This window comes from Mercenaria mercenaria, chromosome 5, assembly GCF_021730395.1.
Source record: "Mercenaria mercenaria strain notata chromosome 5, MADL_Memer_1, whole genome shotgun sequence".
NCBI classification, from domain to species: Eukaryota; Metazoa; Mollusca; class Bivalvia; order Venerida; family Veneridae; genus Mercenaria; species Mercenaria mercenaria.
Genome location: NC_069365.1, coordinates 50211469 through 50345653, shown reverse-complemented (window position 1 = coordinate 50345653; position 134185 = coordinate 50211469). Strand labels below are relative to the sequence as shown.

The 134185-nt window shown below is 35.4% G+C and overlaps 4 protein-coding genes across 5 annotated transcripts; 1 reads left to right on the top strand and 3 right to left on the bottom strand.

The window, feature by feature from the left end:
* Nucleotides 1–3054: 3054 nt before the first annotated feature.
* Nucleotides 3055–6210, bottom strand: LOC128557319 (zinc finger protein 699-like). Its single transcript, XM_053544590.1, has 2 exons — nt 6105–6210; nt 3055–3854 (listed from the first exon to the last, which is right to left on the bottom strand). The coding sequence occupies exons 1-2, from the start codon at nt 6208–6210 to the stop codon at nt 3055–3057; spliced, it is 906 nt and encodes a 301-aa protein (XP_053400565.1).
* A 26695-nt stretch (nt 6211–32905) lies between these two features.
* LOC128557031 (uncharacterized) lies at nt 32906–43200 on the bottom strand. Its single transcript, XM_053543487.1, has 3 exons — nt 43051–43200; nt 38139–38300; nt 32906–34945 (listed from the first exon to the last, which is right to left on the bottom strand). The coding sequence occupies exons 2-3, from the start codon at nt 38241–38243 to the stop codon at nt 34034–34036; spliced, it is 1017 nt and encodes a 338-aa protein (XP_053399462.1). The 5' UTR covers nt 38244–38300; nt 43051–43200; the 3' UTR covers nt 32906–34033.
* Nucleotides 43201–57434: 14234 nt separating this feature from the next.
* Nucleotides 57435–88467, bottom strand: LOC128557029 (motile sperm domain-containing protein 2-like). Of its 2 annotated transcripts, XM_053543483.1 has the most exons (17): nt 88371–88467; nt 88228–88282; nt 85648–85806; nt 84424–84510; nt 76347–76501; nt 73722–73782; nt 71260–71298; nt 67503–67627; nt 66903–67001; nt 64894–64911; nt 64352–64423; nt 63419–63540; nt 60912–61011; nt 60118–60214; nt 58908–59031; nt 58538–58640; nt 57435–57909 (listed from the first exon to the last, which is right to left on the bottom strand). In XM_053543483.1, the coding sequence occupies exons 1-17, from the start codon at nt 88392–88394 to the stop codon at nt 57721–57723; spliced, it is 1629 nt and encodes a 542-aa protein (XP_053399458.1). In that variant the 5' UTR covers nt 88395–88467; the 3' UTR covers nt 57435–57720. The 2 variants fall into 2 exon arrangements, with proteins under 2 accessions (XP_053399458.1, XP_053399459.1); XM_053543484.1 differs by lacking the exon at nt 64894–64911.
* LOC128557030 (aminoacyl tRNA synthase complex-interacting multifunctional protein 1-like) lies at nt 88346–102607 on the top strand. Its single transcript, XM_053543485.1, has 7 exons — nt 88346–88483; nt 94950–95064; nt 96916–97029; nt 97829–97990; nt 100523–100743; nt 101502–101670; nt 102377–102607. The coding sequence occupies exons 2-7, from the start codon at nt 94959–94961 to the stop codon at nt 102541–102543; spliced, it is 939 nt and encodes a 312-aa protein (XP_053399460.1). The 5' UTR covers nt 88346–88483; nt 94950–94958; the 3' UTR covers nt 102544–102607.
* The last annotated feature ends 31578 nt before the right edge of the window (nt 102608–134185 follow it).

The window sequence follows — 134185 nt, the reverse complement described above, 5'->3', positions numbered from 1 at the left end:
TTATCTTGTTCTTTGCCACTGAAGTACACGCCCTTTTTCCTTATAGATGTACAAAATACTTGTTTATTACCACTGTATAACGCGCCTTTTTCTTTGCCACTATATGGCACGCTTTATTCCCAATATCTATACAGAATGCTTGTGTATTACCACGGCATATATATGCATTTTTCTTTTTTCTTTGCCACTTTATTTAACGCCTTGTTCCCTATATTTATTTCTTTGTCACTGTAGCACACGCTCATTTTCCCTGTATCTGTACAAAATACTTGTTTATTACCACTGTATAACGTGCCATTTCCTAAACCACTGTATATCTTGCTATTGTCTTAACCACTGTATAACACGCTTTTTTCCCTATATCTGTACAAAATACTTGCTTATTACCACTGTATAACGTGCCATTTTCTTTACCACTGTATATCTTGCCGTTGTCTTAACCACTATTACAGGCATTGTTCCCTATATCTGTACAAAATACTTGCTTATTACCACTGTATAACGTGCCTTTTTCTTTACCGTTGTATCACACGCCTTTTTCCCTAACACTGTACAAAATGCTTGTTTATTTCTACTGTATTATGTGCCTTTGTCTTTACCACTGCATTGTATTACACGCCTTTTTCCCTATATCTGTTCAAAATCATTGTCTATTGTCTCTGTATTACGTGCCTTTTTCTTTACCATTTTATATTGTGCCTTTGTCTTTACCACTGCACTGTATTACACGCCTTGTTCCCTATAGCTTTACAAAATGCTTGTTTTTACCATGGTATAACGTGCCATTTTCTTCGCCTTGTTCCCTATATCTGTGCAAAAATACTTGTTTTTTCGACCACAGTATAACGTGCCTTTTTCTTTAACACTGTATTAAACACCTTCTTTCCTATATCTGTACAACATACTTGTGTATTACCATTCTCTATCGTGTCATTATCTTTGCCACTACATTACCCGCCTTGTTCCCTATAGCTTTACAAAATGCTTGGGGATTTTTTTACCATTGTATAACGTGCCATTTTCTTTCCCACTGTATTACACGCCTTGTTCCCTATATCTGTACAAAATACTTGTATATAACCACTGTATAACATGCCATTTTCTTCTACCACTGTACTACACACCTTGTCCCCTGTAGCAGTTCAAAATACTTGTTTATTACCACTGTTAAACGTGCCATGTTTTGCAACTGCATTTCATGCATTGTTCCCTATAACTTTACAAAATACTTGTTTTTTTTACCACTGCATAACGTGCCATTGCAACAGTATTACACGCCTTGTTCTTTATAGCCGTGCAAAATACATGTTTTGCTACCACTGTATAATGTGCCATTATCCTTACCACTGTATTACACACCTTGTTCCCAATATCTGTACAAAATCCTTGTTTATTACCACTGTATATCGTGCCAGTTTCTTCTACCACTGTATTACACGCCTAATTCCATATAGCTGTACAAAATACACCTGTGTATTACCACTGTATAACGTGCCATTTTTAGTGCCACTGTATTACACGCATTGTTCCCTATATCTGTGCAAAATCCTTGTGTATTACCACTGTATAACGAGCCATTTTCATTACCATTGTATTACACACCTTGTTATCTATATCTGTACAAAATCCTTGTTTATTACCACTGTATAACGTGCCATTTTCATTGCAACTGTATTACACGAATTGTTCCCTATACCTGTACAAAATACTTGTGTATTACCACTGTATATCGTGCCATTTTCTTCTACCACTGTATCACACGCCTTGTTCCCTATATCTGTGCATAATATCTGTGTATTACCACTGTATATCGTGCCATTTTTAGTGCCACTGTATTACACACATTGTTCCCTTTATCTGTACAAAATACTTGTGTATTACTACTGTATATCGTGCCATTTTCTTCTACCACTGTATTACACGCCTTGTTCCCTATATCTGTGCAAAATATCTGTGTATTACCACTGTATATCGTGCCATTTTCTTCTACCACTGTATTACACACATTGTTCCCTTTATCTGTACAAAATACTTGTGTATTACCACTGTATATCGTGCTATTTTCTTCTACCACTGTATTACACGCATTGTTCCCTATATCTGTACAAAATACTTGTGTATTACCACTGTTTATCGTGCCATTTTCTTCTACCACTGCATTACACGCCTTATTTCCTATAGCTGTGCAAAATACACTAGTGTATTACCACTGTATATCGTGCCATTTTCTTCTACCACTGTATTACACGCATTGTTCCCTATATCTGTACAAAATACTTGTGTATTACCACTGTATATCGTGCCATTTTCTTCTACCACTGTATTACACGCAATGTTCCCTATATCTGTACAAAATACTTGTGTATTACCACTGTATATCGTGCCATTTTCTTCTACCACTGCATTACACGCCTTATTTCCTATAGCTGTGCAAAATACACTAGTGTATTACCACTGTATATCTTGCATTTATTTTGCCATTGTATTACATTTATTGTTCCCTATAATTGTATAACGTTTTATGTATTACCAATGTATTATACATGTCTTGTTCTTAGCACAGATCGTTTCCACTGCATAGCTTACCTCTTTCTTTACAACTGTGATACAAGCCTTGTTCTGTATAACTGTATCTTGTTTATTTGAACTATATGGCATGCCTTGTTCTTTACCATTGTATTACACGTCACATTCCGTTAAACTGTAAAGCACCTTGCTCATTACCACTGTATAGCGTGCCTTGTTTCTACCAATATACTGCAGGTCACATACACTATTATTGTATAGCACCTTGTCCATTTCCAATCTTTACCGTGCCTCGTTCTTTTATACCATTCTATTATATCATTGTTCTCTTTTATTGTATAACATTTCGTCCATTACCGGTCTCAGTTGTTGCATTGATCTTTACCACTGTTTTATGTGCCTGGTTCCAAAAAGTATCTGTTTAACATGTTTATTACACTGTACTACATGCTTTTTTATGCCTATGTATAACATTTTGTTCAATACCACTGTATACTTATTTTGCTTCGTTTCTTTATCACTATTACATTACATTCTTCTCCGTAATTGTATGTTATCTTGTTCTTTACAGCTGTATGACATGCCTTGTTCTTTACAGCTGTATGGCATGCCTTGTTCTTTACAACTATATGACATGCCTTGTTCTTTACAATTGTATGACGTGACTTGTTCTTTACAGCTGTATGACATGCTTTGTTCTGTACAACTGTATGACATGCCTTGTTCTTTACAGCTGTATGACATGCCTTGTTCTTTACAGCTGTATGGCATGCCTTGTTCTTTACAGCTGTATGGCATGCTTTGTTCTTTACAGCTGTATGACATGCCTTGTTCTTTACAACTGTATGACATGCCTTGTTCTTTGCAACTGTATGGCATGCCTTGTTCTTTATTATTTTGCTGCTCGGTATATGTCTTTACAGCTGTATGACATGCCTTGTCCTGTACAACTGTATGACATGCCTTGTTCTTTACAACTGTATGACATGCCTTGTTCTTTACAGCTCTATGGCATGCTTTGTTCTTTACAGCTGTATGACATGCCTTGTTCTTTACAGCTGTATGACATGCCTTGTTCTTTACAGCTGTATGGCATGCCTTGTTCTTTACAGCTGTATGACATGCCTTGTTCTTTACAGCTGTATGACATGCCTTGTTCTTTACAGCTCTGTGACATACCTTGTTCTTTACAGCTGTATGACATGCCTTGTTCTTTACAGCTGTATGACATGCCTTGTTCTTTACAGCTGTATGGCATGCCTTGTTCTTTACAGCTGCATGGCATGCCTTGTTCTTTACAGCTGTATGACATGCCTTGTTCTTTACAACTGTATGACATGCCTTGTTCTTTGCAATTGTATGGCATGCCTTGTTCTTTATTTTGCTGCTCGGTATATGTCTTTACAACTATGCTGCATGATACATGATTTTACTATTGTGATGCACGATATTTTACATCAAAAGCGAGATTAAAAATAATTATGCGTGAAAAAATGTGATTTTGTGCAAGACCCTATTTTTGTCACTCACTTTCCTCACATGTTCAAAAGATGAAAAACGGTATCGTGGTGAAAAATATGGTTTATTACGAAAATTATGGATCAGTATAGCCATACCCAACACAAAAGGTCCTGGCTACCTTTTGAGACCAAATTCGGTTTGCGGAGAGGTCATAGAAGGTGACTGAGTAGTGTTCGAACTTAGAACATTTTACTATTTTGGCCATATCTGGAAGGATTCGACCTAGTCCGAACCTCTAAGACCATGTAACATATACTCACACAAAACGAGTATATACCTGGATACAATATATAATCTGGAGTAGCGCTGGAGGCTGGGTGGGTCACACGTAGATGAATGGTCGCGTAATTATAATATATACAGATACTACGTTACGTCCATATCGATACTCCAGTCTCTATGCTGAATACATGCAAGTACCTTTTTACTGTCTAAGAGCAAATGAAGTTGCTTCCAAGATGAGGTGTTTTAGAGAAGCAGCCATGACGAACTTATTCATACACAAATATGACATTTGACAGACATGCGGACGTCAAATTTTGCGGACGAAGAGACAAGATGGTATTCAAAATTTTGTGTTTCGTCGAGGTGGCAATGTCGAGTTATATGGCACCAATGCGCTTCCGTAAGATAATATATTCATCAACAAAGATTTCACAGATTTTTTCGTAAACTACGAATTTATTTTTGCCTATGAATCTTACATAATATAGTTCACTATTTGTGGCAATTGGCAAATACAAAATAGATTTAGCAAATCTAAAATGTACAGAAACTTGCAATGCGACCTAAAATATAACAGATGCCACCAGTTGTGTTTATGTGTGTTTAAGATCTAATTATCACCCTTTAAAGGTAACGGATCATTTACCGTTGTAGAATAATATTGGATTGTCAGGCCCCTAACAATAATTTGGATCAAGAAAAAATATGCCAGGAGCTAGGGCCGCATCTTGATTAAAGGTGCTTTAATTACTGTCGACCGTCTTGAACCGATGTAATTATGACTTCAAAAAAGACGCACAGAATTCTGCGATTAGTTTCTTGAGAAAAGATATCAAACTGTCCTTTGTTTTGATTAATTTTGGTTTAATCTGCGCCACATGCCCTGTTTCGGATAGATCAATGTTTGATTATTCCGCATCACGCAACGTCAAGCGTTGTTAGGGAGGAGGTATTTTAGCATCTTAGAATATAGATAGAGACGTTGTCGGGAGATGTTTCTTGAAGAAGTAACCGTTTTATCATTTTTTATCAACATGCAACTTACTTGCATACGCATTCAAAATTTTCATGCAATTGTAATTTGCTCTTTAAGTCCTTTCTTACTTTTCTGATTTAATGAAAGTTTGTCTTGTATAAAATACTGTTCTGTCTACAATTCCGTTTTGAATCTTTTTATTGGCATAAACATAAAATATTTGTTTTTCGCCATTTTTTTTTCGCCAAAATACATCATTTAGATGTTTACTTAGTTAACGCGAATTGAAACGAATGACAAATTATAATGAAGGTGACAGTATTATTTGAAACATAAATATAAGGAAGATATATAATTCTAAACGTCATATGACATTCATATTTACACAATGCATCATATACGTATGTGAGTAAGCAAGCAAGTAGTTAGTAAAGTAAATAAGTAAGTAAGTAAATATTTTATAACTGTGACATGTGCATAACATAATACATGTATATATAAAATGGTATTTCAAACGTATATAAAAAGCACCTCACCCAGTGGGCCTATAAGTCACAAATGAATGTAATTTGTATAATACACGGATGAAATCAATGGCATACAATAATGTGTAAGAGGTGAATAGTTAAATTTCTCTCAGCAAAAGTTAAAAGGTTTTCATGCAATTGTACTAAAACAGTTCAATCAAAACATTTTTTTTTTATCATCGAGTAGTTGATAGGATGTGTCCCGCCATATCTTTGATTGTTTATCCACACAGAGAGTGATACAAATTCTGAACTGATCGAACACAATGCTCAGACCAAGACCAGGCAGAGACACACATTTTCAGAAATGATGATGAATTTTTATGTACGCCTTTTAAACTCTACAAATTTATCAGGTAACAGTGAATCCCTCGGGGACATTGACGGGTTTATTGCGCCAGTGGGTACCACTTCATAATTTGACACCATAGCCATACCTTTATGTTATTATTTTGTCGCGGCATTATATCTTTTATGCTAAAAAGCTAGTTATCTTTCGCACACAGGTCCCTTGGGCATACGTTACGGTGAAAACGCATGAAATTATAATGAAAATAGTTAATAAACTATTGTAGAATGTAAAAGTTGATGGTCCATGCAATTCGATTCTAGGTTCGCCCGTCATTTTGCCTGGTGAAATATTCATGAAAATACCAAAGCACGTTTGAAAACGATACGTGTCATTGAATTAAGGTAGAGCGTTATAGCTTATCAGTAAAAGGCAATTTTACAGGTTAATATTTTATTTATAATTCTAAATTGGCATCGAAAGTGACATGCATTAGGTTTTCCTATATCGTATTAGGATTCCATGACAGGGGAAACGTAATTCTCTGATTACCCATAGTGTTTCCTGGAATCAATTGATGATGTTATAAACTGATAAATTAATATTTTCAATTAAAAAAGGAGTTTCCGTTATTGGCATATTTAGATGTATTAAAGCGAAAGCTTTGAAGATTTCATAACAGAATTAATTTGTATATTCATGTGTTCCATAAAAGGATTAAAAATTAAAACTGTATTGACCAGCTTGTTTTTCCGCTGTTGATGTATGTAATCGACAGTTCCCGACTTTTGCAATATTTGTCTCCCTTGAAAAAACACTGGCAGCCAATTTGGGGAATCTTATAGCGATATTTAATAAAATCAGTAAAGAATATAAAAGGTAAAGGTACAACGATGCTTGTCATTATCCTTCACACATGTAAAAAATACAAATATAGCAACAATAAAAGAAAAAAAAACACATATTTTTAATTTCGCAGTATTGTGAGAAATTATTGTCTAATCTGTAGCATATTATAATTATATGAGCCGTGCCATGGGAAAACCAACATAGTGGGTGTGCGACCAGCATGGATCCAGACCAGCCTGCGCATCCGCGCAGTCTGGTCAGGATCCATGCTGTTCGCTAACAGTTTCTCCAATTCCAATAGGCTTTAAAAGCGAACAGCATGGAGCCTGACCAGACTGCGCGGATGCGCAGGCTGGTCTGGATCCATGCTGGTCGCACACCCACTATGTTGGTTTTCCCATGGCACGGCTCATATGCTAGAAACGACCGTCCAAAACAATGGTGGCCATTTGAGATAATACGCGCTGTGAGAAAAGCATCTATACAATACACATATACAGACAAAACGAGAAAGCATCTGGAAACTTCATTAACGCGGTTATGTAATTTTCAGCAGTCATGGAGAAGTATTCAACAAGAACGCAGGACAAACCTTATCCCCGGGACAAAGTCCCCATAGCTCATTTTGACTACAGTGCACACAAATCCCAATTTAGAGCTTTTGAAATGTAATTTTACAAATATAAACATAAACTGAATATAAATTTTAAGGTGCTACTCCTATTTTCACAATTTTGCTACTGCTTCTTCTGTTGCTGCTGCTGCCAATTTCATATTTTTGCTACTGCTACTGCTCCCGCAAATTTCACTATTTGTACTGCTACTTCTACTATTACAGTACTACTGTAACCACTGCCGCTGCTACTGTCATTTTCACATCTTTGTAGCTGCTGCTGCTGCTGTTGCTACTGCCAATTTCGCATTTTTGTTACTGTTACTGCTACTGCTACTAATGCAACTGCTTCTCCTGCAACACGTTCTCCCAAATTCACACTTTTTGTGCTACTGCTCCTACTTCTACCGCCAATTTCTCAATTTTGCTACTGGTCTGCTACTGCTGCAACACCTACTGCCAATTTCACATTTTTTGCTACTACTGCTACTTATACTGTCAATTTCGCATTTTTGCTACTGCTATTGCTACTGTTGCAACACCTACTGTCAGTTTTACATTATTTGCTACTGCTGCTACAGCTACTGCCAATTTCACACCTTTACTACTGTTTCAGCTACTGCTGCAATACCTACTGCTAATTTCACATTTTTGGCTACTACTGCTACGGTTCCTGTCTGTTTTGCATTTTTTTCTACTTCTGCTGATTTGTCTACTACTGCTACTGCTGCTGCCAATTTCACATTTTTGCTACTGCTACTGTTGCTACTGCTGCTGCCAATCTCACATTTTTGCTACTGCTACTGTTGTTACTTCTGCTGCCAATTTCACGTTTTTGCTACTTCTGCTGCCAATTTCACGTTTTTGCTACTGCTACTGTTGCTATCAATTTCACGTTTTTTTGCTACTGCTGCTGCCAATTTCACATTTTTCTACTGCTACTGCTGCTACTGCTACTGCCAATTTCACATTTTTCTACTGCTACTGTAGTTACTGCTGCAGCCAATTTCACATTTTTGCTACTGTTACTGCTGCTGCTGCTACTGCTGCTGCTGCTGCCAATTTCACATTTTTCTACTGCTACTGTTACTACTGCTACTGCCAATTTCACGTTTATGCTACTGCTGCTGCCAATTTCACATTTTTCTACTGCTACTGCTGCTACTACTACTGCCAATTTCACATATTTCTACTGCTACTGAAGCTAATGCTGCCGCCAAATTTCACATTTTTGCTACTGTTACTGCTGCTGCTGCTGCTGCCAATTTCACATTTTTCTACTGCTGCTGTTACTACTGCTACTACCAATTTTTTGCTACTGTTACTGCTGCTGCTGCCAATTTCACATTTTCTACTGCTACTGTTACTACTGCTACTACCAATTTCACGTTTTTGCTACTGCTGCTACTGCTGCTGCCAATTTCACATTTTTCTACTGCTACCGCTACTGCCAATTTCACATTTTCTACTGCTACTGTAGCTACTGCTGCAGCCAATTTCACGTTTTTGCTACTGCTGCTACTGCTGCTGCCAATTTCACATTTTTCTACTGCTACCGCTACTGCCAATTTCACATTTTTCTACTGCTACTGTAGCTACTGCTGCAGCCAATTTCACATTTTTCTACTGCTACTGTAGATACTGCTGCAGCCGATTTCACATTTTTCTACTGCTACTGCTGCTGCTGCTACTGCTGCTGCTGCTGCCAATTTCACATTTTTCTACTGCTACTGTTACTACTGCTACTGCCAATTTCACGTTTATGCTACTGCTGCTGCCAATTTCACATTTTTCTACTGCTACTGCTGCTACTACTACTGCCAATTTCACATATTTCTACTGCTACTGAAGCTAATGCTGCCGCCAAATTTCACATTTTTGCTACTGTTACTGCTGCTGCTGCTGCTGCCAATTTCACATTTTTCTACTGCTGCTGTTACTACTGCTACTACCAATTTTTTGCTACTGTTACTGCTGCTGCTGCCAATTTCACATTTTCTACTGCTACTGTTACTACTGCTACTACCAATTTCACGTTTTTACTACTGCTGCTACTGCTGCTGCCAATTTCACATTTTTCTACTGCTACCGCTACTGCCAATTTCACATTTTTCTACTGCTACTGTAGCTACTGCTGCAGCCAATTTCACATTTTTCTACTGCTACTGTAGATACTGCTGCAGCCAATTTCACATTTTTCTACTGCTACTGCTGCTACTGCTACTGCCAATGTCACATTTTTCTACTGCTACTGTAGCTACTGCTGCAGCCAATTTCACATTTTTGCTACTGTTACCGCTGCTGCTGCTACTGCCAATTTCACACTTTTCTACTGCTACTGTTACTACTGCTACTACCAATTTCAAGTTTTTGCTACTGCTACTGTTGCTACTGCTACAGCCAATTTCGCATTTTTCTACTGGTACTGTTGCTTCTGCTACTGCCAGTTTCATTCTACTACTACTGCCAATGTCACGTTTTTTGCTACTGCTACTTTTGCTACTGCTACTGTTGCTACTTCTGCTACCAATTTCACGTTTCTTGCTACTGCTACCGTTGCTACTTCTGCTGCCAATTTCACGTTTTTTGCTACTGCTACTGTTGCTACTTCTGCTACCAATTTCACGTTTTTTGCTACTGCTACTGTTGCTACTTCTGCTGCCAATTTCACGTTTTTTGCTACTGCTACTGTTGCTACTACTGCTGCCAATTTCACGTTTTTTTGCTACTGCTACTGTTGCTACTTCTGCTGCCAATGTCACGTTTTTTGCTACTGCTACTGTTGCTACTGCTACTGCCAATGTCACGTTTTTTGCTACTGCTACTGTTGCTACTTCTGCTACCAATTTCACGTTTTTTGCTACTGCTACTGTTGCTACTTCTGCTGCCAATTTCACGTTTTTTGCTACTGCTACTGTTGCTACTGCCAATTTCACGTTTTTTGCTACTGCTACTGTTGCTACTTCTGCTACCAATTTCACGTTTTTTGCTACTGCTACTGCCAATTTCACGTTTTTTTGCTACTGCTACTGTTGCTACTTCTGCTGCCGATTTCACTTTTTTTCTACTGCTGCTATTGTTACTGCCCGCTTCTCAACTATTATTTTTTGAGTAGTTCAGTGCATTATTAGATATCTGCCGAATCTGCGGGATTGTGACACTAGTGTTTCGAAAGCTCAAAGTCTTTGTCAAAGTCTTTGTCAAGAGACTTACCAGAAGAGAACTGCATTTTCTTACTTCTTCATCATTTGTTGTCCTCCCAATTTAATGCATTATAAACTGACTCAACCTGTAGTTAAAATAAAATAAAGGTTTAGACAGCGATATGCTATAGATTCATATAAGTGTACATGTCTAGTATTTTCAAGTCTCTTTAATCTAATAGCTGTCTGGCTACAAAGATATTAAAGTGAATATAAAACTGTATGAAATGAACTTAGAAATTATTTGCCTAGGCAGATTTTTTAAAGAAGCGCGTTTCCAGATTAACATCACAACATGATACTTTTAAAGAAGAACCAGACTTCATTAATATGTTTTACTTGCAAAAAAAAAAAAAAAAAAAAACGTTCATCTCACTTCTTTCTAATTTTTGTCATGTTTTTTTTTACTGCTTGAGTAACACAGAAAACTTTGCAATAGCTTTTACAGACCGTTAATATCACTTTTTAATAAACTCCGCGTAGAACTCAATGGATCATTTTCTAATTATTTATTCGCATTTCCTAACAAAAGAAAGCCCTAGCCAAAATAATGAATATTAAATTATTACAAAATGGAGATGTGCTAATGTAAGAACGTGTCTATATTAAGCATTTTTTTATGCTTGATAATACTTAATATACGTTTTTTTGGCGGTTTTATCTATTCATTTATAGAACAAGAGTTCAGTTCCTAAACTTCGGGAGAGTTATTATTTCGCTTTAAAGAAATCAAAATTCATTATAACAAAATGTTATAACGTTTGTTTCTTGCGTGTCAGACAGGATTTTCACGTGTTTTGCCGGTGGTGGAAAAAGTCATCTTATACCCAGGGGTGTAGGACGACTGTCGTGCTGTAATCTATGAATGAATGCGTAAATTCGTACACTACCAGAATAAAATAGTGCTTAAAAGAATAGCATAAATTCATTTTGTTTCTTCTATTATTAGAAGAAGACGGTATGCAAAACAAAGAATATATCACTGGTAGAAAGTGCGGATGAAAATATTTGGCTCTCGGGAAACTGTTTTTGCGGTAGCTCGGCAGAGCCTCGTTACCACCTAAACAATTATCCTCGGTCAAGATGATTCAACCAGTAAAAGATCCTTATATTCTTCCCCAGGGGCAAAGAAGGTATTTTTAAGGATAGGCACATAAAAAACATTCATACAAAATGCAATTAACATAAATGTCTGTGACACTCCTTCATCTCTGATGAGATATGATATCTAATTAAAATTAAATTATCTAAGGAAACTAATTTATCACATGTCTTTTAGTGAATTAGTGAATTATTAAAGTCAATTATATCTGGTAATTTCCTGAGAAAAAAAATATCGAATACTTTTTTGCACTGGTCAGACCAGGAAGGCGTATCAGTTGTTCCAGGTCAGACCTATTAAAAAGAGTAAAATTTAGTAACCGCAATAAAATATTAAATAAAAACAAAAAATGTTTGTTTAACAACCGTAAGATAAAAATACTTTTTCCCAGTGTTTAACATATTTATGATATTATCAGACATTTTCCCTCGAGGCTATTTGGTATGACGATGAAATATTTCTTGATGAAATAAAAATATTAAACTATTTATCATAATAATAATAATAATAATAATAATAATAATAATAAATATTATTATTATTTTATTATTATTACTACTACTACTACTACTACTACTACTACTACTACTACTACCACTATTATAATTATTTAACTATTTTATTCTTTTTATAATAGTACACGTCATAATGATGATGATGATAATAATAATGATAATAATAATAATCATCATCATCATCATCATTATTATTTATTTATTTTTATTTTATTCTTCTTCTTATTATTATTATTATTACTACTACTACTACTATTATTATCTTTATTATAATTATTATTATTATTATTATTATCAAACTATTTTATTAATTTAATAATAATAGAAATAATAACAATGATGATTATAACAATAATTATAATAATCATCATCATCAATTTATATATTTTCATGAATATGATGACGGTGGTGGCGGTGGTGATGATGATGATGATGATGAAGAAGAAGAAGAAGAAGAAAAAGAAGAAAGGAAGAAGAAAAAGATGATGATCATGATCATGATGATGATGATTATTATTATTATTGTTGTTGTTATCATTGTTATTATTATTATTATTGTTGTTGTTGGTGTTGTTTTATCATTATTATTATTATTATTATTGTTGTTGTTGTTATCATTGTTATTATTATTATTATTGTTGTTGTTGTTTTTATCATTGTTATTATTATTATTATGATTGTTGTTGTTGTTGTTGTTATTGTTGTTGTTATCACTATTATTATTATTGTTGTTGTTGTTATCATTGTTATGATTATGATGATGATTATTATTATTATTATCATTTTATTGGTCTTGACACGGATTTTTTTTCTGCAGCAAAATGTATTTCAACAAATGTTTCAATTTTCAATTTTGTTTACAATAAATGGGAAACGGATTATTATACACTGAACATAAAACGTTGCTTTCTATTGAAAGGTACAAGGAAGTTTTACACGTCATGTATATAAGCATATTAAGACAAGTTGTAGAGAATATTTGTTTGTTTCAGTGTAAGATTGAAATATCTTTCACGAGTAAACACCAAATATAATATGAGCCGTGCCATGGGAAAATCAACATAGTGGGTTTGCGACCAGCATGATCCAGACCAGCCTGCGCATCCGCGCAGTCTGGTCAGGATCCATGCTGTTCGCTTTCAAAGCCTAATGGAATTAGAGAAACTAATAGCGAACAGCATGGATCCTGACCAGACTGCGCGGATGCGCAGGCTGGTCTGGATCCATACTGGTCGCAAACCCACTATGTTGGTTTTCTCATGGCACGTCTCATATTTTCATGTGTGACATAGCCACGCGTGAAAATGTAAGATATGGTGTTCATGAGTAATAGATATTTTTATCTTACATGTAAAACAAACAAATTTCCTTTTTATTTCATGTTTTGACTACATTTTTACTATATTTCACCCTACTATTTCGATAATTCACTGAAAAAGCATGTAATAAATAAGTTAAAGTAGTACAATCATGTACTACAGGTGTTAATGTATATAGCACAACCACGCAAAACCTGTATACACGACCCTGAAGTATTCAACATCTAAAAATATCATTAACAAATTTTCTTTAAAAATGGTAATTATTATTGTACAAAATGAAGAAAAAAAACAACAAATACTGATATTAAAATGACTATGACTAATGTAGTAACAGTACATATACACTATTCTAAGCACATTATTTGTAAAAAAGAAAAAGATCCCCGCGAAAATCAAAATAAGGTCGTGTGCTTTTAATAGAATCATTTTTTAAATTGCTCAATTTTTTTGTCTTGTAATTTAGACTCAGCATGTGTTTTTTTTTTTTTACATCGTTATTGTTTTATATGCAGTTATACTTCAGTCCAGTTATAAATCTGTCACAGTTATGATATTGAAATTTAAAAAAAGAGAAAATTTTATTAAGTTGTATACCTACTACTATTACTTTGGCTAAAAAAATAATGTCCAAAGAAATTAAGTGTCCATTTAAAGCAGCCACAATGTATCAAACATATTTACTAAATGACAGGGCTTTTGGAGCGGGTTGCCAAGGAGTGTTAAATACTGAAAATTTTATTAGATCTGCCTATATTTTATTCAAGAATTGCTGGGTATCTTTCGTCAGACTTGGAGGATAAATCGCCAAAGCTTGTTAAACGTCATCTCCTCATGTAAATATAATGATTCTGTTTATAAAATTTTGATTCGTTTTCTTTCATGCCGTTCCTCTTCAGAGAAAACGAACAATTGGGGGCAACAGGTCCTCAGGGCGTAGGTACAAAGGCAAAAATTTGAAACAAAGGAGTTTTTATTTATTTATTTATACGTATACATTAAACTTTTTATTAAATAATTGATGTGTTGTCAGGAGCCGTAGTATTCCTATCTTTTCAGACACTTTATTTTACTAGTAGGTTTCGGATCAATAGTCACACCTTTCAATAGAAAAAAAAAACAACAATATTTCAATCAGTTTAATTAAGGAAACTGAGAAAATTTAAGCTAAATCTATGTCATAGCTTAACACATGGCGTCGTATTTTTTCCAAGTGAGTATGATTTACTTTTCATAATACAATTTATATTGAAAGGTAGGACCTAGTTGATATCACAAAGAAGAACTACTGTCTAACTAAGTTTTGAAAGCGCTCTTTAGTCTGTTTTTGCAGTTTTTCAAATGTCTTAAGGTTCAAACAAACTATTCATACTTTGAGAATTCAAATATAAACGCACAATGGCAGTAAAAATGAAACAAACAAAAATCATAGAAGGAAATAGCAATTAGATTATTTCACGCGAAGCGACTTGATGTCGGTAACTTGTGAAGCCTAACTATAAATCATATCTTGTGTCAAGATATATTCTTTATTCTTCTATAAGTATCCCGGATGTCAGGTAAACAAACCGTTATCTCTTGGTTACCTGAGCTCCCGTGAGACACGCCATTAAACCAAGTAGCACCGTAAAAGGCTTCAAATCTACCTGTCTATCGAAAACACGAAGGAAAAGCCTTCAATTATTCATACAAACCGACATATTGTGAACGTAGAAGTCTCTGAAGACATTAAATAGAGCCAATATATATTCCGCGCAACCATTCCCCGTCTCACGTATGTTATTTGGCTACCCGTTTGCAACTCACTGCGCATGAATATTAGATGAGCAAAATGGCGGATTGTTTTATTGGTAAATTATCTAGTGAAAGACTTCCAGCTGACGAGATTTCAACAATTAAAACCCGTTATTTCCAATTAGCAATGATTTTAACACTTCATAATAGGTATTATACGGGTTGATGATGCTAATTTTCCCCTGAAATATACCAGAATCACGTGACTAGCATCAGAACTAGAAAAAAGACGATAATATTATTATGGATTATGGCTGATTTTCTCCACTTTGGTCGGATCTTTACATTTATGAGAATCGTACATGTTAACCATGAGATCTTCCTGCATGTATGTTTTATAACTGCGTAAATGCAGTTTTGGACAGAGTCACAATTAACTACGGTCCGTATGAATCGCGGCTACCAAATCTTGACGTGGACTAAACAAGACTTTCATGTCTCTGGTCCGGTCAAAGCAGATACGTGTGAAAACACATGAACATTTTTTTAAAACATAAGAGCTGACACATGTAGCCCTTAAGGTCTTCGTTTGAACTCGAGGTATTTTTCTTATTTGATGGACTGTCAAAACCCTAGCGATAGCATAATGCAGTTTATTTATTGAATATGGTGCCATATGGTACATGAACATATATATATATATATATATATATATATATATATATATATATATATATATATATACTGGTGCATTGGTAAATCAATTGGTGATAAGTCTTGGACTTTCTTTGATAACATTTCTCTTTATTAATAAGATACCCTGATCCAAGTATCTAGATAACGTGTAATGGAGGAAACCATTTTACATTGACGTGATCCTTATCATGCTGGACACGACTGATTCTGCCTTTTGCGACCACATCCGTGCAGTCTGATCATGATCTGCACTGTTCGCCATTCAGTCATTATCATTTTGGTAAGCACCACTTTTAACAGTTAACGGTATTGTCCAAATTGAAAGATGGACAAGTTCATTATAGAAATTTAGCAGGGTTAGGTTCATAATGAGCCGCTGCCGAAGATAAAGACACTCAGTGTGTATCTTGTCATTTACCCCGCACTTATGACCCAAGCTGGGCCTAGTATGATATAAAATCAAATCTGTGAGAAGATATTTTTGTTGCAAAGAACGCAACTAAGTAAAGTAATAGCAGAATCGGCTTGAATGAGTTTCTTCATGAGGGGCAATGGATTGTGCAAGACCCTTCACGTACCTGCCCAATTTCCTAGCACTAGCTTTTTTTTTTAAAAGCGTGAAGTCTTGTATATATGGATCTTTTCATTTTCTTAGATAGTCGGCTTCAGAAGCGGAAGATCTCGGGTTCAAACCTCACCGGAAGCTGGACTCTCCGCATAAAGATAACGATAGTCTTTTGGATATGACTTTGAATCAAGGTCACGTGAAGAGCAATTTAAAACTTGTAAGTTAAAGAGCATGTGGAATCATCCGGAACTTCAGAGTGGGCGTAGTGGTCCAATGGTAACCGTTACACTGTTTGACTACGAAACCAGGGGTCGTGAGTTCGAGTCCCCCACCCACCCAACCCCACCCCCAGCTCCTCCACCTAAAAATTACTAATATTGAGATAAAAGTTTTGTGTATGGGTGCTTTACACCTGGCGCGTTAAAAAGAACCAGGGAAGCTTCTGGAACATGAGTGTCTTCTGTATCTTGCACTATCTTCTTACCAACATTACTAATAGTCTTCTGGCGGAGTCTCCCATATGGGTTACCTGTGGCGACTATAAATAAACTTACATACATACAAACTAGAACTTGAACATATTCTGAATTTGTTAAGTCCCACTTATGTGGGCAGCATTAACAGCATATAATATATACAAATACATACATTTAACATACAGTGACACATTGGAAAACGGCCATTGTTATTGTCTTCCATATTTTTTATAACTCTAATTTGATATTACATGTATAATGAGTAATAAATGAAAATTTTAAACTACATGTATAACAGTTACTGGATAACAGTAGCAATGAAAATTACTGTGCAGTAGGATTAAAGTACAAACATTTTTTCTAACTGTAACACAAGATGATTATCTGAATGTTTATACTGGGTGAAACTGTCGGCAAATAAGAAAAGCTTTTGATATAATGACATTTGCCAGCTGTGCATTTTAAGGTCTAGTATACGAATCTTGCGTGTTGAATTTTTAAGTTTCTTTAAACAGAAAATTTCATTCAAACTTTAACGGATGGAGATGCGCGTATAAAGGCATAAAATGAGAAGCAATCCACAGATGTTTCATATGGTATTGGGCATAGCATTTAAATGAAATGTCTCTTTAGATAAGATATCAAAGATCAGAAATATAATGCCACAAATCGGATTATTTCATATTGTTCTGGTTATATTGGATAATTTTAATATTTAACTCCATGTTGGCCCTCTCAGTTTAACAATTGAAAATGGCTGGCTCCTATAATGGCAATATTTTCACGTATCGGCCCTGATCTTTTCATACTGGCCCTTATTTTCACATATTGGGTCAGTTGAGCTTGGTATTTGCTCAGTGTGTTTCCTAAAATATGCAAAATTTACCTAGTTTTGTGTCTAAACACTTGTGTATTTAATAGAATAATTATCAATTATGTTAACCCTTATCGTGCTAAACACGACTGATTCTGCCTTTGCGACCAGTGTAGATCATGGTCAGCCTGCACGATGACCAGCGTATATCATGATCACCCTGCACATCCGTGACTAATGCTTTAGAAAGCTCTTCTATATATTTTACAAAACAATTTGGACGTGAGAGTGTATAAATAGACACTGCATAAAGCCCATCGTATCATGGTACCTTTAGTTTTATATATAATTACTAATATAACAGGAAATTTCGAAAAAAATACATGCCTTTAAAATCTTTGTTGTAGGACGTTTAAGTTACTTCATCGCACAATCAAGTAGGTTATATAGCAAAATGTGCTTCCGTGGTGTTGTCGAAAAAAAGTCCTAAATAAATAGATCCTAATGTTTCCATTTTTAGCACATTTGCGCATAAACCAGGGGCCAAAAGGGCATTATTTCACTCATGGAATGTATTTTACATAAATTAAGACACTTTTCATGCTTATATTTGCATGTTTTCGAGTTGTTTACTAGCTTGAAAACGATCTTATGGAAAACAGGTCTACAACGGAGTGAAAATCTAGAAACTAAAACAAAATTGTTCTGAAGTAGCTGTATTTTATATGAAACAAAGAACAATTTCTTTTATTGGTATATAGCTAATATCAGATTAGTTGATATGAAGATGGACGTACAGTAAACAGATCTTTTATTGGACCGTTTACCTATGAGCTACATGTATCTTCATGATTTTAATCATTAACGCAGTAGATTCGAGAAAACATGTAGCTTCTATATCGCCCTGTTTTCAAACTTACCAGTAAGATCAGCCATGATGTCAAGTAACGTGTTTTACCAACTGTACTGATTAACTTTTAATGTCTGTTGTTGGCAAATTTCCCAATAAAATATGGGTTGTGGTTTTAAAATTCTGATAAAATCATTTGGATAATTTGTTAAAGAATTACGTACTATTTATGTGTGTTTATGCGGGTATAAATCACATTGGCTTTCATATTTATATTTTTACAGTAGCTTGCTACAAAGATAGTTTGCTGCTTTCCACGAGTATCAGAAAAAAAGTATCAGGCCAAAGAAGACCTTGTAATTCGCCTTCCGATAAAAAAATACAGTTCCTTGTTTTTATTTAAAATATCGTTAAATACAGTGAAAACTCATATATTTGTGTCGCTTTAGTTTTGATTTTTACCGTCAGAAAAATAACTTTAGCTATAATTTAATGTTCTTTTTTATTCTTTTGTGTCCAGTTTTGAAAAAACAATGAACGGCGCTAATTTGTTCATATCTTTTTGTAAATGACGTCAGCCTGCGCATGCAATCTCGAAGAAAAGGCCATCCTTGTTATCATTATACGAAAAAGAAAAATTTTTTCCGCCCCTTAAAATAGACAGTGAAGAAAATATTTAAAAACTAACACTTCATACACGCTTCCTTTTTGATAAAATAAACAAAAACTAATGCTTTGAAATGTGTAGACAAGAAAATTAGGGCTTCCATAAAAACCTTCGCGCCTGGCCTTTTTTGAAATTTTAAATGACAATATTTATCCCCTGAAAAAAAAAATAACGAGACAAACCACTGCAGGCGAAAAACGTTACAACCTTTAATTTTATATTCATCTCGCAGGGCTCCAAGTAATTTATCATTAAAAAGTAGATAGTCCCGGGGGGGACGGGCAAATCAAATAAAATTGCCACGACGCAGCTATCCCTTTAAAAAAAAACGCAGAAAAACGAGGAAAATCAAGTTTTTCTTTTAAATTATATTTGTTTTTTTTTTTTACACGCGGCGCCTGATTTCCCTAAGCCGGGGGGAAACTCAAAAAAGGGCCGGATTAAGGGCAAATCACTCAATACTGATTGAGCATAAAAACTAACATTTAGGGGGATTTCATCGAACAGGGTGTACCCGGGAAAATTTTTGAAAATGGAAAAAAATTTTTTCTGCAAATACACTTGTAATGCGGTGTCTTTAAATTTGTACAAACGGGGAAGAGTCCAAATGAGGGCCCCTTTGGCTCAAAGCAATTACGTTTTAAAATGAGATAAAAAAATGAAAAAGTGGTTTTAAAAGAGTAAATTTGATGATAATTAAAACATTTTAATGTTAAAAAAACATCTTTGTTTTACCTTAGCTTCTTTCCGTAAAATTTTTTTCCGGGGGTTTTTTTAAAATTTTAAGAAAATATCTTCTTGACCCAAATTATTCTAATGGTAGTAATTGTCCAATAACTTTTTACATCCGTATTTTAAATCCAAAAATTTTAAAATCCTCGGGGCTTTGTTTCTTTTTTTAAAAAAAATTCAGATTTTTATTTAAAAAAAAAGCAAAAATTTCCCTTCGAAATTTTGCATTGACCAAAATTTTACAAAGAAACTTTTTTGGCCCTAAAATTGACTTTCTAAAGATTTTAAAGGTTTAAAAAAGAATTATTATTTCCCCCTTTGGGAAACCATTAAATGTTTGGTTTTTAGACCTTAATGGCGGGGCCAGTTTCGTACTTTTCCCCGGGGTCGTTTTTGTATAAAATGGTAGAGTATTTTGAAGGCATTTTTATTCAAATTGGTATTTAGAGGGTTTATAGAGCAAAGGTTTTCCTCGAACGAATAATATTGTGTAAAATAAATAAATGCAAAATCTTTTTTTCCCTACCCCGGAGACGGTCGGGTTCAAAATCTTACCAAGTAAGGAAGTAGACAAAAGGGAAACGGTCATATATGCCCCAAATTTTCACTTAATTTGCGTAAAAAAAAAACGGTTTTGAAACACTTTTCTTCCCCCCATTATTTTCGCCGGGTCACATGCTTTAAAAAATATATAAAATATGTTTTAGCCCCAGTCATTTACAATTTTAATACCGGTACAATCGGCAAGTGTGGGCAAATTTTTTGGCCAAGTTTTCCTAAAAATTAAGTGTTCCTGGGAAAACGTATTTTACTCGTTTTTATCATAGAAGCTCTAAAAAATTTTTTCACATGATAAAAGTTAATTATATAAAATACCCCGCTCTACACTTCCCTAGCATTTCTAAAATTAGATTTTTTTTCGCACTGGTATCTACGCAGATTTGTGAATTTTCAAATTTACTGTCCCTTGCCCCCGAAAAGGTTTTTGGGTTCATAGGAGATAATTTTTGAGGCTTTTAAAATTCTGTAAAATTTGCCCCTTTTCCTACCCGGGCTATGAGGGGTTTTGCTGAGATATTAAATGCAAAAAAAAGGAAAATTGAAAATAATGTTAAAATAAAAAAAAAAATACCGATCGGTAGCCTCTTGAAAATAAGCTAAAATTCACGAAAAAAACCCCTGTTACTATTTTGTGGACAGACGTAGTTATCCTATTTAGCCACTATTTTTTTTCTGCAATTAAGATGTTAAAAGACTCAAAAATTCAGTATATAAAAGGTTCCAAAATAAAAATCTAGTTAAACATTATACCGCAATTAATCCAACCAAAAGGGGTTTTGAAAAAAAGTTGGTTTGGGGCAAAGGATGTTTGTGGTAAAGGTGGGGTGTTTTAGAGTGATTTTTTCCGGGAAAAGAAAAAAATGACTAAAAAAGACCCCCCCCCCTTTAAAGGGGGGGGTATTTTTTTGGGTATACGTTCTTTTTATACACCTTTTGCTTCAAATAAACTTCATCCGGTGATAACTTGGAAAAAAGGATGAATGAGAGGGTTAGTTTCACCAAAGATAAAAAAATATTTTTGCAAAACTGACTTATCGTAAGTATTAAAAAAAGCGTGTTTTGTCTCATTAAAATCAAACAACAGGTAAAAAAAGATTCACAAGTAACTACAAAAACAACAAAAAGAAAAATACCCTGATTGCCCAGCCCCAAATGAAAACTGCAATGGTGCTTTGATAAAACTATGCATATATGTTCTGATGGGAATTGGACACGGAACAGACAAGAAAAAGAAGCAGAGCCATTGAAAAGGTATTTTAAAGCTAAAAAAAAACGGGTTAGAAAGAAAAGAACGCGAAAAAAAAAAAGATGGCGCTTCATTATTAATGACCGTCCACATGAAAAGTCGGGAAATTTTTTAAGCCCTTTCCCTTTTTAGACGAAAAAAATGCCAACAGAGAAAAAACATTTAAAACATGGCAACGGAATATCAAATCAGCTACAACGCAAAAACAAAAAAGATGGCTACATAGTAAAAAAAAAAAAAAAAAAAACTGATAGTAGATCCCCCGGAAAAAAAGGGGGACGACTTACTTAAAAATACCTGCCCCAAAAAAAAAAAGAATCACACCTCAATGGGGAAAAATAAAAAGAAATTTCCTCACACCAAAGACATGGAAATTGTAGTAACAAGTTAACAAAACCAAATAAACCTAAAAAACGTAGGGGAACATTGAAAACCTACGGAGGGCTTTACCCCCCGGATTGAATTATGGGGCTGCCAAGAAGTAAAGTACTTGTGCTTAGAAACCCTGCCAAGACTAGAAGCGTACAGCTTTCCCAAGAGGGGAATTCATGAAAAAAAAAACAAAAAACAAAAAAAAATAATGTTAAAGAATCTACCCTACTTAAAAATCGCTTTTTTAAAGCCTTCCAGGCATTTACAAAAGCTTTAAGCTTTTCTGTAACAAACGATTGTTTCCAGAAAATATGGTGCGGATTCCCGGAGGAATTGGGAAAATTACTTGGGCCATTAAAAACTTTGCAAAAGATTACAATAAAAGGGTGCTCATAAAAAAGTACCCCACTGAATGCATGGACATTGACCCCCGCCTTGGTTTAAAAACACAGTAAAAGGGGACACCCTGTTCCCAAAAACTGACTTTTCCAAGGGGGTGCCAACTGTGTCATTTTTTTCAGGAAAATTTTGGCATCCGCGGGCGATATTTCGGCCAGTTTATATCTTTAATGTTTTAAAAAGAAATGTATATAACGCGGAAGGAGTTCATCTTACATTCATTCAAAAAGTAAAGATAAAAAAATAGCTCGGGGGTTTTCAACCAATGTCGAATTCCTTGTACTGACTGACGAGGCGTGTCCGACACACACAAGGTGTCGATTAACAAACAATTCATAACTACTTTTGGGAATTTCGTAAACTTGGATGGAATTATTCCCCCACATAAGACGGAAAGTTTGACCCTAGACTTTTAAAACCCCAAAACGTAAATATTTGATTGTGTGGATGTGCCTTACGTATTTTCTGACTGCAAAAAAGTGTCTGTACGTAAGTCGGGGACATAGAAAAATGGCAGATTGGATATGGGTTATCTACCTGGATGTACTGTTAAAAAAATAATAGTAATTATCATTCTGGGATGATTGGGGGTTGAGCACAGTTGACCCAAATTGGGATGTTTTGAAATTCAAACGAACCCCAAATGCGAATGGAGCTAAAAAGTTATGTGAATATTTTAACATTTTTTAGACCACCACTTGTCAAAAAACTGGAATAAAAACAAAGAAAGGGAATTAAACATTAGAGAGGAAACGGTAAACCGACGCCAGTCACCACTGACCCGCCGTTAGGGTAGTTGTCACTTTAAAACTGACAGGAAGTAGTTCGGGTCTTCTTTAAATTTAAAAAGCGAAACGAAGACAAAAAAAAAACGTTTTGTTAAATTGACTTATTGGGCACCGCCTTGGAGTATTCGTAACAGTGCATTAAAATTTTTATTTTTATTTTTATTGGTGTAACTTTTTTGTACTGTCCTTTTGACTCGCAAATCTTTTTCTAAATAAAAAAACCAAAAAAAAAGTGAATGTTTATTTGAATAACCATCAGTAGACCTCTGTCATAAAAAACCTGAATACCGACACAAAAAGGCTTAAAACAAAAAACTAATGAGTACTTGATTTTCGACGCACAACGGGCAGGGCAATGTTTTTTCCTTTCTTTTCTCAATATTAGATTTGTAAGGACTTTTTAATAATAAAACACAAAAAGGAACCCCCGTTTCTTGTTATTAATCAAAAAAAGCTTTTGTCCCATTTATAAAGCAAAACCTTATACAAAAACCACCTTTTTCAAACATTCGTAAAATAAAAAAGTTTTCTTTGATAAAATGAACAAGACCTTTAGCCCCAAAAAAAAAACAGTAAAACAAGAAGTCTGCAAAATAACTATGGGGGGGTCAACATTTTACCGCGGCTATAAAAACAGTGCGTCACGTCAAAAACTGCATTGAACAAAATTTCTCTCTGATTTTTGGAGCTTTTGGAAAAATTTTAAAAGGATTTGGGAAACTATAAATTAAAAAGGGAGTGTTTTTTGGTACAATACCACTAATTAATTTTGGTACGTTTGTTTTGAAATAAACCTTTTTTTTGACTTTTTTGTGAAAACCCCATTGGCGAAGATGAAATTTTTTGGTCAAACTTTGAGAGCTTCTTTTTCGAAAACCTGGAAGAAAAAAATATCTCTTTTAGGACAAAAAAGCCTGTTGCTAGCGTAACGAATGCATGCAAAAATTTTTTCTGAAACATTGGTTTATTAATTTTTTACTGAAAAATTGTTCAAATTCGTGCGAAATGCTGGGAAAAATGAGTGATTTGAAAGTGAATTCTTTTCTTTTTCAAAAAGAAAATTCATTTTTGTTGGTCTCATTCGACAGCTAAACCCTTTTTTTGTTTCGATTTTTTTTTGTAAAAATTTACACAAATTTTGGAAAATAATGATTTTTAGCTCAAAAAGTGACGGACCGAAAACCCGGCAAAAAAATGATCCCTTTGCAAATTGAAACTTTCAACCGTCGTAGTTTTCTAATCTGGATTTAAAAAATATCTGCTTTAGATCAGAAAGCCAGTTCCCAGCCTAAAAAATCAGGAAAGATTTTTTTCCAAAACTTTTTGATGTAGTAGATTTTTCACTCTGAAAAAAGTGCGGATTCGTCAAAAAGGCCGAAAAATGATTTTTTCGCGTGAATATCTATTCAACTTCGATGAAAATTCGTGTTTTTTGGGTCTCATTCTATAGCAAAAACTTTCTTTTTTTATGAAATTGTGTCATAATTTCAATCTTGGGGAAAGATTTAATTTCTACTCAGAAATGCACCCACGGTAAAAACAAAAGGGCCGCTCCGTGACCAAAGGTACAGTTTGGCGAAAATTCGGGGCAAAAAGAAAACAGATCAAAACCTGACAATTGATACCACAAAACAAATGTCTCCGCTTTACAATGAGACCATTTTCGGCTTTCTGCGATCGAATGACTTCAAAACATGTTTCAATTGCCCCCTTCGTTCACCCTCTCCGAACTTTTTCTGAAACCCCAAATCTAAAAATTTGACCGTATTTTCCAAATCTGGGCGGGGACCGGGGCCGTGGGTCAAAGTGAGGTCAAACTAGGTTCCAAGGACGGATAATGGCTTTTTCGCGCGAACGTATTTCGTAATAAAAAAATTTTTTGTTTGCAGATGGAGGGAGCTAAAACTTTTTGACAAATTACGTTCAAATGTCTGCCGTCGAAAACTACCAGGATGACTGGTGGCAATAACGGAGACGAATCTGCTTTCAAAGGTAGGGGTTTTTTTTCTCTTGAGTTTTTTTGAAATTAAAAAAACGACCAGCCAAACCGGGGGAAATTTAAGCGTCTGAAATACTTTTGGGCCACAAGGGGAATCTCTAGACCCTGTGTTCAAAGTTTTGTGGGTTAGAAGAATAAATAAGCATTTTTAGGGCTAAATTAGGAAAAATTTTTGCTTTTTGAGGGCCCCAAGCATTTTCGGCTATCACGTTGATTTTTCATATGAACTAGCCAAGCTTTTTTTAGATGCCAGTTATACAAATGGAAAAAATTTTTGACCAAAATTTGTTCATATTTTGTGTGTAGAAATGAAAAAAAGGTATTTTTCAGATGCATTTTCAAGAAATACTGATTTTCTAAAGCTTTTCTTTTGTTTTTTCAGAGAACTGTATTGATTTTTAACTCCCCAAAATGTCTCAATTTTTCAAGTATATGGGGGAAGGTGTGTGTGTTTTTCCAAGCAAAGTTATAGACAAAAAGAGGTAGCTTTTTACAAATCTCAGCAGATAGATTTTAAAATTTTAACAAGTACAGTGTCATTCCAGCTTTATGCTTGAAACTTTTAACATTTTTTGTCATAATTCTTAAGCTAAAAAAAAATAGACCAATTTTTTTTATTTATTGTGAGTAAAAAATGCATTTGACACGTTGGGGGGACATTGAATGTCAAAAACCCCTATTTTTTGAGTTTGCTTATGTTTTTTTTTTTCAGAACTGTATGATTTGAAAAAAACCAAAATGCTCATTTTTACTTTCAAACTGAAAGGGTGGATGACAGGTTTTTTCTAGCAAAATTTGGAAAAATCAGGTCTTTCATTTCACAATTACAAAGCTGTAATTTCAACTTAAGGGTTAACATTTTGTCATAAATTCTGTAAGGATGTAGTTTTGATATTTTTTCTAAGCATTTCATATCAAGTGTCATTTACTTTGATTTTGTGTTGCAGAAAACTTAAAAAATGAGCAAAATTATTTGTTTAGTTTTAATTTTTCAGGCACGAAACCCAAATATCTTGAATTTTTAAAAAGCATAATTCATTTTACTCATGTGAATTGAATCACTGCATAAAAATTAAGACTTATTCATTTTTATTAAGGCTGTCAAAAAAACAAGAGCAGAGTTTAAAATGCTGTGTGCTTTTTTTTTTATGAAAAAATAATGACTCTGATGTATTTCGTATTAAGTGTATTGTTTTCTTCTTTTAATCTCCGTACAAAGGCAAGCCCGTAAAAGAGGACACTATTGCTTAGTTTGCTTTTTTATTTTTCAATAAAACAAAATCACTGTTTAAAAGTCTCCCAATTTATGAGCTTATGCCCCTCCTGTCGTCCGAAATTTTTTACTATGGGGCCCATTGTTTTCCGGGGAAAACCCGTCCATACCCAATACAAAAGATAAGGGTATTTACCAGGTGAAGAAAAAAGTTCACTCACGCGGTTTTACCTTTTTTTATTTTTGTGTCTTCAGACAATTTTTTGGGCCTTTTTAAAATCTCGGAGAAAACAATAAGGGTCTTTGGGGAAATCACGTGACATTAGGAAAAATACAGTCAAACTGAAAAAAATTTATAGAATCTTACTTTTTGGGTATTAATAAGGCGGGTGTACTTTAAAAACTTTTTAAAAAAAAACTGATTTCTGAAATCAATGACACTTTTGGAAAAAAAACTAAAATTTAAAACTTCTCATAAATTTATTGGGGTTAGTAAAGGGGTAAGTACTTTGAAATTTCAAAAACGGTGAAACAAAAATATTTTGACTGACATTTTTTTCTTTCCTGAACGTCTATTTTTTTTTTTTGCCGGCCTTTTTATCCACTACATTTCCCTTGCACGAAAGCAGACAAATCTGTACTCTTTTTACAATGCTCGTCTCAAAGCAAAAAAAAAGCGATAAAATCTTTCTACGAAGATGAAGAGTTACCTTTTTAGAAAAAAAAAATGCAAAAAGATCTGTGAAAACCCCTTACAAAAAAGCCTTCAAAAAGCTCTTATCAAAAATCAAATTTCCAAAACATACCATAAGGGTATTGATCGAAAATTACTCAAGATTTTAAATGCTTTCGATGCAATGTATGATTTTGGGAAATTTTTTCCCAGTCCTTACTGGTGTTGACATTTTTTTCCTCCCCTTTTTTGGATTTCTGATCGGGATGGGTTTAATGTCAATGTTGGTTGTAATCACCCATCTATATTTGGCGAGGGAGCGAAGCCGTATAGGGAATTGCTTAAACCCCCACCGGCGAGGGTTCTGGGGAGGGATTAAATGCTCTTGCCCCCCCCCAAGGGAAGCACGACGTTCCTTAATGAGATTGGAAAACACTTTGGTGCCCAAAATGTCCGTGCCCCATTAGATGTACGGGGAAGGCATCGAGTCTATCCAGTTACCGGTAGTTTATTGGCCTTTAAAAAAAAGTGAATTTTTTTCCTGAGCGCACAGGATATTTTTTCATTTTCCTTACTATCCTGTTGCTACTTTTTCCAAATTTCATCAAAGGAAAAACAAGATTTTTGTTTTTAAATTTTTTCTTGTATTAGTAAAGCATTCATATGTTGAACATTTTTTTATACTTGTTGATAGCAAATCATTCTACTTCAGCTCCAAAGTGGGGAAAACTTCTTCCATGACATGTGAGAAATAAAAAAATTTTAAAACATTCATTCGTGTTCCTGGACAAATTTTCCAACACGTCCATTCGAGTTTTTTTTTTTGTATTAAAGGAAAGCTAAGTTGATGGCCCCCACTGGCTTTGTATGAATTTTCCAATACGGGAGAAACTGTAATTCAAAAAAAATGAACATGAGAAATGTCAAAGCATTTGTTTTTTAAAATCCCCCGGGAAAAGGAAAGGGGTTTGAGCACCTGTCCCCGCATCTTTCAGCTGACTTTTTGACCCGGAGCATTTTTGCCCCAATCTTGCATTTGGGAAAAAATGTACAATAATGCCTTCGACCCTCTGACTCTTCGGTAAGGGGATTGAATCGAACCCAAAAAAACAAGGGCATTTTTTCCTTTGCTCGAATGGAAAAAGCCCAAGTATTTTCACAAATGTTTCTCGCTCCGTTACTCCCCTGTGATTATGTAGTTTGCAACTTTTACAAAGAACGTTTCCTTTTCCCCCGAGTTTTTGTTCTTCCACCGCAAAATTTTTCCCAGGTCTTTTAAGTGCCCTTTTGTCTTGGCGACCGCTTCGCAGTCCGTGCCACGAACTCTGTGTAACAGTCTCTGTCGAAAAACTGTGTGCTGCCACAGAGCAAATCCCCCGTTAGCGCTTTGGGGGGATGGTTTTTTCTGTCCTTTTCGCCGATGGAGGAAACCGATATCTTGCCAAAAGACCAGTTTGAATTCTTTGACCCGGTCGAGCCTTTTTAAGTGCCGTCGTCGACGTCGTTTTAATTTGAGGTGCGCTTTTTCTTGTTGTCCAATTTTTGTCTTGCCAAAAAACCGGGTTTTCGTCTGCTTTTTCTTCCTGAGGCATTTTCCCACAAGAGCGGTGAACATAATCGATCTTTTGTTTAAATTCGGAATGTTTCCTTTTTGTCTGCCCCAGGGCCGTTTGAAATGTTTTTTTTTTCTAGATTAGCATGTCGCAAAGTCCTGCCCCCCGGGCGATTGAAAATATCAATCTGAAGTTTGCCTTGTTCTGCGAGTAAAATTGGTCGCCGAAATCTTCAGTATGAATTTCCCCTTCGGACGTTTGATCCTTATGTCGTGACTCAAAAGGGGTATCTAGATCCTTTTTCGAAGCCGAGAAACTTTTTTTTCCCTTCTTTGATTTCGAAAAAAAGTCTGGCCTCAAAGCAATTCTCGATTGCCGAATTCTTTTGCCGGGTTTTTTCTTTTTTTTTGTTAGCATCCACGTACTTGCTTTTTGGAAAATTTAAAAGTCCTTTTGGTAAAAGAACAAGTCTTTTTTTGAGATCGACCCTTTTTTTTTCTTTGGTTGGTTTACAGACTTGTACTGGTGCAAAAGTTCTTACAGGGGGCATTGTACCTGGGGCATCTTGTTTCAAAGACCCGCGTCTCCGGGGAAATCTGTACTGGCCGGAACGCTGTTGTTTGTTTTTGGGAACAAATCTTTGCAAATCGAATGCTTCGGTTTGAATCTTTCCCTTAACAGGGGAATTGCCCCAATTGAAACAAAAGTTGCTCCTTGGCATCGGTTTAAAAAAGCGCTTCCTTTCTTAGAAGTCGGTCGGGAAGCCACAGAATAAGACAAACCCTAAATTGCTTCTGTCTTGGCACACTTTGTTTCAAATTCAGATCGAGAAAAGTTTTGGCTTGCAGAAGAGATGCACAGTTCAAATTTAAGCATTTCCCCCCTTGTCAACCGGACTTGAAAAAGTTTTCCTGCCCTTAAAAAACGCGGTTTCCCAAAAATCATCTGTTCTCGTTTCTCTTCATTCGAAGGAGGACTGAACCGAAGTGCAACCGGCTTATTGGGACTAAGAAAAATAAATTTCCCCTTTAATAATTTTTTTTTCATCAAAATTTCCTGCCTGTTTCCAAAAGAAACAAGAAAAGCGTCAGCGGGGCGAATGTGTTAATAGCTAAAAACATTTTTTAATCTGGGTTTTTTCCCGCGTTCAGATATTAAGCTTTTTCTCATATTCTGTTGCTAATTGTTTTCCAAATTTCGATCTAGGAAACCAAATTTCCCCTTGTGGAAAAAGAAAACAAAATGATACATAACATGATTTGAACTTTTTTTCCTACACCGATGTGGAGGAACTTCTGCGGTGTCAAAGCATTGTATCTTTGTATGCCCATTTCCCTTGCATTAAAAACAAATTTGACAAAACAGTCGACTTCAAAGTGTTTAAATATTTAGCAAAAACTGAGCATGAATCTTCAGATATGATTTTGTCCTCCTATTTTTAGAAAAACAAAAATAAGTGATTGTTAGCATTTTTTGCCATCAGAAAGACAAGAAGGAAAAGCATCTTCAGTCATTTGTCTGTCATCTCATTTTACACTCACTTATTTTGGCATTGCAAAAGCAGCACTTGCCCTTTGCTTTTATCTAAAGACACAAACTTCGCAAATGTGGACCGAAAGGGATAAGTATGATCTTTTGTCAGACAAAATTATGCATAGCATCATTTCCCCTTGCCTCTTTCTTGCTCGCAGTGCTCCTGAGAGCCAACAGTACTCATGTTCCCCTTTTCCCAAACCGTTTCGGTCAACGACTGCGGAAAAACCCTTTTGAGGCCTGTATAAAGGTTTTACTTGTGTAAACCCGAGCCTCTTTTCGGACTTTTTTATTTACTCATGGTCGGACTGAATGTCGGCCTCGTCATTTTCCTCATCCTTTTGACGAAGGTGTCTGTTAGTGTGATCTTTTCTTCGCTTTGTCCCTATTTTTGAAACAGAAAAATAACAACGTCAGTTTTTTTTCAAAAGTTTTAATGGTCAATCAACAATCAGATTACTGTAAAAATTCGAGTTCAATTTCAAAATTCAAACTGTCAACTCACCAAATTTTACCCCCGCAAACCCTTTATTCTCCAAAAGGAAACTCGGCAGCTATACGTCCCCACTACTTTTCGTTCGCCGCCTCTCTATTTTCGTTTCCCACAATTAAGTTTCGATAGTGCCGACATGCTACTCTTGAATAAGGAAGGGTATCGTCCGCGATCCATGTTGACACAAGTTACGACGTTATCTATGTTTTCGATTAAGTTTTGAGCTCTTCTCACTATGCCTCTTCGCTTGTATAAGACAAATGTTTCCATTGCCTGTCTACGGCTCTCTGTCATGAGTGAGCTCAGTAAATCTGCGGCCGCACTGTTCATCGTTCTGATACAGAATGACACTAAGAATGCATATCCACACACTCCCTCTAGCGAAAATTGTTTCGACCAATCAGAATATGGCATGTAAACCACGCCTACTTTGTACTGACCAATCAGAAAGCAGATGATTGAAAAAGTTATTTTTCGGTACAGTACCAGAAAAACATACCCTTGAGCTTCAGTCTCTATTATACGCTCTTATTAGCAACACGCAAAAGACTACCATTCAGCTTATCGAATCTACAAGATGCATGCGAAAGTAATTGACATCGACACTCTGAGAGGGAGATCTGCAACGTTAGACATGCTTCTCAGACACAAGCTACGCTATAACGAAATAGACAAGTTGCTGTCACTCAGTGAATGCCATGACGAGTACCTACAAGAGCAGCTGTACGGTTTCGTTGAAGAAGACGACATTCGAAAGATGCATAAACTGTTCATCCAGGATATGTCAAATCCTGAAGTGACATATGAGAAAGTGTTGTCAAAGTATGATACGAAAATGCTAGTTATTCTACTGGATTACTATTCCGTGGACTCGTGGAGGGATGAACTCAAAACCTTTGTCGCCAGGAATGAACGGGTATATTGGATTGTGGCTAATGCAACGTTTCTACTGTCGTTTGTCGATAATGGGATAACGGACAGGTTCATGAGAGAAGTCGATCATAAGAAACATTACAGGCCTATGCCACCGTTTGTGTTTTATCAAACGCCTAGAAGAAACGCAACGTGTTTCGGGGACATTTATAAAGCTATTGGCACGCGTGGCTAAACTGATGTTGATACATATTAGTGAATTGAATAAAACTGAATTTGAACATGTGCTTGTTATGTTATGCTATGATATGTTATGTCAACCAACAAGATCGATTGTCACAGTAATTTGCCCAATGCTGTGCAGTAAACAACATGCCATTCAACTTTCAAAAATACCCAAAGCCCTAACCCTTACCTAAAATGTAAAAGACTGTAAGTCAATGCCAGTGATTTTTACAAGGTCTGATAAGTAGTGCCCATTAGTACGTGTTATGAGAAAAACAAAACGCCAGTTGATACTCGTCCTCAAGTAAAACCGACGGTACATCATTAATGCGATTATAGTTTAATCACATTCAAACTTAAAACAAACCCAACTCATCCAGTTTTAACAACTTTCAAAAAAATCGACCTCCATAAACTTAACCTAGCCCAACTCCGAGGACCAAACACATCAACAGCCGATTTCACTTTGGAATCCATATCGCCTAAGCAAAGGGAGATAATAAGTGAACGTCTTTTACAAATATAGCAAATGGTTTACTTCCCTTGGTGAGCTAAACTTAAATATTATCTCCATTTTCCTTGTCAGTAACATGGATTGCATTGCACAAGATCCATAATTCTAACTAAATGTTTTATAAATTATTCCCCCCTTTTCTACTCAATTTTTATTTGAGAAGAGAATAACTTCAAAGGTACTGGATATATTTCTCTGAGAGGACATGCGGAACTCATGAACAAAAACGCCATTTTAATAGTTTCAACTAACATTATCACATTCCTTTTTATACTTTATTTTACTTCAGTATAATACAAAAGTACTCAGAAGATATTTCTGTAAAGTTGGGAATATATTAGTTAGATTAAGTGAATGTTGCAAGACCAGTAATAGTTTCAAATCAATTTCGTTTTTTTTTTGTTTAACTTTTTTAAAGTTTGTCCAGATTGTATTTGCAATTATTAAAAGGAATTTACAGAAAGTCGTCACAATGCTGGACAGCAAAGAGAGGATACGCAGAATGCAATACTAGTAAAAGCTTCTTTTCCTAAGTACATTATATTAAAGCAAGCGCATCACACAAGATGGGGTGTAAAAGACCAGGGGAGAGTCGAAGGAGACGTCTCTTACATATATAGCAATTGTATTATTTCCCTTGGAACACTGCTGAATACTTAAAAAACACAAATAACCTCCCCTTTACGATTTAAAAACAAATATAAAAAATATAAAAATATAATAATATTATATGAAATTAATAAGAAAAAGTTGTCATTAAAATAAGGTATATCTTTAACAAAATGTCAAGTCCGCATTCTTTTTTTATCAAAGCTAAAATGCCTGAAAGGTCGTGTTGTTGTTTTTTTTGCGGACATGCCCAGTCCCTCCTAAAAACATGGCCTAAACCTCACACACAGGTGTTGGTCAGCTTTCAAACCACTGAGATCTGTAAAACTAGATCGAGTTCACGAATCGGTTTGTCGCAACCGAACCTTCAACATTGATAAAGCTATCACAAACTAAACATTTGTAATGGCACAGTTATATACATGAGCAATATCTATAGTGGAAGAAATAATACACTAAACAACCAAAGTTTCATGTTGTCGACAACATGATTTCGTTTGCCTCTGTTTTTCTATTACTTCATGTAACTGTGGAACTTTCTTTCTCTTTAGCGCTGTTGTAAAAAACCATGTCTATAGCATTTGCGTCTTATCTGGTTTCAGCGAAACGAAACGCTTTTCATCAGACAATCTTCTAACTCTCATCTCTATACATCACGACATCTTGGCTCTTTCTGCTTGTCATCTGAATGCGTGTCTACGCAAGAAAGCCTGTCTTTGTAGACGCGCACTGGTCCAATAAAATTAAAATCATGTCCTTTTTTTTTTTTTTTTTTTTTTGCTATCCATATATTTCAACATGAGGAGCCATATCAAAAATACTGACAGGTCCATGAATACTAATTCTGTTGATAAAATACGTGTGTACCCAGTGATGGTTGGTGAAAGAATAAGGATACGGCTGTCGTTGTAGACCTCTCCGTTTCAATGAAACACAAGCCCGTTTCCGTATAAACGACATGGTCTCGAATTGCTTATAGCAACGTTCTTTCATGTATGAAAATTTTGATGGATCGATTGTCGGGAAAAAATATTCCGCCGGTGCGAGATATACACCGTCGTTGTCGGTAGGATCTAGTTTCGAGTTATCTATGTAGTCATGATACACTAATGTGGCGTAATGTGGCCCCGTACTGTCAAGTACATTCCACATATGAGCGAACTTAGGAAGGGTTTCAAGGAACTTTTTCATAAGCGGATGACCTGCTCTGCACGCCATAAACGCATTTATCACAAGATGCTCAAAGTTCGAATCAATGATTGGATGTTCATATGGTTCTTGGGGCAGAATACAGGAGTATTTCCTAACAATGCTATTAAGCGACAGGAGACTTTCCATATCTAGGTCAACATAAACGCCGCCATACTCGTACAATACGACATAACGCAATGCGTCTGCGCGGCGGATGTTTTCCGGGTACATGTCATACGCCGGAAGTAGATGTGAGTATTTGTCTGCGATGAGTTTTCGTGCACTTTCGTCCGTCCAGAACATATATTTCCAATCAGGATGGTTCTTTATCCATGTTTTTATCCACTCTATATAATGATGAGGAATATCTGTTGTTTTCCACGTTTGGTGAATAATCTTTTCCATTCGAACTGATCCATCCGCGGGTAATTCCTCCGCGAGAGTAATGCCAAGATCCGGGTACTTCTTCAAATCTAATTTTTCATAACCAGGTATTTCAATCTGAAATATAAGTGTTAAAGTCAAACGTGTGAACATTCTTTAACGCTTTTATAAAAAAAAACCTGCTTCAATACGTTATTTCTACGCCAACTTAACATGCATAATTCATACGTTTTTGAACCGTTTTTCTTTTATTGTTTAGTATGAATAATGTTTGTTGTTGTTTTTTTTTTTCAGAAAAATATATAAAACAGTCTAAAAATGTCTGAAACCGCAAATGTAGACTTTAATATTACATTTTCGTATTTAAAACTAAAAATGACCAGATCTATCTACGGCAACACCTATCTAGGGATGATACACATATTAACGTCTGCTGAATTGTTGGTGACCCAAAATATCACAAAGGCTTCCGTAGACGTTAATACACACAAGAAATGTGTACAGTCACTATTCTTGCATAAAAAGATGACACGAAGACTAAGGTGTATTGTTTCGAGAAGTGATGATTTTACGATTCCGGCACAATTCTAAACTACCAGTATGTTGTTCTTGGAATCCGTCAACCTGTTTTAAATATCCATAACCTGGGCACACAAATTAACAACACTACAAAAAAACATGTATTCAAGGTTTTAAAGCCTTTGTTTTTAGTTGTCGTAATTACAAACATGACTTGTTAATACACGATTTTTCTCCCTTTCAGCCATGCTCAGATCCAGTCGGAAAAAAAACACTAGAGCTGTGACAAATTATACCCTCACAATACGACTTTGTCACGGAAGTAAGCCAATGTCGAACCTTCAAAATCAATAAGGATCATCTGCTAGTCATGATCAACCTCCCTTTTAAGTTTCGTGATCCTATGCCCAGGCGTTATCAAGTTATCGTCCAGAAACGGTTTAATTGTTCCGGGTCACTGTGACCATGTCCTTTGACCAACTGACCTCAAAATCATTAGGTGTCATATGCTGGTCATGATCAGCCTTCCTATCACCTTTCATGATCCGAGGCCCAAGCGTTCTCAAGTTATCGTCCGGATATGGTTTATCTGTTCCGGATCACAGTGACCTTGCCCTTTGACCTACTGACCTCAGAATCAATAGGAGTTATTTGCTGGTCATGACCAATCTCCTATCAACTTTCATGATCCTAGGCCCAAGCGTTCTCAAGTTATCATCCGGAAACCGTTTATCTGTTCCGGGACATTGTGACCTTGACCTTTGACCTACTGGCCTCAAAGTTAATCTTGTCTTGTGCTTTATGATGTTACATCTGTGTACCAAAATGTATGATCCTTGGCCTAAGTGTTCTCAAGTTATCATCCGGAAACCGTTTAACTGTTTCCGGGTCATTGTGACCTTGAACTTTGACCTACTGACCTCAAAGTCGAACTTGACCTGTATATACTTTATGATGTTACACCTGTGTACCAAAAATCATTTAAATCTGTCAAGCTTTTCATGAGTTATTGCCCGGAAACCATGAAAACCAACGGACCGACCGACAGACGGACAAGCTCAATCATATATACCCCCTCAAACCTCGTTTGTGGGGATATAGCTAGTTTTTATACAAGAATTTCAAAAAGCAGTATAACAAAATATAATGTGCCTTAACTTTCCTTTGAAAGCCTGAACATAAAAGGTATGCAGACTAAATTTTTTATATAAAAAAAAATGTAGACCAGCGCAAACTAATAACAGATCTAATAACTAGATCTATAAATTATATATTTCATATTTCAAAGAGATGTAAACACCTCACATTATTTGCTTTTCACTAGGAGGTTCTTTATTGTAGCACGTCAACAAAAGATTGTTTACAAAAATAGAAACAAAGGGCGGGAGAGTGAAAAATGAACGTGCTTTCACTTGAAAGACAAAACAAAAACGAAGAAACGAATTCACATTTCAAAAAAAGTAAAACATAATGATTAGCATTTCGTCTGATTTATTTAAACTAAATACATCTCCTAATGCGGCACTTAAAATATTTGATTTATACAAAGGTCCATCACCGCATGATAGCGTTTTCTTTTGAAAATTTGAAGACTGGTAATATCTAGTTTAATGCAAGGATCGCTATTTATCAAGATCTGCGTTGTGTAGAGGATATAGGTTCGAATCACGAATGCATGTATATAAAGGCCGTTTTCGATTTTTCCACTGACATTAAAGAAAATTTAATTAAGCATGCTATAAGAAAACATGTCTAACACAAAAATTCAGATCCCAATCTTCTTCGTTTTTACGGCCAATTATAACACGCATGGAATTTTTCCAGATGTTACTTGCGTCACACAAACTAAAAAGAATGATTTGAAATATCAGCCCTCATTTAGTGCGATTCACGTCTGTAATAATTGCAAAAAAAACAGATCTAAAACCGACATGTTCCCCTACTGGACTACTTGAATCGGTGTTTTGTATTTGAATATTGTTCATAACTATTCTAGGTGTTATAATTAACGTTTCTTCAATGTCTAGATTCAATATTAAAAGTTTCAACATAGATTTAATTTTAACTTAAACTAATAGCATTCAAGTTCTCTGGTCTTTCTTTGATAATAGATTTCCTCATTTTTTTTTAAAAAAAGTCAGATATTCAGATAGAAACGCATATGTCTATGAACAGCTATAAAATTATTCTGTAGGACGCATTACCTCACATATTATAAAATAATCTGCATTTGGCGTCATACATATGCCATAAAATAGTTTTCCTGCTCCATCTACTTGTTAACATAAAAAGCATATATACATTTTGTATAATAATCGAAATGAAATATTGCAGGACCATGTTTTAATATATCTAAACACTCCGAATCCGTTATATACGCCCTTTGTAATAATTCACTCACGCTAAGAACTCTTCATACTGTTCCGGTGTATTAAAACCTGATTCTGTTATACTTTTTTCGTACATGAGGAAGTTAATTCAATTCGAGCAAGTAAAAACTCATAAACGGTCATTTCTAACGTTACGACACAATAACAAAACTATAAATGAGCCGTGTCATGAGAAAACCAACATAGTGGCTTTGCGACAAGCATGGATCCAGACCAGCCTGCGCATCCGCGCAGTCTGGTCAGGATCCATGCTGTTCACTTTCAAAGCCTATTGGAAACTGTTAGCGAACAGCATGGATCCTGACCAGACTGCGCGAATGCGCAGGCTGGTCTGGATCCATGCTGATCGCAAAGCCACTATGTTGGTTTTCTCATGGCGCGGCTCAAATTATCAATCTTACCTCATCCGATGATCCCCTTAACTTTAAGCACAGCAATATCAAAACTCCTGCTCCGACACAAAGGAAGAGTCGTACCCGGTACCGACCCGGCGAATTCCGCATCATCTGGCTTCTAAACCAGCACCCACACGACTTTAACTTGACCAATTCCGAACTTCCTTTCTGAAAATTGTGAATGAACTGTACTAAGCGATTGGAAAAAAGGGAAAAAAGAGGTATCAAGTTTCAATCCAAAGCAAACATGAATAGATCTAGTCCAATGTACCGTGATGTGAATATTTCAATAATCAAAAAAAGTTATATGAAGCTCTGTCGACTTACAACAAAGTGAGTCCTGCAAAAATCGATCACAACGAGGTATAGTTATAGTGGAATTGATTGTTGGTGACAGCACTAGACTTACGGCACAAAATAAGTGCCAGTGTGTATTTTAAGTAATTTCAACAATTTGAGTATCTTCTGTTACTTTTATGAAATTCAAAATGCACACCCACCAAAGGTGGTCTTTAGGGCATGTAACAAATGGTCAGCATCCTACTTTCGGTCATTACTTAAAGCTTTTTGTTTCTGTTTTTCAGCTCTGCAGAATTTAGATATCACACCACAAGTTGTTTTTATGACAGGCTGTTTTCACCGCAGTCAAACTTGTGTATAAAAACTATTATTCGGAGTAGAATGTGATGAGTTTAAAAAAAAAACACTGCAAATACATGTACAAGAAACTGGTGACTCCAGAATCTGGTGTTTTAAGGGTAAATTAGATTGTCATTGCAGTAGGCGATTTCAGAACAGTACGGACGAAACCCTAAGTTCGGGAACTATAATAAATGATAATTTATTTCATATTCGTCCTAGCAATATTTCCAGTGGTGCTGCAGCCTGATGAATGACACGGCCATATTGCAGGGTGCATTATTTATCCAATGTTGAATGGTTCTTTGTAAGACGAAAATGTTTATGAACGCATTTTTTAATGATTCGATGCGGTTATACAGTTCAAAATGAAACGAGTTATTTATTGATCTGGGTGCAGTGTGCTATAAACAGTTAACATTACTCTGTAAAGTTGTTATCCACATTTGTATGTGAACTTTTAACCCAAATTAGTTAAATGTATCCGATGAAATTATAATATAACAGTAGACTTTTATTAAACAGATGAAAAGTTAAGCATTTTGGTCCAAGACGATGACGCTCAAACCTTCTTGTCGTATTTTATGTGCCAGATTAGAAGACTTACGTTTTGGAAGAAACTATTCGAGAAAAATAAGTACCAAGTGCTTGTTATTCGGTAACTCGAAATTTCTTCTTACTATCTCGAATTTCCGACCTACATATTTCGAAATTTTCACTCAGTATAGATCTCTATATATGGCCTCCTTATCCATAAAATTCTAACGTCCGTCCGTCTGTCACAGTTCAAAAATATACGTAAAATCTCCCTACCACACATCCATGTATGACACAGGCTTGTCTCTAGAGCTAGATATATAAGTACGGAATACTGTTATGCCTGCCGACCGCCTAATCATCAAAGCGCTGTGGTAGGATAGCAGAATAGTAGGATGGCTATGGTATGATAGTTAAATAGTGGGATGGTAGGATGGCGAAGCTAGGATAGAAGGATAGTGATAGTAGGATGGTAGAATAGAGATGATAGAATAATATACTGCCATTCTACTATCCCACTATCGCTACTTTAGCATCCTGTCACCATCTTTCGTCCTTTTCTTTCCGCGTCATAATATTTAGTGGCATTTGAAATATTAAGTGGTGTTAAATTCCAAACTAGGAATATTGTACGAAGAGCAATTGAAAGACTAAAGCATGTCTAGTTAATATCCGTATAATACGTGCACGGAAAAAAGGACGAAAGGCGAAGGTACGATAGTCGGGAATGGTAGAATGACAGGATAGCAGGATACCAATGGTAGTATGCTAGGATAGCGGTGGGATGCCAATATACCATCCTATCATCCAATCATATTTATCATACCATTGTAATATAGCTATCATATTATCCTACCATGGCACATCCTGCCAATCTACGGTTATATCATCGCGAAATGATAATTAGGCGATGGGCGATAGTTGGTTATGAAAAAAAAAACAGTATTCCACAGAATGAATTTCCTTTTCAAACAGTAGCCAGGAATATATACCTAAAATATGACAATATGTAATATGGGTAAATGTTCCGTATTATTGGTCTCTACCTGGTAAATTTCAATGACCTTCCCTCAATCTATAGAGCTATCTTGGTCACGAACGGTAATCAGGACCTATAAAACACGTTCGTGTAGGTTATTGGTATATTCCTTTACATTTTTGGACATAAACATGGTCAAAATGCATGGCTCTGCACAGCACTGACTGGTCATTTGCTATGACCATCAAAGACTACCCAATGTATCTGTTATTGGCCAGAAACTATACGTCCATATATGCCACGGCTTAGCAATTGAAATCTGTATATACAGGAAACATAGAACATAAGCAAGCAAAGTTGATAGCAGATTCGGTTTAATTGTTTATTCGTGTGAGGTAATGAGATGTGCAACACCCTTCACACCCTAAATACCGGCTCCGCCAGCACCGGCTGAAGGGGAATTCTATTACAGTAAGTCAAAATATTGACTGAGTTAATAGATAATCCACACCAAGCACTCAGATTCCGTTCCGTCAGTATGTGACTGAAATATTATTATACAAAAATGAAGATCTATGTATATTTACTATGCACTTCAGATCTCTATTGTACAAATATAAATATTACAGCCTTTCGTCTCGGCAGGCAAACACAAATTCTCCATGTTTAAGTAAAAAAGGGTGTTTTTAGCGTGTCTAAGCTATGGTATAAGTAGGAGTGCGTTATTTATTTATTACTAAGCTATATTTGCATTCACGAACACGGATTTTGCGCGTTTAATTTTTTATCAATAAGCTACGTCAAACAGTTTTGGAAATTAACGAAATCTTATTTTCTTCTAATAAAACCTATTCAAACAACAAAATGACAGAAAAGTTCGATGCATATAGTTTTTAAGTATCATGAAGTGTAACTCATTAACATCAGTGGCTTAACTCATTTTTACCGTAATACGCACGAATGGAAGAGATTAGAGTATAAAAATAGCGGTGTGTGATTTCAGAGTTCCTCTCCAAAAATAAGCAAAAAAGGCCAAAAAGTGTAGATCGTCTGTAATGGGTCATAATAACTGTGCTATACATACATGTACATACGAGAACGAAATAGTTCTCTTCAATAAGACCATAGTTTTGAATTTAGATACGTGTGTAATTCGTGTGTCCTCCACTGAGATATTTTTTAAAACAACAAACACAAATGGTGGTTTCGGTTCTAAAATCAAAATGTCATCACAGCAACATATTTTTCGTGACTGTACAGGACAGTGGCCATCACATAGGTCTTTGAGATACAGAATGCAAACTGGCGGTTGAGGGTAGGAGATAGGCGGGAGTCAGATTTCCACTTGTTATCTTGATGAGTTCTTTAAGTTTCGCTTGGTCAAAAATGAACCTTTAACCCAGAATTTAATGCATTTAGATGTTAAAAAAGTATCACACTGAAAAAAAAAAAGAGTTTTTTTCTCTCATATTTTCAATTATATGATAAGTGTCAACGTCCTGTGGCAGCCGTGTTTTGACAAATCGGGACTAATTTGAACAATCTTAGAAAAGTTACCAAAGTTGTTCGAAATGATTTCGAAGTAATCTCTTAGGTAGAAATTTATGGCCACATTTTTATAAGTTCTTATTAACCCTACCGGTCATAATTTTGACGAATCCGAGTAATTTGGAATCCAGGGGATATCTGTATGAAGTAATTTAACATGAGGTTTAGGGGAATATTTAGTTACAACAGAGCGGAAACATTTGAACAACTTTTCAAGAGGGCCATCCAAGGAACATCCATGCTAAGTAACATAACTTCCAGAGAAAATGTCATTTGACAAAAATATGAACGAGCAAACAATACCCGTTACGATGCATTATTTACACGTAAATGCTAACCCGCACCCCACCCGCCCCTATTCCACCTAACATATACAGGTAAGTTCATTGATAAAGTTATCAACATGTCGAGCTCATCATTTATTATTATTACAGCCTGTACAGAAATACTGACTTCAACGGGCGACTTTTAAGTAACCAGCTCTTATCTTATCAATGCTGACTAATGGCCTGCATTTACATCATAAATAAAGTGACTTATCTCAGGCTTGTAACACTAAATTATATTTTTACTTTCTCACACATCACTAAATGATGTGAATAACTTCCTTAACATAAACCTAACGTTTTTAATTAGTGTTTCAATGTAAACTTGCTAGCTCGTGACTTAAGAATTGTTTAAAATCCCTTTATTTTTTTATTACTTAAGACACACTAGCACTGGAAGCATCCAGAGTGACGAGTCGGATCTGTGAGGGTGGCTTTCGTGACCGAGTGGTCAAGGACGCTGACTTTGAATCACTTGCCCCTCACCGATGCGGGCTCGAGCATCGCATGGTCCGTAGAATTCTCCGTGTTAGGAAACCATTCAGCTGGCCTACGGAATGTCGGTGGTCCTACCCAGGTGCCCGCCCGTGATGAAATAATTTTTGGAGGGCACCTAGTGTCTTCCTCTACCATCAAAATCTGTCGGTGTGACATTAAACCCAACAAATACCCTTGAGGTGATCTCTCGCGTCAGCTGGGTGGCTTCTTAGACTAGATTCAGACTTTCTTATATCAAACTAGTCAGTCAAATCTGATAGTAGTAAATAAACCAAAGATACAAAACCTACACACAAAAACTGAAAATAATTTTCACTCCACATGTTACTTAAGAGCATAAACAAGCAATATAACATGCAAGAAAGTAGAGAAAAGAAGATTTCATGCTTACACAAAATTTCGCTTCAATCCATTTTAACTCATGTCCTGTATGTTATATTCAGTTTCACATCGATTTAACAATTTCCTTGTTTAAAACACGGCGATTATATAGCTCGTTCCCGTCCTAAAATTAGACGTACCATCGATTGAGACTTGAGGGATTTGTTTGAACAAAACTGATAAGCGTTAGAAGATATGGTTGACAAGGGGATGATAACACGACACTAGACAAATATAATGTATTCATTACAAATATGCTTAATTAACTAAATAAATTTGATGTTTTCATTAAACTTAGAGAGATGTTTCAGAAAGTATATGATTTTTTATTGGTAAAGCCCTACAATATAAGTTCCGCGGCGCCCATGCAAGCCTTTTAAACGTTTTCAGTGAATTATAAAAAAATTGGATCGAAGTTTGAGTAGTACGGATCGACTACAAAATAGGGAAAATCTGGTTAAAACCATTGAAAAAAAATTCGTTTGTCTTATTAATAAAAGATCAAAATATCTTTCACTGGAGTCTCGCGAACGCCAGACACTCGTGAAAAGATTGTTATGCGTACACTTGCTTAAAGAATATTTCGATTTAAAATTCTACATTAAGTTACACAGGACGTGTAGAAATACAGAACAGCATCTTGACACCTCCGAGGAGCGAATACCTCCCTTTCACAAAATTGTCTTTCTTTCCCTTTGGAAGTAATTCTTCGTATACATTGACCTATTCAGAACAACCTTTGTACAACAAACGTATTTCAGTTTTCCAAGTGGCTTCACTTTATACAAGTTGCACTGTAATTGGTAGTCAACGTACTGAGAATACTGAAATGTTTTACCTTGTTTAACATTCGTTTGAAAAGAAATATCACCTCAAAATCACGTTCGCTCAAACAATGCTACAAATGTCTTAAAAGGCAGGCATTGAATGAACACAGGAGTGGGATATGGTGTTCCATTTGATCTGTCGTTGTTCCGGCCCCGAGTCTTGTAGATTGGTAAGAGCGACAGTGCGATACTATTAATACGATCGTACAAAAATACGATGCTGTAGCGCGATAGCATGCTGTAAAAATACGATTATATAGCCCGATAGCATGCTGCGAAAATACGACGGTATAGCGCGATAGCTTGATGCGAAAATACAATTGTTTTAGCGTGATAACATGCTGCGAAAATACGATGTTATAGCGCGATAGCATGATGCGAAAATACGATGATATAGCACGATAGCATGCTGCGAAAATACGATGCTAGAGCACGATAGCATTCTGTGAAAATACGATGTCATAGCACGATAGCATTCTGTGAAAATACGATGTCATAGCACGATAGCATGATGCGAAAATACGATGTTATAACACGATAGCAAGCTGTGAAAATACGATGTTATAGGACGATAGCATTATGTGAAAATACGATGTTATAGCACAATAGCATGCTGCGAAAATACGATGTTATAGGACGATACCATTCTGTGAAAATACGATTGTTGTAGCGTGATAGCATGCTGCGAAAATACAATGTTATAGCGCGATAGCATGATGCGAAAATACGATTTTTGTAGCGTGATAGCATGCTGCAAAAATACGATGTTATAGCGCGATAGCATGCTGCAAAAATACGATGTTATAGCACGATAGCATGCTGCGAAAATACGATGCTATAGCACGATAGCATTGTGTGAAAATACGATGTCATAGCACGATAGCATGATGCGAAAATACGATTTTTGTAGCGTGATAGCATGCTGCGAAAATACGATGTTATAGCGCGATAGCATGCTGCGAAAATACGATGTTATAGCGCGATAGCATGCTGCGAAAATACGATGCTATAGCACGATAGCATTCTGTGAAAATACGATGTCATAGCACGATAGCATTCTGTGAAAATACGATGTCATAGCACGATAGCATGATGCGAAAATACGATGTTATAGCGCGATAGCATGCTGTGAAAATACGATGTTATAGCACGATAGCATGCTGCGAAAATACGATGCTATAGCACGATAGCATGCTGCGAAAATACGATGTTATAGCACGATAGCATGATGCGAAAATACGATGTTATAGCACGATAGCATGATGCGAAAATACGATGCTATAGCACGATAGCATGCTGCGAAAATACGATGTTATAGCACGATAGCATGCTGCGAAAATACGATGTCATAGCACGATAGCATGCTGCGAAAATACGATGTCATAGCACGATAGCATGCTGCGAAAATACGATGTTATAGCAAGATAGCATGCTGCGAAAATACTATGTCATAGGACGATAGCATTCTGCGAAAATACGATGTTATAGGACGATAGCATTCTGTGAAAATACGATGTTATAGCACGATAGCATGCTGCGAAAATACGATGTTATAGCACGATAGCATGCTGCGAAAAAACGACGTTATAGCACGATAGCATTCTGTGAAAATACGATGCGAAAATGCGATATCAATATTACCGCATTGTCGCATGTACTTCCTGGCATGGGTAAACAATCCATTATTGGCATACCAAGAAAAGAAGACTCAAGACAAACGCTACTTCAAAATATCAAGGGGCTGTTAAGGTCGCTGACTGCGAATCACTTGCCCCTCACCGATTTGGGTTCGAACCTCGCTTGGGGCGTAGAATTCTTCTTGCGAAGAAGCCGTCCAGCTTGCTAACGGGAAGTCGGTGGTTCTACCTAGGTACCCTCCCGTGATGAAATAATGCCCGAAGGGGCACTTGGGATCTTCCCCTATTCTTCAAAAGCAGGAAAATCGCCCATATGACCTGTGATTGTCAGTGTGACGTTAAACCAAACAAAACAAAAAATCAACATATCAATGCATTGTAATTCTAACATGTATAATCATTCTCTCCGCTCAAGGAGAAAGAGTCTGTACGTATGAAAACATGTATTTTCTGAAGCATCATGAATTCAGACAACAACTAATCATTCGACAGTTTATTGTAGAAATTGCCTCTTGAAAATGACTAAAATTTCCTTGAGCTGTATTCTCTTCTTATAGAAAAGTGGGGTCTTTATTCATGAGCAAATTTATGTACTATGACACTTGCACAGCCAATATTTGAAAATGCGAAAAGTCAATAAATCCTATTTGATTATAACTTTAGATAAGGAGTGAGTAAGCACTTTATAAACAAATTCGTGACATACCAATTAAAGAGACAGAACGATCCAAATACTATATTTATCAAAATAACGCCTCCCAGTCATGTAGATGTGGATAACTAAATCATTTACAAATCCGTTTTGCAACCATCCACTTTTTCATATGATGCTGTTTTCATACATATCTACGGGTAAGTGTTTACCAGACTGTACTTCTAACCATGTATCAAATGACAAATATATTCTGACCAACTATCAGCAAAGTCGGAGAAAAGAAATCCATTGAAAAGACAGTCCGAACAGGAGCCACCAGGCCGGGGTTCCCGAGGCGACGGCATTGGGGACGGACGACGGGACAGGCGATTCCGGTTTAAAGAGATTTTCAAAAACAAACACAGAATATTGAATCTGTGTAACACCAGTCTGAACTAATTTATAACGGCCTAAAGACACCGTTCACATTTTCATAGATTTTATTAGTAATATCGATAAAACGGGAGATAATTTTTCATCAAACTGTATTATAAAAAATGTTTAAAAAAAGCAGGTTTAAACCACAAGTTCAATTCAGTTCTGTAGCACACTTATTTCAAAAACTAGCTTCATTCATATGAAATAATTATATCTGTATGTATTTGACCTGGAGAACTTGGTTTTGAACCCAGATATTTTTGACAACTGTAAGAATTGAACTTTCATGTGCAGGGAAAGCTGTGACAAAGCCTTGAACAAATTCTTGTACTTTTCATTTCACTAAAATGAGCCACACCATGAGAAAACCAACATAGTTCGTTTGCGACCAGCATGGATCCAAACCAGCTGCGCATCCGCGCAGTCTGGTCAGGATCCTTGCTGTCCGCTAACTGTTTCTTCAACTGCAACAAGCTTTGAAAGCGAACAGTATGGATCCTGACCAGACTGCGCGGATGCGCGGGCTGGTCTGGATCCATGCTGGTCGCAAACGCACTATTTTGGTTTTCTCATGGTGCGGCTCAAATGATTTTTACATTTCATAAAATTTCCGTAGTTTCATGTCCTGTTCCTTAACAAATCATGTGTCTTTTCAAAGCATTTGGTACCGAGTACCAAGGTGCGTTAGAACCACTTTGTAGTGAAACATAGATATATTATGTCATGTATAGTTAACATAAATATGATAAAATGCAGTAATCTTAACGCTTTATTTTAAGTCTTCATTTATGTAAATAGTTCGTGTCTACATTATTTTTAATCTATATTACTGAAGCATGTACTCTGAATGTGATTTAGGAATTCATGTGCAAGTATAGTTATTTATTATTCATAGTTATTTTGCATAGAAAGGATATACATATTGCCTTAAATGAAAATCGATCCACTATAACTCTAAATTTATATACTGTAAAATACTTAACTTCCGTTGACATAAAACTGCGTGTTTTTGGTCAATTTCGCTATTTCACGGGGGTCAAATTCGTGCATGTTCACAGTTAAAAGATGAAATAAAAAGGATTTTTTTTTATTTTCAGTGGAATTTAATTCCACAGACTTACATAACCATGGAATCTTGTTAAACATTAGTCCCCAACAAATATTAATGATTTCACAGGCCTTTAGATCTTTCAATTGTACATAAAATACATAAGAAAAAAACACTTCTAGGCAGAGAATTTGTATAATTATACATACAAGTTCTACGTTGTGTGACGAATGAGTAAAACATGAGGTAAATAGTAGCAGTGCTGCTAATCTTTACAAATCCCATCCCCCTCCCGACCCCAACAATCAGCATTAAGCAGGCAGTCAAGAGAGCGGCACAATCTGGCTGCTCAGGACAAAATGAAATTAGAATAAAAAGTCATTTTGGGAAGTTAGCTGACTAGCACTTAATGCAAGTGGCTGCTTAATACATGTGGCTGCTAAGGTAGGTTCAACTGCAAAGTTAAAGGCCTAGATTCACTACTATACTAGAGATGCTTTTGAGAAAAGCGCATGTCTCCCACAACTGCCCCTATGTAAAATGTATGTTTCTTTAGATGGTTTAGACGAGTGGATCCAATTATATGGTCTTGATGAGTGGATCCAATCAGTAATTCAAGGGCCATAAATCAAGTGCTTGGGTGGATTTGGCTAGTTATCGAACTTGGCTAAGGTCTTATGGCCAAACGCATTTTGTTCAAGTTTAGTGAAGATCGGATGAGAAATGTTGGATTTAGAGAGCGGACAAGAGTAAAAAGGCGGATTTTTCGGCAATTTAAGGGCCGTAACTACAAAATGCCTAGACCGATTTGACTAGTTATCAAACCTGGCCGAGGTATCATGGTCAAACACATTTTGTTCAAGTTTGGTGAAGATCGGATGAGAAATGATCGACTTAGAGGTCGGACAAGAGTAAAACTGCCTATTTCGATAATTCAAGGGCCGTATCTCCAAAATGCCTGGACCGATTTGGCTAGTTATCGAACTTGGCCGAGGTCTCATGGTCAAACACATTTTGTTCAAGTTTGGTGAAGATCGGATGAGAAATGTTTGAATTAGAGTGCGGACAAGAGTAAAAAGGCCGATTTTTGGTAATTCAAGGGCCGTAACTCCAAGACGCCTGGACCGATTTGGCTAGTTATCGAACTTGGCCGAGCTCTTCTAGTCAAACACATTTTGTTCAAGTTTGGTGAAAATTGGATGAGAAATGTTCGACTTAGAGTGCGGACAAGCTTTGTGACAGACACACACACAGACTGGAGTAAATCAATATGTCTCCCACACCACTGTGTGATGGGAGACATAGTAAGTGCCCCCCCCCCCCCCCCCCCCAATCCAATATACAACTCCCATCTTATCTGCTGGTTATCAGCGATTATGTAACCGTAACTGATTAGAGGACAATTAGCACAGCAGGGACCCCAACTAGACCATGAAGATGTGTGCAGTGGATTTGAAAGAAATTAATTTTTCTTCAGTGAATGTGGAATGATAATAATATTAATTATTATTTTGATATTATATAGATGATAATAAGTATTACATTAATGATGATAATAATAATAATAATTATTATTATTATTCATAATAATTATAAAAATTATTATTGTTATTATTATTATTATTATATTACATGAAGGATGGTTAAAGATACAGTATTAATATTGAAAATAACAATGATAATAAAAACACAAGTATAGTGAAAACTTTAGGAGTTCTTTGTGCTGAAGAACAATATTTTTCTAATTGGAAACTGGGTTTCTTGTATTCATGTAATCAATATTATTTGAACTTAAAGTGGAATTATGGGCATTTTTTCAAGTAAAAATCTAGCTGAAATAGATGTGTGTGTGAAAAGCATGGAGGAAATTGTAACTTTTAACCCAATATACCAAACTCTTCCCGTTACCAGTACAAAAAAATAACTTTCCAAATATGACTTTTCTTATTTTGACTGGGGCAGTCTTTTTAAGAAAAGTAAAACTGCACGCAGGAGTTGTTTCCCTTCAACTTTAGAAATCTCTACTTACAGGTAAGGGAGATCACTGCGTAGAAGATTGAAGAAAAGAACTATCATTTTATTAGTCCGATTTCTTTATTTATAAAGCACCAACTTCAAATGCTTATGCGACATCATTGTTTATTTAACATATTCAAATGCACAGCAACCGAAAATTGCTTTTATAGAACATTCACCAAAAACGCACTATGTGCAGTAAGATGCGCATAATGCCACTTTAAAGTTATTGCGTTCCATCTATACTGAATTTTCATTTTCAGTATGCTGCCAAAAGTGACCTTTTTTCATGCTTTGCTTTGTAACTTTGAAATGCACAAACTGTTTCCAATTTTTAGACAAATGTTATTTACAGTATTCTGCAAGCAGTCACCATTTTCTGAAATATCACAATTCTCCAGACATAAAAACTTGCATATTTCTTTAATGTTAATTGGAACCATACTGTGATGGTCATTAGCCCCCAACTGAGCTGGTGAAGACAGAAATCCCTTGGCCCACTGCCAAAATCTAGGCCTTTAAATAATACAGATTTCGGATTTTTTTGATATTTTACAGTTGTGTCTTTGTGGGTTAGAATTTCTGAGCATATGATGTACATTAGATTATAAACAGGTGTCTTTGACTCATACTATATACTTCATTAAGATGACATGGAATGCATCTAAAACTATGTCCCTTTAACTCTTAAATCAATCAATACACATCTACAGACATGTCCTTTTCACAAATACTGAACTATATAGACTTAACAAAGGGTTCAAATTAGTCTAGATGACTAGAAATGCACCCACAGTCATGTACCTTTCACACATACTGAACTTATACTTTACAGAGTTAAGTCTGTCTAGATGACAGGGAATGCATCTAGAGTTATGTGCCTTTCACACATTTCACAAAGTTTAAATCAGTCTAGATGACAGGGAATGCATCTGGAGTCATGTCCCTTTCCACACTTCTTGGAGTTTAAATCAGTCTAGATGACAGGGAATGCATCTGGAGTAATGTCCCTTTCACACACTTCACGGAGTTTAAATCAGTCTAGATGACAGGGAATGCATCTAGAGTTATGTCCCCTTCACACATTTCACAAAGTTTAAATCAGTCTAGATGACAGGGAATGCATCTGGAGTTATGTCACTTTCACGCACTTCACGGAGTTTAAATCAGTCTAGATGACAGGGAATGCATCTGGAGTAATGTCCCTTTCACACACTTCACGGAGTTTAAATCAGTCTGGATGACAGGGAATGAATCCAGAGTCATGTCCCTTTCACACATTTCACAAAGTTAAATCAGTCTAGATGACAGGGAATGCATCTGGAGTCATGTCCCTTTCACACACTTCACAGAGTTTAAATCAGTCCAGATGACAGGGGGAATGCATCCAGTCATGTCCTTTTCACACAATTCAGAGTTTAAATCAGTCCAGATGAAAGGGAGTGGCCCTTTAACCCGCACCGAACTATCCAGTTCATAAATACTTTAAATTATCATAGATGACAGGGAATGCAGTGCATCGCTGCAACTCGACAGAATATCTCAACAAAAACTAAGTATTTAACAATTTTTATTTCATTTCAAAATCATAACAATTAATGTGACAATAACTTGTTAGTACCACATAGTTATAAAGGCATAGCACAGAAGCATGTAAAAAGCAATGGTCAAGTAAAATTCAATTGAAAGGCACTGATTTAGCTCAATATTTATTGCAAATATGTTAACTTTTTCACTAAAATTAATTAATTTTCTGTAACAAATTTCTTGCAACAAATTCTTGCTATCTGTTTGTGTTTCAAGACTTACTCAAAGCCATTTTTCCAAGTCTCCTTGAGAGGCATTCCTTGGAAAACTGCCAAATATCTAAAGCTTCGACCTAACACAACATCTATATTTTTTTTTTTACAAAAATATGAAAGAAGAATTCAGTATAAAATTTTCTTTTACTAGATAGATTTAATTTTTTTTAAATTGTGTTGTACTTCATACTACACTGTTCTTGAACTTAGACAGTAGAGAGACAGATTTCACACTTGTGCCAGTATGGTAGACTTACAAAGTCTGTTGAGATCAAGTAATCTGTAATACAGCTTATTTCTTTCTTCACAACTACACTGATAATTTCTAAGAACAAGAGCAGTCAGCTGACAGCGCGCTCAACTATTCTCAGTGCTTGATAGTATAATATAAGCTATGAGTAAAACTTTTAACATTACAATAAGCATATTCCAAGTCGAAAATGGGCCGTAATTCAGTCAAAATGTTTGATAGAGTTGCCTCCTCTTTTTTACAGACTGGGGTCATGATGGTAAACAAGTATGCAAAATATAAAAGCAATATCTCAATGGACTTTGAAAATATTTGGGGTGGTATGCAAACTTTAACATTTGTGTGACGCCAACGCTCATGCCAAGGCGAGTAGGATAGCTCCTCTATTCTTCGAATAGTTGAGCTAAAAACCTTTTCTCTTCAGAGATAAGAGAATGATAAATTTTCAGAAAAAGCTATTTGCGAGGATTTAATAGCAGAGATATTTATTTTAAAAGACTCCAACGACTGATGCCAGTCTACCAGTATGACTATGTGTAAGATTTCACTCAGACTTTATTTCAGTAAGCACTCAAGGTGTGTGAATTTGGAACATTGCAGATTTCACACAATTAATTTTGATGTGTGTATATTTCCATGCACAGGATTTTTCTACACACAGGCATACATGTACTTGTCTCTCTTTATAACTATAAAAGGCAGTAAGACAGTGTCACTGGTACAGTCGCAATTGCTGAAGATATTCTGGAATAAATATTTAAATATAGTAATTTTTGTGTCACTTTTATTTCACAAATTAACAGACAACAGCTTTTATTTGCTTGGTCAAGAACATGCCTTTCCTGCCTGGCTATAATTTATTTTCTTGGAGGTAATACTGTTTTATGTTCATGATTTATCTGAATTTGCATGTCTCTGGATGTATAAATCATGAGTCGCTCTGTACACATTAAACAAAAATAACATAATCATGAACTTTTTCCAACATATAGTAACCAAAGTCAAATCTTTGGTTCAAATACTGCACATATGTAACAACAACCACAGGCATCCTAAATTTTACACAAAGAACAAAATTAAATTTCTGCGCACAGCACAAAATAAATTTTCCTTAAAACCACAGCTATACAAACATACATAAAAAATTTACTATGCAAGACTGTTTGCAAGTCATAATACTGACATATACAATTAGAACAAAACTGCTGATCTACCCTATTGTATAAAAATTAAAAATAAAGATTTGGAAGTTGCATTAAGTCAATCCTTCCACATGAGCTTTTGAAACCTTCAAACATTTCACTAAAATCATCTTTGGCATACAGTAACATGATTAGTTTGATCATAAGTACTAAGAAAAGCACCAAGTTTTATCACTCCTTTATCACATGCTTTTAATACAACCATTCCTAAAACATTTTCGCAATCTTTCAATTCCTAAGAATTTAGATCAGGAACTAATTCTTGTTTAACATTTGGCCTTCAATAAAATTTCATTACATCAAAACCATAAACATATCAAAACATTTCTTTTAATATTCTGCTGTGTCAGTTAAATACCTCTGCATATTTTCAATATTTTTTTACACTTAATATAAAAGATAACATAACAATGTAACTCCCAATACCAAACTTGCCTGACAATGGAAAGCGTAATTACAAGAGTTGTCCTTTGTAGGTAGTGGCCCTGTAATGACAAAAGGCATTTTCTGTTAGATTAGGTGTTCTCCATATGCAATTTTGGCATTCTCCATATGTTGCTGTAAAAGCAGAAATGTGCTATATTTGCGAGGCCCTATTTCTCACGAAAATAAATCTCTGCATATATATTCACCATTTATTAGTATAATTCTAATTCAAGTAGGATACCATTTTTACAATTTTGCAAATATTAGACCTCGCAAACATACCCAAAATTTCAAATTCACGAAATTCTGACCCAGCAAAAGTATGTGCTTTTAAAGTACTGAAATGGTTATTTTCAATTACATCCAAAGAATACCAAAATAGTCTATGAAGAGTACCGAATGTCAAAATGAGTCCACTTCCTTAAAAGAAAACCATCATGTTAACCAAACATATAGCAAAACTACAACAAATATATTTTTCAACACAAATATTTGGTCCTGAAAAGTTCTAATATTTGCCTCTTTACATTACACATGACTGCCTCAAATTACTCATCTAATCTTGACCTTTTGATCTTGAATGACACATTATATCATGAAAAGCAATAGTTTTATCTTGTATGAAAGACAATTTCCTCTAGAAAAAACAACAGTAGATATGGCCAAGGCAAGAAAAAGGGCAGTTAAGCTGAACCATTTAAACGAATTTGAGAAAAATGCTTCTGACCAAGTTTGGTGAATGTCCATCAAGTGGGTCATGAAAGTTATTTGAAGTGTTTCTTTTTTTTTTATAGATCTGGTGGCAGCCACTGAGTACAATCACAGAAACCTTTGAACATGAATTAGAAAGGCCCATTCAAGGACACTTATACCAAGTTTGAGGAAGATCAAGAGGTTCAGGAGAAGAAACTGTTTATAAATAAAGATTCTTCTACTTTTAGCTATGATGGCCCCTGAATGCATTAAAGAAGAACCACTGGAACAAACTTGAGAGCAGTCCATGCTAGGATGCTACAAAACCGGTTAAATGTAATTCTGACCAGTGTTTAAAAAGGAGATGTCCAGATAGATTTGCAGAAGACTGAACCTATCCATCTATACTGAAAATTCAGCATAAACCCTTGTTCCACCTGAGCTAAAACTGATCATCAGTTAAAGTAATAAATGAATAAGTAAACACATAAAATAATGAACATTAACAAATATTTGATTTTTCAATTCTGAATATAAACATGTAGTCAAACCTGAAAATAAGAGTGTCCCTGTACAGAGACCAGCTTGGTTTAGAAAACTACATTTAAACATATGAAATGTATTCTAATCCATGAATAAAGACCACCTGCCAATACAGACAACTTTTTGGCTCTCTAAAGTTTGGTCTTTATCAACAGGTTTGACTGTTTTTCACGGAAAATGCCACATTTAGCACTTTAACACTAGCAAACAAATTATGCACAATTTCTTTCTTTTGAGTTGCAAGCTGTTTTTGTTCTTAACAACACAGTAAGTATATAGACAACAACGTTTAACCAGTTCAATAACAGACGTTAGAGAATTTCTTTTTTTTTTTTCTGCTATAACTCAATACAAGTTATGCAGCACAACTACCCTTCTTAATGGTCTCCAAGTGTATACACTAGTAGAAACCTTTTGAATTTTAAACATATATTTAACCATTCCTCAAACCTAAAATTAAGGGTACCAGGGTGGGTTGTTGTAACACTCTGAAGCTATACTTGTTATTGAACTATACATATTTTAAAAGCAAAAGGGAAAATCTTGCATACATTTTTTTGCCACTGATACACCCTATCATAATGCCCTTAATGGTAAATTCAAATGTACAAATAACCATCCTTTAACTTCTTTAGGATGAGACTTTAAATCAATATAGTTATCATGAATTTAAGGAAGCATCATTACAGAATTGGTAAATCACACAAATTAGCATATAATTCTTTTTCTTTTTTTTTTTTTTAAATAATTCTAAAGTTCTTCTTTAATAGGACAAAGTATGTTCAATCTTTTTTTTCATTAATTATACACCACACTACAAAGATGCTATAATTTGATTTCCCCAATGTCCTAGATTTCAAAGAAGAAGGGGTAATGCATATGCTACAAACAATCAATAGAAAACTGGACATGCAACTTGAGAAATCACCTATACTTTCAGGCTTGTCAAATGAACACATCAAATTTAAATCATACAACCTTCACAAAAATTCATCATTGCCACTAATCTCATCTGAATCACAAAACCACAGAAATGGCATTCTGCAATTTTAACCTATCTCATGGTATTAATATACACATCAGTAAGTTTGTTTATTTCATATCACATGTTGGCATTTTTATGTTAAAGAAATTTCCGTACAACTATTTGGAGATTAAAGTGGCATTATGCGCATCTTACTGCACATAGTGCGTTTTTGGTGAATGTTCTATAAAAGCAATTTTCGGTTGCTGTGCATTTGAATATGTTAAATAAACAATGATGTCGCATAAGCATTTGAAGTTGGTGCTTATAAATAAAGAAATGGGACTAAAAAATGATAGTTCTTTTCTTCAATCTTCTACGCAGTGATCTCCCTTACCTGTAAGTAAAAATTTCTAAAGTTGAAGGAAACAACTCCTGCTGCAGTTTTACTTTTCTTAAAAGACTGCCCCAGTCAAAATAAGAAAAGTCATATTTGGAAAGTTATTTTTTTGTACTGTAACAGAAGGTTTGGTATATGGGTTAAAAGTTACAATTTCCTCCATGCTTTTCACACACACATCTATTTCAGCTAGATTTTTACTTGAAAAAATGCCCATAATTCCACTTTAAACATGATACGATCATTTCAACTCAAAATCTGATACACAAATTTAAGTACTGTTAAATAAGGTTAACAGAAAGAAAGCAAAATTTTTGATACAAAGGTATGATGAAATCACTTGAAAAACTTTTTTGATTAAATTGAATAGCACAAAACATGAAACTTTAAGGTCAAAGGAGCCATCACCTTTAAATCAACATAATATTTTCTAATCAATGTATGACAAATAAGAATCTAAACAAAATAAATGAAACAGCATTAAGCATTTTCTTCCTTAGGAAGATCATAAACAAGAGCTGTCTGATGACAGCGCGCTCGACTATTCGAAGAATTGATTGAAGAATGGGGTCAAAATATTAACATAGATTTCAGACAAAAGAAATAAATAGATTAGACAAAAAAGTTCCTGTATTTCTTTGATTTCGATAAGTCTTGCACTAAATGGCAATGTTTTGAACCAATTTCAAGTCCAAAAAGGGGCCATAATTCAGTCAAAATAGTTATGTACTCTTGCCCAGATGGAATCATAATGATAACAAGTGTTCAAAGTTTAAAAGCCATATGTCAAATAGTTTTGACAAAACGTGGACTTGTATGAAAACAAACCAATTCGAAGCCCAGAAAGGGCCATAATTCAGCCAAAATAGATGACATTTTATGTACTCTTTCTACAGATAGAGACTATTATCTAAACAAGTGATAAAAGTTTCAAAGCCATATGTCAAACACTTTACAAAAATATGAACTGAAACGGAAAACTTACCAAAGTTTTCTAAGTCAAAAGGGGCCATAATTCAGCCAAAACCCTTTGATGGAGTTATGTACTCTTGCCTATAACTGATTTTGGTGAGGGTTTAACAGTGTTGAAATTTCAAAGCTTTATCTCAAAGACTTGTCAAAATATGAACTGGTACGAAATATTAACCCAGATTTCTAAGTCAAAAAGGGCCCATAATTCACCCAAAATCCTTGATGGAGTATGTGCTCTTGCCTTTAACTGGACATGGTGATGAAAACAAGTTTGGAAGTTTCAAAGCTTTATTAAAAAGACTTTGTCAAAATATGAACTGGTACGAAAAACTTAACCAAGATTTCTAAGTTAAAAGGGGCCATAATTCAGCCAAAATCCTTGATGGATTTTATGTACTCTTGCCAATAACTGGCCATGGTAAATGGTAAACAAGTGTTGAAAGTTTCAAAGCTTATCTTAAAATACTTTGTAAAAATATGAACGGGTACGGAAAACTTAACCAAGATTCTAAGTCAAAAGGGCCATAATTTCAGCCAATCCTTGATGGAGTTATGTACTCTTGCCTATAACTGGCCATGGTGATGGTAAATAAGTGTTGAAAGTTTCAAAGCTTTATCTCAAAAGACTTTGTCAAAATGTGGACTGGTACGAAAAACTTAACCAAGGTGTGACGCCGACGCTGTGGTGAGTAGGATAGCTCTACTTATTTTTCGAATAGTCAAGCTAAAAATCACTTGGACCATTTGTGTCTCAAACACAACAGTGTTCTTAAAATACATCTGTACAAAAATAAAATGTCATTTTCGCTGATTTTGGGACAACTTCCATCATACGTTGCAAGTTTGCGAGCATACTTCAGCGGCAACACTATCAATTGGTGTCTGTGTGCTCCCACTCCAAGAGTACCATGTCATTATAACAACCACTAACAACAGAGTCACTAAGATCACCTGAGAAACTAGCAAACACTTCATTGTTTTGTGTAGATGTCTATTGTACTCCACAAGGCTGTCAACCTGTCCAAAAAACATACAAATGATTTACATTCTTCAATGTAACAATGAACTGAAGACAAATTATCGAATTCCCATATTTCTGTAGATACACTTTTGAACACATATTGGACTTGTACTCTTTAATTTCTTAATTGGGTTGACATTGTTTTTAAGATGCATAAACCCAGTTGTTGTATTTAAGGAGACTTTCCAGGATTGCTAGTGGAGAAAGACCCAACGTGCCACTTCAGGTACTAGCAGGACCCTGGGTAGTACCACCAACCCTCACAAAGTGAGTGAGATAGCTTCATCACATGACCCAACAAAGGCCCGAACCCAGAGTGTTGTGGGGCACGTGATTCAAACTAATAACCTTAATCATTCATCCAAAGATACCTTAATGAATTAATTCAAATAACTGAGGCAACAGTCTTGCTAGAAATAAATCAGATGCACCTTTGAATTTTGGTTAAAGGAACAGCTCAATGTAAGTATTGTTTGTCACATGAATCTTTGCAAAAAATGTAACTTACACACGACTGACCACTTTACTATGTTATACTGTATTATACTAGATATAAACTTTGCCAAATGTTTCAATTAATAAGTCTGATACAGATTTCATTATAAATGAGGCGTAATGATAAACCTTTTTTGATAGATCAGATACAGCTTGATTGGCTGGTCCAGTCTTGAATCCACCACCAAGATTACCCGTTGATTCTTTGCTTGTCGATGCCACACAGCGCAACCTGTAAAACTCGATCTTTAGTAATCATGTTTAAAGCATATTGTGATTTTGATGACAACAAATCTGAGATACCAAAATGTAACTATGAAATTGTCCACTGTTTCACCCAAAGAACTTTACTTTAATAACAGTACAAAGAAGAGTAAATGGACAAAGTATGACTAATAAATTTCAACAGGTAACTGGTATGCATGCAAATTTAAGTAACAAACAAAAAAGTTGCTAATTAGATAGTACATTTTATCCAAGGGCAGTAGCACAGACCTACCTATGTTCCATTATGGAATCTTTCTGAACAGATTTCCAAAGTTCTGAAAATGATTTATTTGATTCATTGGCCACTTCCATTGCCATGATCAGAAATTTGTCTTTGTGCACAGTGTTTTGATAGCCTGAAAAATTACAGACATGTACTAAATGTGACAGTTCTGTTTCAATTTTTGCATTGCATTACGCTGATTATGAATAATTTGTGAGCTGAAATTCATTTAATTACAGACCAAGGGAAATTAATCTTACAAGTTCCATGAAATTTCACTAAAGCACGGATGTGAAAGCAAAATAGGAAGATACAAAACATCAGTTCTGTTCCTAATTTGTAAAATACTTAAATTATTTTCTACAACAGATTAGAATACAAGCATTAAATTTATTTATTTTTTTGGGTTTTACAGCGCACCAACACAGTATAGGTTATATGGCGCCAGGACTACAAATTTTGGTTCCACATCTCATTTACATCGAAATAAAAACATGAGGTATGGAAACAAGCATTAAAGGATTATAATATTTTTGTTTGGTGCTGAAACATATCTACATGCAACATTCATTTTTTACAAGGAATGTTAAATTCTATATAATTTATTTAGTTTGAAAATCTTTTTATGAATCTGTTATGAAAGTGATTGAAAGGTGATGAAAGGTCTAGTTCACCCATGCTGCTTTGCATAAGACTGACATCAGAGCCAATTAGTGCTCCTGAATGTACAGTATATAATAATAATACTACATTAATATCAATATCAAAAATCTTAATTAACTAGAGATGTTTGGAAAACATGTATACCCCACCCCTCTATGTAGGGCTGTCCCATTTTCAGTCCCGTTATCACTATGACCTTGACCTTTGACCTAATAACCCCCAAAACATCAGCAGCCATCAACTTAGTAAGCCCAATCAAGTTACTAAGTTTGAAGGTTCTGGGTCAAGTGTTTCTCAAGTTATTCGGCAGAAACTGTTTTCAAGGTTTGGGCCCTTGTGACTTACTGACCCCAAAAACTATAGGGGTCATCTACTTTTTAACCAAATGAAGCAAACAAGTTTGAAGGTCCTGGGTCAAGTAGTTCTCAAGTTATTGGGTGGAAATTGTTCAATCTACTGACAGACAGACAGACCTGCCGACAAAACCACCAGGTGCAAAGCAATATACCCCCAATTCTTTGAAGGGGAGCATAATTAAAAATGGTAAGATACACACCCTGCTGTAAATGTATCATGACTTCTGTTTCGGTCCCTGACTTGATAAGGCCTGAACTTGGTCGTACACGGTATTTCTCTGGAGATGTTGTCTTCACCTGTAAAATTTGAAAAATGAACAATTTTAAACCATAACAACTGATTAGCTCAGTACAAAAAATGTCTTGACATCAAATCTAAAAAGAAAATGTCACAAATTCTTAAATAAAAATTATTGTAATTTTCAATGAATCCGCATAAATTGACGCTTTCGTATCTTTGCAGCAATTTCATATTCCAATGAATAGTTCGAGTAATAACTGAAATATTGTTCATGATCATTCCTTGACACCATTTCCAGATGTCCTCAAACCTTTTTCTCTCTCTTTTTCGGACGAAGAAGATTCTTTCACCTTTTTTAAACTAAGAATATTCATTTTCTGAATGTATTGCTTGAATAGGTGAAAAACAAAAAATCAGCTCCTTCTGACAGAAGATTTAACATGTAAAGTCCCAAATAAGTGTTTGAAACAATTCTTTGAAGTTTTTTTTTCAGATAGGCAATAGGGCAACATTTAAGCCTTAAAGAGTAAAAAACCATAAAACTTTGAAGATTAATTCAATTCTTTTACATCAAGTGTGATTGAGTAACTTTTTAAAAATGATGTTTAAAAATCTATCCTTTTTTTTATAAATCTGGAAACACAAAGTTATTTATTTTCTATTGAATTTACGAGAGTATCAAATTATCATTTTTTCTCTGACATCACCTTTTTCATTAATTTTAATGTATTTCATAACTAGAAAGAGAGTTACCTTGTAGGCTATGGTATAAGGCAGGGTGTTTTTCAAAGTAATTATATCAGAGGCTTCCTTCACTCCTTCCTCTATCACAAACTCTAGCTCTTCTGCTGGACTGAAGTATAAAGTTCATGAAACTTTAACCTTTACCCTGCTATATTTCTAAAATGAACTGGTCTGTCATTCAGTTTGGGCAATATCATTTATTATTCAAGGAGGTGTTGACTGAAAATTTACTGACTGAATGGCGAATAGTACAGACCATGATCACCCTGCACGTCCATGCATCTTGGTTTGCACTGGTTGCAAAGGCAAAATCACTTGCTGCCATCAGGCTAAAGGTTAAAAACAATACTAAATAATATCAAATGCAAGCATAACCAAAGCTCCCTTAAAGAGAATTCCTATAGCTTTTTTCCTTTCACAGAATTTTTTTAAATTCACATATATGATAGGAAAATTTGTGCTGAAAACAATGAACAAATAAAAACAATAGGTCACCAGGCTTGTTTTTGTGAAAAATTGTTTTGAACACACCCACTGTTGCTGAAACTGTCAGCGATTTTTCAACATTTTCATAATTTTCTGCTTTTTTATAAACACCAACCAAATTATACATTAAGACAGCACAATAAGGTTTTTTTCTTTTTACAGATTTTATTATATACTTATTTGATATCATAGTCATATTTGTAATACTCTATTCTTTTAATAATTGGTACAAATGAAACAAAATCTTGTTTCATTCACTTTTGTGAACTTTTTTCAATGAAAAATACCCATAGTGAAGAATAATTTTTTTAAATTCTGAAAAAACTCTTTCATAGAATTTTTTCCTATTTTTCTTGTGTATAGATAATTGTATTGCGAGCATAAAAATGGCTAATCAAAGGCCTGAATGGCCTGAGTCGGCTAATGATTGATGTACTGACAGTATAGTCTACCAGTTTCAGTTTGTTTTTAGTGTTTTTCTTAAAATTTCATAACACAGCTCGCTATTTACCCAAAATATTATATCCGGATACGATTACACTTTTCTCCAGTTTGAACAATATATTTTACAAATTGTGATGATACGAAGACATTTAGCAGCAATTGGCAGTATCTGACATTGAAGTTTACGGTTAAATTACCTCTTATTTAAATCTTTTCATAAAAAAGTTGTTTCGTTTCGTGAAAGCACCAAACATAGACGATCTACTTTCGATTTCAAAAACTACAACAAAATACAATTTAATGTTTCGCCGATTTGTTTATTTCTCGAAAAAAAAAGAATAAAATCATTTTAATATCAGTTTGTAACTAAACAAACCAGTAAGAGCTTCTTCTTCCGATAATTTATCCGTTTTCTGACTGCAAAATTCAACCCACCAAAGTTTATTTGAAATCATACGATGCGTGTTTACGTTCAATGTGGGGGAATTAAGGCTGATCGGCTATGTACCTAACGCATCCAGACGATTCAGATTTTGTTTTTTAAAAAAGCATTGTGTGCGTTTCTGTAATTTTTATAACGTTTTTTATAGCTTAGAAATTATTAGACATGCGTATTTGCATTATTTCTATACTAATTTACGCTAATACGCATCTTATCTGGAGCCCGTGGAACTATTTTTTGTCTTTCGTGGATGTTACCCAAGCTTGGTAAGCCTGCGCAATTTTTAAAATGCATCTTTATGCTTAATGAGTTACATTCGAGAATTGCACAATTTCAAGTCTAAATATGACAGATTACATCGTATATTGGTCACAGCAAAGGGAATAGACACAACTTAACTTCATTCATGCAGTGAACTGTTTGAAGTTTGAGAAATCTAATGGAACTACATCCCTTCACTGTGTTATTTGGTCCATTTAGAGAATCGTTGGATAGCAAAGACTCGTCTAAAGGCTTTCAGCCTTTAGCCGACTCAAAAATGTATGGGTCACCAGACTAAATTTTATGTTAACACCGCTAGAATACAACACCTGTTCGGACGGAAAATGGCGCAAACCTGGCCAAATTGATTACATGTATGTGTGCTGTAAGTTAAAAAAATGTTTTAAAAATTCTGAATTCTTTCTAAAATTGAATACTAAATAATCTGAAAGGTGATATTGTCTTATCTGTACCAAGTCAATTATCTTACATTATATGAGCAACACTGTCCTTGTACTAAAATGTGATGTGAAAACACAACCACAAAAATAGCAAGATACCTGTCAGGCATGATACTTGTCAATACAACATAAACCAGTATCAACATTTGATTACTGAAAAAACTTATCAAAAATGTTATTTAATTCAAGATTCCTCATATTGAAGATTGTCTGTAACATGTTTCAACAAATGTTGACTTCAGTTCAGTTTTCCATAGAAAGTGTCGGTTGCGCAGAAAGATGCGCATAAAAAACTATAGGAATTCCCTTTAAGCACTGATGGTTTTACCTTGCACTTGGGTCAAATTTCTTCATATTAGGAAGTTCTATAAATTTCAATGATTTTCCTTATCATCAAAATGTTTTTCTTTGTTAACAAATACCTTATAGTAAGTAGTCGGCCAATGTAAGAGTTGTCTTCCCTATTTCCTCGCTTTTTATGTTTGGGTGGGGGACCTCGCCTTTCCCGTAAAATGCTATTAGTGTTACTGTTGTTATTTCCATTCTAAAACAGAACACATAAAACAAGTTTACAGGTATAGTGAACATTTCATTATGAGAAACAGATGGAAAGACAGATTGACTCCTTATTACATTTTCAAAATAAAATAAATTTCATGCATAAAGTTAAAAAATCCTAATATCCAGCTTAAAATGAACCTAAAACAACCCCCACCCAGATTTAGACAGCATTCATATTAGGATACTTGACAGAATTTAACCTTTAGCATGCTAGATAAATTGTCGTCTGCTGGAAATGTCGTCTGCTAAAATTGTAAAGTTCATTCAATTTGCTCCAAAATTGGAAGAAATATTGTCAGAGTAGCAAACAGCTTGGAACCTGATCAGACGCCGATTTAATCGGCGTCTGATCTGGTTCCAAGCTGTTTGCAAAGGCTGTTAAATTCGCCTGCAGCAGGCTAAGGGTTAAACAGTCTTGGACTACATAAAGTTGAAACTCTATATCTCGAACATTCGGGCTATCTCAAAGACATTTTCAAATCCCGCCCCACAAACAAGTGCACAAAATACCATTTTAAGTCAAATTCTGGTTATCTCGATGCAAAATGCTTGATCCCTTGGAATCTGAGATACCTAGTTTCAACTATATATTATCTTCTTTGGGCAGGAATAAAGCTTTATTTATTGCAGCTTTTCAACATAATGTTTTAGTGTCCAGATTGATCAATTTATAGAACTGAAGCAAACTTAAATCTGACGAAAGAGTTAGAATGTATTAAATTTTACTTCAAAAGGTATACAGAGAATCTACCAATATTGATTGTAATGTAAATAGCATGTGTTATATAACATACCAATTTCTCTGTACTTAGGCTGTCATTACTGAGACTTTTGTAGATCTTATTTTCCTCTTCTGCAAATGTCACCTATAAATTTTGAAAATTACATACTTTTAATTACACATTAGGTTATACAATACATTCATATTCCAGAATCGACTGAAAATATATTGAAAATATATTTAGTTTGTTTCAGTGTAAGATTTAAACATCTTTCAAGACTTTCACCAAATAAACTGTCACACCAGATTCCACAAATGAAAATGTACGATTTGTCGTTGTTTAGGTTTAACAAATTTTCTTTTCAATAGAATAAACCAAGTTTAATCCATTTAATATAATATAGTTTTACACCAGTGAAAAAAAGAAGAGGATATTACTTTAAAACACCAATACAAACAACAAACATTAGTAGAAATTTCAGCACCTGACACTGAAAAGTTATAGAAGTTTAAAGGGAATATAAAGAGGCAGAGATGTGCAAGATTATGCATGTGACTCTTACACTAAGGTTATAGGAATGAATTTCACCAGGACAGAAATATCACCACACTTACCTTAGGCTTAGTATCAGCCTGAAATCAATGGAGCAGTCACTGAGCAATATAGATGAAAGTTGCCGCAACTTGTTTTAAAATTGAAACCTTTCGCTCTAACTATTTAACTCATTTAAAGAATGTAAAAATCATAACAAGAGCTGTCCGTAAGACAGCGCCCTCGACTTTTCTCAGTGCTTGACTTTGAATTAGAGCTTTGCCAGTAAAAAAAATTCCAAGTTAAAAAGGGACATAACTCTGTCAAAATTCAAATCAGAGTTATGGGAATTGTGTCTCCTGGTGTAGACATTGACAGTAAATAACTATTTTGAGTTTCAAGTCAAAAGCTTTAACAGTAATGGAGATATTTGACTTTTAACAAAAAAATTTAAGTTAAAAATGGGGCATAATTCTGTCAAAATTCAAATCAGAGTTATGGATATTGTTTCTCCTGGTGTAGACATTGATGGTAAATAAGTATTTTAAGTTTCAAGTCAAAAACTTTGATAGTAACAGAGATATTTGACTTTATCAAAAACTTTAACTAAAAATTCTAAGTTAAAAAGGGGCATAATTCTGACAAAATTCAAACCAGAGTTTTAGGAATTGTGTCTCTTGGTGCAGACTTTTATAGTATATAACTATTTTGAGTTTCAAGTCAAAAGCTTTAATAGTAACAGAGATATTTGACTTTATCAATTTAAAAAAAAAAAAATCTAAGTTAAAAAAGGGCCTAAATCTGTTAAAATTCAATCAGAGTTAAGGGGATTGTTTCTTCTGGTGTAGACTTTGATGGTAAATAGGTATTTTAAGTTTCAAGTCAATAGCTTTGATAGTAACAGAGATATTTGACTTTATCAAAAACTTTAACCAAAAATTCTAAAGGGGCATAATTCTGTCAAAATTCAAACCAAAGTTATGGGGACTGTTTTTCCTGGTGTAGACTTTGACAGTAAATAACTATTTTATGTTTCAAGTCAATAGCTTCAATAGTAACAGAGATATTTAACTTTATCAAAAACTTTAACCAGCGGCGACGCCGACGCCGGGGCGAGTGCAATAGCTCTACTTTTTCTGCGAAAAGTTGAGCTAAAAACCTGAAATTCTGTGTAAAAAAGAGACTGACATTGTACTATTAGCTTTTTCTTATATTCCTACTCCTCTTCGGTATTATGTCATTTTCAATGTATATTCATGTCTTGTCTGCATGAAAACAAACAAAGAGGCCCAAATTGGCCTAAGTCAGTTACCTGAAGAGGACCATGATCATCACACCTTGCTTTTGACCAATTTAGTGAACATTCTTTAAGAAGTTCATTAAAACAAAAGTTATTTCTATATTTTGCAGTGACAGCCCAAAAATATGTTACCATTAGAAAAAACTTTTCAAGACAAGAAGCATTTATAGCTCTGATGTCCCCTTAAACTTTAAAGGGACCAGGCAGAACCATTTGAACAAATTTGGAGGAGAACCTTACAATGACACTACAGACCAAGTCCGATTAAGATCCATCAAGCACTTCATGACAGGAATTTCTATTTTTATCTCTAAGTGACCCTATTTGATAAAGTTTGGCAGAGGACTTTACAATGACGCTACAGATCAAGTTTAATGAAGATCCATCCAAAGTTTCATGAGATGTCATTTAAAGTTGGTTTTTTTCCCCCATTTTTAATTCTAGCAGCCACTTAAAGGGCCAAACACCCCCACTTGAACAAATGAGGACCTCACACTGATCTACAAATCTAAGGTTACTGAATATCCACAAGACCACAAAAACTGGAGCTGACAATGGTTTCAAACTTAACAAGACAGTTACTGTAATTAGTAATACAGAACAACTGTTTTGTCTGGGAACTAAACTCACATGTCAGGACTTGATAGAACAAAGTCCTTCCTTTGAGATAGCCTAACAGGTTTGACCCTGAATAAAGTTAGAACAATTTACATAAGAACATGACATTTTTCTGTCTAATAATGTTTTGAGGAAAGGAAAATCACAAAAAAATAACAAACATGCTTTTAATACCTTCTTTTTGCCAGCAGATTCCCCATCAGGTTCATCTGCCTCGTCACCTCCACCTCCAGCATCAAAACAGGGTGGCTCATATTTATATACAAAAGTATCCTGAAATAACATCATTAACAGAGTACAAGATTTTTACCTTAAAAGTTTAAGGAGTTTTCATATATTCTGATTTGTATTCAAATTAGTGATTTAATTTAGTTTTAGAAATATTTCATTAAATACTGCAGCCTACCTTGTTAATAAAGTGGAATTGCATCTTATTTCATAATGAAAGTCTAGAATTAACTTCAATTTCTACTACATACAATTGGTTAAATAACAGAACTAATTTTCGACTGCAAGAATGGAATGTTTCCACAAAGTTAACACAGCATATGCTCCCTTTAAAGCCAAAATAGTAACAGAGATTATAACTAAGTTATCTAACCTTTGAAAATATGTTCTAATTAAAAAGTAAATACTAAGCAATAAAGGTGCATAAATTTATCTATATTTATCCATATATTTTCCTAATTGTATTTTAAATTTCACTACAAAAAATATTAGACTGTCCATCAGTCTCAAATACAAGCATAATTTTATAAGAAATATTATATTTACTGTGCCACCCATATGTCCCAGGAGCTGATCCTTGTTGATGTATTCCTGAACATTTGCCTTTGTTACAAACTTTATCTTCTTGACAGACTCGGCATTTAACATCTGCTTGATCAGTTTCCATGCAGCTGTAAAATATATAAGATGAACTACATTGTGTGCCTCATGATAATTGAGCCGTGCCATGAGAAAACCAACATAGTGGGTTTGCGACCAGCATGGATCCAGACCAGCCTGCGCATCCGCGCAGTCTGGTCAGGATCCATGCTGTTCGCTTTCAAAACCTATAGTAATTCGAGAAACCGTTAGTGAACAGCATGGATCCTGACCAGACTGCGCAGATGCGCAGGCTGGTCTGGGTCCATGCTGGTCGCAAAGCCACTATGTTGGTTTTCACTATTGTTGCAGGTATAGTGAACTTAGTGAAATGTTCGTTTGATATGGTTCAGTTGCAAATTATTTGTTTTTCCCAAATCATATATAGTATTTCATTGTACATTATTTATGTATTAGCAAATAAGTGTTGCACTTATTCTGGATTTCCAAAATCTTGAACCTATTTCTCTGGAAGTAGTGGACCAATTTTTAACCAGATTTACAAGTGGTATATAAATATTATTTATACTGCCTTTTATATATAACATCATATCTGCTACTTGAAACAAATTTGAATCAAAACCTGGTCTTTGCTACATTAATACATCATATAATTATACAAGGTGTTAGTGAATCCTTTTTACTTTCCCAACTAGAGCTATCACTAAAGGTGATGAATGTACCCCCCGCCTGCACTGACACAATACATTGCAATTTGATGCACACAAGATTGCATAATTATGTGGACTGTATGTATATAGACTGTATATATACAGTATAGTAACAAAAAACAAAGTCCCATAACTATGCAGAATATTTATTTAAAAGAACGTAACATGCACCATGCACAACTAGGGTTGGTACTGAAATTTCATTAAATTGTGTGCAAGGGTTCGGAAGATTAGGCGCCCACAAGATTGCATATGCAGACTGTATGTACATAGTATGTTAACAAGAAACAAAGTCCCATAACTCTGCAATTTTTGTTGTTGAAAGAACCTAACATGCCCCATGCACAACTACTGTTGTTACTGATCACTTGTGTGAAGTTTCATTAAATTGTGCCAAGGGGATGAGGAGAGATGGTGTGCACAAGATTGTGTCTATGTATATAGTATAGTAACAACAAGAGGGCCAAGATGGCCCTAGGTCGCTCACCTAAGAAACACTCCATAACAGTGTAAAACATGTTTGACCTAGTGATTTCAAGGAAACAAATATTCTGACCAATTTTCATTAAGATTGGACCAAAAAATTGGTCTCTTGCGATAAAACAAGCATTTTCTTAGATATGACCTAGTTTTTGACCCTAGATGACCCATGTTCAAACTCGACCTAGATTTTATCAAGGCAATCATTCTGACCAAAATTCATGAAGATCAACTGAAAAATACAGCCTCTATCACATACAGAAGTTTTTTCTTTGATTTGACCAAGTAACCTAGTTTTTGACCTCAGATGACCCATATTCAAATTCGACCTAGATTTCATTAAGGCAATCAACCTGACCAAATTTCATAAAAATCAATTGAAAAAAACAGTCTCTATCGCATACACAAGATTTTTCTTTAATTTGACCTAGTGACCTAGTTTTTGACCTCAGATAACCCATATTCAAAATCGACCTAGATTTCATCAAGACAATCATTCTGACCAAATTTCATACAGATCAATTGAAAAATACATCCTCTATTGCATACACAATGTTTTTCTTCGATTTGACCTAGTGACCTAGTTTTTGACCCGAGATGACCCGTTTTCGAACACGGCCTAGATTTTATAAAGGTAATCATTCTGGCTAAATTTCATGAAGATCAGTTGAAAAATACAGCCTCTACTGCATACACAAGGTTTTTCTTGATTTGACCTAGTGACCTAGTTTTTGACCCCAGACGACCTATTTTCGAACTTGGTCTAAATTTCATCAAGGTAATCATTCTGACCAAAATTCATGAAGATCAATTGAAAAATACAGCCTCTATCGCATACACAAGGTTTTAACGTGATATGACCTAGTGACCTAGTTTTTGACCCCACATGACCTATTTTCGAACTTGGTCTAAATTTCATCAAGGTAATCATTCTGACCAAAATTCATGAAGATCAATTGAAAAATACCGCCTCTATCGCATACACAAGGTTTTTCTTTGATTTGACCTAGTGACCTAGTTTTTGACCCAGATGACCCATTTTCGAACTCGACCTAGATTTCATCAAGGCAATCATTCTGACCAAAATTCATGAAGATCAATTGAAAAATACAGCCTCTATCGCATACACAAGGTTTTTCTTTGATTTGACCTAGTGACCTAGTTTTTGACCCGAGATGACCCATTTTCAAACTCGGCCTAGATTTCATCAAGGTTATCATTCTGACCAAAATTCATGAAGAAGAATTGAAAAATACAGCCTCTATCGCATACACAAGGTTTTTCTTTGATTTGACCTAGTGACCTAGTTTTTGACCCGAGATGACCCATTTTCGAACTCGGCCTAGATTTCATCAAGGTTATCATTCTGACCAATATTCATGAAGATTAAAGTGGCATTATGCGCATCTTACTGCACATAGTGCGTTTTTGGTGAATGTTCTATAAAAGCAATTTTCGGTTGCTGTGCATTTGAATATGTTAAATAAACAATGATGTCGCATAAGCATTTGAAGTTGGTGCTTTATAAATAAAGAAATCGGACTAATAAAATGATAGTTCTTTTCTTCAATCTTCTACGCAGTGATCTCCCTTACCTGTAAGTAGAGATTTCTAAAGTTGAAGGGAAACAACTCCTGCGTGCAGTTTTACTTTTCTTAAAAAGACTGCCCCAGTCAAAATAAGAAAAGTCATATTTGGAAAGTTATTTTTTTGTACTGGTAACAGGAAGAGTTTGGTATATTGGGTTAAAAGTTACAATTTCCTCCATGCTTTTCACACACACATCTATTTCAGCTAGATTTTTACTTGAAAAAATGCCCATAATTCCACTTTAATTGAAAAATACCGCCTCTATCGCATACACAAGGTTTTTCTTTGATTTGACCTAGTGACCTAGTTTTTGACCCGAGATGACCCATTTTCGAACTCGGCCTAGATTTCATCAAAGTTATCATTCTGACCAAAATTCATGAAGATTAAATGAAAAATACAGCCTCTATCGCATACACAAGGTTTTTCTTTGATTTGACCTAGTGACCTAGTTTTTGACCCGAGATGACCCATTTTCGAACTCGGCCTAGATTTCATCAAGGTTATCATTCTGACCAATATTCATGAAGATTAATTGAAAAATACAGCCTCTATCGCATACACAAGCTAAATGTTGACAGACGACGGACGACAGACGACGGACGACGGACGCCGGACATCGAGCGATCAGAAAAACTCACCTGAGCATTGCTCAGGTGAGCTAAAAAACAAAGTCCCGTAACTCTGCAAATTTTTTTTCTGAAAGAACCTAACATACCCCATGCACAACTACTGTTGTTACTGATCACTTGTGTGAAGTTTCATTAAATTGTGTCAAGGGGATGAGGAGAGATGGTGCGCACAAGATTGTGTCTACGGACAGACAGACAGACAACCTGAAACCGGTATACCCTCCCTTACAACTTTGTTGCTGGGGGGTAAAAAAATATACATCTTTTTACAAATACGAAGATATAACTTACCACTAAACAACCATGGCATCTCATACACTAACATATATTCTGCAAAATACAGAAGTTGCTAACATTAAACTCAAATCCCAATGAAATGCCTCAAGTTTTATGATGCGGATAACGAAATTCAAATGAAATCTTTGATCTTACATCATAACCTTGACCTTTAAGCTATGGGTCGGTTATGCATGCATCACAACAAAAAAATGAACATCATGTTATTATGCTGAATGTATGTGCAAGGTTTATTGAAATTCCATCTATGCAAGTCAATTAACAGATAACAAGAGGACCATGATGGTCCTGAATCGCTCACCTGTCCCCACATGCCCAGTTTTGAACTGAGTATGACGTCTTTTTTTCTATTATTTGACACAGTGACCTAGTTTTTGAGCTCAAGTGACCCAGTTTTATACTTGACCTAGATGTCATCAAGTTGAATATTCTCACCAATTTTCATGAAGATCTCATGAAAAATATGGCCTCTAGAGAGGTCACAAGGCTTTTCTATTACTTGATCTAATGACATAGTTTTTGACCACACGTGACCCAGTTTCGAACTTCATCTAGATATCATCAAGGTGAACATTCAGACCAATTTTCATGAAGATCCATTGAAAAATATGGCCTCTAGAGAGGTCAAAAGGTTTTACTATTTTAGATCTACTGACCTAGTTTTTGACTGCAGTTGACCCAGTTTCAAACTTGACCTAGATATCATCAAGATGAACATTCAGACCAACTTTCATACAGATCCATTGAAAAATATGGCCTCTAGAGAGGTCACAAGGTTTTTTTTATTATTTGACCTACTGACCTAGTTTTTGACCGCACATGACCCAGTTTCAAACTTGACCTAGATATTAACAAGATGAACATTCAGACTAATTTTCATACAGATCCCATGAAAAATATGTCATCTAGAGAGGTCACAAGGTTTTTTTATTATTTGACCTAATGACCTAGTTTTTTACCGCACATGACCCAGTTTCGAACTTGACATAGATATCATCAAGATGAACATTCTGATCAATTTTCATGAAGATCCATTCAAAAGTATGGCCTCTAGAGAGGTCACAAGGTTTTTCTATTTTTAGACCTACTGACCTAGTTTTTGACCGCAGTTGACCCAGTTTCAAACTTGACCTAGATATCATTAAGATGGACATTCAGACCAACTTTCATACAGATCCCATGAAAAATATGGCCTCTGGAGAGGTCACAAGGTTTTTTTATTATTTGATCTACTGACCTAGTTTTTGATGGCACGTGACCCAGTTTTGAACTTGACCTAGATATGATCAAGGTGAACATTCTGACTAACTTTCATGAAGATCCATTGAAAAGTATGGCCTCTAGAGGTGTCACAATGTTTTTCTATTTTTAGACCTACTGACCTAGTTTTGGAACGCATGTGACCCAGTTTCGAACTTGACCTAGATATCATCAAGATGAACATTCAGACCAACTTTCATACAGATCCCATGAAAAATATGGCCTCTGGAGAGGTCACAAGGTTTTTTTATTATCTGACCTACTGACCTAGTTTTTGAAGGCACGTGACCCAGTATCAAACTAGACCTAGATATCATCAAGGTGAACATTCTGACTAACTTTCATGAAGATCCATTGAAAAGTATGGCATCTAGAGAGGTCACAAGGTTTTTCTATTTTTAGACCTACTGACCTAGTTTTTGACCGCAGGTGACCCAGTTTCATTCTTGACCTAGATATCATCAAGATGAACATTCAGCAATCACAAAAGCTCACATTGTCACTTTGTGACATGTGAACTTAAAATGAAAATGACTATCTAGACATATCTCTAAAGTGCACAATTTTTTTCAACCAGTTGGCAAGTAAGATAGCTCCTAGTGAAAAATTAGACATATACATATTTCCTAGTACTGATATGACTAGCTAATAGATCATAATTCTTTCGAACAATTTACTCCTATAGAATAACTGACCCCATTTTACAAATCCACAGCAATTATAGAAATGTTTGAAACACAACAGTCTAGCTGTAATTTATTATTATGTGTAATACCCAAAGCTTTTACTTGCATCCAAGTAAACAAAATCAGAGTCTTCTTACTGTACATGTATTAAGATAAAGAATTAATACAACATGTATCTGAATATTCAAATGACAACAATAAGATCAGAATGTGGGACAAAATTCCTCCCCATCCCTGGACAAAATCCTTCCTGCCCTATTTGACCATGGAAGATGAAAGCCTTCCTTTGTTTTTGTCAAATAAAAGCTTTAAAATTTAAGAAGAAAAATATGATAAATATAATAGAATGCTTAAAATTTATGATAAATATTTATAACAGAATGAAGTGAAAATTCGGATTTTTAAAAATAAATGTAAGTGGGCATGGGATTTTGTCCCCCTTGGTAATATTGAGCAGGGCAGATTTTGTCTGTATCTCATTATGATCTACTTATTCACTCTTGTTCTTACCTAGAAGTTTTGGGTAGTATAATTTGAAACTGTTGATGATGTGCTTCACAAACTCCATATCCTGTAAATACACAGCACATTCATGTAAATTCATGATTAAAGTTGTGGAAGGGAAACCGTCACTCATTCTTTCTCAAACATTGTTAGATGATTTTAAAAGACACAAAGGACAATAACCATTGCGTAAACATCAGTGTCTTGTTTCTCTTGGATTTAAAATCAAAATGAAACAATTACAGGTCATATTAGACCCCAGCTGCTCCTCATGGCATTACTGCATGCACGGTTTGACACCTGGGTAGAACAACCAACATTGCATAATGTCAGCTGAAAGACTTCCTTACTTGAAGAATTCTACATCAAAAGCAAGGTTTGAACCAAAGAAATTGATTCAAAGTCAGGGATAGCAACCACTCAGCATAACAAACCCTTAAAACAATAGCACAAAGTATTAGACAGAAACTGTTGCTTTCCTGAAAAAATGTTTATTGACACAGTGTCCTGATAAAAAGCTTGCAGGATCCAAGTCAAATGTAAATGTTCTGGTTACTATTTTGTATTGTATCTGATCTCAAAAGCTGTCATAATGAATTAATACATAACTGGAAATTTTCCTTTGAAGTTTACTAGATGTGGACCCAATCTCTACTCAGTGAAAGGGAACTGTTTGAGTAGTACGTTCACTTTGACTTTCTTACCCTGAGAAACATTTGGGATCTTCCAACAGTGGTTAATTGACATTGTGTAACGAAGATTTTCAGTATAAAAGTCATTAGAATTTTGAACTTTGTCAACTGAACCCTTAAACACAATGGATATTCCTCTAACTAGTGGTACTTAGTCTTTATGTAAAGTTTGAGAGCTATAACTTTTACACTTCTTATTAAGTCCAGGAAAAAAATGTTGACAGACACATAATGACACTAATACATCCCAATCTTCTTAAACAAGAGGACCATGATGGTCCTGAATCACTCACCTATCCCCACATGACCCAGTGTTTAACTGAGTATGACGTCGTTATTTCTATTATTTGACATAGTGACCTAGTTTTTGAGCACAAGTGACCTAGATATCATCAAGATAAAAAATTCTGACCAATTTTCATGAAGATCCATTGAAAAATATGGCCTCTAGAGAAGTCACAAGGTTTTTCTATTATTTGACCTAATGACCTAGTTTTTGGAGGCACGTGACCCACTTTTAAATTTGACCTAGATATCATCAAGGTGAACATTCTCACCAATTTTCATGAAGATCTTGTGAAAAATATGGCCTCTAGAGAGGTCACAAGGTTTTTCTATTTTTCGACCTACTGACCTAGTTTTTGACCGCACATGACCCAGTTACGAACCTGACCTAGATATCATCAAGCTGAACATTCTCACCAGTTTTCATGAAGATCCATTGAGAAATATGGCCTCTAGAGAGGTCACAAGGTTTTTCTATTTTCAGACCTACTGACCTAGTTTTTGACCCCACGTGACCCAGTTTTGAACCTGACCTAGATATCATCAAGGTGAACATTCTGACCAATATTCATGAAGATCTCATGAAAAATATGGCCTCTAGAGAGGTCACAAGGTATTTCTATTTTTAGATCTACTGACCTATTTCTTAACCTTATGTGACCCAGTTTCGAACTTGATCTAGATATCATCAAGGTAAACATTCTGACCAATTTTCCTGAAGATCCATTGAAAAATATGGCCTCTAGAGAGGTCACAAGGTTTTTCTATTTTTAGACCTACTGACCTAGTTTTTGACCGCACATGACCCAGTTTCGAACTTGACCTAGATATCATCAAGCTGAACATTCTGACCAATTTTCATGAAGATCCATTGAGAAATATGGCCTCTAGAGAGGTCACAAGGATTTTCTATTTTTAGACCTACTGACCTAGTTTTTGACCCTACGTGACCCAGTTTCGAACTTGACCTAGATATCATCAAGCTGAACATTCTGTCCAATTTTCATGAAGATCCATTGAGAAATATGGCCTCTAGAGAGGTCACAAGGTTTTTCTATTTTTAGACCTAATGACCTAGTTTTTGACGGCACGTGACCCAGTTTCGAACTTGACCTAGATATCATCAAGCTGAACATTCTCACCAACATTCATGAAGATCTCATGAAAAATATGGCCTCTAGAGAGGTCACAAGGTTTTTCTATTTTTAGACCTACTGACCTAGTTTTTGACCCCACGTGACCCAGTTTCGAACTTGACCTAGATATCATCAAGGTGAACATTCTGACCAATTTTCATGAAGATCTTGTGAAATATATGGTCTCTAGAGAGGTCACAAGGTTTTTCTATTTTTAGACCTACTGACCTAGTTTTTGATGGCACGTGACCCAGTTTCGAACTTGACCTAGATATCATCAAGGTGAACATTCTGACCAACTTTCATAAAGATCCCATGAAAAATGTGACCTCTAGAGTGGTCACAAGCAAAAGTTTACGGACGCACGCACGCACGCACGGACGGACGGACGGAAGCCGCGCGATCACAAAAGCTCACCTTGTCACTTTGTGACAGGTGAGCTAATAAAAAAAAACAGTATAAAAACTCAAGTAATTATCTGCACTTTTATTTAATTAGTGAATCTACACAACACTTACTATCTGCGATAAACCAGCACCATCCAGGTCAAAGAGAATCACAACAGTCGAATCAGGATCCTTTCGATACTGTTTTTCCAGGTGAAAGGCAAACCACTTCTTAATTGTAGGTAGCAACTGTGCATCTCTTACATGCTGTTTTACTTGAATATACACTGAATAGGAAAAATGATGTATACTGACTACTTTTAAAATATTAACAACAACTTCGGATGGAAAATCTTAACAAGAGCACCGCCTTGCGGGTGCTGACGCTCATCTGATTTTTTTTGTGTAATAGAAATATTGTCCTACCCATGATCTTCTAAGTCTAAAAAGGGCCATCACTCTTGCAAAAAGCAGGATAGAGTTATGTTTCTTGATGTACAGTGTCCACTTATGATGGTGAAAAACTGTTGCAAGTTTTAAAGCAATAGCTTTGATAGTTTATGAGAAAAGTTGACTTAAACATAATATTCAACCATTTTTCTAAGTCCAAAAGGGGCAATAATTATTGCAAAAAGCAGGATGGAGTTATGTTGCTTGCTGTACAGGGTCAGCTTATGATGGTGAACAAGAGTTGCAAGTTTTAAAGCAATAGCTTTGATAGTTTAAGAGAAAAAGTTGACCTAAACATAAAACTTAACCAAGAAATCTGATATTTTCTAAGTCCAAAAGGGGCCATAAATCTTGCAAAAAGCAGGATGGAGTTATGTTTCTTGCTGTACAGGGTCAGCTTATGATGGTGAACAAGTGTTGCAAGTTTTAAAGGAATAGCTTTGATAGTTTAGGATAAAAGCTGACCTAAACATAAAACTTAACCAAGAAAACTGATTTTTTAAGTCCAAAAGGGGCAATAATTCTTGCAAAAAGCAAGATGGAGTTATGTTTCTTGATGTACAGGGTCTGCTTATGATGGTGAACAAGTATTCCAAGTTTCAAAGCAAAAGCTTTGATAGTTTAGGAGAAAAGTTGACCTAAACATAAAACTTAACCAAGAAATCTGATATTTTCTAAGTACAAAAGGGGCCATAAATCTTGCAAAAAGCAAGATGGAGTTATGTTTCTTGCTATACAGGGTCAGCTTATGATGGTGAACAAGTATTCCAAGTTTCAAAGCAATAGCTTTGATAGTTTAGGAGAAAAGCTGACCTAAACATAAAACTTAACCAGGCAACGCCGACGCCGACGCCGACGCCGACGCCGACAACCGCTCAAGTGATGACAATAACTCATCATTTTTTTTCAAAAAATCAGATGAGCTAAAAATGTATGTAAACAAACTTCTTACAAAATGAAAACCTAACTGAAAACTGGATTGGACGCTTTTTTTTTAAAATATAAATATAAATGCTTAATACAATAGGACTGCTATGAAAAGAGTATAGTACATGTATTGCATCATGGCTACTGCATGAAACACAATTAGACTGAAATGCAACATGGGAAAATTTTCTTGCAGTGCTAAAATACTTTTTTAAACTTTTTTCTCACAAAAGCTGTCACTATGAATTAACATTTGCCCATGAAGTGTATGGGGTTTTTTTTACCAAGAGAGGAAGGGGCCCAGGCCTGTGATGCTTAATACAATAGGACTGCTATGAAAAGAGTATAGTACATGTATTGCATCATGGCTACTGCATGAAACACAATTAGACTGAAATGCAACATGGGAAAATTTTCTTGCAGTGCTAAAATACTTTTTTAAACTTTTTTCTCACAAAAGCTGTCACTATGAATTAACATTTGCCCATGAAGTGTATGGGTTTTTTTTTACCAAGAGGGGAAGGGGCCCAGGCCTGTGATTTGGGGAAAAAAATAGCTTGGTATTTGGGCAAAGGGGAATAAACAAGAGCTGTCAGTGGACAGCGCGCTCGACTATTCTCAGTGCTTGATAGTATAATATAAGCAACAAGAGCGCCGCCATGCGGGGCAATATACGCCCGAAGGCTTACATCATAGGATTGGAGCAAAATTTTAAGAACTTGACTGTTGTAGCCCCAAAGGACTGGAACAACAAAAGGAAAACTTCAAAAAACAAATCTAAGTCCACAAAAAAAAAAAATCAAAGTCTACAAAAAAATCCTTATCAGGTATAGGTATGTAAAAATACACCTTAATAATGGAGGTACCATCCATGTTGTACCACAGAAAAGTGGTCTCGATTTTTCCCTACGGCCAATAATATAAAAGTTTCAAAATAAGCTATTTATAGTAACATAAAAGGGAAGTAATTCAAAAAAATAAATTTATTGTAAGTACAAAAAAGAGATCTGCCAAATAAAAACAAGACCACTGCAATGCAGAGCAATATACACAAAGCAAAGTCATATATGACCTTTGACCCTTAAGTGTGACCTTGACCTTGAAGCGAGTCATCCGGAACATGCACTCTGCACATCGTTACAATGTGGTGAACATTTCTGCCAAGTTTCTTTGAAATCCTTCCAGCAGTTCAAGAGTTACAGAGCGGACACGAAACAAACTGATATGACTTTTGACCCCTAAGTGTGACCTTGACCTTGAAGCAAGTCATCCGGAACATGCGCTCTGCAAGTCGTCTTGGTGTGGTGAACATTTGTGTCAAGTTTCTTTGAAATCCTTCAAGGGGTTCAAGAGTTACAGAGCGGACACGAAACAAACTGATATGACCTTTGACTCCTAAGTGTGACCTTGACCTTGAAGTGAGACATCCAAAACATGTGGTCTGCAAATCGTCTCGGTGTGGTGAACATTTGTGTAAAGTTTCCTTGAAATCCTTCAAGAGGTTCAAGAGTTACAGAGCGGACACTAAATTGCTAACGGACAGACGGACGGACGGACAGACAGACACCAGCGTCATAACATAATACGTCCCTTCGGGCGTATAATGAGTAAAACTTTAACATTACAATACGCATATTCTAAGTCGAAAAGGGGCCAGCAAACATTTGTGTGGTGCTCACGCTGGGGCGAGTAGGATAGCTCCCCTATTCTTCGAATAGTTGAGCTAACCTGATGTAAAGTCATTTTTGGGGAAAACTGCAAGATTTAAAAGAAATTTTCTGAGGGGAAGGGGCCTGTTAAAGGCCCCTATTATGAAGGGGAACAAGAGCTGTCAGTGGACAGCGCGCTCGACTATTCTCAGTGCTTGACAGTATAATATAATGAGTAAAACTTTAACATTACAATAAGCATATTCTAAGTCGAAAAGGGACCATAATTCAGTCAAAATGCTTGATAGAGTTGCCTCCTCCTTTTTACAGACTGGGGTCATGATGGTAAACAAGTATGCAAAATATGAAAGCAATATCTCAATTGACTTTGAAAATATTTGGGGTGGTACGCAAACTTTAACATTTATTCTAAGTCGAAAAGGGGCCATAATTCAGTCAAAATGCTTGATAGAGTTGCCTCCTCCTTTTAACAGACTGGGGTCATGATGGTAAACAAGTATGCAAAATATGAAAGCAATATCTCAATGGACTTTGAAAATATTTGGGGTGGTACGCAAACTTTAACATTTATTCTAAGTCGAAAAGGGGCCATAATTCAGTCAAAATGCTTGATAGAGTTGCCTCCTCCTTTTAACAGACTGGGGTCATGATGGTAAACAAGTATGCAAAATATGAAAGCAATATCTCAGTGGACTTTGAAAATATTTGGGGTGGTTCGTAAACTTTAACATTTGTGTGACGCTCACGCCGACGCGAGTAGGATAGCTCCCCTATTCTTTGAATAGTTGAGCTAAAAATGAATAGACCCATTCCTACCTACCTATATTCTAACATACTCCAACACAAAAAAAATGCTCCCAAATTTTGTATATTATATAGAACACTTCCCTTCCAAGTTTGAAGTCAGTCCCTTGCACAGTTGCTCCAAACAAGCAAAGAACAATAAAATGAGAAAGGGGCGTTTCTAAACAATTTTTGTATCTAGAGTTATTGTTATAAAGCATTAAATATCTCCTGATTGCCATTTACTACAGCCCAAGTGGGCAGGGCTAGACACTAACTTTTTTCCAGTGGTGGTCCGAAGGACCAGCAGCTTTTGCAAACTGATGGTCCGACAGAAATTCAGATGGTCCTACCTAGATGGATGTTTTTTTTTTAAGTTAACGCAACCAGTAACATATGAGACCCCCTCTTCTTTCATGGAGTACTTTTTACAAACACTGCAAAACATGTGATTTTTATATTATTATTTTGATAAACATCTGCCATTTACTTATTAAAAATAGTTTTGAAAATCAAATTTAAAATAAAGATGTCAATAAAGATAATTTTTTCAGCAATTCATATTTTAAGTGGGTGGGGTTTCGTGCCTCTTCTCGAAAAATGCTTAAAAATAAGAGCGTTTTTTGCAACAGTTGTCATTTTTTCTTAAATACAGACTTTTTATTGACTTTTCATTAAGATTGCACTAGAAAATCTCGTTAAAAATGTCCGAAAATCACGGCCGTGAAAACGGGAGACAAATATAGAACACGAAAGTAACATTAAATTATTGGTAAAATACATGTTATAATTTTTTTTTTCATTATACCTATTGAATACTTATAATTTCTGCTTATTAAAAGCATTTTTATTTATTTTTGCCCAAACAAAGCCTCGGTAATGATAATAAATTAAATAAAATGCTATAGATCGTAACGGCCGATGGGCTTATATAAACGTGTCAAGCACATAAAATAAATGAATTTCGTTATCCAATTTGTTGTTCAGTAATAATTGGCAAGACAACAATACAGCAGAAGCTGTATACCGCTAATTAACAAGTTGTACAAACATGATAATAGGCTGCTTTTCGTATTGTTTATCAATTAACTTTTAACTTTTTGATCAATAAACACTTTTGATAATGACGGGCACTAAATACAAACCGCGAGATGACAACGTGTCAGCCGGCGCGTGGCGTAATTGACATATGTCAGTAGCTAATTAATGTACGACGCTCCGCCTTCTGCCATACTACCGCTTATGGCGGCAAACAATATTTAAATTCACTGGGATTTTGATTGGCACAGAGGCAGAACTTTCGAACTCGAGACGAATCAAAGAAAATTTCCGCGGGCCACGCCGACGCATGGGGCATTTTCTGTGCGAGTCAGATACGAGTTTTTCTCTATTTTCGCGGGTCAAAATCCGGAACCTCGGGTCTACCGAACGCTGGATACTGTACTGATACCTCAATAGTTTGTAAAGGAATACTTGAAGCAGATAGATAAGTTACCGTGTTCCATTCCCGGGTTTTAGTACCAGCGTTACATCCGGGGATTCCAAATTTCAAGAAAATATACACGGGGAAAACCAAATTCTATTTTTAAATTGCAGTACCGTGAACAATTCAATGTTTATTAATTTATTTTAACAAGAGCTGTCCATAAGACAGCCAAGCTCGACTATTCGAAATATTGTCACAGAAGCTGGAAATTATTACCCAAAATGTTAAATATCAAAAGAGTTTTAAGTTCAAAAGGGGACATATCAGAGTTATGGGACTTGATGCTATCAACTAGTTTTATAACCCCGAAGAAACATGTTAAGTTTCAATTCAATATCTGCATTAGTTTTGGGGATAGTAACTTGCATGTAAAACTTTAACCAGAATTTTCTAAGTCCAAAAGGGGGCATAATTTGCTCAAAATACATGTTAAGAGTTATGGAACTTGACCCAGTGAGGTAGGTAATTGATCTAGAAAAAGAATAAATAAGTTCCAAATCTATATGCCTTTTAGTAATAGCTGTATGTACTTGCACGCAAAACTTTAACCAGAATTTTCTAAGTCCAAAAGGGGGCATAATTTGGCCAAAATACATGCCAGAGTTATGGGACTTGACCCAGTGAGGTAGGTAATTGATCTAGAAAAAGAAAAAATAAGTTTCAAATCTATATGCCTTTTAGTAATAGCTGTATGTACTTGCACGCAAAACTTTAACCAGAATTTTCTAAGTCCAAAAGGGGCATAATTTGGCCAAAATACATGCCAGAGTTATGGGACTTGACCCAGTGAGGTAGGTAATTGATCTAGAAAAAGAAAAAATAAGTTTCAAATCTATATGCCTTTTAGTAATAGCTGTATGTACTTGCACGCAAAACTTTAACCAGAATTTTCTAAGTCCAAAAGGGGGCATAATTTGGCCAAAATGAAGGTCAGAGTTATGGGACTTGGTGCTATCAACTAGTTTTATAACCCCGAAGACACATGTGAAGTTTCAATTCAATATCTGCATTAGTTTTGGAGATAGTAACTTGCATGTAAAACTTTAACCAGAATTTTCTAAGTCCAAAAGGGGGCATAATTTGCTCAAAATACATGTTAGAGTTATGGAACTTGACCCAGTGAGGTTGGTAATTGACCTAGAAAAAGAATAAATAAGTTTCAAAGCTATATGCCTTTAAATGATAGCTGTATGTACTTGCATGCAAAAACTTAACCAAGGTGTGACGCCGACGCCGACGCCAGGGTGAGTAGAATAGCTAGACTATTCTTCGAATAGTCGAGCTAAAAATGACTTGCTTGTAATTTTCGGTGGTCCGTCGGACCACACAGGTTCGAGAAGTTAGTGGTCCTCCCTGAAAAACACTGGTCTCGGACCAGCGGACCAGCGTTAGTGTCGAGCCCTGGTGGGGGGTCAATACCTTGCATACTTATATTCCAGACAAGTGATGTACAAGAAGAAATGAAAATGGAAAATAACTCAATAACACAAAATAGGCCCCGCTTGATGCATTCTGTAATTGCACAAGGAACAGAAATTATTTGGTCACCGTGCACAAAGTGCTACTGTTCTGGGTCAATGTGACCTTGACCTTTGACCTATTGACCTCAAAATCAAAAGGGGTCATCTGCTAGTCATAATAAACCTCCCTATTAAGTTTTGTGATCCTAGGCCAAAGCATTCTCAAGTTATTGTCTGGAAACAGTTTAACTTTGCCTTGACCTTTGGCCTACCAGGGTTTTTTTTCGGCCGTTTTTAAAGCCGTTATTGGGCTATATTCCCAATGCTAAAAAGTATGTATTATTCCCAAAATCAGTGCAAAAATTCCCAATCTACATTCTGAAAAAAATTTCATAAAATTGCACAAACATTGACCAAATTATGGACAATTTTGTACTGGCAGTATGTTAAAGAGATTGTACAATGTGAAACAAGTGTATGAGAAAGTGCTTAAACACATTCTTACTATATACTATGGGACTAAATATTTCCCAATTCGGAACATTTATGCGTCAAAATTCCCAATTTTAGGGGTATAGGTTATGTTCCCAAAACAGCAAGAAAAAACCCTGCCTACTGACCTCAAAATCAACAGGGGTCATCTGCTGCTCATGACCCACCTCCCTTATAATACAATTTCATAAACTTAGGCCCAAAATTCTTGAGTTATCATCTGGAAACCATTCAACTGTTCTGGGTCATTGTGACTTTGACCTTTGACCTACTGATCTCAAAATCATCAGGTGTCATCTGTTGACCATGATTAACTTCCCTATTAATTTTCGTGATCCTATGCCCAAGCATTCTCAAGTTATCGTCTGGAAACAGTTTAACTGTTCCGGGTCACTGTGGCCTTGACCTTTAACCTACTGACCTCAAAATCAATAGATCTGCTGGTCATGACCAACCTCCCTATCAACTTTCATGAACTTAGGCCCAAAATTCTTGAGTTATCATCCAGAAACCTTTTAACTGTTCTGGGTCATTGACTCATTGTGACTTTGACCTTTAACCTACTGATCTCAAAACCAATAGGGGTCATCTGCTGCTTATGACCAACCATCCTATCAACTTTCATGATCCTAGGTCCAAGCGTTCTCGAGTTATCATCTGGAAACGGATTGGTCTACATACAGACCGACCGACACAGACTGACCGACATTCTCCTCCTTCTTTGAAGAGGGGGGCATAATTACTCAAACCAGAGTTATGGTTATTACACACTGCACACCGTGTTGTCATCTTTCTATAATCCAGGTCTAAAGTCAATCCTCCACCTACTTTTTAAACTGTTATGCTCACAACAAGCAAAGTAGGGATGGATAGACAGATTGATTATATTATGTTCCTTTGTGAGGGGGCATAAAAATTGTGCAAATATATGACATATTTACATATAGGATGTCCATCTTTGTCATGGTTATGATAATACATTGCACCAGTCTCCCACATTTCCTGGGGGAAATTATCCTCTGTTACATCTGAAAAAAAAAAAATACTTCTCCAGTCAAGGAAATATGTACAAACCTAAAATTCAAGAGAAGTCCAATGAGAAATATTTTTTTTTACTTTATTATATAAACAACCATTGTAACCTTAACGTGACACACCGGTAATATTGTGGACGAAATTTTTTTTTTTCAAAATCTTTCTAGAATTGATATTTCTCACTGACAAGGTTATGTTAAAATAGATACATTTTTTGTAGGTGCCCAATTTTCATGCTTTTGCTGGCTTGACCTACATATGCCAGGTTAGGAGAATATATAAAAATTGCTACACAATGTCACATTCCACCATTTTTACCACAGACAGGGTAAGATTTATCAAATAATGATAGATGATCAGATTTTTGATTGGACGATTTGTCATGTTTTGGTGACTTCACATAATAGTAGTCATAAAGCTACTACCATAGCAAGATTTAACTGGACAAAACAACTTTCTGTTTCCTATAATTGATTCAGTTAAATAGAATACAATGTAAATAAATCATGAATCTATTTCTTGAAAAAAGTCGAGTAATTATCAAAATATTGAGCAGAAAAGTTTTTGTGATCTTTGGCTCACTGACTTCAAAATCCCTAGGGGTCATTTGCTGCGGATTGGCAATGTGCTTGCAATGTAAGAGGACCGTAGGTCTGTGTTTTGAAGACATTCAGCAGAAATGGATTTTGTACTAAAAGTCACTGTGACCTTGACCTTTGACCTCAAAGTCAACAAGAGTCATTCACTGACCATGGGCAATGTGCATCATGACAAATAAGATCATAGGTAGAGGGAGCGTATAAGGTATTTGTATTATTTGTGGTGACATCTTTTTCGGGAAGAAAGTTTACAGAAAAAGAATGGTTTGACCAAAAATATGAAGTATTAAATATAAAAACCCTTTGAGGCTTTGTACTTGGTCTGTTACTCACTGGTTTTGGAAAGAAATCATTTAACACTTCATTCTGCAACAAGTTTGCAATAATCGTACACCGGGTAATGACAGACATAAACAGCAAAAAATGCAATCACTGCTGTCATATTACTTCCGTTTAAAAGAGCACTTTGCCCCTTTTTGAGCTTTAGAAATAACACCACACAAGCTTAAAACTAATTATTCCAAAACAAACCATTGACTCCAAATTCAAGGCGGAACTTGAGTGACTCATGTAGATGATTAGATGCGTCTTGAAGTGTTTCATAGTATCTGATGAAGGAGGCAACATAGGCATCATCTTCCCGGAACTTTTTAACATCTCTGTCATCGTAATGTCCAGCTTCAATATCTCCTGCATTAATAAACATTGTACATGTACATATATCATATGCAACTTATAACTTGTACACCTTATACACACTATCATATAATTTTTTACATTCTTAATTTTATCTCTAGGCTTTTCAATTTTAAACAAAACATTTACTGATAAAAATAACAATATGCATTTAATAATGTCCTAATACCTTTGCAGATTAATAAAAATCACATGAAAAAGGTGAAAACGTGTTTAAAACAAGAGCCCCACTTAGGACTAGGAGTGCCGTCGCTCGTCTGCAAGTGCTGGACAATAATGTAAGAAAAGAGTTATAGTTCAGATTTTCCAAATACAAAAAGGACCTTAACTCTGACAAAATGCAGGTTAGAGTTATGGTTCTTGACCTACATAGTCCCCTTATAATGATGAACAAGTGTGCGAAGTTTCAAAGCTGTAACTCTAATAGTTTTTGAGGAAAGGTGACCTAAACAAAACATTTTACCAAGAAACTAAAATTTTCTCAGTACAAAAAGGGCCATAAGTCTAACAAAATGCATATCAGAGTTATGGGGCTTGTACTTCAAAAAACAAAGTCAGCCACTGTCATCAGGAGACATCACATCACTAATTTCGAGGTATAGGTCAACAACTCTGGCAATCAAACTATCATAGGCTAAAGAACACTAGATACTATTCACACATTAAAAAGCTGTCAAAGTCTAACTAACAGAAACACACGAAAGTCAATAATTTAAACTTTTTAAATGAGCTGTTAATATCAACAAGAGATCACAGTGATCTTGGCGCCCACCACTGAGCCATTTTTGAATGTTCCAAATTTCAAGATTAGTTCAAGGAGGTCAAAGTTCATTTTGGTACACAAAACTCACAGTGCATGTGGTCCATGAGAAATATGAAAGCAGGTCACTGGATCAATTTCAAGGTCAAAGTTTATTTTGGTACAAAAAACTACGCACATGCTTCAAATTTGAAGGCTGTAGCTTGAGAAATGTGAAAGTAGGTACTAGGTAAAAATCTAGGTCAAATTTCAATTTCAATTCAAAACTATGCAAGTGGTCCAAATTTGAAGCATGTAGCTTAAGAAATGTGAAAGTAGGTCACTAGGTCAATCTCAAGGTCAGGGTTCATTTCAGTACAAAAAACTATGCATGTGGTCCAAACCTGAAGGCTGTAGCTTGAGAAATGTAAAAGTAGGTCACTAGGTCAAAATCAAGGTCAAAGTCCCCCCCCCCCCCGTTTTTTTTTCATCATTTTGGGAATGCCACCAACACTGATGGAATTGGGAAAATGCTCTCGGAAATTGTCTTAATTGGGAAAATTTGCAAATTACCAAAATCTATATAAAGGTGTTTTTTTTGTGTGTGAAATATTAATGAACTGCATTTCAGTAATTGTTCAACAGTATTATTTACCTAAATATACATAAAAATTAGCAAAACTATCTTAAAACTGCAAAACCCTAAAAGGTATAATCATTTGGGAATTTTAAATTCAAATTTGGGAAAAAAACGTACTTTTTGGCATAAAAAAAAAAATTGGGATTACCTCCTTTTACCGGAGGTAGTTTTATAGGAGAATAAAACCCTGAAACCTATGCATGTGGTCCAAATTTGAAGGCTGTAGCTACAGAAATGTTAAAGTAGGTCACTAGGTCAAGATCAAGGTCACCTCATGTCAAGGTTCATCTTGCCACTCAAAACTATTCATATGGTCTAAATTTGAATGTTGTAGGTTATGGACAATAATATTTTCAAAGTTTTTCCCTATATAAGTCTATATGAACCATGTGACCCCGGGGACGGGGCAACATTTGACCCAAGGGGGATAATTTGAACAAACTTGGTAGAGAACCACTAAATGATGTATGCAATATTGTGGTAAATTTTTAAAGGCAAGGAATACACTGTTGTGTTGTTTCTTGTTTAATGCCGTTGCGTTGAATGTCAAGACTGAAGTGCCGCGACAATACAGATGAATGGTATAATTAAAGCGTCAGCAGCAATGAAAATTTCATCGGAAATTGCTTCCACTATTTTGGTCTTTCGAGTGTTTGACGTGAGTGGGGATACTGCCCATATGGAAAAATTATCTCATGTTTCCTAGCATCACATCAAATTAGACAAGCTTACTGTCGCTGAGTGGCTGCTTTTTAATTTCTGACTTTTGCAGCCACAACTACAGTTTGACTGTCACAATATAAAACAAACTATATGTCTGATTAGTTCGACTATGCATCATATTAGTTGGACTAGGATACATTTAACTTCAAGTTCAGTTTTCAATGATGAAGGCAACAATTCGCCCAAGGAACATTGTGATGAGCTGAACACGGACTTATTTTATAACGTAGGTCTTTTTGAACTCGTATACGTTTATCATCACGTGATATATTGTTTTGATAAATAAAATGTCAAATGAGGAAGAAGTTGTTACCTGAATGCTTCGAAAGAAATAATTCTCGAAGTTTGTTCGCCTTTTCGCTGACAGTCTGAAATGGAATACATATATAATATTATCGGACTGTTACTATACAGAGTTTTAAACATGGATTTAAATTAAATTTTAGACAAATTTACCTCATTACTGCCTCCTTCTGCCATGTTTGTTTCGTCTGCTCTCACTTCCGTATTTCGTGAGAAAAGAAAATCTGTTGAAATCACTCACGGAGAAAGCATTTCGTCAGTTTCAGGTAATTACAATAAACTTATGTTTTATAAGTCCAAATTATCAAAAATACTCCTCAGCTTACTGTGATATACACACTTCACAATATATGATTCTTTTCAAGTATAACAAGTTACAGATGCGATACTAAAAGTATTTGCAATGTGTTTCCGCGACCTCTCACTCCACAACCTGTCACTCCAGGTTATAACACACTAAATAGCCACCACTATATATTCTATATAAAATGACAAGTTTTCACAATGCTGCAATACACACCTAGACCCATTTTAAATTTCTTCAACTTACATTTTCTTGTAGAGCAACATTTTTACCGTAAAAAAGAATGTCAGACGGTTTGACCCCTTGACAGTTAGACCCCTTAATTTTTTTTACCAAAGATGACACCTTGACCCCTTAGTGACACTTTGACCCCTATTTTCAGTGACACCTTGACCCCTACTTTTTTTTTATTTGACACTTTGACCCCTTAGATTTTTTGTGGCTAGGGGTATATTTTTCTGCAGTTTAATTTCTTAATGTGCATGTAAGTCATTGATAAAAGCTGTATTGATGGACTTGTACAAGTTCTAGGCTATGAGTAGGTGACAAAGTATGGTTTATGAGTGTTGGTATTATTAATGTTGAGCGCAAATAACCAATCTGCGCTATTTACCAAACGCGCAGCGCATATAACAAATTTTTGTACGTTGGTTATATGCGCAACGATTTACCAATCGTTGCGCAGGATAAACTTAATCTGCGCGATTTACCAAATGCGCAGCGCAAATAACAAATGTAACTTTATATATCAGAAATTTGCATTTCGTATTTGATAAATCATGCAGTTGGTCAATTTATTAATAAATATAGATGTCAAATGCTGAATATCTTGATACTTAAATTATGTGTCATAAATTTGTTTCTACATCAGTAAATTCACGGCAGTCGGTCACCAGGTTTCAATACCTCCGATCTTATACAAGATGCAATAAAACCCAAACATGCGTGAAGGTGTGATTTCCTCCAGCTTGCACACGTCGTCCTCTGGTATGTTTTAGGATATTTTTATAATTTTCTACTTCACCCGAGCACACACTTAGCAAAATATCGTTTTTATTATATTGAAATATCTTGAAATTTCACAATAATATTCTTTTTACCAACGGGAGCATATCTCTCAACATGTCTAAGATAAAAGATGAAATAAAAAAGTCACAGAATTAAAAGAAAATTCTTACAGATCTTATCTATATTATTATTATTATTTTATAGTATAAAATCGATTGAATAAAGAGTAGGCCTAATTTTCATCAAAACGTAAACGAAATTTTATATTTTGTAGCTGCACAAGATATGTGTTCGGTGCCCTGCGCTAAATGAAAATCTGGAAATTACTCTGATAATTTAATTATCTTTTATAAATCATATTAACTTTTACTTAGATTTACGATTACAGACTAAAACTATAGTTTTTTACAAATCTAAACGGATCTATAATGTTACACCTGTAACTTGCGTGGCAGATCGGTCCTGCGCTAATAGCAAAGTTTGAAATTACACTGTATTTCAAATATATTTCATTCATAAAACATACTATTTATGTAACTTTTAAATGAATACTGTAAAAAAAAAATGAATAGAAAAAGAGTGATTTCTGTCATAACCGCGCAGGTTACAGAATTAAAATTACATTTGTCTTTGCAAAAGCTACAACTTTAGTCTGTAACTATAAAACAGAATTAAATTTAGCATGGTTTATGAAAGATGTCCAAGTTATCAGGATTATTTCCAGATTTTTTATTAGCGCAGGGCCGATATCCCGCGCAGGATACAGATGTAACAAAATATTCATACACACCTTTACGCGTGCCTGATCACCATCAGTTTTAAAATTAAACTGTTTTATGTAGGCCTACAAGTCTAACCCTCTAATGATTTTCAATTTTATCGGAAGATATCATCCAAATGTTAAAAGCGCAGACTCATTTGCCAAACGCGCAAGACAGTTACCCTGCGCATATAAGAAATATATAAGGTTGCCCGATTTACAAATCGTTGCGCAGATAACAAATTGGTTATTTGCGCTGCGCGATTTACCAAATGCGCAGATTGGCTATATGCGCGTAACATAAACAATGATGTTTCACAAACGTTTGCAGTTATCTAAGAAATTATTTAGATGAAATTACTAATCATGTTAGTAATAATATATACAGTAAATAACTTCATTTACTAATTGAAATAATAAAATAACTCTCTGTTCGAAACTTCTCATTTACTTGTATACTACTTTATTCATAATTGTACATTTTTATAAATAAATACAAGTAACGCTAAACTATTTACTAAGTACACTTTTTACACAATTTACATGAAACAGACAACATAAATATTAAACATTATACAAAAGACAGAATACTGTAAAACAGAAAAGTCAAACAAAAGACAACAACGACACAAATAAAAAAAATACATCACATAAATCATAAAATACATTGAATAAATACACTTTGTACACTATTTACATGAAACAGACAACATAAATATTAAACATTATACAAAAGACAACAAAGACACAAATAAGAAAAATACATTGGAAGTGGAACTAGCACGTAGAATGGGAGCGTGCTGCATCCAGCTTTCTGGTTGAGGCGCCGGTGCCAACCCTCACAGTCGTTGTTTGTGCATACAGGCTGCCTGTAGACACTCCACTCGTCGCCCGTCCACAAACTTTAGCACAACCACTGGTCCTAGACGTATTGGAAGAGATCCCGCACTGGCTGCGAGCTGGTCATGGCGCGGTCCCTCAGACATTGGAACGCTCTCTCGATGTCCCGACCCGGTAGAAAAGGAAGGGCAAGTAGCTTGCTTATCAGCTGATGAACGGTTGTCCTGTCCTGGTAAGTTTTGGCGAGACCGTGCTCCTTCACATGACGAATGATGGACTGTATCAAAGAAGTTGTATCAGTATATAAATGTGTGTAAGGTTATTGAATTATTATGATTAATTAAATCACTTTAATGTTTTGCTTACATTTTCTGTAAAGTTAATTCACTATCTTCGAACTTTTAAATATATTCAACTTAGATAAAAAAAAAAACATTTTGATTTTAAGGAATTTTCATAAAAAAATTAGCCTGATAACCTTTAACACCATACATTTCAATTAATATACAGTACCTACTAGTTACATGTTGTGAAGGTGAGACCCCATTAGGTAACATGTTTATTGTATTGTACCTAGATTAGAGTAATTAGGGGCACACTTCAGTTTACAGTGTAGTGTAATCCAATTATCACACCTCAGTAAGTTTTTAATCCAATCACCACCCTATTGATGGAGTTCAAGTATGCCTTTAAACAATAAATTAAATGATAGATAAATTTGATAATTGTAATTGATGTTATTTTTTAATAATTTTATATTTGAAATTAGTTTAATATTGAAATATCATTTTTATGAAAATACATTGAAAAATTGATAAACGTGAAATAAAATGCTATTATAATAAGTGTTAGACTTTAATTGCTCAAATCTTATTAGTGAAATTTTACACTCCACAAAATATATATTCATTTACATTAATAAATCAACAAACACATCCTTGATATTCTATCTATTCTGACTGCAATAACTACAATACTATTATACTTAGTAAATCTTATAAAATCATTTTGCATATATTTATCATTGACATTTTTTAATGCAACAAAACATGTTATAATGTACAATTATATAAACACTGCTTTGTGTGATAAAATATGTCCTTGGGTTGTCCAACAACTCTTATAATATTTATAGCTTAGTGGAAAATAATTGCATTTATTCCAACATCTTATCAAACATAGCCAAATATGTGTAATTCTGACAAACATCTCAAATGAATAAGTCAGATTCAATTTATTATGATTAAACAGAACATTAATTAGACAATGCAGTCCAGATACACAAATGAATTTACAAAATACAATATCAGTTTGACTCAGTTAGATATTAATATAACCATGGTAATATAGAGCTAACATTTTACACTTACCTGACTGACATGTTCTATGAGTCCATCTTTATCTTATGATTACTTGCAAATTAGCCCACTTACATAAAACTGAAATCAATGATTTCTTTGATTCAAAGTCATTCTATATTTTAATACAGCATTTATACTTACCATTATATCATTATCGCCTTTTTACACATTCTCTGATGTGTCTTGTGATGTCAAAATCTTCAAATAATGTGATTAAAATTGTATTATTTTCTGATGTCTGTTCCTTTTAAAACACTAAAATAATGTTAAATATTTGAGCCAGAATATCTGTCAATATTCAACAAAAACTGTAAAAGCTATCTATAAATACTGCACATTGACATATAACATGTAAATTTTTCACTTAAACCAAGCAAATAAAAAAAAAAAAAAAAAAAAAAAATAGGGGTCAAAGTGTCACTATGAAAAAATTGAAAATAGGGGACAAAGTGTCAAGGGGTCAAGGTGTCATCTTATTTTATTAGGGGTCAAAATGTCAAGGGGTCAAAACGTCTTGCTACCGTAAAAATATCTAAAGAAAAGTAGGGGTCATGTTTGATGCAAGAAAAATATTTCTGGTCAAAGGGACACACCGTAATTTTTACACTGAAATGACAATCACAATTTAGGGTAGGGGTGTATGAATAAATTTCACATGTTAAATCAGTTTGGAGTCTTTTTTCAACATGCAAATGCTACCAGTATGTCAGGTATAGGCATGCAATATGATTTCAACCAATATATAGCAATGATTTCAAGGAAAAACCTTCTTACAGCAAAAAAAACTGAGAACTATTTGAATCCGCCATTATGCGACTACCATTTTTTCATAGGTGCTCAGGCTATTTAGTGTCTGTATGCCTCCACCACCGGGTCAGACGCAGTCAACCAACATTTCTGCTACGGACCTGCACAGAAGCCTGCACATCACAATTATATATTGTAACCATGTTATGCACAGTTGACAGATGGACCTGTCTCACTAACTTATCTACATCAAATTATTTTGACTAACTATTATAACTAGCCTGTGCTGCAAACTACTTAAGCACAACATTGTAAGCAGGACACTGAGCACCTTGACAAGTTCAGTGTCGTCCATGATTGCCAGCGCGGATTTAGAGCAAAGAAGAGCCGTGAAACCCAGCTTCTAATGGGCTTCATCCCTGGACAAACTGATACAAATGGATATGATAATCCTTAACTTCAGCAATTTAATATTAAGGCATTTGACCGAGTCCCACCATAAATAAACAGGCCAGCAACATACCTGCTGGATATTGTAAGACATGGTGTCAATTAGGCAATGTGACAATTGCTAACAAAACACAAACCACTTCCATGAAAGGGTCCAGGACTGGTGTTCACAGCAATTTTTCATTAAATTCTTTATACCAGTAAAAATAATTAGATAAATTTATCACTTGTGAATCAAGCACTTACTGCTACAGTTTATGAAATACTTACTACAAATTGAGTTCAGTTTAATTAACAGTTGTTCCACCTATTGTAACATATTTGTAGAAAAATAATATATCTGTGTAATCTAATCACCTGCATAAAATACTCGCAAGGGTGTCATGCAGTATTTATAGATAGATAGATAGATAATCTAAGAGAAAATGTTCAATGACCTGTATTGATATCAATCAGTATTGACCAATCAACCACTTCTGACCAGTTTGGGAGTATTATCATTCACTATATTCAAGCCCCAAATGCTCTTAAAGAGTCATTATTTAATTGTTCGTAAACTCTGCAAAACATCAAAACAGTCAGCATTGACCAGTCAACCGGTATTGACCACTTCAGGGAGTATTGACTGGGGCGGTATTAACCGCCCAACATTGCCACTAGACAACTGGCCCACCTACATTTGTATCTTGTCATGGTCAGCTAAGCTTTGTGGAGCTGTTTGTTGTTCAGAAGCATTTGGAAGTAACAAAGGTTGACTTTAAGATTGGTTATCCAAAGGACTATCATGCTGCAAATGATTTTGTCATGAGATACTACATTTATAACCTGGGCGGGGAATATGTTCTCCGTGACAATTTGATAAAAGACATTGTGTCTGACATCATTCGTCCTCCACCTCTGATAATTCATGTGGGGAAGTTGGCAGTTACTTGCGGAGAACAGATTTGTACTGGTCAAAATCCAGGAACACTGGTTAGGTTAACTGCCCGCCATTACATGACTGAAATACTATTGAAAACCCAAAACAAAACAAATAAACTACATTTGTGAATAAATTCATAATGTTACTGTAAGAAAATAATGCTTAGAGGAAAGTCATTTTTTTATATCATATCTTCAATTATTTGTAGAATATGGTAGTTTTTGGTGTGGATATCATTGCTACCACCAAGTCAGTTGTCCTTTAGCCAGATATTTCCTTACAAGTAAAAAGTTCATGCTTCCATACTATTTATTAGCATTAAGTATTTCTATATTAACAGACTGCTGAAATGTCGTCTGCTGCAGTTGTACAGAGGTTGGTTCAGAGAGCTAAGCAGGCGGAAGAAATTATTGCACAGCTGAAAGCTCAGATAGAGAATGTTAAACAAGCAGCAGGTATTGGAATATAAATAATGTCTTTATTCCATGTATTTTTAGCTTGACGTTTCGAAGAAAAAGTAGAGCTATTGCACTCGCAACAGCGTCGGTGTCGCCGTTGGTTAAAGTTTTTGATAAAGTCAAATATCTCTGTTACTATCAATGCTATTGACTTGAAACTTAAAACAGTTATTTACTATCAAAGTCTACACCAGGAGAAACAATCCCCATAACTCTGTTTGAATTTTGATGGAGTTATGCCCCTTTTTAACTTAGAATTCTTGGTTAAAGTTTTTGATAAAGTCCGATATCTCTGTTACTATCAAAGCTTTTGACTTGAAACTTAATAATAGTTATTTACTATCAAAGTCTACACCAGGAGAAACAATTCCCATAACTCTGATTTAAATTTTGACAGATTTATGCCCCTTTTTACAGAATTTTTTGTTAAAGTTTTTGTTTAAGTCAGATATCTATCTCTGTTACTATCAAAGCTATTGACTTGAAACCTAAAATGGTTATTTACTATCAAAGTCTACACCAGGAGAAACAATCCTAATTACTCTGATTGAAATTTTGACAGAGTTATGCCCCTTTTTAACTTAGAATGCTTTTGTTAAAGTTTTATAAAGTTGCCAGTAAAACTCTAATTCAGAGTCAAGCACTGAGAAAAGTGGAGCATGCTGTCTTACGGACAGCTCTTGTTTTCTCACAGGTCTATGAGACACAATATACAGAATTGAATACTGATGTTGGAAGTTTTAGATATTCTTGCATAGCGGACTAAGGTTTCCAATGTTTTCATCAGTGCTGGATATTTCATCTAACACCAAGAGATGTAAGATGACTGACTCTTGTGCTGTAAATGACATATATAACAAACAACATCTGCGTAGTTGTTTCATGACAGTGATTAAATTTTACGCAAAACCAGATGAATATCATATGACTTGATACATGTAGTTTCTCTTTCTTCCTTATATATTTCTCGTTTCAAAGGATGTTATTTTACAAAAAAACAACAAAAAAACACACGATTCACAAAACAATTGCTAAAACAATAAATGGGCTATTTTGTCTATTTCCTGCTTATGGTATGTTTGCATAAATTGCTCGAATTTTTTTAATACATTACTGTACAACTATTTAAATGAAAGAATCTTATAATTTCACATAATTTTTCTCACATTAGTCTCTAAGTCTTCTTTATTTTACTATTTTTTTATAGTTTGACTGCATTGTTTATGACTCATGCATGCTAAAGTTCATTTAGTATAGGACACATAGTGTCAGACATCATCAGTATTTAGAAAAAAAATTGTTTCCTCTTGATGATGACTCACTGATACTTCATTGTATTAGTCAAGTATATTCTTCTAACAATGCATAATTAACTATGCTTGGCACATGAAAACCAAAGGCAAAAGCAGGGTACCATCCTTATGTATCCCGAAATATTTTTCTAAGAAGGTAGTCTTCATTAACTTTTGTTGACAGGGCTTTGTGGAATTTGTTTACAAGCATCTCTCCCTCAGTAAATTTCTTTCAGATCATTCATGTTCCACTTAGAATTAACTTTACAGTTGGATTTTTCCAAATACCATGCTGTCTTTCACAAAAAAAACGCCCCATACCTCTTTTTAGGAGAAAATCAGCTTATTAAAATGTGTAATTGTGAGAAAAATAAGTTTTACAAACCTTTGAAAATGAAATACTTTAATCCTCGGAGTTACTTTAAATTAATGCAGTTTTTTAGTACCATAGATCACACTTACTTTTTCAGTTTTGAATGAATTTTAGACAAAGTCATACAGGAATTTGCTGAACCATGGACCTAGGTATGATAATGTCTAAATGTTTCCACTTCAGCTATAAGTGTAAGCAAACCAGAGGAGGGAAGACTGAGATCGGAAAATGAACAACTGAAGGCGAAAATCAACACACTGAAAATGTCATTGATGCTGTGTGAAATAAAGAATGGAGGTAATAATTGTTTTAGATCAGAGATATGATGTAAGAGCTTTTCAAAAGAAGTTTACACAGTGGTTATCCTCAGCAAAAACTGGCTTTGCTAAACTGCATGTGGAACTGCCAAATATTCAGTTAGAGAAACTGGGAGTTATTGGATGATGAGAAGATAACTTGTCTGACTCCTCCCACCATTTTCTTGAATCATAAAAGTAGTTATTGCAAATGAAATGATAATTATACAAAACAGATAGTGATTTGATGCTAAAACAGAAGATGATAAGGCAAACCATCTGTTGCATTTGTTTTATCAAGGAAAATCCCCCTTCAGCAATTTTTCAGATGACTGTATGGTTGTTTTTGGGTTTTTTTCGGTCTGAACAAAAAGTTGCCATATCTGCTTGAAATTTGCCTCACATGTTAGATAGTGTGATAACTTACCTTATTTAATAAATAGTGTTTAAAAGAGTGGTGTAATCATAAAAAATTATTGTATATTGGTTGAGAGGTATATCAAAAACATTCTGTAACACTGTACTAATCATTTAAGATAATGTGTCAGTTGAAAAGACTGATATAGAAGACCAATTCAATATTTGATATGCCTGGATGGACACTGCATTGATCTAATAAGATCTGTCAGTAAATATATATATTGATCTGTTGAACTGCCATTTTAACCAGAATGTTTAGTAATTTATAAATATTCAATCTTGACAGTAAAACCTTTGATTTTAAAAAAGTAAAAAAGTCTATGTATAGTGTTCTTTCTTCCATGTAAAATTCACTGTTATGGTTAAATCCTTGGTTGTAGTGAAACAGGTCCCCATTCCGCAAAGAAAACCAAAGTTGGAGCCAGCTGGGGCAGACAGTGTCACACAGCCAGCAGAGGTGAAACCACAGGCTACTAAGGAAACAAAACCAAAACAAGAGAAAAAAGGAAAACAAGAAGATGCCAACAAGAAAAAAGGGGATGGTTTGTAAAATTTTCATTATTTTATAACTCACATTTCACACATGTGTTTATTAAACAAACTCAAGATCGATGAGATTATACAGCCCTGATTGTGTCTCTGACCTTAGACTGCAGAATGTTTGTGAAGGTAAAGGTAAGCTTTATCTAATGTTGAATATGATCAACAGATAACATAAGCTATTAAGGTATCTAGTAACGGATACTTGTGGCCTCTGTGGCCAAGTGGTTAAGGTCACCGACTTTAAATCACTTGCCCCTCACCAATGTGGATTCGAGCCTGACTTACGGAAGTGGTGGTGCTACCCAGGTGCCCATCTGTGATGAAATAATGCACATAGGAGCACCTTGGGTCTTCCTTCACCAAATGTTGCCATATGACCTATTGTGTTGGTGTGACATAATACCCAACAAAAAGAAGTAACAGATACTTGCCTAGGCTTATGTAACCTTTAAATATTCTGTGCCAAATAAGGGAGTTACCAGTACCATTTTTAGCTCACCTGTCACATAGTGACAAGGTGAGCTTTTGTGATCACCCTTCGTCCGTCGTCCGTGCGTCTCGTGCGTCCGTCAACAATTTCTTGTCTGCACGATAGTGGCTTCATTTATGATTTTATTTTAACCAAACTTGCACACAATTTGTATCACCATAATATCTCGGTTCCTTTCTTGAACTGGCCAGATCCCATTATGGGTTTCAGAGTTATGGCCCCTGAAAGGGCCAAAATTAGCTATTTTGACCTCGTCTGCACAATACCAGCTTTATTTATGATTTGATTTTTACCAAACTGGCACACAACTTGTATCACCATAAGATCTTGGTTCCTTTCTTGAACTGGCCAGATTCCATCATGGGTTCCAGAGTTATGGCCCCTGAAAGGGCCAGAATTAGCTATTTTGACCTTGTCTGCACAATAGCAGCTTCATTTATGATTTTATTTTAACCAAACTTGCACACAGCTAGTATCACCATAAGATCTTGGTTCCTTTCTTGAACTGGGCGAGATTCCTTTATGGGTTCTAGAGTTATGGCCCCTGAAAGGGCTGAAATTAGCTATTTTGACCTTGTCTGCACAATAGCAGCTTCATTTATGATTTGAATTTAATCAAACTTGCACAAAACTTGTGTCACCATAAGATCCCAGTTCCTTTATTGAACTGGCTAGATCCCATAATGGGTTCCAGAGTTATGGCCCCTGAAAGGGCCAAAATTAGCTATTTTGACCTTGTCTGCACAATAGCAGCTTCATTTATGATTTGATTTTAACCAAACTTGCACACAACTTGTATCACCACAAGGCCTTGGTTCCTTTCTTGAACTGGCCAAATTCCATCATGCGTTCCAGAGTTATGGCCCCTTAAAGATCCAAAATTGGCTATTTTGGCTTTTGCAGCCATATAGAGACTTCATTTATGGTTTTATTTGATACAAACTTCCAAAATATCTTCAACAACAATAAATCTTAGATTCCATGACAAATCAGATCCAGTCGTAGGTTCCAGAGTTATTTTATATCTGATTACCTCCCCTGATTGTAATCAAAATGGATTTATATCAGTTAGTACTTAGAGGACTTATTTGAAATTTCATAATTGTCATTAGTTGGACTGAGACAATCAGGGTAGATAACTATGGACTGATTTTATGTCAGATTACCTCCCTTTATTTCAAATTAAAAAGGGGAATATCTCCATAACTAATGAAGATACTGATCTGAAATTTCATTTATGTCAACAGATTTATTTGGCAGAGCCTTCTTTTGTTCACTTACAATATTTTTTTTTTAATTACTTCCCTTTTACGTTACTATAAATAGCTTATTTTTAGTAACTTTTTTATTATTGGCCGTAGGGAAAAATCAAGACCACTTTTCTTTGGTACAACATGGATGGTACCTCCAATTTTTAGGTGCATTTTGACATATCTGTACCTTATAAGAATTGTTTTTTCTTTTGGTTAAATTTCTTCCCATTGTTGTTCCTGTCCTTTGGACTTAAATATTTTTACTGAGGACCTTCTTGTCCTCAAGTGCAATGATAACAGGTGAGCGATATAGGGCCATCATGTCCCTCTTGTTAATGTGTTTGGTATGGCACGGCAAAGGATTGAACCCCACACCTTCACTCAAGTCTAACTTTACCATTTAGCTATTGAGTGGATTATCTTAATGTAAATTTACTAAACAAAAAATCATAGGTAGGCTCACTACACAGCTTCTGAAAGTTTTATATGTATTCAGAAAATGATTATGCAGTCCTGTCCTTTTGAAAACTGCTGTTTTTTATCACTCATTCTCAATAGCTTTTAATTTTTCTGTCATATTAAATGTGAAGCAGTAGTCTTGTGAAACCACTGAAATTCTAACCTTGCAAAATAATATATGATATATTGTTTCCAATGACATATTTGTTATAAAGGATATCTGCTTGGACTAAGGGATACATATTATAGTTAATATATTCATGCGATTAGAATTGTTTTATTGGTATTACGAAACCCTTGAAATTAATGAGATTTTTTTCTTATTTTAGAGGCAAGTAAGCCTAAGAAAGCTAAGGTAGAGAAGAAGGATGCTGCAGCTGATGCTGATCGACCAGTAGATATCTCTAGACTAGATCTACGTGTCGGCAAGATTGTAGGTGTGAAGAAACATCCTGACGCTGACAGTTTGTATGTTGAAGATGTGGATCTTGGAGAAGGGCAGACTCGTACAATTGTATCAGGCCTGGTGAAACATGTGCCTATAGAAGAGGTTAGTATCTCGTAGCATGTTCTGCTAAAAGTGCAAGTAAACATGACCCTTGTTGTAGTCAGGGGTCAAGGTCATAGCATACAAAATTACTTACATGCTTGCATCTGACAGGCCATTTTAGGGGCTTATGTGTTTTACAAACAGGTCTTGTTTGATTGTATATTTCTCAAAGTACATATTCTTAGTTACAGCTGCTCAGAATTTCACCAAACTTAAATCAGTAATGTTTTTAGAATCAGACATCCTATTTAATACTAAGGGGCCTATGTAGCTCCTCATTGATGTGGGTTTGAGCCTTACTCGGGGCGTTGAATTCTTCATGTGAGGAAGCCATCCAGCTGGCTTATGGAAAGTCGGTGGTTTTACTCAGGTGCCCGCTCGTGATGAAATAATGCACAGAGGGGCACCAGTCCTGGGGTCATCCTCCCATCATCAAAGCTGGAAAGTCACTATATGACCTATAATTATGTTGGTGAGACGTTAAACGCAACAAAAAATATATGATACTAAATCTAATCACTCATATACATGTATTGTATTGTGTAATAACAGGGATGTCATTAAGGGCAGGATAGTAGTAATTTCCCCTTGCTATAGTGATCTGAAGCCCTGGCTACATTTCCTGCAATAAGTAAAGTTCTGAATGGAAAGACTGCAGACTCCACTCTGTTTGGCAGCTTTCACCTTCACCTTCAATAATGAAATCTCTGAACAGCCACCAAAGTTGAATTTACCATGGTTTCCATTTGTTGTCACAGATGCAGGATAGGTTAGCTGTGTTCATGTGTAACTTGAAGGCAGCAAAGATGAGAGGAATCATGTCACAGGGGATGATTATGTGTGCTAGTAGTCCAGAGAAAGTAGAAATACTTCTTCCACCACCAGGAGCTCAGATTGGAGACAGGGTGTTTGCAAAAGACTACACAGGTATAATATCTTAATAAACTACATGGACTCTGTTCACAGCTATGAGCATAATTATTCATTCCCCCCCCCACTTCCCCGCCCTCGGAGTTTAAAAACCCTTAAGCCCTAGGGGGTCATGAGGACCTTATTCTGTTTTCAGTAATCATTTTCTGAATCACTTTTTCTGTTGTTAAGAAAGGTTTTTTCCTACTAAAGCACTTGTTGTAAGATTCAGGTATTATAAACCTGAGGTATGGAATTTGAAATTTCTTTCAGAAGTGCTAAAAATAGCAACAAAAAAATTTCTTGAGCTATCAGTTATTCGTAAACAGTAGGTCAAAATGCATGCTGTAAACCTGGTAAAGTAATAAATTTTGATTGTGTGCAGATATCATGTCAAAAGCTTTTATATCTCTTTCAGTTTTTATCTTGTGTCTTCTGTGCTTTTTCTTCACATAAGAATAGGCCAGAAACTCAGAGAGCATTTACTGAACTGAGTTCACTGAGACATTCTGGCTTGAGATGAGCAAATAACTTTAGGCTAAATGAACAACTTCTTTCAGTTATTTCCTATCTTTAGTATTTTTTTTTTTGTAAAATAACACAATATTGGTATTTTGCAGAAGTACTGCTGACACTAGTAAGCCTTTTCAAATACTTTTTTCAGCTTTTAGTGATAGCTTTATTTATAGTGTGTTTATGTTAAAAAAGAGAATATGTATTTTAGGAGAACCAGATGCATTGATGAATCCAAAGAAGAAGATATGGGAAACTGTGAAACCTGATCTTAAAACGGATGGTGATAAAGTTGCCGCATACAAAGGCTCTCAACTAATCATTGAAGGGAAGGGGAAAGTTGTTGCTCCGACAGCAGCCAATACCCAGATATCTTAGTGCTACGACATTCTATATATTTACTGGCAGCAGTGAGGAATAAAACAATAAATATTAATATATATATTTTTTGTTTGTCTAATAGTCAGTTGTTGAATTCTTTAATTTTTAGCTCACCTGAGCAATGCTCAGGTGAGTTTTTGTGATCACTCGATGTCTGTCGTCTGTTGTCTGTCTGTCAACATTTAGCTTGGGTATGCAATAGAGACTGTATTTTTCAATTGATCTTCATGAATTTTGGTCAGAACGATTGCCATGATGAAATCTAGACCAAGTTCGAAAATGGGTCATCTGGGGTCAAAACTAGGTCACTAGGTCAAATCAAAGAAAAAGCTTGTGTATGCGATAGAGGCTGTATTATTTAACTGATCTTCATGAAATTTGGGCAGAATGATTACCTTGATGAAAGCTAGGCCAAGTTCGAAAATGGGTCATCTGGGGTCAAAACTAGGTGACTAGGTCAAATCAAAGAAAACCTTGTGTATGTGATAGAAGCTGAATTTTCAATTGATCTTCATGGATTTTGGTTAGAATGGTTGCCTTGATGAAATCTGGGTCAAGTTCGAATATGGGTCATCTTTGGTCAAAAGCTAGGTCACGAGGTTATCAATGAAAAAGCTTGTGTATGCAATAGGGACTGCATTTTACACTGAATCTCAATGAAATTTTATCAGAATGTTTGTCTGGATTAAATCTAGGTCAAGTTTGAATGTGGGTCATCTAGTGTCAAAAACTAGGTCACCCCGTCAAATGAAAGAAAACCTTGTGTATGCAATAGGGGCTGCATTTTACACTGGATATTCATAAAACTTGGTCAGAATGATAGTCTTGATGAAATCTAGGTCAAGGTCGAATACGGGTCATCTGAGGTAAAAAACTAGGTCTCTAGTTTAAATCAAAATAAAACCTTGTGTATGCGATAGAGGCTGTATTTTTCAACTGAATTTCATGAGATTTTGTCAGAATGATACCGTTGATGAAATCTAGGTCAGGTTCAAATATCGGTCATCTGGGTTCAAAAAACTAGGTCACCAAGTCAAATCATGGAAAAACCTTTTGTATGCAATAGGGGCAGCATTTTACACTGGATTTTCATAAGATTTAGTCAGAATGGTTGCCTTGATGAAATCTAGGTCAGTTTCGAATACAGGAAATCTGGGGTTAAAAACTAGGTCACTAGGTCAAATCAAAGTAAAACATTGTGTATGCGATAGAGGCTGTATTTTTCAATTGAACTTAATGAAATTTGGTCAGAATAATAGCCTTGATGAAGTCTAGGTCAAGTTCGAATATGGTTCATCTTTGGTCAAAAACTAGGTCACTAGGTGAAATCAAAGAAAATACTTGTTTACACTCAGGTTTTTGCTCCAATTTTAATGAAAATTGGTCAGAATATTTGTTTCTATGAAATCACTTGGTCAAACATGTTTACACTGTTATGGTGTGTTTCTCAGATGAGCGACTTAGGGCCATCTTGGCCCTCTTGTTCTTTCTATCCAAGAATTGCTGCAAAAGTGTGTTTGTTTTATCATTGATACAATGCAAGTTGGGAACAGAACCAGTATAAAACATTTTGTATTAACAACTGTGAATAGATGCCTGTAATACCCATTTGAATCTTTAACCTCAGCAGCTTTGTTTGATTCCAAAAAGAACTTCACAGACTAGACGTTTGACTTGTTAGCAAACTTGTAAGCCTTATCTCCGGATGAAATGCGACAATAGGCGTTATATTTTCTACTGCTGAAGCGTCGATACCCAACTATACGCACGTTATCAGGACCTTTAGACCTGTTATAAATACTTTAGTTGTTTTTGTATCAAAGTATGGTTCCCATTTTACAAAAACTTTCAATATTTTTTCAAGAAGCATTAGTTAGCCTTTTTTTCTTGTTTTTCAATGCATTTCATGGTTCTAGTTAAATATATCAAAAGGGCAAACTTTCTTGCAATCTAATTCAATGTATAACTTACTCCTAGCACACACAGGTGGCAGTAGCGTACCTAGGATACAGTAGTGTTGTTCAAGTATATTTAACAGTGACTGTTTCAACTGAATGTCATTTTGAGATAGATTACCATTGTCAGACTTAAACACCTCCCTAAAGTAGGTAGCAGACCCATTTGGGATTTCAGATTCAGGGCTAAATGTCTGGTTATTTATTGTAAGTTTTGTAGAAGACTGGGATGAGCCTTTTCTGTTACGCCTAAGCATTTTCCAGAAAAGCCGATGGTCAAGACCTGCAGACTCGTTGAGGTCTATATGTACTTTGTCTGTGTATTTTTTATATTCCAAACTCTGTATACGTCTAAACGTTGTTTTTTTTTCATTTTTGTAATCAATGTAAGTTTGATCACAAATATCTCTGGTCTTTCCGTTTCGTATCCATATACGTCGCAATGATAGGGAACGGTGATGTGCATTCTTAACCTCGCTTTACCAATATGGTTTCGCAAACCGATTAAACGTACTGTAGGGAATACACTTTTTTTGCCGCTTTTTTCAGAGCGTTTGTTATAATCTCAGATATATTCTCCTGAGTTTCACCGCACAATAAACTGAGAGTGCCAAATACATTCTTTTAGTGTATTCTGATATGACGAGATATGTGTATCGTCTGCTTTTACCCAAGCTAAAGTTTTCCGGCATGGGTGAAGTCTTTCTTGCCTTAACGATGAATTATCAACGGAAATTGAAAAGACAAATGGGAAAATGATCTGATGTTAACACGAGAGATTCATCAATTGTTATAAAAGAAGATACTTTTTCAACCAAGTCTCTATTTACCAGCACGTGATCAATCATTGTTTTTGTCGGCATAAAACTGTAACGCTGTTTCATGGTCGTTTCAGAGGTGTTAACAGCAACAAGGTCTAAGATCAACTTTAACCTTTTCAGGGAGTTTGACTTGCAATTATTTACACTGGGATAGAACTGTGCATTGAAATCTCCAGCCCCTAATACGTTTCCTACAGTAATATAGAAGTTTAGCAAGGCCTCTAATTCACTAAGAACTTCATTGTACAAGTTTATATCATTGTCTGCAGGTAAATAGAGAAAATATAAGTAGTATAGGCGTCTCTTTAGGGGCAGGATTGTTGGCATCAGGAATGACGTCACAGCAAGCGCGCGGCGGCCATCTTTGATGGTCTTTGTAAATTAACAACCAAGTTCCTATAAATCTAATTCTAAAAGAAACTCACCAATCAGAAAACACTTAGATCTATAAAAGGTCGGGTAATAACCACCACAGGCAGAAGAGTTTAAACGCTCAAACAACCAACATGTCTAGCTAGAGATGGAAACTCAGTCTCGGCAATGATCGTTACGTGCAAACCAACGGATGGAAAGGCGAGCTCAGCGTTGATATTAGAGAGTGGCAGGGCGACAAACCAACAACGAAGTGTATCATTTTAACCTTGATGCGATGGAAAAATTGGGTACATCAATTGGAATACGTGGACAAAGCCTTACAAGGCAAACAGTCCTACTGGAGTCACCTCGGAGGCAATGTTTACTGCAATATCACCGAAGACAACGTGTGCATTGACAGAAGGAAGTACTGGACGCCCAAGAATGAATTAGTACCAACCAAAAAGGGCATATTATGTTTAAGACCCTTAGAATATTCACGATTAAAGGTGTTGGTGTCGGACATTAGAAGAACGTTGCCCGAATTAGATTCAGTGGTGCCCTGTTTTCTACGAAGCGACCACATGTACCTGTCAGGAGCGCTACAATGTCCAGAATGCAACCCTACTGATTACGAAAACTGGTAAAACCAAGTGACAATATTCCTAAAATTAGCGACCAGTCAGAAATCAGGACGAATGTATATAAATGAAGTAGTTATAAGACAGTTGTCATAAGCAAGATGAACGCCATTAGGTGCGCATCTCTCAACCAAAATATGGAATATTACGAAAACCGACTTGAGATGTTTGAAACCTATCCAAAACAGATGCTTCCCGATAAATATGAGCTGGCAAGTGCGGGGCTGTTTTACAGCGGAAAAGCGGACGTATGCGAGTGTTTTCGATGTAATGTCAAGTTAAGCGGACTGCGCCTTGAAAGAACATTATAAGTGGTCACCTAACTGCGAATATATCAAAATAGTGGACACCCCTCAACAGAAACAAAGCGGATGTGGGTATAGTACCGCACTAGGCGGTTTTGGAATAACCGGGTAGACGGGTACGAAACTACAAAGAGAAGTACTTGTAAGGTGGTTACATTGGCCCAAGAAATAGTTGGGTCCCAGAAAAAGATATGACGCACTATTCTTAAATCACGTGATCAGACTAGTCTTTTATACAGCAGATGTAGACTAATTAATCTTCATTTACGACTGAGAGATCGAACTCCGCATCATGATTATCACTAATATTGTGTACAGCGCCCTCTTGGGTTGTCCTATGGACCTGAGACACTTATACTATCGTATAGCAAACGTCCGTTACCATCCTGGAACATTTCCCGGACTAATCTGGCAACACAAGGCTATTGGGGAAAATTACTTAATATTCTCCAACGGTGTCATCAGCTGCAATGGAAAAGCTTCCAATCAAAGAGATGGACGTTACAGACAGGCAGTATGTCAATCGTGTACACAGGCTCGGATATAAGGTGCGTTTTAAACATATCAGATGTCTTACTTTATCAGCCAGTCACACCGTGAGTGCTGGGTTAGACAAGGAGTTGTTGGCAAAAGAAAGATGGGTCGTGTATAAACCAGAGTTGTTTTCCGCCCTTAATTTTAAAAGAGACGCCGGTCAGCTTTTGTTGTTTTCATAGTGGAAAAATGGTGATAACTGGAATTAAATCACCCTCACAGATGACGTGGTTTACCCTGTACTCGTTGAACTGGAACTCCACACGCGTGTGTTAAGAGGAATCGACCATGAACAAGTCTCAAGTGTACCGTAAACTCAACTATCTACTCCAGTTAAAAGATGCCACTCCAGCAGACAGAAAGAATTTGCTTAGTAATATGACGCCTAGCCAGATGAATGCTGTGGCTCAGGTGGCCAAAAGAGTAGTCAATGGAATTATTAATCCCGCGGGAAGAGATCTTCAACTACTCAAAAGGAAAATACCAATATTTAGGGCATTTCTTAGAAATGAAAATATGGCAAGCCGTTAAGGCAAAAATAATGGAATCACAGCAATATGCAATAATATAATGATACCCAGTTAAGCTCCAGTACAACCTGTGCATTTGATATATGGGTCTTGCCATTTAAAAAAGATTTTAATGTATATTCTCACAAGATAACTTTGCTTCTCTTTAATATGGTAGCTGGTGAAATTCTAGAAATTTTAGACTTAGAATAGATCTAGATATCACTTGTAAAAAGTATGTCTTTGGTAATATGCAGTCTAAATATTAGATTTTTCAGTGTTCTTTTGTGTTGAAAAGACTTTTGAAATTTGTCTTAAACCATAGACTGTAAACATTAAACTTACCTGAAGTATTGGGAATTATAAATATAATTGTGTATCAGGCTTTCCATAGTTGACACTTTTTATACGCCCGTTTGAAAAACAGGACGTATTATGGGAACGCCCCTGGCGGGCGGGCGGGCGGGCGGCGTCCACAGACTTTGTCCGGAGCATATCTTCTACATGCATGGAGGGATTTTGATGAAACTTGGCACAGTTGTTCACCATCATGAGACGGAGTGTCATGCGCAAGAACCAGGTCCCTAGGTCTAAGGTCAAGGTCACACTTAGAGGTCAAAGGTCAAATTCAAGAATGACTTTGTCCGGAGCATATCTTCTTCATGCATGGAGGGATTTTGAAGAAAGTTGGCACAGTTGTTCATCATCATGAGACGGAGTGTCATGCGCAAGAACCAGGTCCCTAGGTCTAAGGTCAAGGTCACACTTAGAGGTCAAAGGACACAAGAAAGAAAACTTTGTCCGGAGCATATCTTCTTCATGCATAGAGGGATTTTGATATAACTTGGCACAAATGTTCACCACCACGAGGCGGAGTGTCATGCGCAAGAACCAGGTCCCTAGGTCTAAGGTCAAGGTCACACTTAGAGGTCAAAGGATACAAGAATGAAAACCTTGTCCGGAGCATTTCTTCTTCATGCATAGAGGGATTTTGATATAACTTGGCACAAATGTTCACCACCACGAGACGGAGTGTCATGCGCAAGAACCAGGTCCCTAGGTCTAAGGTCAAGGTCACACTTAGAGGCCAAAGGTCAGATACAAGAATGACTTTGTCCGAAGCATTTCTTCTTCATGCATGGAGGGATTTTGATGTAACTTGGCACAATTATACACCATCATGAGACGAAGTGTCATGCGCAGTTCCCTTTTTAGAATTACTTCCCTTTGTTGTTAATATAAATAGCTTATATTGTAACTTTTTCATTACTAGTCGTAGGGAAAAATCGAGACCACTTTTCTGTAGTACAACATGCATGCTACATCCAATTATGAGGTGTATTTTGACCAATCTCTACCTGGTAAAGATTTTTGTGTGGACTTACAATTTTTTTTTTGTGATTTTTTTTTTTTTTTTTTTTTTAAGATTACCTTCCCTTAGTTGTTACTATAAATAACTTATATTGTAACTTTTTTATAATTGACCGTAGGGAAAAAACAAGACCACTTTTCTGTGGTACAACATAGATGTTACTTTCAAATTTTAGGTGTATTTTAAGGTATCTCTACCTGGTAAGGAGTTTTTTTATGGACTTAGAAAAACAAAAGACTTACAATGATTACTAAACAACCACAAAATTAAAATTCCATTTGCAAATACAGGTGCTAGAGTAAAGAAATTTGCTGTGACGGGCGTATATTGTGACATTCTGGCACTCTTGTTTTATAGTTACGATACTGACACAAATCCATACCAGCAAATGGACTTTTCGCCTTATTAATACAAATGGGTTATAACTTTATCTAAAGCATAGAATTTGGTCTCAATTCTATTTCCCAAGTATTTCCCGATGTCCTGTTAAAGTGTAATTAATATTGATATGCAGGAAACATAGACTTGAGCCAAAAATTATAATACACATGGCATGTTTTGAATATTTGTTAATTAGAACTGGATTAAACAGACAGAAATTTTGTGAAAAAATATTTCCCTACATGTACATACCTACGTAACAAACCGATATCATAGGACATGAGAGGGGAAACAACTTGTGTAAGACCATTATAAAAAAAAAGAGAAAAACAAACTGTAAAAAATTCCCACTTGAAGACCAATCGGGGTCTTTCCTGCTAGCGACTGCATGGCTGTTTACAGGTGGCACTTTAAGAAGGAAACAAATCATTACATAAAATGTTGTAAATGACATTCAATTTTTAGCTCGACCATACAAAGTATAGAGAGATATCCTACTCGACCCGGCGTCGGCGTCCTTCCGCGTCCGCACTTTGGTTAAAGTTTTGATGCACTTTCTCTTTATCTTTGTTATTACTTGATGGATTTGCTTCAAACTTAAAATAGTTGTTCCTCATCATCACCCACATCATATGGCACAAGGGTCATAACGCATATTTCATGAATTACCTCCCCTTTTTACTTAGAATTTCAGGTTAAAGTTTTGGTGCACTTTCACTTTATCTCAGTTATTACTAAATGGATTAGATTAAAACTTAAAATATTTATTCCACATCATCACTCACATCATATGACACAAGGTCCATAACTCTGGCACCAATTTTTCATGATTTATGCCCCTTCTTAGCTCACATGTCACAAAGTGACAGTGTGAGCTTTTGGGATCGCGCAGCGTCCGTCGTCCGTGCGTCCGTCCGTGCGTAAACTTTTGCTTGTGACCTCTCTTTTCATGGGATCTTTATGAAAGTTGGTCAGAATGTTCATCTTGATGATATCTAGGTCAAGTTCGAAACTGGGTCACGTGCGGTCAAAAACTAGGTCAGTAGGTCTAAAAATAGAAAAACCTTGTGACCTCTCTAGAGGTCATACTTTTGAATGGATCTTCATGAAAGTTGGTCAGAATGTTCACCTTGATGATATCTAGGTCAAGTTCGAAACTGGGTCACGTGCCGAAAATAACTAGGTCAGTAGGTCAAATAAAAAAACAAACCTTGTGACCTCTCTAGAGGCCATATTTTTCATGGGATCTGTATGAAGGTTGGTCTGAATGTTCGTCTTGATGATATCTAGGCCAAGTTCGAAACTGGATCAACTGTGTTTAAAAACTAGGTCAGTAGGTCTAAAAATAGAAAAACCTTGTGAGCATTAACTTATTTGATCTTTACATAATTTTCTGTTTAGATTGTTAATCCTTAGGGCAATTATGCATAATTAAGCATGCTTTTTTCCTGCGTAGAGGTAAAAAGTGCATGGTTTGCATGGGGTACTAGGTCAATAGCCACCTAAGCTTACAGTAAAGTCATAGCGGAGTTGTCTCCAGTTTTTCCAAATATTTTACCCGGGATCATTTTTTCAGCTCAAATAACTCTTTTTTCGAAAATGATATCTGAAATATTTTTTCAGTCTACATACTTTGATGCAGTTAGCTATACATATATCTAAAATAGATAGTTCCTACTTGAAGTTTGTATTTTTAGTTACAGTGCCTATATTATGTTATACCTCATGTTGTCAAGTAAAAAAAAAAAATAAACAGCGGTTTGTCATAAATATTTACTAGTTTGTCCTGTACATTTCTTAGCTTGTGTTGTGCATTTACTAGTTTGTGCTGTCCAATTGATAGTCCGTTATGTGCTTTTCCTACTATGTTCGGTACAAATCATAATTTGCTTTATTTACATTCGCCCTATTCTTTTCCATTGACAAAAATGACGTTCATTTGGTATGAACAGCAAAATGAAAGGCGCGAAAATAACGTCAACGCTGCTTAGCGATAACGGGCCGATGTTTTGACGACGTCCGCTTATAGTCAGGGAGAACTTTCTTTAGATGACGTCGCGGTTGTTCCGTCTGGTGAACAGAATTGCCGGAAAGCTGATTTTAATGTTAAATGCAAACAAATGTGTGCAATTTATAATATAATCTTGTTTACAAATGGAAAGTAAATATAATGTAAATATAAGAAATGAAATGTATTTTTTCGGTGTTCATGCGAAATGAACGACAGAATAGGATCGGCAAATTAAACATGAATGGATTTGCCGATCCTATTCTGTCGTTCATTTCCCATGAACACCGAAAAAAAAATTTCATTTCTTAAATGGAGACAAAACAGTTGGTTATGTACATTATGTAAATCGTCCGTTACATTTTTAGTTTGTGTTGTGCATTTACTAGTTTGTGATTTCCCAAATATGTTCGGTACAAGTCATAATTTGTCTTCTAAATATGTCTTCTAAATAAACAGATATGTATTAATGATCTTTTCACAGGTTTATGAAAATATGTAGTTTTTAAAGTGTATTAATTTTCATATTTTATGCAGAACATGCATATATTTAACGTCATTATTTAATTGATATTTACTTGCAAACTTCGTAAAAATAAATAATAATAAGAGAGTCGAAAAATAGGGGCGAAAAGATTTTTTTGAAACTGCCGAGTGGGGGGAGTTGACTGGAGAACAAGAAGATATGGGGACGAGTAAATCATCAATCAAAACCTCTATTTTTTCCGGTGTAGTGTCTAATACTTACCTGTATAAATAAACTGCATTACGAATTGTTTTTCGTACAAGACGAATTGTCATGTTCGCATGACAAATTGATAAGTGGACATGACAAATCATAATTTGCACCGAATATATTGTATAATGTACACGACGAACTATAAATTGGACAGCACAAACTACTGAATTCACAACATAAACTACATAACAAACTGTTTTATCTACATAACAAATCATTATTTGTACCGGATATATTGGAAAATGCACATGGCGAACTATTAATTGTTTAGAACAAACTAGCAAATGCACAGCACAAAGTATAAAATGTACCGGACAAACTAGTAAATATACATAACAAACTGTTTAATCTACAATAAATTGAGATTTGAACCGAATATATTAGAAAATGCTCATGATGAAGTATTATTGTACAGTACAAACTAGCAAAAGCACAACACAAGCTGGAATGACTACGTAACAGAATAAACAAGAGGGCCATGATGGCCCTATATCGCTCACCTGTTATCATTGCACTTGAGGACAAGAAGGTCCTAAAAATATCTAAGTCCAGAGGACAGGAACAACAAAGGGAAGAAATTTAACCAAAAAGAAAAAAAAATCTTACAAGGTATAGATATGTTAAAATATACCTAAAAATTGGAGGTACCGTCCATGTTGTACCACAGAAAACTGGTCTAGTGTTTTCCCTACGGCCAATAATAAAAAAGTTACTAAAAATAAGCTATCTATAGTATCGTAAAAGGGAAGTAATTAAAAAAAATATTGTAAGTGGACAAAAGAAGGATCTGCAAAATAAATCTGTTGACATAAATGAAATTTCAGATCAGTATCTTCATTAGTTATGGAGATATAACAATTTTAATTTGAAATAAAGGGAGGTAATTTGACATAAAATCAGTCGATAGTTATCTACCCTGATTGTCTCAGTCCAACTAATAACAATAATGAAATTTCAAATATGTTCTGTAAGTACTTACTGATATAAATCCATTTTGATTACAATCAGGGGAGTTAATCAGATATAAAATAACTCTGGAACCTATGATTGGATCTGATTTGTCATGGAATCCAAGATTTATTGTTGTTGAAGATATTTTGGAAGTTTGTATCAAATAAAACCATAAATGAAGTCTCTATATAGCTGCAAAAGCCAAACCATAAATCATGTCTCTATATAGCTGCAAAAGCCAAAATAGCCAATTTTGGACCTTTAAGGGGCCATAACTCTGGAAACCATATGGGAATCTGGCCAGTTCGAGAAAGGGACCAAGATCTTGTGGTGATACAAGTTGTGTGCAAGTTTGGTTAAAATCAAATTATAAATGAAGCTGCTATTGTGCAGACAAGGTCAAAATAGCTAATTTTGGCCCTTTCAGGGGCCATAACTCTGGAACCCATTATGGGATCTGGTCGGCTCAAGAAAGCAACCGAGATCTTATGGTGACACAAGTTTTATGTAAGTTTGATTAAATTCAAATCATAAATGAAGCTGCTATTGTGCAGACAAGGTCAAAATAGCAAATTCTGGCCCTTTCAGGGGCCATCACTCTGGAACCCATAACGAAATCTCGCCAGTTCAAGAAAGCAACCGAGATCTTATGGTGATACAAGTTGTGTGCAAGTTTTGTTAAAATCAAATCATAAATGAAGCTGCTACTGTGCAGACAAGTTCAAAATAGCTAATTCTGGTCCTTTCAGGGGCCATAACTCTGGAACCCATATTGGAATCTGGATAGTTCAAGAAGGAACCAAGATCTTATGGTGATACAAGTTGTGTGCTAGTTTGGTAAAAATCAAATCATAAATAAAGCTGCTATTGTGCAGACAAGGTCAAAATAGCTAATTCTGGTCCTTTCAGGGGCTATAACTCTGGAACCCATATTGGAATCTGGCCAGTTCAAGAAAGGAACCAAGATCTTATGGTGATACAAGTTGTGTGCCAGTTTGGTAAAAATCAAATTATAAATAAAGCTGCTATTGTGCAGAAAGGTCAAAATAGCTAATTTTGGCCCTTTCAGGGGCCATTACTCTGGAACCCATAATGGGATCTGGCCAGTTCAAGAAAGGAACCGTGATCTTATGGTGATACAAGTTATGTGCAAGTTTGGTTAAAATAAAATCATAAATGAAACCACTATCGTGCAGACATGAAATTGTTGACGGACGCACGGACGGATGGACGCACGCACGGACTGACGACGGACGACGGGTGATCACAAAAGCTCACCTTGTCACAATGTGACAGGTGAGCTAAAAATATCATGTCAAGGCAGTCTAAGCATTCCATACTGATGGGTTCGTGTATTAAGTCATGACGTATTCTAATCACTGTCAAACCGCAACTCTTGTGAGAAACTGATGACCTCACGCGAAGTTCGTAGCTTCTACTTCTATTTCAACGAGAATATTCTCAAAAATCAAGTTCTTACGGATAATTAATAATAACAGTTGTTATGTCGGTGCAATTTCAAAAAGACAATATAACAAGACATTGTTAAAATACAAAGATATTATCAATAATAGAAAACATGTTTTACTGTTGTTAATACATATATAAAATTAGGCTAGCAGTGAAACCTAGTAGACTGGCATTGGCTTGGTGGTATATGGCAGGTCATTCCAAAGTCTGATTGTGCGGGGAAAGAAATAGTTCATGTGGTATTGATTTATGATAATATAATTAAGATTTCTAGATGGTATGAGATGACTGTGGTTTACAATTATTACCTTTTTTACAGCATGATTAGAGATGACTGGTTTTCTGTGCTGTTCTAGTGTAGGCCATTTGAGTTGTTGTAGCATTGATGATACACTAAATTAAATGTAATGGGAGTAGTCGTTAAGCACATATCTTGATCCGGCTCTTTGCATTCTTTCTAGTTCATTTGATAAAGATCTTTGCAAGGGATGCCAGACTGTTACAATACTCAAATTGTAGTCTTTCACGTATACGTTATATAGGCTATTCTTTGATGTTTTTGCTATTACTTTGGGTATTTATTTTTCAATACATATGAGTGTGTTTTAGCTTGAGATGACTTAGTTTCTAAGTTTTTCAAGCTAAAGCCTTCACTTATTGTTATTCCTATTTTGCAGTTTTGTAGAGTTAATCTAAGCTAAAGCCTTCACTAATTGTTATTCCTGTTTTTCATTTTTATAGATTTAAGTTCAAGTTCATGTAATTTATATGGAAAATGGACAGTATAACGTTTCCTTTTTGAAATTCTGTTGAACTCACATTTATCAGGATTAAATTCCACTGACCATTGAGATACCCATTGTTCTAATTGTGTTAAATCATTTTGGTGTATCTAACAGTTATAACAGAGAAAAAGGCAGGGACAGGAAGGCCCATGGGGTATCTTAGACATGACTAGTACTTAATCATGAATGAGAGCCCTGTAAAACAACTGTTTGAGTACGTGATTTTTCAGGAAAGTTCTAATCCAAGAGACTATATTTTTATCAATTCCAAGTTCATTAATTTAATATAGAAGTTGATGGTCGAATTTGTTACTTTTTTCTTTTACATTTCAAATTTGCACCATTCTAATCCATCAAGAGGATCGTCAAAATCCCAAGAATAGGAAACCAAGTTAGGCCTCTGGTATGCGAGAATGATTTGTACATGCATATGTGCCAAACTTAACCTTTCCAAATTTTACAAGGCTTACTGTAAACTGGTTGCTGAGGGTAAAGGCACAATGACAAAAACTTTGAAAGAGTCAACTGTGACTGCTGCGTGTGCAACAGACGGCATATATAGAGTGGGCGCGACGGATGCTTTCCTTTTTATGTCAAAGATTACAAACTTCATTCAAGTAATATGCCATTTCCATAGACCCGCTTTGCTTGCCAACTTACATATGCTTCCTTTGTGAATTGTCGCATTTGCAAAATAGTTCTTACTTTAAAAAGACAAGCTATATTTAAACTGCCATTGCTGTTTATAAATTGGGTGCATGCAACAATACAGGGGTCATACTAAACACTTTTTAGGCATGCAAAGACATACAAACACATGCAAAGACAGGCACAAAGATATATATTTGTATATGTATTGGTGTATTAATGTTTGAACAGCGATTTTAAAGTAAAAGCGCACAGAGACATAAAAATACAGCAATTTTAAGTTACTACATATTTTTTATATATTGTCTGAATATGATTATGATGTGATGCTGGAGTGCATATATTGTCAATTATCATAAATAATAAATATGCAATATCAATGTCTTTAAAAGAGGCTATATGTGACTAGACTATGACAAAGACGTGCAAATACACACAAAGACATGCAAAGACAGACACAAAGACATTATATTTGAAAGTGTATAGGTATATTAATGTTTGAATAGCGATTTTAAAGTAACTTTTAAAGAAATATAAAATTGTGAGAAATTCTGCTGACTCAACAAGACACGTATCGGCACACAAATACATAAAATTACAGTAATTTTAAGTCACCACATAATATTTCATCTATTGTCTGAATATAAATATGACGTGATGCTGGAGTGTTTTTATTGTCAATAATTATGAATAATAAGTATTTAATATCAAACATTTTAAAATGACTAAATTTATTTATATGATTGAACTATGACAAAGAAATAAAAAGACACACAAAAACATGCCAAGACAGACACAAAAACATATTTTTGATGGTAGACTGGTATATTTATGATTAATCGGTGACTGTAGGGAATATTCATTTTAAAAATAATAAAATTAATAGAATTGTTACAAATTATGCTGAATCATAACTGAGACATGTATCGTACACAAATACATCAAATTTATTATTAACCAAATGTTATTTTAACATTATTTTCTTAAGTTTCGTTCGAAAAGGATTCTGATGTATTTGTGGTGTATATTTATTATCAATAACAAATAAAAAATCATTTAGATAGAAAATTTATAAAAGGCTAGAATTGGACTAGACTTCGACAAAGGCATGGACAGACACACAAAGACATGCAGATACAGACAAAAAGACATATATTTGAAAATAGACAGGTATATTAAAGTTTTAACAGTGATTTTAGCGAACATTTATTAAAAAAATAATGGAAATAAATAAATGAAATAAGTCACATATATGATAGTATATAGGTATGTTTAAATTGTGATTTTTCTGGTGTGTTTTATAAGAAATAGAAATAAATACTGAATTTTAAGAGTGACATGTATCAGCACACAAAGATATGAAAAAGTTTTGATGTGATTTATGTGTGTTTATTACAAATAATTAAAGAAATGATTCAAATATAAACTTCTTTAAAGAAAAAATATGGAATAAACTCAAACAAAGTCCAAAAGTGACATGCAAAGACAATCAAAAAGAACACAAAGACACACAAAGATATGCAAAGACGGCCACAAAGACAGGTAAAGACAAAAACAAAGATGCAATGACAGTCAAACAGACCCAAAGAAATGCAGACTTTCACAAAGACATACAAAGGCATGCAAAGATATGAACAGACAGACACAAAGTCATGCAAAGACAGTCACAAAAACATGCAAATACAGTCACAAAGACATGTAAAGACAGACAGACACAAAGACACATGACGACATACAAAGACAGTCAAATAGACCCAAAGATATGCAGACTTTCACAAAGACATAAAATGACATGCAAACTCAGTCACAAAGACACTCAAAGACGTGAACAAACAGACACAAAGACATGCAAAGACAGTCAAAAAGACATGCAAAGACAAACAGAAATACAAAGACTGTCAAAAAGAGACAAAGAAATGCAGACTTTCACAATGACAGTCACAAAGACATGCAAAGATAGTCACAAGACATGCACAGACTGTTACAAAGACACACAAAGACGCCAAAAGGCAGACACAAAGATATGCAAAGACTGTCACAAAGACATGCAAAAGCAGTTAAAAGGATACACAAAGAAATACAGGCAGTCAAAATAACACACAAAGAAGTGCAAAGACAGTCAAATAGACGTGTTAAGACTGTCACAAAGACAAACAAAGAAATGCATACTTTCACAAAGACACAGAAAGACATATAAAGACAGACACAGAGACACACAAAGACACACAAAGACAAACAAAGACATAAAATCATGCAAAGACAGTTAAAAAAAACACAGAAAGAAATGCTGGCAGTTCCAAAGACATACAAATACGTGCAAAGACTGTCACAATGACGTGCAAAGACTGTCACAAAGACACACAAAGAAATGCAGGCTTTCACAAAAACACCTAAAACATGCAAAGACAATCGCAAACGCACAAAGGAATTCAAAGATTGACACAAAGACATGCAAGGATAGACACAAAGACGTGCCGAGTTAGTCAAGAGAGACCTACACAAATGCAAGCAGTCATAAAGACACACAAAGACTGTCACAATGACGTGCAAAGACTGTCACAATGACACACAAAGAAATGCAGACTTTCACAAAGACATCCAAGGACTTTCACAAAGACATACAACGACATGCAAAGATTGTCAGTAAATAATGCAAAGACAGTTTAAAGGACACACAAAGAAATGTAGGAATTCACAAAGACACACAAGGACGTGCAAAGACTGTCACAAAGACGTGCATAGACTGTCACAAAGACACATAAAGAAATGCAAACTTTTACAAAAACACATTAAGACATGAAAAGACAGTCACAAAGACACAAACAGAAATACAAATACTGTCAAAAAAACACACATAGAAATGCAGACTTTCACAAAGACAGACACAAAGACATGCAAAGACATCCACAAAGACATGCAAAGACTTCACAAAGACACACAAAGACTTGCAAAGACAGACACAAAGACATGCAAAGACTGTAAAAAGGACAATGCAAAGGTTAAAAAACACCATAGACGTGTTAAGACTGTCACAAAGATTCATTAAGTCATAGAAAGACAGTCACATAGACACATAAAGACATCCAAAGGCAGGCACAAAGACACGTATATTGTAGTGGTTAGAGCAGAAAATAGTTTGAAAAAAGAAATGAAAAATGGATATCGTCTCAAATATTCATGCTCAGATACCTCCATTTCAAATATAAGTAAGATTGCACCACTTGATGTATAATTGCCAATATTTTCCCGAGAGATATACTACCAACCCCTCTGGAGACTCCGCCCTCCTCAACCCAAATCCTGAACCCGCCTTTTATAAATGACGACGTGGATTGAAATGTGTATTGAATACGGATCACAGGCGGTGGTATTGTTTTCGCTTGTTTGTTTTAAGTTTTCTCAGGGGACTTGTTTAAGTGTTGAAGGGAAACCGACACAGTGTTATGTTATAAGATTTATAAGCTTCGTAAACCAGCTAGACAGCTTTCTCACATAAAAGAACTGAATATCCTAACCGGAATTTTGATTCAACAGCGGTGGGGGGTAACTGAGTCGATATCTGCAACATTTGAAATCAGACACTTTGTGCCCAGTTGTGCAGCTAAATTGCTCAATTATTCGACTGCAAGGAAGACCGATTTCACAGACTAACATTTACCCGTATGTCAGCCTCTGCGGAGAGCGTTATAGTATGTATATGTCAAAGAGCAATTTGCGTACAATTAGTCGTTTCGTTAACATACGTTCTCTAACCTTTATGGGATTTTTATAAAGCAAACATTATTCACTAGTTAAGGAGAGGTCATTTCAATGATGGTCAGTCGCATTTGAAAACTATTTTTCATGCTTTAAAAAACAAAAAAAAAACAAAAAAAACTTCAAGTTTTAATCCGAGACAAGGTCTCAGATATATCTCGAATTACACGAAATGAATCCAAATATTTAAGATTTTCTTGGGGAGTCATATCTACCATTTCAACAGGCGGACAAATGTCCAGCAGCCCACTTTTTCATTGGGTGTGGTGATGTTCTTGGGGACAAATGTCTAGATCACTCCAGACCCACACCAGGAGGAAGTGTTATCCCCCTGCACCTTAACAGCTCGTCTTTCACGACTCGTATTCGCAACTGTCCAGAAATTCCTGGCTATGCCTATGCACATACTCCATTGACATACTGTTCTAGGAAAAAATAATATTTTTAGGAATCTTTTTTAGGAATCTTTGGATGTACTAGTGTGACTTAAACTTTATGAGTTAGCTAATACAAGATGGACAATTATTAAACAAGCTCTGGTTTGGAGATGTGCAGTATCAGTGCCGTAGCCAGATCTAAGTACTTTATATATGTATGGGGTTAGGTAGATCTACAACCTTGATCTACAAACATGAATAAACATTTGAACATTTTTCCGTCAAAAAATTACATTGAGTATGTCTACAATTGTGACAAATGTTAAGGGAGAAAGAAGATCAGGGGTCTTCTGCGATACCTTATTATTGGAACTGGTGAATAAACAAAGCAATATGAACAAATCAAGTTTAAAAGTACACCCAATTAGTCTGAGTAATTGGAGTACATATAAAGTGTGGTGTCTTGGCTTTCTCCCAGAGAAAATCAGAATTCTCTAAAGCAAGTGGTGCAATTTGAAACCATTTCAGGCAAAACAATCTTGAGCAAATCAGTTTGAAATGAACAATCCAAGTTACCCTAATAGTTTAGACAAATAAATAGAGAACAGGTAGGGGTCCTTCCAAAGACATTCTGAAATTCATCAAGACAAAATGGTGCGTTATAAAGCCATTTCAGAAAAAAACCCGATATAGACACGTAGGAAGCATTTTCAGAATGGGGGAGGTGGGTAGGGGCACACATTTTGAAAATCAGCCGACCTATAACAGAACCAGATCAAAGAACAAATAAACGTTTGTTTTTCTAGTTTAAGATTGGCTAAGCACATCTGTGCTAAGCTGCATACTTAGCACGGTATGTGCTTTGCCCATCTAAAACAATTACTAAACAGCAGGTAACAGCTAAAATCGACTAGCTGTCAAACAGTTGCTTAGATAATTACCATAATCGGTCAAATTATTGTGTGTATAGGGGTGGGGATGGGGGCCCTCTCTGCTCCTACGGCCCTGCGATATATCAGGTTGACAAGTACACCCTTCTATATAGACTGAATAATTGAGTGCATGTATGATTGGGGTTAAGGACCCTCCTGAGAAATTTTAAAAGTCTACAAGACAAATTGTGCATTTTAAGATACATTTCGGGCAAATCCCCTGAGCAAATCGGACAGTTCAGTACGCCCTACTATATAGCCTTAATAATTTGAGTACAGGTAAGGAAGGGAGTTTATGGGTCCCTCGGACAAGTACTGCATTTTAAAGTAACAGTTTATAGATTTTTTAAGATCTGAGTTATTCATATTGACAAGCAATCTCTACTATCCTGAATAGTTGAATAGTAAAGGTAGGAACAGGTGTTCAGTAGCCATCCACTAGACATTTTAAAATTTTACTAGGTAAAATGGTGCATAATAAAGCCATTTCAGACAAAACCTCGAGGCAAATCAGGTTGACCAGTACATCATACTAGCTTGCCAGGAACATTTAGGAGCATGTATGGCTGAGGTTTCAGGTGTCCTCCCAAAGAACTTTTGGAAATCTACAAGACAAATGGTATTTTTACCAGCCATTTAAAAAAAATCAGTTTGAAGTCTGAGAAATTCATGTTGACAAACTAAGTTATTCGAGTACATGTAAGAATAAGGGTTCATGAGTCATCTCCAAGAAGATTTGGAATTCTGCTAGAGAGAAGAGTGCAGTTTGAACTTCACAAACTAAAGCCTGAGCAAATCTGAGGTTGATAAATTCACCCTTTTAGCATGGAAATTAGAGTATAGGCACAGTTTTGAATTCAAAGATGGAAATTCTACATTAGACAAAATGGTGTATTTCAAGCCATTTCAGACAGAACTAAATGTGTGTCCATAGGACACAGGTGCCCCAACTTCCTGCAACACAAACTTTATGCACTTTAGAGGCCCTTTCAGAGAAATGGCAATTCTACAAGACAAAATGATATATTTAAAAGCCATTTCAGACAAAACTAGATGTGTGTCCTTAGGTTTGGCTGAATGAAACAGATCACCAGATGCAGATCAGATCTTCATATTCTGAATAATATATCATTGCTTATGACCTAAGGTTAAAAACATTTGAAGACATCTGCGGCAAAGGTAAATATGCAATTCTTCAATACATTGGTGTGTTTGAAGTCATTTAAGACAGAAAATTGTCAGAGCACACTCTGCTGATAGTATTAGAAGTGTTTGGTAAAAACAAATGAGTGGCTATTTGCACAGGGAATTCCTATTGACTCAGTCACCACACAACAAAAACAACCTTGTCTTTATGTGAATGAAAAGATCAAGGCTAGGTATCATTTCTGCGGAAATATGTATGAGTTTGAATTGTTTTAGACTTTCGAAAAGCTTTCGATCTTACTTATAGAAATGGAATTTGGTTTAAATTGATTAACAATGGTATATCCAGCAAAATGTTAACAATTCTTAGAAGTATGTATTTAAGTGTTAAATCATGTGTTAAAGTGAATGGTACATTAACAGATTATTTCGATACTTTTATGGGCATTAAACAAGGAGAGCCATTATCTCCCTTTTTATTTATATTCTTTGTTTATGATATGCAAGATCATATACGCAATGATAATATTGATGCTTTTACAATTGATCAATTGCAAATTTATCTGCTATTGTTTGCAGATGATACTGCTCTATTTTCATACAGTGTAGATGGTTTACAAACATTGTTAGATAAGTTACAAGAGTATTGTTTAAAATGGGGTATTGAAGTAAATGTTGATAAGACGGTTGTAATGGTATTCAAAAAGGGCAACAGGCCACGCAACATTATATTGAAATATAATAATCAGGTTCTTAAACAAGTTAAAAAGTTTACTTATCTTGGTGTAAATTTATCGGATAATGGAAGTTTTTATCAAACGCAGAAGGCGTTATCCCATCAGGCACTTAAAGCTCTCTATTCATTAAATACATTGTTTGATAATGTTAGTCTTACTGTTAAAGATAAGTTGAAACTTTTTAACTCTATGGTTTTGCCCATATTATGTTATGGATCAGAAATATGGGGCTTCCATAAAGCTCCTGATATTGAAAGGGCATATATGAAGTTTTTTTGAAACAGCTTTTATCTGTAAAACAACAAACATGCAATGTTGCAGTATATGGAGAATTTGGTGTATTCCCTCTTAGTGTTATTAGAAAAATTAGAATTGTTAAATATTGGTTCAAATTATGTCAGAATACTGATACTATACAATACAAATTGATGATGTTGCAAAATGGTAATAACTCATTAGTTAATAAATGATCTATAGATGTTAAAAAAATGTTAAATGAACTTGGTTATGGTTACCTATGGAATAACTATAATGTTACAAATGCACATGTAAATGCTATTGTACAAAGGATACATGACCAATATTTGCAAAGGTGGTGTTCTGAGCTAGAAATTTCAACAAAACTTGATGCTTATAAACGTTTTAAAGTTAATTTTATACACAAGACCTATCTTGATTGTGTTGAAAATGATAATCATAGAATAGCTTTAAGTAGACTAAGATGTTCTTCGCATAAACTAGAAATAGAAGAAGGTAGATATAGAAACATTCCAAGAGAAAATAGAATATGTCGAAAGTGCAATCTTAATCAAGTAGAATCTGAGTATCACTTTGTACTCATATGTCCATTTTATTCAGAACTTAGACGTACATATATAAATAGATTTTACCATACATGGCCAAATGTACATAAACTTAATGCATTATTTTCTACGACAAAAAAGACTATAGTCATGAAACTTGCAAAATTTGTTTATTTAGCTATAAAAAAGAGAGAATCATGAGCAATTTAATTATCAATGAAATTCACTATAAATGTAACAATGTTAAATGTGTGTATAATTTACGTATGTATACATTAATTTCTTTGTATTATGTATAATTTGCCACGTTATGTTCATCATACTTTTCTGTAAATATTGAATCGTATGAATGTATTTGTTGTAAATGGCAAAAAACATGTATATGTTTATGCTAATAAACTTTTGAACTTTGAACTTGTGGCACCTAAACAATAAGTTTACAATATATTACAAATTCTCAGAAGGTTTTAGGAAGTATATATTACAGAACTGTTACAGCCAAGAAGATTTAAAGGCACTCGCTACAGTTTTTCCGGACGGGTCGATATTTACCCAAACACCATGTCAGTAAGGTTATGTTTCTAATCGAGGTAGCTCACTACAGAGTTCGAGCGGTTTTCTGCGCATGCCCGGAAGTGATTATCTTATGTCGCGTACGGTAAATTATTGTATGTTCGCCTGCATTTAATGTATAATATGTATAATATACTGACTAAAGGTTAGGGTAAGTATCACCATGGTTACAAAATATATACATTTAAAGTACTTTTAGTTCAAACTGCTTCAATCCGACATATACTGGAGTCTGTAATTTATACCGGCGCTCCAACTCTGCATTGAGTCACAGCTTTTTCTAATCCCATACCGTACCCATACCGTACCTCCGTATTCGTAAACTATAGGTTTTGTTCGGAGAAAGGCGGAAACTTTCATCGTTCTATGACATCAAGATGCTTCAGAAACACCTTAAAACCCGCTTATTAAGAAATCTGCCGTTTGATAATTTGATATATCTCTAAGTCATCTGCTCAAACACTGAAAGGGTATTTCGTACCAACCTGCGTTGTATAAATGCCCGTCACATCCCACCTCGTTGTAATTTGATTTAAGCGAAATCTAATATGGTGACCTATCAATTTTCTTTTTGTTTTAGATTAGGTAGACATTACCAAAGGTATGTGCAGAGTTTGATTAAATTCTATTATGTGAAACTCGATAAAATAGCGGAAGTACTAACTTAAAATTGACAAAAGTATGCAAAAATAGCCATTGGGTCTGCTGAACAAGTATTCCTTTCTTTACAAAATAATTTTCTTTTGATTTTTCTGAGCATGTTTCAAATAGATATATTGTTTTCCGTTATAAAAATGCTTAGATATCAAATTTATGCTGATTATTGTACTTTACTGAAATATATTTTAGGATTATAGAAATTTTGAAAATGTTAAAAATAGCAGCATATCTAGGGGCAAATTAAATTGAAACAAAGCTGGTGACCTAGTATTTTTATTTCATTCTTCAATACATCATAACATGATCTTTTAATACAAAACATTTCATCAAAATCTATTATTGAGAAAAAAATTACGAAACTGAAGCGAGCGTCCTTAAACAAATGATTTGCAAAATAATTTCCTTCATGAAAATATAGGAATGAGTAGAAGACAAATAATGTCAAATCTTCTGTCTTAGTGTTTTGCTAGCTTTTAGCTCGACTATACGAAGTATATAGAGAGCTATCCTACTCACCCCGGCGTTGGCGTCGGCGTCTTTCCGCGTCCCCACCGTGGTTAAAGTTGTTTTTTTTTTACACTTTTCCTTTTTTCTCTTTATCTCTGTAATTACTTGATGGATTTGCTTTAAACTTACAATATTTATTTCTCATCATCACCCACATCATATGGAACAAGGGCCATAACCCTCACATCAATATTTCATGAATTCCTCCGTTTTACTTAGAATTTCAGGTTAAAGTTTTGATGCACTTTCGCTCTATCTCATTTGTTCCTAAATGGATTTAATTCAAACTGGTTGTTTCACATCATCTCCCACATCATAAGACACAAGGCCCATAACTCTGGTACCAATATTGAATGAATTATCCCCATTTTACTAAGAATTTCAGGTTAAAGTTCTGATGCGCTTTCATTAAACCTCAGTTATTACTAAATGGATTTGATTCAAACTTAAAAAAAGTTGTTCAACATCATCACTCACATCGTATGATACAAGGGCCATAACATTTGCAAAAATATTTCATGAATTATCCCCCTTTTTACTTAGAATTTCAGAATAATGTTTTGATACACTTCCACTCTATCTCAGTTATTCCTAAACGGATCAAACTTAAAATAGTTGTTCCATCTTATCACCCACATGGTATGACACAAGGTGCATAACTCTGGCACCAATGTTTCATGAATTATACCCCCTTTTACTTAGAATTTAAGATTAATTTTGATGTTTTTTCACTATATCTCAGTTATTACAAAATGGATCTGATTCAAACTTTAAGTAGTTGTTCCACATCATCATCCACATCATATGACACAATGTTCATAACTCTTGCACCAACATTTTATGAACTATGCCTATATTATTATTTTTGCTTAGAATTATACTTAGTGTTTTGATACACTCCATCTTTACCTCTCTAATACTTAATATTTTTGACACAGACTGAAGCTATTGTGCAATATCTTCGTCCACCATTGGAGTCATCAAACACTCCAGTGACAGCTCCAGTTTCCTCTGAAGTGCCCAGTTTCACTATCCAGCATCGAAATAGTCGAGCGCGCGTAGGCGTCGCCGTTGGTTAAAGTTTTTGACAGGTCAGATATCTCTGTTACTTCCATAGCTATTGACGAGAAACTTAAAATAATTTTTTACTATCAAAGTCTACCCCAGGACAACCAATCCCCAGAACTCTGTTTGAATTTCGACAGTGTTATGCCCCTTTTTAACTTAGAATATTTGGTTAAAATTTTGATAAAGTCAAATATCTCGGTTACTATCAAAGCATTTGACTTGAAACTTAAAAACGGTATTAACTTTCAAAGTCTACAACAGACCAAACAATCCACATAACTCTGATTTGAATTTTGACACAGATATGCCCTTTTTTACTTAGAATTTTTGTGTGAAAGTTTTTGATAAAGTCGAATATCTCTGTTACTATCAAAAGTTTGGACTTGATATGATAATAAATATTAATGTTTACACCAGGAAAAACAACTCCAATAACTCTGATTTGAATTTTGACAGAGTTATGCCCCTTCTTAACTTAGAACTTTTTGGTTAAAGTATTATAAATTTTTTACCAAACTCATCATAGCACTGTGAGATGAGGGCGATCAGTCGTCAGTAGCATGCTACAGGTGATTTAACAGATAATAGGTTCAAAGTAGGGCTTAGTTATTTGGCCAGTAGAATCGTGACATATAATGATCTTCACCAAGCGTTCCACATGAACCTCCTGTATAACTATAACAATGAAACTTTATCTGTATAGAAAAACTTTTCAATGCTCGTCTACAAGTTTATTCAAATCATGACCCTTGGGGTCACACAGAGATACATAGTAGTAAACTTAAAATTTTCTGGAACCACATGGCATAGACCCTACATATATTGCATGTAGTATAACAGATGAGCGATATATGGTTCTAAACATTTGTTCAGTGTTATAATTGTTAAAGGCACTGATCTCCAGATTTTGGCTAAAAAATGATCTTTCTTTCAAATTGAAGTTTGTGGATACACTTAATGTATTAAAAATTTAGTTTGCTAAAAACACACGCAGACAGCTGCCTCAGTGTGCCTCAACATAGTCGGTATATTAAAATTAACAGGTTTTCGTTTTTGGTGGTATTTTCTTACTATATTCAACATAGTTATAGCATTTGATATTGCGTCATTACAAAAAAAATAGTGGAACATCATGTTAATTCTTGAAAATATTTGTTTTTTCAAGTTTTGTTACCAAACTGTTAAGTAATGCTGGTATTGTCCAAAGAAGTAATTGTCACATTGGCAAGGCGATCTGGATGGTATATAGCAAAAAGTTTCATCAGGTTCTGTTTGTTTTACTTTAATGCCACGAATTATACCGTCGCTTAAGGTGCTTGGTATATACGGAACCTGCTATATATAGTGGTCAAAGATATTACTCTTTACATGTTTCATATATATCAAGAGTATTATAATTTCTGTTGTATGTCAAGCTTGCCTCTGGAGAGTGAAAATGGCTGTTCTGAATAATTCTATTTAGAAACCTTTTTCCATAACAAAATGTTTTGATGCACGATTTTCAGTGCGAACACTATTCGTTAAAGTAGATTGAATATACTTTTATTTAACTATAAATACCAAATTTTACAAGAATATCCAGCTTTGTAACCCCCCCCCCCTTCAAATGCTACTCTCTTATTGACTCTAGATGGTACAGTGTTACACAAACGTGCCCTTCGGATATAAACGATTTTCCATTGACGGGCAGTAGGGAGATTCCTTGCCATTTCTCTCGCCATTGCTGCACTGGGTATACTTTCTTATGGCCAAAAATGTCTCATGGTATATCTATACTTATGGAATTATCCATGCCTAATAATATGTACGACATATTTGCTTTCTCACTGTTTAACTGTTCAAAGGTGGTTAATCAAATTTTGGTCAACTAATGGATTTGTTCAAAACTTTAACAGCTATTGTCTACACTTATATATGTGTTAACTTATTTCTTAATTCCTCTTAGATTTTCACTGGAAGTAGTTTTAAAAATCTTCTTGTCCAAAACTGTAGGTCCTAGGGCTTTTATATCTGGTATGTAGCAGCATCTAGTGGTTCTTTACAAATAGTATTCAAATTAATCCCTAGGTTCAAATATGGCCCGCTCTGTGGGTTACGAGAGACGTTCAATAAATAATGATATTCCGTGTATAGTTCCGTAACCGGTGATTATTTCTAAATGCGGGTTTCAGCACATTATAGAGCAATTTATTGGAAAAAATGCCATAAGACTGATAAAAATTGGTAGATTCAAAGTAAAAATATAATTATTTGAGTGAGGTGTACTCATGTATACTGGACCATTTTATGTCCAAAATATTGAGATTGTAATATGCAATTCCTTGATTCGACATTGAACAACTAAAACTGTAGTTCAATTTTCAGTTAAAACAAATCATCATCTTTACATACATATTTGAAAACTAAAATAAAAAAAGATAACAGTATAAAATGGTGTGTGTATAATTTTACTGGAAAAATGATAAGTTGAGTACAATAAGTCTCTGCAATTTTGCCAGATGTGATATTCGTCTTTGAAAAAAAATCTTGCATTTCAAGTTAATACTAATTCCTTAATTCTCGATTGCGAAACAAGTTCTTACAACTTAGGTTATCGCTTTCGTGACTCATACCAGATGGAATCACCCCCGAGTTTAGATGTTTTAGTTGTGTTGTAAAATGAAAAACGCAATAAGTGGTTGAAAGCAAACACAAACTCATCACAAATTGCTGTTCCTCGTAGAAAATTATTCTATTATTATACTCTTCCTTAATATTCTTAACCCTGACCTATTGACCTACTTTCTTGTTTTTGAAGCTACAGTAAAGATATATGGACCACATGTATATAAGTTGTTAACAGATTTCAGTAAATACCATGTTCTACACATCTAGATGTTATGCCCCCGTTGGTGGACATATTAAAATCGCACTGTCCGCACGTCCGTGTGTGTGTGAGTGCGCGCGCGCCCTTGTAAATTCTTATTCGGGTTGTAACTCTGCCATCCATGAAGGGATTTTAAATAAATTGGCATAAATGTTCATCATAATCAGACAAAGTGTCTTGCGCAAGACCCAGACTCTAGCTTTTAGGTCAAGGTCGCACTAAGAGGTCAAAGGTTAAAACAGGGTCTGTTTCATGTCCGGTCCATAACTCTGCCGTCCATAAAGGATTTTGAAATAACTTGGCATAAGTGTTAACCATAATGAGGCGATGTGTCATGCACAAGACCCAGGCCCCTAGCTCCAAGGTCAAGGTCAGACTTATAAATCAAAGGTAAACAGGATCTTTTTCCTGTCCGGTTCATAACTGCCATTCATCAAGTCATTTGAAATTACTTGGCACGAATGTTCCCAATAATGAGACGACGTGTCATGCACAAGACCTAGACCCTTAGCTCTAAGGTCAAGGCCACAATTAGAGGTTAAAGAATAACATGGTATGTTTGCTGTACGGACCATAACTCTGCCATTAATGAAGAGATTTTGAAATTACTTGGCATAAATGTTTAGGGGCATTTGTCACTATAAGTTACAGATCTTGTTTGTTTTTTTGAAGCTTCAGCAAAGAAATTTGTTCAAGCAAGCAATTAACCACAGGTGAGCGATATAGGGTCATCATGGCCCTCTTGTTCTTTAGGTAAGGTAGGCAAGAAAAGGTGGCCTACAACTGGGATATCCTTGTATTTTCCTATTAGCTAGTGACCAAAAGGTGATCCAATCCCAGGATATCATAGCAAAGGTAGGCAGGAAAAGTAGACCTAATATAAGTGCCATCACACAACTTAATTGAAGAAAGATTCAATAATTTATCTTCTGTCAAATACCATTTACCTTTGAAGACTAATGTATTTTAACAACTGCACAACAAAGTGCTGGATATAGTGTATCTATGTTTAAGTCAAATACTTTGTTTCAGAAAATGCAAAAATTCCACTTCTATGTTTCAGAAAATGCATAAAATCCGTGCAACTGGTATTACTGTTTTTTGAAACATGAAAGTATGTCCAAATTGTAAAGAGAAAAGGGGGAGAGCAGAAGTGTGTACAGAATGCAATGGAAATACTGTAGAAGGTCAAATTTGTGCAGCACGATCGAATAATGATCAGATATGTGGAACATTTATACTGCCAGGTGCAAAGTTCTGCCACGAGTGCGGAGCAAAAGCTAAAAATATAGCAGGAACGGAAAATGGTGAGTAAAATTAATATGATGACATTGCCGTATTGCTTAGTTTAAAATTTATATACTTGTCTAAGGCAACTGCATATTTATTGTAACTTACAGTTGATGCAATTTTGTAATGCATTTTATATTCCTGCCCCCTTGAAGTCTAAGTAATTTGATGCCCCAATTGGTGGACATATTAAAGTCGCACTGTCTGTCCATGAATGTGTGTGTGTGCGCGCGTGCGCGTACGTCCGTGTAAATTCTTGACCGGATTGTAACTCTGCCATTCATGGGGTTCGAGCCCCACTTTGGTCACGACCATGACTTCTCATATGACACCAGTACTGGTATTTCCAGGAAACGGACTCGAGAGTGGTTCCAATTAGCTTGAAGCTTTCATCACAATCGAGCTAAAATAAATTAGTATAAACTAATATTTGCTACTTTGGCTTATAGAGACATTAATTTTGGTTTAATTGATACAGACTTGCAAAAATATCTTTAACAACAATAGATCTTGGATTCCATGATGAATCCCTAAGATCTAGTTATAGCTTCTGGAGATACGGCCCCTGGATTGACCCCCGAAAGAGCCAACAAAATTTAAGTTTTACCTTATGAACACGATAGACGTAACATTTTACATTTGATTTTAACCACACTTACATATAATTTCAGTCACAATAAGATCGGTTCTTTTTGAAAACTGGCGACTGCCCCTGAAAAGGGCAAAATTGTCTGTTTATCTTGATGATCTTTAGGCCAAATTGGAAACTGGGTCATGTGGGATCAAAAACTAGGTCCCCAGGTCAAATCAAAGGTAAACTTGTAAACACCCTAGTAGCCACATTAATGACTCTATAAAACTGGGTCAGAATGTTTATCTTAATGGTTCCTATGCCAGGTTTAAAATTGGGTCATATTGGATAAAAACTAGGTCACACGGTCAAATCAAAGGAAAAGCTTCTTAACACTCTTTAGGCCACATTTATGATCCTATCTTTACGAGACTTGGTCAGAATCTTTATCTTGATGAATTCTATGCCAGATTGTAAACTCGGTCATGTGGGATCAAAAACTAGGTCACCCGCTCAAATGAAAGAAAAAGCTTGTTAAAACTGTAGAGGCCATATTTATGACCCTACCTTCTTGAAACTTGGTCAGAATGTTTATCTTGATTCCTAGGCAAAGTTCGAAACTGGGTCATGTTTAGTCAAAAACTAGGTCACCACTCAAATCAAAGGAAAAGGATTAAGCTGCCTTACACTGTAGAGGCCACACTTATGACTATGTTCACGAAACGTAGTCAGAATGTTTATCTTGATGATTATAAGGCCAAGTTTAACAGGTGAGCGATAGATGGTCATCATGACCCTCTTGTTTTAATTGTATGCAAATCGTTTTCGGAAACATGCATTATCCCTGTAACAGATGTTTATAACAATTTATCAAGAGGTGTTGGTGAAAAAGGTTATAATTGACTTGCTATTGCTACTTGTTATACCCCATCAGAAAAGTTTGAGGGGTATATAGGAGTGAACTTGTCAGAAGGTCGGTCTGTTGGTCCGTTGGTTTTCATTGTTTCCGGACAATATCTCATGGAAGGCTTGGCAGATTTAAATAAATTTTACACAGGTGTATCATCATAAATACAGGTCAAGTGCGACTTTGAGGTCATAAAGTCAAAGGTCAAGGTCACAATGCCTCGGAAGAACTAAACTGTTACCGGATGATAACTTGAGAACGCTTGGGCGAAGGATAATAAATGTTGGTACACAGGTGTAACATCATAAAATACAGATAAAGTTCGACTTTGAGGTCAGTAGGTCAAGGACACAATGACCCGGAACAGTTAAACGGTTTCCGGATAACAACTTGAGAATGCATGACCCCTTTTGATTTTGGAATCATTTCGTCAAAGGCCAAGATCTTAGGGGCTAGAACATGGAAAACCACTTGACAGAACGTTGAAACTTATTAGGATGATTGTACTTGCAGAATAGATGATACCTACTGATTTTTGGGTCAGTTAGTCAAAGGTTAAGATCTCAGGGCCAGAATATGGAAACTGTTTTCCAACTTTAGTACAATTCGACTCAGAAAGTTGAAAATTCCCATGGACATGCTGAGTAAATAGACCCTGTTGATCTTGGAGTCACTTCTTGAAAGGTCAAGATTACATGGGGCAAGAACATGGTAAAATATTCTGATTCATTACTTGAGAACCACTTAACCCAGAACCGTGTACCTTCACAGGATGATTGGACATACTGATTAGATGTCATTCAGTCAAAGGTCAAAGTTAGAGTGGCCCGAAAAAAGCAAGTTGTTCCCGATCAATAATTTGAGAACCACGTGACCCGGAATGTCGAAACTTTATGCTATGATTGGACATGCAGACTAGATGCCTCTTTCTGATTTTGGGGTTACTTGATCAAAGGTCAAGGTCACAGAACCCTGAATGTAGAAATTTCATAGGATGACTGAACATTCAGAGTATGACCCCCTAGAGGCCAAAACTTAGAAAACTGTTTTCGATCAATAGCTTGAGAACTATTGACCTAGAACCTTCAAACTTCTAAGGATGATAGGCTTATGGAATTGATGGCACATAGTGATTTAGGGTCACTTGATCAAAAGTCAGTGTCACACGGGCCTTAAAATGGAAAACAGTTTCTGATCAATAACTTGAGAATCACTTGACGCAGAATGTTGAAAGTTTATGATCCCTATTTATCTTTGGGCCATTTTTTCAGAGGACAAGCTCACAGGGCCAGAACTTGCAAAATCGTTTCCGGTCTATAACTTGAGAACTTCTTGACCTAGAAATTTGAAACGTCATGGGATCAGTGGACATGCCCGCCCGCTTAGCCTAGTAGGGAGAGTGTTGGTCAACGGATCACGGGATCGTGAGTTCAATCCCCGGGCGGGGCATATGTTCTCTGTGACGATTTGATAAAAATATTTTGTCTGAAATCATTCGTCCTCCACATCTAATTCATACTGGGAGGCTGGCAGTTACTGGCGGAGAACAGGTTTGTACTGGCTCAGAATCAAAAAATACTGGCTTAGTTAACTGCCCGCCATTACTAGACAGAAATACTGTTGAAAAACGGCGTTACACCCAAAATAAAAAAAAAAACTGGACACGCCAAGTAGATGATCCCTATTGCATTTTTATCACTAAGCCAACCATCAGGATCTCTTTGACTTTCGCTTCTGTCTTTTATTGACTTCTTGCCTATTACTACAATGCTTTAGGGGAGATATGTGCTTTTCTACAAAACCATCTTGTAGTTCAAGCCCGTATTCATAAAGCTCCTAAGGAGAAAACTTAGGAAAGTCCTTAACCTTGTAGATTTTCCAGAACAAAATAGCACAAAAGAAAAGTGTAGACTTTATACCGGTAAGATTTATTGATAATCTTCATCACTATACCAGACTGTATATGTGACAAT

Excerpts from the sequence above, each read along its gene's own strand:
- LOC128557031 (XM_053543487.1), bottom strand. The coding sequence starts at position 38,243 with ATGATGCGGAATTCGCCGGGTCGGTACCGGGTACGACTCTTCCTTTGT. Across the intron at positions 34,946-38,138 it reads TAAGGGGATCATCGGATGAG|ATTGAAATACCTGGTTATGA; the intron begins GTAAGATTGATA and ends CTTATATTTCAG.
- LOC128557319 (XM_053544590.1), bottom strand. The coding sequence starts at position 6,210 with ATGGCTATGGTGTCAAATTATGAAGTGGTACCCACTGGCGCAATAAAC. Across the intron at positions 3,855-6,104 it reads ATTTGTAGAGTTTAAAAGGC|TTGTAAAGAACAAGGCATGT; the intron begins GTACATAAAAAT and ends CATGTCATACAG.
- LOC128557030 (XM_053543485.1), top strand. The coding sequence starts at position 94,959 with ATGTCGTCTGCTGCAGTTGTACAGAGGTTGGTTCAGAGAGCTAAGCAG. Across the intron at positions 97,991-100,522 it reads CAACAAGAAAAAAGGGGATG|AGGCAAGTAAGCCTAAGAAA; the intron begins GTTTGTAAAATT and ends TTCTTATTTTAG. Across the intron at positions 100,744-101,501 it reads AACATGTGCCTATAGAAGAG|ATGCAGGATAGGTTAGCTGT; the intron begins GTTAGTATCTCG and ends TTGTTGTCACAG.
- LOC128557029 (XM_053543483.1), bottom strand. The coding sequence starts at position 88,394 with ATGGCAGAAGGAGGCAGTAATGAG. Across the intron at positions 85,807-88,227 it reads ATTTCTTTCGAAGCATTCAG|GAGATATTGAAGCTGGACAT; the intron begins GTAACAACTTCT and ends TTATTAATGCAG. Across the intron at positions 63,541-64,351 it reads GCCTAAGTACAGAGAAATTG|AATGGAAATAACAACAGTAA; the intron begins GTATGTTATATA and ends GTTCTGTTTTAG.